We start from the raw sequence: 144,179 nt of genomic DNA on the forward strand, positions 1-144,179 counted from the left end.
TCAGGAAATTTTTTGGTTGTATGGCTTTAATTCCGCAATGTGAGAAGTCACAGCTAAAGACCATCTGCTTTAGTAGATAACAATGTACTGATGCTGTCTAATCTCATGAGCAAAACAGAATTGCTAGCCTGTAGCACACTAGAGGGAAGTGGATGCAGTAAATCTATCTGTGGCATTTACAACCACTCACCTGGTATAAAAATTGAACTCATTTCTTTCTTTAGAAGCCACAAAAGTTGAATCCTCCTATGTCAAATCACCAGGCAGCTCCATTGTCATGATGTCATCTAGCTAGTACGGTCTTTTCATCCAAGAAACCTATAAACAAGCTAAGTAGACATCACTAATGCTTATTAAAAATACCTCTTCCGGAACCCCACTTCTTCTCTCCTCTTCCTAGCTGCACACTTGTTTATACAGAGTTCATTAATCATTTCAAATTATTTGCAGGCTGCAATTCCAAGCCTCATTAATATCATCAACAAATCCTTATTTACAGAAAGGATGGCTCCTACCCAACCTGGTAAAGCATATCCTTGTTTCTTTTGTACTATGATAAGCATCTGGAAGGGCTTGGCCATAAGATTACTAGCAGTAATACTTTATCTTTTGAAGTTCTCATAGAGAATGATTCATTAAGCTTGATTTTTCCTTTTTTTTTTTTTCCTTTTTCTTTTTTCTTTTCCAGTGAGTTAGTATTATTGGACTGTAACAGTCTTGCTTCTGGATTGTAATAGATTCTGCTTCTCAATTCTTTCAATAAATAAAAAATAAAAAATAAAATAAAATAAAATAAAATAAAATAAAATAAAATAAAACAATTGTTAGCCTTCTCTCATAGTGAAAAATAACTGTTTGTCAAAAACAAAACAAAAAAAAAACCAAACAACCACCAACCAATCAACAAACAAACAAAAACCCAAACCTGGGAAGTTTTATCTTTATATAGCAGTTCTAATAAGTGTGAAAATTCTGCATATCCAAATATATCAACTGTTACATTTATTAATGATATTTTAAGAATCAATATTTACTGAGAAGGAGAAAAATCAACTGAAGTTTGAAGCAACAACTTGGTGATCAAAACAGCAGTATTTTCCTTTCTCTTGGAAAATTCCTTTCAGATTTTATTATTTGACTTTGTTTTGGAATTAAGTTCTGTGGTCCTAAAAGGTTAGTTACTTAGAAACTAATGGAATAAATTTAATACTGAAAAGCTGCAACAGACCTGATGTTACCAACAGACCATTTTGTATCTCATCGCTGTTTAACACGTTCTCTCTTTTCCCATTCCTCTTAAAATGCCAAACATTATCATAAGTGAAATTTAAGAGAGAAGATATCAAATATGTTTTTTGTTGTTGTTGTTGTTGTTTTCTTTTCCTTTTTTTTTTTTTTTCACTCTTTTCTCTAGTTCTTTGTTTAGATTCCTGAAATTGGACTGTGGAAACTAAATGGCTTTTATTAACAAATCATTTTTTAGAAGACTGAACTCACCAAGAGAAACATTTATGATCCATTTAATTCCACCTGCCTTTTCACTCTTTTCTGTTGGTTATAATCAGTTATGGTGAATCTTTTGTGCTGACTTGAGCTATCTCAGTGCCTCAGGAATTAATTTTTGGACAGTGCCAGTTTTGTGAACGATGCCAGTCTATTTATGAACTGCTATGAAACTTGTCTAGAATTCTGATAGCTAAAATTGTGAATTTCTCTTTAGACCCAGTAGTATGTATAATACTGGGATAAAGCACTAGGCCCCTCTCTTGAAGACTTCAATTTTCCAGAAAAACTCAGGTAAGCTAAAATGTCTGTCACGTAACAAAAAGCCAAATGTTCACATAAAACAGAACTATAGTGCTCTTAAATAAAATATATTATTTTACAGGAAAAGGTCTTTTTTGCTTTCCTTTTCACTTGTATACTTCAATTAGTGTCATGTTATTGGTTTTAGATTAACAGTAATGATTGGCAGGAAATAACTGGCAGGAAAAGTACAACTAACTATGGGGAAAAATGCATTACAGACTCATTGAAAAGAGTTGGTGGATGTTACTGTCAGTCTGCTGTCTATGTACCAAAAATCATGATGAAGAGGGAAGAGAGAGTTCCTGGAAACTGGAAACAGCTCTCCTTTAAGACAAGGACAGGGACCTGGAAGCTATAGACAGGTCTGTCTAACCTCAGTCTTTGGAACAGTCATGGAAAATTTCCTCTTGAAATCTACTTCCAAACATGTAAAATAAAAGACAGTGATCAAGACAATCAACATGGTACTAATAAGGGAAAATATGGTAACTAACTTGACTGCTTTCAACAGTGAATTGAATGGCAATGAGTATAATGGGAGAGTAATAAATAAAATGCACCTTGACTGCAGTAAGATTTTTGACATTTCTCTTGCTGACTGCTCATTTAAAGATAGAGGAATTGTAGGCTGAATAATGGGGTGAGTAGATTTGGAAAGAACACGAGGCTCTAAGGATATAGTTATTAATGATTTGATATGCAGTTGGTGGCTAGTAACAAGCAGAGTATCTCTGGGTTCAGCAAAGTGTTAATATTATTCTATCTTTGCCAGCAACCTTGATGATAGGTGGTGAAGATATATCTTTACCAAAAACCTTGATGTCAAAATACATCTTCAGAAAAATTGTGGGTAATACTACAACAGGAATAGCACACAACTGTGAAGTTTCAATCCAAAAGGGTCTGACCAACTTGAAGTTGGATGTACAGAATCCTACAGGGAAAGATTGAGAGAACTGAGCTTGTTTTATACATTGAAGGGAAGGCTGAGGTGCAATCTAAATAGTAGGTCATAACTTCTGGAAGGAGAGTGAAAGGTATGATTGTTGTAATGTGACAGATGGCATAACAAAAGGCAACAGCTTCAAATTGTTGCTAGGGGTTCAGAATGGACATCAGAAAAATATTTTCACTAAGAAAGTAGTGTGTCACAGGAACAGGCAACCTCCCAAAACTTCTGTATCTCATTTTTCAGAATAGCTTTGCAGGAAGCTCAGGAAGTTTCTGAAAGAAATTAACAACAATTGAAAGAACCAAAAATTTGGTAGCAGTGATAGAGCAAAATATTAATAGAAGACAAGAATGTTATGACACAAGATAGAAAGCATAAGTAAAAAGAAGTGAAATTATGTGAGAAAATAAAGTTATATCCTATGAAGTCTAGCTTAATTCAGTTTTGCAGAATGTGTTTTGTGGAAATCCAGAGAAAATATAAGGGACTGACATCAAAATAATGAATAAAATGATCTTAGTGACTGGGTGAACTAGAGTTGGCTTAGTATGTCACAGGCTGTGTAAGATTTGAAAATAGCCTACACATGCAGGACAAAGAAAGGAAAGCAAACAGATGGCAGTACTAACCCTAGAGGTATGACAGGGATTATGGTGTTATCATCATAGTTGATAAATAAAGAAAATAGGAGCTTCTGGAGGGAAAGAAATGGCATGTTCACTTTTCATATAATAAAACACAGTTTTTGATGGGCTACAGCTGATTGAAAAGGATGAAAAAAAAAACTCAGATAATTTTAAAAGGAAAAGTAACATTTTTATAGTTTATATTTCGAAGTTTCTATTCAGATCCGAACCAGAAAAAATACTTTTAAGGTTCAGAGTTTTTTGGGGAAAAAAAAAAAAGCCCAACCCCCTTTTTGTGAGTATAGGTACAAATACAGCAAATTTATTAAATATGACAAATCCCTAAATTATTTGTCCTGCCAGCAAAAGTGTGGTACTGCCAGGTATACAGATTAATTATAATCTCTCAATAGCTTTTCTTCTTCTTTACATTAACTTCAAAGGCACAGAGGAAATTGAAGTTAAGGATAGCCTCTTAACATTATATATTCTGACTACATGGATATATAGAATCTTCTAATCTGATTTAGTAGAAAGCTAAAAGGGTACTTCTTACTGTCATAATGCAATTCTAACAGGAAGATCTCAACAGAAAAAAATACAACTACTTTGTAATTCAGAGTAGTTTTTTTAATTTCTTTATTAATATTTCTATTAATATTTGCGTGTTTTACCACATGAACAGCATGCTTAATTATATTTTTATTTTTATTTTTATTTTTATTTTTATTTTTATTTTTATTCTTATTCTTATTCTTATTCTTATTCTTATTCTTATTCTTATTCTTATTTTTATTCTTATTTTTATTTTATTTATTTTTGTTTGGCTAAAGTAGGACAGGTAACCTAGGCAATCTCAACTGTATACCTCAGAGAGGTATTTTCTCCGTTCCCTTGCTGGAGACAAGGTAATTCCCTTAGTAATTTTTCCATTCCCTTGTTGGAGTCCAGAAGAAAATCTCTTATATTTTGACTTTTAGTTTCCATATTTGAAAAACAGAGATAGCAGTTCTTATCACTATCTTATGATTGTGAGTAATTTGCAATATGGAACAGGAAAGTTGCACGCTTCTACGATGGAGCTTGATAAATTCATAAAGGTATCACCCTACATTTTGGGTATGGTAATTCATGGTAGCAGGGACAATAAACCTGATGATCTATTGATCTATTGTGGTCTTACAGTACTAAAACTTCAAGAAACTCATGCAGTTTTGATGAAAACTAAGAAACCTACAAAGTCTGATATAAACTTTGAATATAAAGATAGCATAAGAAAGGCAACGTGTATATCAGTACTATTTCTGTTGTGCACTGCCTTGATTACTGATGCTTAGTTCTGAGAGACACCTTCACTGACATTCCAAATAAGCTTGGTAAGATAAGGGTAGACAATAGGTAGAGATATACATCTGTTATGAAGGACCTTCGAGGGTTGTTATGGTTTTACAGCAGGCATAATGAATACAAAGTGGTCAGAAGGTAGCAAGGAGTTTGGTCCTGTTTCAACTAACACGGAAATTACTTTATGGTGTTCTGGAGTAAGTAAGTTTGAATATTACATTTCATATTAGACACTTCATTCCAAAAGAGATATTGACAAACTGAATGAGGTTCAGAGGATAGGAAAAAAAAAAAGGATCAAGGAGATGGAGAGATTGATTTCTGAGGAAAGATAAAAAGAAGGAAGCGTGTATAACTTGACTCACTAATGATAAAGAGCAGGGAGAGTTAACAGGTTACAAATATCCAATAGATTTATATGTTAAGGCAGAGAGAAATAATTTAATACAGGACAAGATGATCAAGGTGATGTAGCCAGAATATTTGCATGAAATTAAGGAAAAGAAACTGTAGGCTGAAAAGAAACTCTAAACTGAATGCCAAAGAAATCATGACAGATTAGTTGACCCTCAGGTTGGATTGGAATTACAGTCCAATGACAGTAGGGACAATCATTAAGCCAATTGGTTATACTAAAGCCATACACTTAAGCCAGTTATACTAAAACTATCATAGAGTTACAGGATGACACTGAGTCACAAACCATTATTCTTCTATATTTATGATCAATCAGGTTATCCTGGACTGCATTAGGAGGAGTGTTGCCAGCAGGTTGAGGGAGGTGAGCCTTCCCCTCTACTAAGCACTGGTGAGGCCAAACCTACAGTGCTGTGTCCAGTGATGGACTCTTCAGTACAAAAGAGACACGTAGCTACTGGAGACAGTCCAGTGTAGGACCACAAAAATGTTTAAGGTTCTACAGCACCTCTAATATAAGGAGAGGCTGAGAGAGTTGGGACTGTTTTGTGTGGTGAAGAAAAGAAGCAGGGGAATCTTATCAACTTATATAAATACCTGAAGGGAGGGCATAGAGAATATGGAGCCAGTCTCTTTTTGGTGGTGTCCAGTGAAAGGACAAGAGGCAATGGGCACAGACTGAAACACAAGAGGTTCCATCTAAACATCGGGAAACACTATTTTACTGTGAGTGTGACAGAGCACTGAAACAGGTTTCCCAAAGAGGTTATCGAGCTTCCTACCTTGAAGATACAAAATATACCTTGGCAACCTGTTCTAGATGGCCTGCTTGAGCAGGGGAGTTGGACCATGATGATGGTGAGGCATTGGAACAGGTTGCCAGAGAAGTTGTGGTTGACCCATTCCTGGAAGTGTTCAAGGCCAGGTTGGATGGGGCTTTGAGCAACCTGGTCTAGTGGAAGGGGATTTTTAGGGTCCCTTCCAACCCAAACCATTCAATGATTCTATGATTCTGTGATCAGATGATTTTCAGAGGTCCCTCCCAATGTCAATCATTCTGTGATTCTCTGAAATAAAATGCTTTTTCATCAGTTTGTTTCTTTGTTTTCCTTGGTAGAAAAGAAAACCTCTGAAGAACCTTTTTTCCTACGAAATTCTTTAATTTGCCTATTTTAAATAGCATTTTCTTATAATTTCTTAAGTGCTTCCTAATTTCTATTGTTTAATTAGAATATCTACTGGATAGTGAAATTATTTGCATTTTCATCAGACTTAAACAATTGCTTATGGTATTACTCAAGCAATATTACTCAAGTAATTAAGTTGTGTGCTGTTGGTTAACCTCAGTATACAGCTAAGCACCTTATAGCCACTTGCTGGCTGCCCCCAGCAGCAGGATGGGAGAGAGAACCAGAAGGATGAATGGGAGATAAACTCCAGGGTCAAAATAAAAGCAATTTAATACGTAAAGGAAAACTTCTGCAGCAAACACATTCAATGCTTCCATCAGCAGGCAGATGTTTAGCCATTTACAGGAAAGCATGTCTTCGTCATGTGTAACAGTTACTTGGGTAAGCAAATACCATAACTCATAATATTCCCCCCTTCATCCTCCTTTCCTCCAGTTATTGCTGAGCACAGGATCATGTGGTTTGGAATATCCCTCTGGGCAGCCTGGGCCAGCTGTTCTGGCTGTGTCCCCTCCCAACTTCTTGTACAACCCCAGCTTCCTCGCTGGCAGGGCTGCATGAGAAGCAGAAAAGACCTTGATGCTGTGTGAGCACTGTTCTGCAACCAGAAAGTTGGTGTGTTATCAACACTATTTTTATGATAAATCCAAAACGTCTCACCATATGAACTAGCAGTGTGCCCTGGCAGCCAGGAGGGCCAACCGTATCCTGGGATGCATCAAGCATGGCATTGTTAGTTGGTCGAGGGAAGTGATTGTCCCGCTCTACTCGGCACTGGTGCGGCCTCACCTCAAGTACTGTGTGCAGTTCTGGGCACTACAGTACAAAAAGGACATTAAACTGTTGGAGAGTGTCCAGAGGAGGGCGACGAAGATGGTGAAGGGCCTAGAGGGGAAGACATGAGGAGCGGCTGAGGTCACTGGGCCTGTTCAGCCTGGAGAAGAGGAGGCTGAGGGAGGACCTCATCGCAGTCTACAACTTCCTCGCAAGGGGGAGTGGAGAGGCAGGTGACCTATTCACTGTAAACACCAGTGATAGGACCCATGGGAATGGCGTTAAGCTGAGGTGGGGGAAGTTTAGGCTGGACATCAGGAAGAGGTTCTCCACTGAGAGGGTGGTCGCACACTGGAACAGGCTCCCCAGTGAAGTAGTCACTGCACCAAGCCTGTGTGAATTTAAGAAGTGATTGGACTGTGCACTTAGTCACATGGTCTAAACTTTTGGGTAGACCTGTGCGGTGCCAGGAGTTGGACTTGATGATCCTTATGGGTCCCTTCCAACTTGGGATATTCTATGATTCTATGATTCTATTATGAAGTGTAATCCAGTCGTATCAACATTCTTGTCACAGAAAGAGTCAGAAGAATGGACTGTTCATTTGTGAAATATCTTAGCAGTTATAGCATTTTCAAGAATATTGAAGACTTGGAATTGATTTATATTTCTACCTGGAATAAGCACCTCTCAGAGGAGTCTTTGAATTGTCAGTTTGTTCTGGATTGGGTAGGTTGATAAGAATCTAAAGTAGTCTTGTTAATGCTTTTGGAGTCTAGAGAAAAAGCAGGGATGAATAAAGTTGTTCCTCAAGAGAAGAGAAACTTCAAAATTAACATGTTTGAATGTGAAAGCTATTTTTTAACCCATTAAAATAATCGGAGTATGAATTAGAATCCAGAGTTATCCTTGCTTCAATGAGGACTCCAACAACTAGGTTGAAGAACTATGCTTAAATAATTTTATTTTCTATATCAAGAGATCTACACTGTTACCAAGAAACACTGCAAACAGGTGAGTTTGAACTTTGTCTTTCCTGGTGGGACGCCAAGTTCTTCACTCCCTACTGCAGAATTTTTTACCTTTGTATTTTCCATGACTTTCTTGGAGTAGTCACTGATCTTCCTTGGCAGGTGTGACAACTGAACTGCTACAACTCCTAGGCAGATGAGATAAACCAATCTGCTGTGGAAAAAGAGATAGGAAAATGGGGCCAGGAGAAAGAACATGATAGGGAAGGACAAAAGACCTCAGAGCTTGCAGTTGTTCTGACATCAAACAATTGTATGCTTCCAATCGTGAAATCTTGACCTATTTTTTGTGCCTGATTTCACTATATATTAAATGGACACAATGGACTTGCCTGCTGTTAGGTGTCATGAGGAAAGACAAAAGCAATCTTAAAGGGTAATGAGAAGGGCTTTAAAACATGTGGAAAATAGAGTCAGGGTGAATAGATTATTTGGATGGGCAGCTCAACTGCATCAGGGGCCTGCGAACACTATCAGGCCTTGCACGGCTCTATATGGGACCTCTCTGCCCATGCTGTCCCACATCCCTACATTTCAGGGTCTGCATTTCAGCCCCCTGAGAGCTCTCTCTCCCTGCCCCACTGATTGAACAGCAGGGCCAGGGTCAATCTCCCCACAGCCCAGCCCTGAGCGGCCATGGGCCCTGCCAAACTAGGCCCACCTGCTCACCTCCTTCCTGTCCCAGCTTCAGCAAAGGCCCAGGTGCCCAGGACTGGCCCCAGTGCCCCCCAGCCTATCCTGCTCCTGCATGGGATGGGTCTGTCTGCAAGGCCAGGCTAGGAGCTTCACTGTGGCTCCCAGTTCATGGCCCCCAGGGAGCTGCTAGCCCACACTTTTCCTTGGTAAAGAGTATATTCAGAGACCAACTTGTAAGTGGGTGAGAAAAGGTTCTTTTAAATCATCAGTCATTTACCTCAGAGAAAATAATATCTGCCACTATTTTTCAATTTAGCCCCACAGACAGCTTTCCAATTTCTTTTAGATACATGACACATTGCATGCTATTTTTCTCATGCAAGCTAAAGTTTTGTATGCTACTGCAGAGCTGCATTGTATTTTCTGTTAACATGATTTCTGTAAATTTATAAAGACTTCTTCGAACAGCATCATTTAAAAATAATGATTTTCATTCATATGCATAAGATACATGCACATAGCAATAAGATATACATACTTAGCAATAAGATTATGTTAACATTGCATTTACAGTTGCAATGCCATTGTACAGACCACCCTTGAAAAAGTCTCCATTGCATTGATAATTCAGATAAGTTCTGAAATTTGCTATCAAATGCATAGAAATATATCAGTGTTCTAACCCTTGGATTTAAAATGGCCAGGGTTATTATGAACAAGTAAATCATGGTTTAACATTTTATTAGTTCCACTTTTCTCCAGCTCATTGAGAACTCTTCAATTTATTGCATCAAATCAGTGTCCTTTGAAAGTGCCCTGATTATGTTGCCCTTGCAATTCCAGAAGTCATATTTTAAAAAGGTCAAAATGTTTATCTTTATAACAGAAAAAGTAATAGCTACTTATTGGTCTTGAAGTTGTTTCCTGTTCTGTTCCCCTGATGCTAATCGCAGTGCTTTAGCTTTCTTATTCTTTTTCTCTTAAGCTTGTGTTATGTACTTTTGGTGTATATAATTCAAGACAAATGAAAATCAAACTGAATAGAAATGAGTTCTTTAATCGTCCAAATACATTGCTAAATTAATAACTTTTCCTTACCTTTATTTTTTTCAAAAGGACATTGCTGCACTTGAGTTACTGATGGAAGCGTTTACCCTTTTGATGCATACCTCACTGCTCTTCTGGAATTTTCTTTTTGTTCTTCTGTTTTTCACTAAACAAGTCAAAGCTTGGACTTTTAAGAGAAGACAAACTTTCCAATAACCTTAAAGGAATCACTGTTTTTCCTCTTATAATAATTTTAATCTAGTCTTTATTCATTTATTTATTTATTTATTTATTTTTAAATTTATTTTTGATGGCTTTAGGGAGAGCATGGTCTCAAGCACAAAGTTCAGCCCAGCTCATAGGGTTATGGAATGAACAGTGATAACAGCAAAACTGTAGTTTCTCTTAAAGTAGTTTTCTACCTAATTGATTTAAACTTACTACTTTAGTGAGAGATCCACCATTGGAAATCCTGGCTTACACCTCAGACGTTTGCTCCCCTTACTGAATGCTGAATTGATTGATGATGTCTGTTCTGGCTCAAACTGACATGGCTGAGGTCTTCCTGGGAAAGTGTAGATGTAGATATAATTTATATCTATAACATATAATTATCAGTTTGTGATTTATGAAGCAAAAGAGACAATTTCTGATAATATGAAGGTAGTTTCAGGTAGTTTTAAATATATATATAAATGCATACATTAATAGTAAATCCTCTCTCAGTTGTTTGGCCATGCTTTGAATAGCAGCCAACCTAATAATTTTACCAGAGAGAATTCCAGGAGAAGTGGGAGACAGACTGTCATGTGGATGCTGGCTAACCTTGCTCCTAAACTCAGTCCCTTGTTGCTTAGCAGTCCCTTGACTTGAAGACTCCTCAGTATTATCGGAGTTTGGTTAGTTTGGTTAGTAAATAAACTATACATTTGGAGCTTAACAAATGATCTGATAAAATTCATGTTTGCATCTACACAATGTTATGTTGATTCCTGAGCTAAGAAATCTGATGGTACACTTAGTCTAATTTTGCTTCTGAGTCTGGCTCACGTGGAAACCTATTTCACTGGATTCCTAAGTTGTGGAAAGGTGAAATCTTAAAAGCTGTGATTAGTAGAGCCCTTAAGGCATCCATGTTCCCAGCCTCATCTGCGGCTTCCATATGCACCATTTTACCTGGGTCCAAGGAACCTGCATTGGGTTTATGTGGTAAGGTTTTGATAGCAGGGGGTGTGCAGGCGTGGCCTCTGTGAGAAGGGTCTAGAAGCTGTCCCGTGTTAGGGAAGAGCTAGCTCCAGCTGGCTCCAAAAGGGACCTACCACTGGCCAGAGCTGAGACAGTGAGCAATGCAGGTTGGGTGTCTGGAAGAGCAGATTTAAGAAAGGAAAAACATGCTGTGCAACAGCAGCTGGGAGAAGGGTATGAGAAAATGTAGAGAGAATTAACACTGCAGCCACCAAGGTTAGTGAAGAAGGAGGGCAGGAGGTGCACCAAGTGTTGGAGCAGAAGTTTCCCTGCAGCCCATGGAGAGGCCACACAGGTACAGACTCTGGGCTGGAGCTGCAGCCCATGGAGGGGAGCCCACAGTGGGGCAGGAGGTCTGGTGGGAGCTGCCACCTGTGGGGGACCTGTGCTGGAGCAGTCTATTCCAAGAAGGACCGCACCCCCTGGTTCGGACCCATATTGGAGCAGTTCTTGAAGAGCTGCTGCCTTTGGGAAGCCCATGTAGGATCAGTTCAGGAAGGACAGCATCCCATGGGAGGGACTCCATGTTGGAGTAGAGGCAGAGAGTGACCATGAAGGAATGGCAGAGATAAAACCTTATGGACTGACCACAGCCCCCATTCACCACTCAGGAATGGAGGTAGAAGAAAGCGAATTGGGGGGAAGGTGTTTTCAGTTTGCTTTTAAAAAGAAGGCTTAGGAGAACTCTCATCAGTGTATATAAATACCTGAAAGGAAGAAGTAAAGACAATGGAGCCTGGATATTTTCAGTGGTGCCCTGTGAGAGGATAAGGTGCAATGGGCACAAACTGGAACACAGGAGGTGCCATCTAAACATCAGGAAGCACTTTGCTGTGGGTTATCACAGCACTGGAACAGTTTGCACAGTGAGGTTGTTGACTCTCCTTCTTTGCAGATCTTCAAAACCCACCTGGATATGGTCCAGTTAACCCATTCTGGAAGTAGCCCTTCTTGCCCATTACACCAGATCATTCCTCTGTCATAAATTACCATTGCTGGGCAGTTACAGTGTGAATTTCCCCTTTAATAGACCCCTTGTGTATTTTGTATCTTGTCTCCAGTTCTGTCTTTAGTCCTGTCTTCTGCTGCTGCCAGCAGGATTCTCTAGATTGACCCTGTGCCTACTTCATCTCCTTGCCTTGTCTGGGACTGTTGCTGGACCCCATTAGCAGCACCCTGTCCTATCCACCTCTGCTGTAGAGGGCACTGCCATGCCTGTGTTGTGGTCATTCTTTCTTTTCCTGGTGGAGTGGTCCTATTAGATGTGCTCCCCTATGCTAGGATGTGGTAGTGATAAACAGGGAGCAAGGGGGATACTAACAGTAAAAAAGAAAAAAAGGTATCATTCAAAAGACTTGGTGCATAGAAGACTGGTGAACCACACCTTGCCTAAAAGTTAAGTGATTCATGCACCAGCTAAGGGCAGAGCTCTCCTGTAGTATTCCCTGCTTGTATGAGTAGAATTGTCCTGCTGTGTAGAGAAGGAATTTGAGATTCATCAGACCATATCAGATACATGTAATTAAGTTAAGGCATTCAAATGGGATGTAAGCTGTCATTATTGTTCCTATGATTTGTCCAACAACTACTGGTTATTTTCAGTAAGCAGTCTCACATTTCCTAGCACAGCTGTAATTTTATATGTAAAATTGAACAGTCTTTTGGGATTTAAAAGTTTGAAAAAACTTTGAAAATGCAGCTGAATGGAACCACAAAAATACAGAGTTACTTGACTTATTTATTTATTTATTTAGGACATGGTTACTATTTTTACAAAAGGACGATAGTTTCCCCAAAAGAGTGCTTGAGAGACACCTTTCAAGAAACACTTCATAACTCTGATACTTGAGGTACTTCTTGTGGGGAGCACGGAGCTGGCTGGGGGTGCGTGGGGGTGCAGATGTGCAGAAAAGGAGGTTTAGAAATCAGCTGAGGCCAGGGGCAGGTGGAGGTAGGAGGTATGGAGTGAGCAGGACGTCAGTGGCAGGGAGGCGTTCGGCTGGGCACGGGGATGCCTTGCGGAGGGCGTGCCCCCCTGCTTTCTGCTGGGGTTGTGGCCTGGTTTCAGGATTTGGGGTTTCCTCACTGTAGGAAGGCGTGAGGTGAGCTCCCTGCCTGTGCTGGTGCTCAGTTTATGACTGTTGTATAGCAAGGGTCAGTGAAAGCTGAAATTAAAATGAGATGGACCATCTATGGGATATAGAGCTACTGGAGCAAGTCCAGAGGAGGGCAACGAAGATGATTAGAGGACTGGAGCACCTGTCATACAAGGACAGGATTTTCTCCCAGTAATACTGTAATTTATTTAGTGTGTAGGATTTTAAAAGTCTAATTAACTAATAACTTAAAGATTATGATTTTTTTTCCTGTAAGGAAGCCATATAATTCTGATTAGCTTGTTAATTGTTGTCTTAACTATTTCTCAATACTAGAAGCTTTCACAAAGCCAAATCACCTCCAAAATCATCTCACAGATTTATCTCAACAACCTGTTGATGCCTCCCATAACTGCTTCTTCAAAATGCTGTAGGACTGAATTTAAACTTGAAAATATCATACCCTAATGCCTCTTGCTTGGAATGCTGTAACAAAAGGAGAAAGAAAGTGTATGAAAGCTGCTTGTCAAGTATCTTTTATTTGCTTATGGGAAATCTTTAACTATTTAGGTTTGTATCAGTAGTAGTTGTATTGTAGCAATATTATCGAGTCCTTGAAAGTGGGAAAAGTATTCTACCACAGAAAAATTATTCTATCACAAAGAAAGTAAGTTCATATTAAAGAAAAGTTTAAGTGTGAGAACAAGTAAAGAGATTAAAGTAAATTAAGTGCATCATTTCAGTACTTGTATAAATAGAATCGGTGATACAGAGGTACTGAAGGACTGCATTATCACGAACAGTTTATTAAACTTAAACTCACTTATCTTAAATCAATCTTCCTGTAATTATAGAACAGTTCTGCAAATAAATGATGCAAAATTCCAGTGTCCAAACAGCTCAGATTATTAATCTCAGAAAATGACTGTGCTAAAGCAGGTCTTTTGTCCTTTTTTTTTTTTTTTTTTTTGTAAATGTGAATAAGGTGTCACTTTGGTGTCACTTGCTGTCTGATAATTATTAATAACTTGTGCAGATTTGTTCAACATTTTATGGAAAATTACTTTCAGTTTCTGAAAGGAAAAGATTTACTCTTTTTCATGCCCTCTGTAAATAAAATGTGTCAGCTTGCATTCAAATTTTTAAGATTCTAATCACAAATCCAGCAGAACCAACCAGAAGTTTAGCTCAGTGTAGATGTAGGATTTCTCTAACATAGTGACTATGGCATGTATTTCCTCCCATAAGTGGTAGCAAGTCCCAGTGTATAACACTGTAGAATAAAACAACTGAGTAAATACTCTCTACATTGGTGATACTGTTTTTGTACTTTGCTCTGTAGCAGTTAAAAGTACCCCACTAGAGTGCTCTTAATAAAAAAAAAAACAAAACAAAAAAACCCCGCAGTTATAAATGGAGTGTACCCAGAAGTAAAGCAATTATACTATTCCTTGGCTTCTTTTGTAAATCTGTATCTTCCCTCTCCCCCTCTTCTATGACTCATATGTGTCATATTCCACATGACACAAAGCTCAGAAAGCTAAGGCAAAATTTTCTCTTATCTGAGGGGGGACATTTTCTAACTTTCTCATATTCTTGATATTTCATTTCTGATGATTTGGACCACATCACAAAATTTAGAAGATTCAAATAAGGTGACATCAGATTCAAATAAGGTGGCATCAATGATTTTTCACCTTCAGGTGGCTATTCCTGGCCGCTTACAGGAGAATATCAAAAATTTTTGACGCTGAAGAGACTTGCTTTTTTCATGATAAAGTGAGATTCTTGTAACTATAACACTGAGAGCTGATTTCTTTATCTGGTTGCATAGACAACATTTCTGAAGGACATTATACTCTAGGAAATGAAAGGTTGGAACACTTTTTTCCCCAAAATTCTGTCAGACTAAATAACTACTTTTTTTTTCTTTTTTCCTTTTTTTCTTCTTGAGCGTGTAAACATTTTAGTTTACATATTTGTGGATGAATGAAGATGAGTAAATCTGTTGAGCCCTGTGCAATGGCATCAATTATCTCACTCAGTTGTGTGTAGTATTAGAAGGGATTCAAAATTAGCTTCTATTGAAGGGTTTCAAGAACATTGAAGAAACTTCTGTTCCCATAATATGCTGTTTTTCTTTGTGGCTACAGCATTTGAGATAAAGATATTACCATCACAGTTCATCTGAAAACAAATGAAACTGAGAGACCTTTCCCCAAGACAGATATGTCTGACTTCTGTTTATGGTATGATAAATAGTGAAGGTCTGATAGTGAAACTCTAGTAAAGCCCATTATTGTTTTGTTAGCACTGTAGAACTGTCTTATGTAACTGTCAGTACAAATACCAAAATAATGGAGTTTGATAGAAAACTATCATGGTGATAGTCATTATAAACTAAATGATGATAGTCATTATAATTATTATTTATCTGCCTGAAACTTTTTCTGTTCTTGTAGATTTCCCTGCTATGCTTGCCTGGACACTCACTTCTGACTTAATGAAATCTTACGTTTTAATCTGGTAATTTTGTACACCGAGTGTACTGGTGAGATCTGCAATGTTGTCACATAGGAATTCAGTTGCTTGTGCTCAAGGCCAGTTCTGATATCGTTCATCTGTCACCTTGGATCAGGCTGCTGAGAAAAGATTTGTATGGAAAAACAGCTTTGAGAGGCCTTCTCAGGCCTTCCCCACTGGACTTGGGAAATACATTTACTCTTACACTCTTGGCCTTGGTCTTTGTGTGACTAATGCTGTAGGTATTCCTGTGCCTGGCCACATACCTTCCTAATCTGCTTGCCTTGAATCCATTATTGATCTTAGACATTATCGCTATGGACTTCTCTGATGTACCTGACTTTTGGCTGAACATGGTTACTCTCACAGGACCTGCTTTGCTCTTCTTGCTTTTGTACTGTGGGACTGTGTTGGTGAGGATGATATTACTGCCTGCCTTGCTTTTCCTCTCCACTCCTGGCTCGTAGTCTTTGTGGTACATCCCACTCTTGCTGCTCTCTGACAGATGCTGCCATAAACTGATATTTTAAAAGGACAGTTCTGTGCATTTTTCAAAATTGATTTTTTTGAGCTGTTATGAAAAGAATGTCTCTCTGAAAAAGTACCTATTGAATCACAGCCCACGTTCTTGGTAGTCCTCTGACTTAGTGTGATTGTCTGAAAAGTATGGCTGCCAAAATCAAGGCTTGCTTACTTCCAAACTCCAAGAAGTTGCCTGAGGATCTAATTTTATAATGTTTTGGACACCTGCTCTTGCTCTCCACTACTTGGCGTCAAACAACTCTTATCCAGCCTGGGTCTATTTGTTTTACATGCTGTGGAATGACTCATAGCTCAGTCTGGCTATCCACATCAGATAAGACTGCACTACCAACACCTGTGCTACACCTGCCAGAAGAGATGAAAATGACACCATCCACATTTTCTATGAATATACTTCTGCACAAATCAGAGAAAATGTTGTAAGCTTTCTTGTTTAGCCAAGGGAAGAATTCAAGCCTTCCGATTTCATATGAAAATTCAACATTCTTTGTCATCTTCAATGTCTTCTTAAAGGCAGTCCAGCAGAAGTAAAAAATGGTCCCAGTAACCAATGACTAAATATCATTATGTTTGAAATTGCACAGTGTGGCAGTTAATGCTCTGCTCTTACCATTGCATTTCTCCTCTATTGAGATTTGTGCTCTGTCAATAGACACAGATGGAAGTGTTTGGAGTGATCCGAAGTACTGCTATCAGTTCAGATTTATATCTTAGAAGACTATTTCTCAGGAAAAGACTTTTGCTTTTTAATTTATTTATTAGTTGTTGAATCTTCATTCAATAAAGTAAAATTATTAAATTATTCAGAAAACAGGATATACTTTCATGAGAAACTATTACAAGAAATATCTTATGATCATCCTAAAGGCAATCAGAAATCCTAAAGCTGTTTTGAAAAGCAGACAAAAAGAAAGCTTTCTTAAAATTCATAAAACTTTCAATGTGATTTTAAAAATGAGTTTGGGTGATGTTTTAAAAAATAAACTTTTAAAATATGGTGTTGTTGTTTTCTTTTTCTCAGAAAAGTTATGGCCCTAAACTACTTGGGAAACTTTGAAACTCTTGCTCCTGTTAAATGACTGTAGGATTAATACTCATTTGGTACACCAGTGAAATCTGAGGGAACTATTTGGCATCTGCATTACAGATCACTGCTGAGGTACAGTATTACTGTATTATAGATTTCTATCAAAGACAAGATGCAGGGAAAGTAAAACCCCATAAATGTCTAGGCTTGAAGAAATTGTTAAAAAGTCTTCCTAGGGCACTCCAACCCCTACTGTGAGATCAAATCTGCCAGCAATAGGTATAGATAGTGTTGCACTCCTAGAAGCTCCTGTCTGGCAGGGCATGCTGCCAGCTGGAGAGATATTATGGGAAACCCCTGGTGAGCAAGTGCAGTATTTTATAATATCCTTCCAGCTGGCAGCCTGCCTAGGATGGTATTTCTGTGTGCTCTTCAAAACACTTAAAAAAGTTTATTAAGAGTGCAGGCAGCAACCATGGCAACTGGTAGGAACTATATTTCTCAAGTGCACCAGAAAAGCTTATATACAAATAAATAAGTGTGTATTGTGGGAAAATACAGGTCAATCCAATACACTATTGTAATTTCAATATATATTGAATGAGGAGGCACCTGGAATCTGAGCACTATAGCTTAATCCAGGTGGGGAAGATTCTGGAACAAAGTCTTACCTTAATGCTTTTGTACTTGGGTATGTGTGTATCAGATGATGTATTTCCTGGAGCTGAAACATACGGTTATGTTCCTAGTGATATGTACAAGCTGCAGGAGGGCCATTTAACACTTAATGACAAAACATGTAATAAAAGATTACTTGATGGAGTACTATTATCATGTGAATAATTTTCTATTTACTAAAAACTAACTAAGAGCTCAGATAAACTACAGAGTGAACTAGGCACTGACAGGTAAATGTGTCATGCGTAACAACACAAAAAAAGAGACAATCAGAAAATGTATATGAAAAGAAAACATTTCCATTTAGCTGGTGAAGAGAAAAGAGAAGAAAAGAAAAGAAAAGAGAAGAGGAGAAGAGAAGAAGAAAAAAGAAAAGAAAAGAGAAGAGAAGAGAAGAAGAAAAAAGAAAAGAAAAGAAAAGAAAAAGGAAAAGAAAAGAAAAGAAAAGAAAAGAAAAGAAAAGAAAAGAAAAGAAAAAAGGAAAAGAAAAGAAAAAAGAAAAGAGAAGAAAAGAGAAGAAAAGAGAAGAAAAGGAAAAGGAAAAGGAAAAGGAAAAGAAAAGAAAAGAAAAGAAAAGAAAAGAAAAGAAAAGAAAAGAAAAGAAAAGAAAAGAAAAGAAAAGAAAGAAAAGAAAAGAAAAGAAAAAAGAAAAGAAAAAAAAAAAAAAGAAAAGAAAAGGAAAGGAAAGGAAAGGAAAGGAAAGGAAAGGAAAGGAAAGGAAAGGAAAGGAAAGGAAAGGAAAGGAAAGGAAAGGAAAGGAAAGGAAAGGAAAGGAAAGGAAAGGAAAGGAAAGGAAAGGAAAAAAGAAGGAATGAAAGCCATATGTATGAGAAGAACTAAAAAAAATGTCATTCTAGCAGGGAAGGAAAAAGGACTTTAGACGTGTTACCAGATTAGGGTGTACCCTTAGGCCTTAATTGCTCCGAACATCTTCATGTGGCCCATCCACCCACCTTATCTGCTCAGGGTGGCCAGTGCTCTTAATTTACAAGCCTTTTCTAAAAAAGATGGAGAAAAGGGGAATGAGTTAATTTGAGGTTATGTGATTCTGGTCTCATTCTTACAGATGACTGGCGAGTAATGTGTCCTTATACAGGCAGTGAAGAACTTTGTTCTAAGATTTTGCCCCTTAACTCATCACAGTTAGAAAACTTCACTCTCATTTGCTTTTGTGAAAATTTAGAAAGAAGGGGAGCTAGGGCAATGCAACATAATTTTATTTATTCGGATTTAGTTAGGCTGAGAAATTCTAGGACTAAACATATCTTAGTGCCAAGTAACCTATCCTAATACGTACTCATATTAACTATAAAGCAACTTCAACTTTTTCTTCAATTTATTCACTGCCTTATATAACCCTCGAAACAAAGGTACAGTGTTCTATATCATCACTGCATCCTGAGTGTTAGGGGAAGACCAGCTCCAAATATTTTAGTCTTGTAGGAAAGACTGAAGCTGAATATTTACCCTTTCTTCCCCCCAGAATATTTTCTTCTTCTGGGCTGTTTATATGCTGTAGACTGTCAGTGGAGGGAAAAAAGTCTATGTGTAATGAGACTCAGGCTCCAAGTCTTATATAGTAGAAACACCAAACTTTGCATCTCTTTTACACATCTTGCTTTCAAGAAAACAAATCCCTTTCCTTTAAGACAGAGTTAGAAAAAGTATTCTAGGACACTGAGAAAATAGATGGCTACCTTGTGACAGATGGGTCCAAATTGAAAAAGTAATGTTTTTTGGCTTTTGAGACTTCTTAAGTACAAAATCTGTTATCTTCTTCCTCCAAATAATTAAAAAAAATGTTTAGATAACACTGAAGGTAGGATATGGTGATGGTAGTATTTAAAGAGTAATAGGGAATATGTTTGTGTTTTAATTAATAAAAATAATTTATAATATGGAGTAAACATTGACAAAAGCAAATGAACTAAGAGCAGGTAGAATTCATTACGTCTATTAAAAACAAACAAACGAGCAAACAAAACCAAAACAGTCAAGCAATAAAAGAACAACCAGTCTTATAAGTAAAACGTTCAACCATGTCAAGTACAACCAAGTAAAGTACACAGACTACAGTTTCTAGCCTTTTCCTTGGTATGGTTGCTAACTGAAAACTTAGACAATATTCTGTTTTTAGGTAGGACTGTGTAACCCATTCTCTTCTGTCTCTGTGACTCCCACTGGAGTTTTAGTTCTGTCAACATTTCTTATAAAGTGCAGTCATGTTGCATTTGAAGCAAATATCACTTGGGGACAGATTACTCATTATTTTGGCTTCTCTACTCATTTACAAGATTGCAAAATTGGTTAAAAATGTTACCTGTCTCATTTGTAAGGCAATGATGAAGTGGGAAACTTAGAGTTATTAGTATCAGGAAAGAGGTGGGAAGGGGAGAAAACTCATGTAAAATGAGGTACGGGTAAGCATTTAAAAATTCTCCATTTTTATTTTCCTCATAGATATATTATACCTTCTTACATATTTATGTCTTCCTACATGAATATTAATCAAGTGGTAACATAAGTTTTGCTAGCCTCAGTGTAATCACATTGAATTACTGCTTGTAGCTCTGTGATAAGCTTTAGCTTTACTAGATTCCTCATCTGTGAACAAATATTGCGTATCTGGAACAGGTGGAGAGGATGAGAGGATGAAAGAAAAACACAGGAAGGGAACTATGTGGAGTATATGCTTGAATTAATACATGGGGATTTATGTGAGTCAGCACCCAATTCAGTTCTGGCAGGAGCTTTTTCAGCAAGTCCCAGAGCTGTTGAAGCAACCAAGAGTTACTGTTTAGGCTTTTCTCTCAGAAACTCATGAGATTCAGGGTTCTCCCCAGTTAAACATGTAGCCAAAGTTTGATACTAGTTTCCAGTCCTTTTGAATATGTTTTTGATTATAGTCAAGATGATGATTTTGATTATAGTCAAGATGAATCTAATGATTCAGTGTGCCAGCTGGGCATTACTAAGACTATTGCTTTGATCAGAAATGTCATCCCGAATAGAGACTTTTACAACTGTTAATAGTTCTCTCATTTATTTATTTATTTTTAGATTTTAATGTTTTTATGTGATATAAATTACATCAGTGCCAGATTATCTGCCCAGAAAAAAAAAAAAAAAAAAAAGAAAAAGAAAAAGTGTATGGCTTGTAAAAGAATATCAAATCATAATAAATATTGAAAAGAGAAAAAGTCTTAAAAGTTAAGTTAACATCATTACACAGTTTGAACATTGCTATTATTGAAATCATCCTCCACCCTCCTTTTGGTAACATTTTACGGAGTTAGAGTTCAGGTGTTTATAGTGGTTCAGGGAGCAAAGATACTGACAGATGTATCTTCAGTACAAGAAATAATTCTGGTTCTTGGCAGGATTTTGCACTGTGAGCTACTGCAACAGCAGGGTTTCCTTTGCAGCTCCTGTGATCGTGCTGACTTGTTATCAGCCAGCATTTCCTCATAATGGACACTTGCATAGGCTTTGGGGTGAGACACAACCTTCTTTAACTAACCCCATGCCTGCAGTAACAAGTAGTTGGTGAGGCACATCAGCCGTGTGCCTCTGACTATACGCTTGTTAATCATGAGGCTTTCTGTCCAGGTAGGTGCATGTCAAGATCCTCTGTGTTTCTCCTATTTTCCCCATTCTCTTCAGAGCAATTAACCTAAATATTAGACTCTACCTGGGAAACAATTATTATATTAGCAGAGGAGATAATTGATGTGCTTAGCTGAAGTAAAGACTGTATTACTGAAGGAAAAAGCTTTGTACGAACAGCTTCAGGACAAGGCGTTAAGAAGCTGAAGTAAGGAAAACAAATATCTGGGATTAACCCAAAGAAAGAAATTTTAGGGATCTGAAAGATAAAAAAAAATCCTTTTTGCTCTGTAGTCAGTGGAACAATAATCTGGGAAAGTTCTGTGAACCATTTAAATCTATGCTGGCAAATGTCATTGAAAATGGTATAAGGATCATGTCTATCAGTCCATAGGACAAGAAAAACTGAAAAAAATGGATTGATGCCTGTGTCCTACTGGCACGGAGACCAGACAGAATGGCATTGACACCATACATAGTTAATACAACTGCAGGAAGAACAGACATTCTGTCAGTAGAGTTGACACAAGGCCATGAGCAGTGGGTAAAGAAAACAATCGTTCTCATCCAGCACTCCAAATTTCCAGCACCATCCAGTCCTATGGACATAATCCTAAAGTTGTATCTGCTGTCCAGAGAATCACTTCCTCCTTCTCGCAAACTACATACATACCCAGACTGGAAAAATTCAAAAATGCCATGTCTATGAATTCCGTCATGTTTGAGAGCACCTTCTTTGCTAAGGTCTTATGAAAGAAGTACTTTTAAATCACTGATTCTTTGCTTGCAAATCTCTTGCATTTGCATGTAATACATGTATATATACATGTATATATATATTATTTCTTAAATTTGTTTTAGATTATTTTGTTTAATAATTCAGCCCTTTTGGGAGATCAAGAGATAAATATTTATATTAAACTATTAACATCAGTCATTTTAATGTAAAAATATTTACCACTGTATGAATAACATAAACATTATCAGGCCAATAAATATTCTTAACCTTTTATTTATTTATTTGTTAAACTTAATGGACTATTGGAGCAAAGCTGATAAACAACAGCATGAGGTGAGAATAATCAAAGCAGAGAATGATAATTTTTGCTGTGGTATTTGCTTCCATGCATATATTTCTTTATTTTGTTCTTAAAGATGATATGATTTTAAGTTCTAATCATGACCCTCAAAACTTTTCTGTGAAAAAATTTTATGTTAATTATTCTATGTATGTATATGGCACATATATTTTCAAAGCAGCTTAGTTGTCTCCCGGGTTTCCTTCTAACCAAAGCTATCTTAAAGGCAACTGTTTTTATTGTGGATCTAACTATTTGGTTAGACCAGAACTGAACACTTCTGCCCTAGTGTTAATATATTAAATTACAATACAAATGTGTATGGGGTACGATAAAAGCTATTTTATATTAGAATTGCAATTGGATGATTTTGTTTGCTCCCATGTTACTGTCTCTAAAGTACTCTACACACAATTAACAGTAGCTAAATATTTATGATCCTTTATATTCTATTATGTTTTAGAAATGCATCTACCAAATTTAAAAAATACACTTTCTTAAAAGGCAGATGTTGCATTAATTTATTATGCTAAAACTTTATTTTTTTCCTGTTAAAAGCAAATTTAAATCTTAAACCTATTAAATATTTTCTTGATATTGTCTATGGAAGACAGAACAAATAAAGACTAATCAAGCTGTCATATTTATTAAATGTTTGACAGTGTCCGCTGAGTGCCTAAATTTTAATTAACTGTACATGTTTTGAAAGCTTTGCTATGTTTTTTTTTTTTTTCCTTACTCAAGAGCTATCCTTCTGTGATAGAGTAGGTTGTTTGTAATATCTAATTGAGAAATACGGGATTCAAGCTGTGTGTAGGTGATACATGAATTTTTCACTCCTGCTGACAACCACATTGGTTTCTGTGTAATTCTTTAAACTGATTCAATCAAACTCATGCTGTTTATGCTTTTAATTGACTGAATTAAAATATCATTTTAAACACTTAATCATTCCATTAGACAGGATTGTGTTTGCTTATTCTATGCTCAATCCAGCACAAAATAAGCATAGATTTCTTATCCACAAGGGATCAGAAATCCAGTTTCCCATTCTCTCAGTCTCTCGGTCTTTCTTGTTTGGTAGCCTCATGTAAGCATCTTGCAAAGGAGCTTTCTCCTTTCTTGTAAAGGAGACTGAAGATGTACTCTAGCAGAAGTGTATCTGTCAAGGACTATTTTTGTTTTGGATAAATGGATGTGAGCATTGACCTATGAATTCTGAATGAACTGGAAAATAAGATCACTGCCAGTTCCTAAATGGACCCAAAACATAAAATTCCATTCCTTTGGGTTTCCTTGTAGAAATAGACACAGCACAGAATCCTGCTGTCAGTCTGGAAGGCATAATATTTTCACAATTTGTCATCTTTAATTTTTTTCTCTACTTACCAGTGTAGGAAGTATATATAGTCATATTCTCACATGAAGAATTCTTTGAGCATGCTAACTATTATGTCCTACAGCTTAGAAATCTTGATGGCAACTATAAACTTTTGGAAAAAGATAATAACATACCATGATTTGGTAGCTGTTGAGAAGAAAGTTCCTTGACAAATTAACTGCAGAACTCCAGGCTGCTAGAATCTTTAGGAAGCAAGGATTTTGCAGCCTATATTTACTGTTAGTAACATATTTACTAACAATGGAGAAAAAAAATCTGTCTTCTTCCATTGAATTTGGACTTACTATTTGCTTTCTTCCAACATGAATACCTTTATCTGTGTCTCCTTCACAAAGGGGATTTTTTGCCATTGCTGTTGTATTTTAACAAATAACCTGATTATAATTTTATAACGTTGCTTTTTGCATGTGTCTATATATTATAGAATCAATAAATATTTTCCTTTTTGTAAGATGGTTCTGGTTTCATAAACATAGTTTAAAATACTGACCAAATTGATGGTGATAAAATCTTTTGATAAGTTGCAGAGATGCATGACAAATTATTTTGTGGAAGGCCATATGAACATAGCACATGGATGGTTCACCCCTGTACTTTCCATTAATCACTCATGAATGCTGCTTATATTCAAACTTCTCAGAAGTTCCAAATATTATCCGCGCACAAATATGACTATTTACAATAAAAATTATTCTGTGTTTACTCCAAATATGGATATATGAATGAAGTTTTTTATTGGCTCAGAAGAAGCAGTGTTTTGTTCTGAGATGATAAAGAACTTTGAACACATCCCTGATCTAGAAAGACACTATCTTATGAGTTCTATGCTAGATACCTATCAATGATATCAAGTATGCATATTTACGATAGTATTACATTTATTTTGAATTTTGCTTATGTAATCACAACCTGAGCTGTCAGCCTCATGCTGTATTCTTCTCTTTGTGTCTGTCATTGTGTTAATAAGGATTTGCATGCCAAATTAGTCCCTTGGATACAGATGAAATTCTATCACTTTCAAATTGTGTACTCAGTGATAACTTCACAATTTCATAACCTTTGTTTTGGTGTTACACCTGTAACTAAATGGATGTTAAAACTGATCCAAAGGTAATTGAAATCAAGGAGTGTCTTTATACTGATTTCAATAAGCTTTAAGTAAAGCCTTTTTAACAATTTTGTTAGTGAAGTGCAAAAACGATTAATAACCATCTCATTCTCTTAGCTATGTTGGCTAGAAACAACAATAAAAAACATTAGATTCTATTTTTAAGAAGGCAAATTTTAAACAGATGTCTGAATACATACATGAAAATAAACGCACTATTTTTGAATAATCATACTGTGTAGCAAAATAGTAGTTTAAGGAAAGGTTGGACTCGGTGCTTAGGGACATGGTTTAGTGGGTAACATTGGTAGTATGGTGATGGTTGGACCAGATGATCTTGGAGGTCTTTTCCAACCCTAATGATTCTATGATTCTATGAAAATTGTACTTTAGGTTCCAATAAAACATCTCTTCAGAAGAGGAATGGAAGTCTTTAAGAGCAAAAAAATAACATTACTACATATTTTCATAAGAAAAAAAAAAAAAAAGGATAATGTCAGAATATTATCCCACCTGATAAATATATAATGTATATGAATCACAGAATCATCGAATGGCTTGGGTTGGAAGGGACCTTAAAGATCATCTAGTTTCAACCTCTCTGCCATAGGCAAGGATGCCGCCCATTAGATCAGGATGCCAAGTCTAACCACTACATGCCCCTGCAAAAAGTTGCTCCTCATTTATAAGTCCCTGTTAAGTACTGAAAGACTGCAATGAGGTCACCTCGGAGCTTTCTCTTCTCCAGGCTCAACATCCCCAGCTCTCAGCCTGTCTTCATCAGAGAGGTGCTCCAACCCTTTGTTCATCTTCATGGCCCTTCTCTGTGCTTCTTGTGCTGGGAGGGACCTAGACCTGGATGCAGTACTCCAAATGGGACCTCATGTTGGCAGAACAGAGAGGGACAGTCACCTTCCTTGACCTGCTGGCCATGCCTCTTTTGATGCAGCCCAGGATGAAGTTAGCCTTCTGGGCTGCAAGCACACACTGCTGGCTTATGTTGAGCTTTTTGTCCACCAGAACCCACGAGTCCTTCTCTGCAGAGTTGCTTTCAATGATTTCTTCTCCCAGTCTGTACTTCTATCTAGGATTGCCCCAACACAGGAGCAGCACCTTGCACTTGGACTTGTTGAACCTCACTGTGTTCATGTGGGCCCACTTTCTAAGCTTGTCCAGGTCCTTTTGGATGGCATCCCTTCCTTCTAGTGTATTTTTGGTATATTTGATATATTTGGTACAGTTTGGTATTGTCTGCAAGCTTGCTGAGGGTGCACTCAATGGCACTCTCTATGTCATTGATAAAGATATTAAACAGCACCAGTCTCAAGATGGACCCATGAGGGACAACACTCACCATTGGCCTCCACCTGCGCATAGAGCCATTGACTGCAACTCTCTGGCTGTGGCCATCCAGCCAATCCCTTATCCACCAAACAGTCTACCCTTCAAATCCAGTTTAGAGATAAGGATGTCCAGAATTTAGAGATAAGGATGTTACAGAAGTCCAGGTAGATGACATCGGTCAGTCTTCCCTTGTCAACTGATTCATTTACCATTTACTCCATCACAGAAGGCCACTAGACTCATCATATGTGATTTGCCCTTAGCAAACCTTAGCTAAATACTTGAAAACAATTCTAAAATACATATTTATTATGATGCACTCAAGTGAATCTTAAATTTATTATTATTATTATTATTATTATTTAAGACCACATAAAATGCTTTGGGATAATTCAACAAATTCTTAATTTGGATTTAATCTGGCTTTGGATAAACACATTCACTTTCTAAAAAGAAGTTAGCAGCATATATATATATTTTTAAACCTTAAGGTCAGGAAGAAAAAAAAACCAACCCTCTATGAACTGCTTTTAGTCTAAAAAATATTGTTGCTATGACTACTTGAGAAGCTTTAAGGCAATGTCCTTTTTATTTAAAGTATTTTTAGAACTTCAGTTACCCTAACAACAGGATGTACTTAAAACAGTAACTTCTAATAAGTTTGCTCTTGTTTGCAAAAAAAATCTCTTGCCTTTCATTTTCTTTTATGGTGAAGAATTTGCCATCATTAAATGATGGAAAGCATGAAAGAAACAAAGTTTCAAAAAGCTGTTTCACATATCTCCCCTCAGCAGCTTTAGTACAAGCAGCAGAAGGTAGCTTATCTTGATAATTTCAACAGATATTTACTATAAGCAGATCAGATGATCAAGATGGTAGAGTATGACAAATATTTTTGGCTGTTATACCGTAGTGATGTTATTGTATTTCAATAGACAGTAATATTTTAAAATAGCCTGTATTTCCTAAGTGACTTGTATTAATCATATGGAGAAATATATTGCTATGCTTCATACCTTTAAGAAAAAAGTCATTCTATCTAATGTCTTTATAAGATGTGAATAGTATACAGTACTAAAACAAGCATGCATCTCACTCACCATCTAATGGCCACCAGTAAACATCACTGGAAGAGTATAAGAAATGGATTACTCGTTCTTTTCTACTACACATTTCCATTTTACAGTGATATGCAGTACAAGTACTCCACAAAGCAAAAATGGTAGCTTTTATTTTGATAAATTTTGACTATTTTTTTTTTGAATTCCAGTGGTTTCTTGATTTTTTTAGCATTTTCATGAAGTGCTGTGAATATTCTCCATTCAGTGTAAGAAAAAAAATAATATTCTTTGTTCTGAATTTGCTACTTGCTCCTTTCAACTTACAACTCCTAACTGTAACAGTGAATGGCACTCCATGCTATTCTTGATTTTAAAAACCTTTGTCATGCTCATCTTCAGTTATCTCTTCCAGGCTGAAGCATATTGTTTTAGAAACCATATTTATGCTGAATGTATGAGCTGTTAGATTTAAGACTGTGTAGTCTATCAGCTCAAAAGGGTGATAGTCAATGATATGATGTCCAGCTGGTGGCTGATAGTGTGTGATATATTCATGATGTGTGATAGAGAACCCCTAGAGTAAATATTGACCATGTTACCAAATGTTACCAAAAGGTTGTAACAGGGATGACTGAGTAGCAGCCTAGGAAAAAAAAAAAAAAAGTCTGCCGTGAAGGGAGGAAGAGTAGCAGTGGGGGCCAACTATTCTTTGAGAGGGTTGGAACTGAGAGCCAAGCACAATTACACATCCAGCAGGGCCAACCTTGCGTTATTCCAGAGTATCCAAGCAAGGCATGCAGGGCAGTGTGATTCATTTTGCCAAAAATGTTAAAGGAAATCAACTGATTTACAAATTGAACTACCAGTTTGCTAAAGGCCTGACATCCCAACCTGACCTTGGCTTGCCTCTGTCCCCATGGAGGTGTGCAACGCACGAGGCTGGGACTGTATCCAGCCTGCCCTGCCCCCTGGCTGGGGTGTTGGGTTTCCCTGGCTGTCAAGACCTTGTCCACCATTCCACCACTTCCCTGGGCAACCTGTTCCAATGCCTGACTACTCTATCTGAGAAGAAATTTCTCGTAATTTCCAACCTAAACCTCCCCTGGCACAACTTGAGGCCACTCCCTCTAGTCCTATCACTAGTTATCTACAAGAAGAGGCCAACCCCCAGCTCTCCGGAACTTCCTTTCAGGTAGTTGTAGAGAGCAATAAGGTCTCCCCTGAGCCTTCTCTTCTCCAGACTAAACTACCCCAGTTCCCTCAGGTGCTCCTCGTAGGACTTTTTTTCCAGGTGCTTCACCAGCTTCATAGCCCTTCTCTGGGCACATTCCAGGGCCTCGATGTCCTTCTTGTACTGAGGGGCCCAAAACTGAACACAGTACTCGAGGGGCGGCCTCACCAGAGCAGAATACGAGGAGATGATCACCTCCCTGGCCCTGCTGGCTACACTATTCCTGATACAAGCCAGGATGCCGTTGGCCTTCTTGGCCACCCCTGCACACTGCCAGCTCATGTTCAGGTGAGCATCAATCAGCACCAGCAGATCCTTTTCCTCTGCACAGCTTTTGAGCCACTCTGCCCCAAACCTGTAGCATTGCATGGTGTTGTTGTGGCCAAAGTGCAGGACCCGGCACTTAGTCATGTTGAACCTCATCCTATTGGTCTCTGCCCATCAACCCAACCTGTCCAGGTCCCTCTGCAGGGCCTTCCTATCCTCCAGCAGATCGACACTTCCCCCCACTTTGTTGTCACCTGCAACCTTACTGAGGGTGCTCTTAATTCCCTTATCCAAATCATCACTAAAGATATTAAAGAGGATGGGCCCTAGCACCGGTCACCAGCTGGATTTCACTCTGTTCACCACTACTCTCTGGACCCGGCTGTCAGGCCAATTTTTAACCCAGTAAAGAGTATAGCTGTCCAAGCCATGGGCTGCCAGCTTCTGCAGGAGGATACTGTGGGAGATCGTGCCAAAGGCCTTGCTCAAGTCTAGGTAGACTACGTCAACAGGCTTTCCCTCCTCCACCAGGCGGGTCACCTGGTCATAGAAGGAGATGAGGTTGGTCAGGCAAGACTTGCCTTTCATGAACCCGTGCTGACTGGGCCTGATCCCCCAGTTGTTCTACATATGCTGCATGATTGCCTTCAAGATGACCTGTTCCATCACCTTTCCTGGCACTGAGGTAAGGCTGAGAGGCCTGTAGCTCCCCAGGTCCTCCTTACAATCCTTCTTATAGATGGATGTCACATTAGCAAGTCTCCAGTTATCCGGGACCTCTCTGGATGACCATGACCGCTGATAGATGATGGAAAGCAGCCCAGCAATCAGACATGCCAACTCCCTCAGCACCCTTGGGTGGATTCCATCTGGCCCCATGGACTTGTGACAGTCCAGATGGAGCACCAGGTCTCTAACTGTTTCCACCTGAACTGTGGGGGGTTTCTTCTGCTCCCCGTCCCAGACTTCCAGGTCAGGAGGCTAAGTACTTTGAGGATAAGTGGTCTGGCTAATAAAGACAGATGTAAAGAAGGCACTAAGAACCTCAGCCTTTTCCTTATCCTCAGTAGTCATGTTCCCCTATGTCATATTTGATAGTTTACCTATGAAAACGAACTGAACGTGTACTATACACAAGTGAATAACTGCATGTAGGAACTACTGACAGGTCATTTACACAATGCTATGCAAAAAATTTGTGAGTCTAGTAGGACCCTAGGTAATGTAAAGAGGTTGTGATAAGGTACCTTGAAGCTTCACAATTTGTTTTCTTAAAATTAACTAGAAAACCAATTTACCACTTGATCACAACCCCCTAACTTCATAATTTCTCACGCAATTAACCAAACCAAGAGTTTTGACACATCAATAAGCACAGTATCAGTAGAATTTCCATGATCATAGTAACATAGCTCACCACAGAATATTTGTCAAATCTAATAAAGCACATCATGATGAATAAACAAGTCATTAAAAAAAATAATTATAAATTACTGTGTTTCTGTTTGTGGCAGGTGGAAAAGATGGGTTTACACAAGAAGAGGACCTGTGCAAAAGTCAGCTGCATTGCAGGTAGAAACCACTACTGAAACCTGTGTTTTCATGAAAGGAAAGAAAAGAAAAAGAAAGAGCAAACAGAAACAAGGATACAGTTGTAGCGATTTGTAAGAAAAGATCATTGAGACATGACAAATTTGGATACAAATATGCATTTAACTTAATACTGGTTTTAAATACTGGTATTCATAGTCATTGCAGTCTTAAAAGGATATTAGATGAGTTAAAACAATGTAATATTAAAAGAAATAATGATAACTTGGAAAAATTACTTTTCCAAAGATAAGTGCAAAGTAGGGTGAAGAAATTGGACAGTGAACAAAGTAACAGATACTAAAAGGGAAAATGTATATGTCCATGTCAATATTTTGAACTAAATTGTAGTATACTGAGGCTGTGTCCTTGTTAAATTAAACACTTTCTGGGAATATTCTCAGGCAATGGAACCTGATCAACTGTAGTGGTAAACTGTCAGAATGTGGCACAAGTTTGTCATGTGCCAATTAGTCATTTCCCAAATAATTACTGGATGCTGTTCAACACACAGGGTGATCCAGGAATTATGCTCAGCAGGCCATTTGAATGAATCCATTCTGTTTTGGAAATTTTGAGAGTTTATTAGCATATGCCAAGATCCTTCCTTGTCAACTGACCTCAGTGATAGAGAACATTCACAAGATGTTTAATGTAATAGTGTAGATAAGCTATAATGTTATTGTGGGGGTCACACACTTTATACAATAAAGAAGGCCTCCTAATACTGAGTAACCACATATGAGAACATTTAAAATTTAGAGAAAGACTTATGAACTACTGTGAATATTACATAGATGCAGAATGCGCTAAAATAAAAATTTCAGTTTCATGGATCCCAGTCTGTTCTCCATTATTTTTTTGACATGGAAGAAGAAAGAGCTTAATACCAAGTAAAATAACAGATGGTTAAAGCATTGTTTTAAAGGGAGAGGAACTCCTAGACAGAGTTTCAACTAATGGCATGATTGGAAGCATTTTGAAAGAAAAGATGCCTTTTTAATGAAAATGAAAAAGTAATGGAGCATCAAAGGAAGGACTTTCCCCCTCCCCCCCTCCCCCCTTCCTTTTTCTTAATATTTAAAAAAAAATTTTTTTTGTCCCTATCAAAAAGAAATTTGCCGGAATAGCAGAGAATAACAGGTAGTGGAGAACTAGATGACAAAATGTATTCAGATATTTTTTCAGATACTTTTGACAAATTCCTCACACATAGCTATTTATGAAGTTAAATTATCACTATGTAAGAGGCAAGTGTTGTCATAAGCCAAGAACTGACTAAAATAAAGCAAAACAAAACATGTGAATAATTAATCTAGTCTTAATGTGAAAAGGATGACCGTGGCTTAGAACAAATACTAGCATTATGTATTGTGATACTCACTGATCTGGGAGAGATGTAAGCACTGGTACTGGGAAAATAAACCATTTACAATTGTAATTAAGAGGACTGAGAAACTCCAAAGAGACCTAATAGAGATTAGTGAATAAGAACCATAGAAGAAAATTAAAGCTGGTAGAGGAAAAGTAATGTAAAGGGCATTGTTTGAATAGTCATGCAGAGGATTTAGTTGTGTCATCTCAGGATATGCATATTGGCATTAGACTGAACATATCAAGTCAATTGGCTAAGATAGTAGGAAAAAAAAAACACATGTAAAACATGAAACCAAAGAATAATAGGGTAAAAATGTGTGCTCATATATGTTCAATTTTGTCCCCTTAGTAAGCAGGTTACAGCTGAATTAGAGAGTATTCAGTATTAAGCGATAAGAATGATTAAAACTGAAAAAGCTTTTAATTTCAAGAACCTGAAAAGATTGTCAGTGTAGCCACCTGATGTACTTAGAATGAACAAAGAGGATTTGTAGGAAAAATATATAGGCCAGAGGCTGGAATATCTGCTCCTTTTTCAATGTCTTTCACATTATCTTTTTTTTTTTTTTTTTTAAGTTCTCTTTTTGACTCATTATATTGACATTACTAATGCACTTTCGCATTTGCCAGAAAAAGAGAGTTGACAAGAATTTTCTAAACATTCATGAACAAATTTTCTATCAGGCTTCACAAAATGCCCTCTTTTGGTCTGTAAAATGTAAGGAAGATATTAACTTGATTTTGGATATATTAATTTTATTTATTTATATATATAAATGGACAATATGCAGAAGAGGACCACAAAATCACAGAATGTTTGAGGTTGGAAGGGACTTCTGAAGATCACTTAGTCCAACCCCCCGTGCCGAAGAGCACATTGTGCAGGATGGCATCCAGGCAGGTTTTAAATACCTCAAGAGAAGAAGACTCCACAGCCTCTCTGGGTAGCCTGTTCCAGTGCTCTGTCACCCTCACAGTAAAGAAGTGCCCGCTCATATTCAGCCAGAACTTCTTATGCTTCAGTTTGTGCCCATCGCCTCTCATCCTGTCACTGGGCACAACTGAAAAGAGAATGGTTCCATCCTCTTGACACCCTCCCTTCAAATATTTATTTCGATTGATGAGATCTCCCCTCAGTCTTCTCTTTTCCAAGCTAAACAGGCTCAGCTCTCTCAGCCTGTCCTTGTAGGACAGGAACTCCAGTCCCCTAATCATCTTCATAGCCCTCCTCTGAACTCACTCCAGTGGTTCCATGTCCCTTTTGTACTGGGGAGCCCAGGACAGGACACAGTACTCCACATGTGGCCTCACCAGGGCCAAGAAGAGGGAGAGGATTACCTGCCTTGGCCTGCTGGCAACACTCTTCTGAATGCACCCCAGGATACCGTTGGTCTTCTTGTCCACGATGGCACATTACTGACTCATGTCAGCCTGCTGCCTACCAGGACTCCCAGGTCCCTCTCTGCAGAGCTGTTCTCCAGCAGGTCAGCCCCCAGCCTGTACTGGTGCTTGGGGTTATTCCTCCCTAGGTGCAGGACCCTGCACTTGCATTTGTTAAACGCCTTGATGTTCCTCTCGGCCCAGCCCTCCAGGCTGTTGAGGTCCCTCTGAAGGATGGAAATATTTTATCCGAAAATCTAATTCTGCATTGTTTCCTTGTAATGAATGTTGATTAAAAAGAATGACAATCAGCAGTGAAAATGCAAAAATGTGAAAAAAAAAAGTCAGATTCATATGCAATTATTTTATATATGTATTCTATATTAAATTCTTGTAGATGTATTGGTGTATTTAATCTAATCATCTACTTTAATATATATATATTTATATAAAAGTGCTTCTATATAGGTCTGAAGTTAAAGGTGAAACTCAGAAACCCACAGTAATATAATTAAATGCAACAGTTTTTAACAGAAAAAAATAATTTTCCTGCATTTCTGTAGACATTTCTTGAATGACATAAGCTTGCTCTATTTATCTGACATAGTTTAGGTATTAACGTTTTTAATGGTACCAAATCTAATCTTATACCAAATTGTAGATGGATTAGATCTGTTTCCTTTGAGTAAAATAATTTTTTTTTTTTGTAAAAAATGTTTCCAACAACATCTACTTTTTGTAAACTCGTCTGTATTTCATTCTAATTCACCTTCAGACATATATTTTACATCTTTCATCGTCTTGAGTTTATTAACACTACTTAGTCTGGTATTCTTCAATATATTCACAGCTATTTCTTTCAGCTTATTTATTTTTTCCACTGAGCTGTTGGTTTGATGACATTTATATATGTATTTGCTAAACCTGTGCACATCTGTGGAATTTTTCATCTTTAAGTTGTGGCCCATATTTTGTTTTGATTTAAGCTGAAAGTCCATGATAAAAAACAATTCTGAGAACTAAGCGATGGCTTTGCCCTTATTATCATCCAGCTTTATTGCTGCAAAGTATTGTATATAGCTGTCTATTGTCAGCGAATATTCATTTCCATTCCATTCAAATGGACTGATAAATTTTGCCATAATCTTTCTGGCATTATGTATCTCTAATACTGAAATATACTTTTGGTGGAGCCCTTGTGATACTGACAGCTTTTACACTTATCTACACCTTCCACTATTAGTTGCTTATTATTATTATCTTATTATTGTTATTATTATAATCATCATCATAATCTTCCTATTCTAAATCAGAATTTAATTTCTTGCTGTTAATATTTTCCCATTTATAAGTGTCATTTTTGTATTTATCATCTCATTCCCAGTTCCTATTCTGTGGTATTACTATTTTCTCTCTGTTGAGCATGAAACCATGCATTTCACAGAACTTATATTTGTGGATTGAATATGAACATGTTCTAGTTCATACTTCCCACCTTTCCGCAGGCTATCCTCATCTTATCTTCCTTACAGGTAGTAATCTTTAATCTTTCTTTGTCTACTGTTGAATTTATTGCTTTGCTTTTATCCAATATAGACAATCTGCCCTTGGCCAACTGAATTCATGTTGGTCTTTCCCCTCCATGTTATTATTCTGCTTCACAAATTTTATTTATGTGAAATTTTCACTAATTTAATCTTCTCAGTAGGTATTGAGAAACATCAACAGTCACTTCAAAGAGATATTGTATGTATCATATTTTGTTTTCCAGTAGGCAAATAAAAAGTCTGTTCCCAGTAAGACCACCTTCATTGCTGCTCAACACTAGGGTGGCCTTCTCAAAATATGTCAGTAAAAAGATTTGCAGATGTCCTGTGGTCCATTAAGCAGGCATTAGATACAGAGATGCATTGCTATCCTGCAGGGCTGCAAAGTCACTAAAGCCTTTGTGCTGATCAGTCATTTAGCACAGATAGCTAGTTACCTGTGTGGTATCTCATCTCAGAGTTACTGCAAGAGAGCAGGAGAACAGAAAGTGATATGCAGTAGAAATGATTTTACTCATGTAATAATTAAGGACAAGGTTTACATGAACCTACATTGTCTCAAGGGTTCCAAAAAATAGTTCCAAAAATATTCGTTGGGTTGCCAGCAGCTGTAAGCAGTGAGACAATTTGCAGAAGATGGCTAGTATGCTGATCTTTTTTCTAAGATAAGGAACGAAAGACATTGTTAACATGAGAAATAATAATTTGTCTGAGTCAAGACTCAAAATCACATTTATGTGTTGTTGGCTTAACCAACATCATTATTAAAGACTACTAATCACATTAATATATTAATACTCTTTAAATTTACATGTGCAATTTTACACTTATAAATGTACTAGATTTGTATGAAGTCTTAATATTATGCAAAATAGGCATTAGCTTTTTTTTTTTTTTTTTAATATAATCAGCCGTGTAAGTGTCTGGTAACAATTTAAATTCTTAAGAAAGGGAAATAAGAATGATTCCCATAAAGTAGATGATTTTCCCCTTGAAATACCGCTTAACTTCTTGCAACCAGGGTTTTTTCTGTTTCAGGGCTGAATATTTTTGTTTGGACCTTCTGATTTCATAGGTCTTACAGAAACTTCTTACAGAAAGTTATCTTCCATAAATGCTTTTAATCCCATTTAAAGTATTTTTTAGTTGGAGTTTCAAGGTGTTGCTGCTATCCTAAACTTTATGATAGCTAGCAGGTGAAAAGGTATTTCTTATTGTTTCATTTTAATACACTTTGATACATTGATTGCTACCTACTTTTTAAGTTTAAAGAATATATATTTTCCTATTCAGCTTTTTCATACCATACATCATATTTTTAGACCTCTATTACAGCTTCTTTTGAGAAAGAAGTTGTCTTTTTCCAGATTAACATACATAGTCTTTTAAGTCTCCCCAAATATGACATCCCTTACCTTTTCCACTTCCATTTGAGGTAATCCCAGAAATGCATTTCCATTTCAGTGATCATTTTGTCACTGTTCCCTCTATTTTTTTTTTCTAGTGCTTTTGGAAATGCGGAAACTAGACTTGAACCATATTGAAGATCAAGTTGCATCAAAGATTAATATAATGGTAAAATTATGCTGTTGTATTTTTTGGTTCCATTTCCTTTTGAACATTCTACTACTGCTTCCAACTGTCACTGACAATTTCAGAACATGATCCAAAGTCTCTCTAAGATTTGTTTCCTGACTTTTAATGATAGATTTAAGATACACCACTATGTGTGTATAGTGTTGTTTTTCTAAATATACTTTATCTTGCTTCTATCAATACTGAATTTCCCCTGCTCTTCCATTATCCAATTGTTTTTAGTGCTAGCATTACACTGATTAACTTGAATATTTTGGTAGCAGCATTTACGTATTTCTTTTGCAAGATCATAATATCTTCACATCAGGGTCCATAGCACAGATATATGTTGCTGATCTTGCATAGGAAAACTAACTGCCTATTTCAATCCTTTGTTTCTTACCTTCAAAATATTTTAATCATTAAATGACCACACTTTTTTTTTTTTTTCCTATCAAAGGCTTTGTTGAAGGATAATGTCCAAGATTTTTTTTTTTTTGGAAATCCATGTGCACAATTGCAGCATGATTACCTTCAGCTGAACGTTCTATGGTAATTTCAAAGAACTCTGGAAATTAGCAGTACTTCAGTATGCTTTACATATCTATGGGATGCAACTGCATCATTAACATTTTAGTTCAGACCAATACATACTTTTCAGGTCCATCTCCTAATTATTGCTAATTAGAATTATAGAATTATTAAGATGGGAAGGGACCTGAAGAGGCCTGTAGTCCAACATCCTGCTCAAAGCAAGGTTAGCCATGAGATTGGCACTTGATCCAGTCTGATCTTGAAAACTATCAACAGTGGAGACTGCATTGTGTTTTTGGCCAACTTCTTCCAGTTCTTGAAAGTAAAAAAGTTTCCCTTATATTCAAGTACGGCCTCACTTGTTTCCTTTGATGCCTATTGTCTCTAATCCTCCTATCATGCACCATTGTGAAAACCCTGAATCAGTCTTTAAAAATTTCACAGAATGTCCCTTGGAGATGAGGCAAATGGCTGCCCTCCATGCACAGATCTATGCATTTGATCAGAGAAGGCAATTAGATTGGTCAGGTATGTTTTTGTCCCTGGTAGATCCGTACTGTTTCCAAGCACCTTTTCTTCTTCATGAGTCTTCCCTTGTAAAATGAGGCTTGGGCTCCTGGTGCTGTTGGGATTTTATGAAGACCTGAAGACACCACCGTTCATCTTCCCTGAAGTGGTGGTGTCTGCTCACTTCTTCCTGTAGCTTCTTCGCCAGATGACTCAGTGTTGCAGCTGAAGCACACCTCCCACTGTAAGAACATTGCTGCCCCCAGCCCCAGAAAGAGGCACAAGGCACCAGAATTTTTTCCCAGGACAAGGTGTCTGTTGCTGTAGAGACAGCTGCTCTAGCCCACATTGGAGACCATCACAGAGCCATGGAATTATTAAGGTTGGAAAAGACCTCCAAGATCATCTGGTCCAACCATCCTCCTACCACCAATGTCACCCACTGAACCATGTCCCTAAGCACCAGGTCCAACCTTTCCTTAAACACCCCCAGGGACAGTGACTCCACCACTTCCCTGGGCAACCCGTTCCAATGCCTGACTACTCTTTCTGAGAAGAAATTTCTCCTAATTTCCAACCTAAACCTCCCCTGGCACAACTTGAGGCCATTCCCTCTAGTCCTATCACTAGTTATCTGCGAGAAAAAGCCAAACCCCAGCTCACCACAGCTTCCTTTCAGGTAGTTGTAGAGAGCAATAAGGTCTCCCCTGAGCATCCTCCTCCTCATCATCACTGAGCTCATCATCACTTCAGCAGGGATTTGTGGTCCATTTGTGCTCTGCTGTGACAACTGCTGGCAACATATTAAACGCCTCTAAAAGCTGTGCTCTGGTATCTGCTTTGATTCTTGCCTTGAATTATTGAAGAACATGAACTGCATTCCTTTTGGATAAACTAACCCATAAATTATACTCTAGCATAATCCTAATGCATTAATGATGCTAACGTGTTCTTGTCATGGGACCAGACTAGAGCTAGTCCAAAATAAAAGAGTCCAAACCACTCAAAATACTGATTCGAGTATGCAGGATGAATTGCTTACTCTACAAATCCAATTCTGTTATGCTGTACAGCCTGCTAAAATAAATGTGGTGTATGTGCCTAGGCAAGGTATCATTCACTACAGACTCCATAATTTGCCTGGCAGAGAAATCAAACTAAAGTATCTGTGGTTCTCAAGATCAGCCTTATATATACATATATATATATGTTTTAAATTGCAGTTTTATTGGTCACCTTCTGTCCTCCCAATACTAAGACTAATTCAAGCAATACATTATATATCACAGTTATTACTTCAGCAGTTCTGTGTGTGAGTTCCTTTAGAGTTCCTGTACAAAAACTGTCTGGTCTTTGCAAAGTATTATTCTTTGATTTGTTAACCTATTTTAAAATGTCTTCTACTAACTCACTGGTTTCAGAAAATTCCTTAGAGTTATCTGTTGTAAAAATCCTCTGTTATCAGTGTATCATGTCTCCTCAGTGGTGGTCACTGAGGCAAAGTATTATATTTCTGCTGTGGTATGATTTTGTCTTTTCTGAGAGTTTCTTCTACATCTTTATCATCTGTCAGCCTCACTGACTCTCTGGAAGGCAATCCTGCTATTAATGTGTTTGAAAAGGTTTAACTGTTGTTTTTTATGTCCTTACTAAGGTGTTCTTCAAAGTCATTTTTTGGCTCGTCTTTTTGTGATTTGTCACATAAAAGAAATTATGCTCCTTTCAATTCCTTTTATTTGGTTTGTCTCAGTTTTTTGAAATACATTTTTTTTGAGTCATTAACTATTGAAATATAGTGCATTGCTTTTTTATGGTTTTGTTTTGTTTCTCTGTCATTTTAGAGAGTTCTCTAGAAAAGTAGTACATGCTTGCTTTGCATTTTAAACATTATAACTTGAAAAAATTGCTATGCTGCATGTAAACTTTCGACCCTGTTAGTGGATCTCTTTATTTTCTTTTTTAAAAGATTTTCCATTTTAATGCAGTTTTACTTTACAAAGTTCTGTTACTATAATGGACTTTCTGTTGGTTTTGGCCCTTCATTTGTGTAAAGGGCCAGTGTGGACATTTTGTGAACACTGCTGTAAATTGTTTATTCAACATTTACATGAAGTGCCAGATGTAGGTCAGTGCTGAAACAAGAACAAATTATGTTTTTGTCATAGGAGTAGTTGCTCCAAGTGAGATCATTTACAGAATACAAACAATTTCCTCTCTATGTTATCTCCTGTAAATGTAATATCCAGAAATTGTCTAACCTGTGTGTGGGTACTACTGCCACTACTGTTTTTTGTTTTTTATTTTTTATTTTTATTTATATTTTCTATTTTATATTTTCTGTCTTTATGTTTTTTCTAAATCTCCTGTAAAATTTCTCTGCTACTGTCATCATTCTACTATAATACTATTGACAGCTGTCCTAGGAATATTCTCTTCCTATAGAGGGACTAAATTTAAATCCATAAATTTGTCAACATTTTAAAGAAGTTAGTTTCTTTTAGTTTCTGTTATTAGGTCTTAACAATTTTGGTTCCACTTCATCTACAGTAATTGCCTTTTCCCTGATATATTATTTATTGAGATTTTCTTAGCTTCTGTGGAAAACCTACAGTTCCATAGTTTCTGTTCATTCAGAAACTATGGATTTATATTCATAAATCTCCCTTTAAATCTAGTTATTTTTGGTATATTTAATATTTTTAATTTTTCTTAGAAGTATTTACGTGTTCAGTCTTTTATTAAAATGTTTTGAATTTTTGGACATTTTACTGAAGGTTATTTTTAGTTCTGGCACCAGGAACTATATACACCAGTATGGTGTACACCTTCTATACAGTTTTTCACAAATACATTATATTTCTTCGTGAAATAAGAATAAATGAACATTTCAAAATGCTCATGTTGAATGTAAGGAATGAATACTTGACATGAAAGAGTAAATCTTCACTGATAATTATAGTCAACATAGCTAAACTATGGAATGAGTCACAAAAAACATACAATGTTCTGGATGAAAGTACAGATCACTTCATGTTAATGCAAAAAATGTCTTCCTCTTTTCATTTTTTTTTTCTTCTCACTTTTGGAAAACAATTGATCAAAATCTTTTTTTCTTTTTTTTTTAACCATTTTTGAAAACAAATCTTTTATTTCAATTTTTACTTTATTTACCTGTAGGAATGTCAAGCTTTTTTCTTTCATGAAGAAAAACAAAACAAAAAAAACAGAACAAAGAAAAAAAACCCTTGCTTTTATATTGCTGCTGTCATAAGTTGTCTACAATTAGATTATCATTGAGTTAATGATGAATAATCTGCCTATGAATTTTAAAGAAAAAAATTTGAAACTGATGTTGTTAAGAAATAAATTCTTTCATGTTATTACACTGTAAAGATGGCTGCTTTGCTGGGAATAGAGCAGCTAATGCTTCTTAGCAGGTTAACAAATTTTATTCTAAAATATTATACAGATAATCATTTAAAATTATGTTTTTGACAGTTGTTTTCTGTGTTGTTCACAGAAACAGTTGTGTTCTGTTCTGCTGTTCATAATTTAAAAATGTTTATAGATCTTAGAGAAGTGATTGTAAATTTTTATTTTAATTCAACAGATATTTTTCATAGCACTTGTCCTTTCAACTTTTTTATAACTTTTTTTTTTTTTTAATGAGTTGACATAGAGGGTGTGTTCTTTACAGCCAAATGAAAAGAAGCAGGCAATCTGATGAATCTCATGAGAAAAAATTCTTGTCAGTGGCCTTTGAGCAGGAACTGTAAGTGACTGCTGAAGAGTTTAGCTTTTCAAGAAATTGGCTTGAAATGGAGAGCCAAGAGATGGGCTTGAAGAGATGATTTGAACATGTAAGGGAGAAGAAACAGTGATCAAGAGAACTGGGAAACTTTAAAAGAAATGATATAGAAGGCACAACTGTAGAATAACACCACAGAAAAGTCCAGTGAGATTAACTTTGGCAGCTCTAATGTACACATACATGTAAATCATCTAATCACAAATATTTAACATCATTTTACCCTCAAACCACACTACTTAGTATCTGTAATAAAGTTTATTGTACAGGTAGACAAAACTAATGAATATAATGGATATATAAAAAAAGATTGACGTGGTCCATCTAAATAACTGAAACAATGTTTTAGGGAAAATGTAAACTCATTGTTTGCTTCCTTTAAAATTCAGTCATACAAAGACCCAAGCAATATGTCCTGTATAATTTATAGACTGGTACAAATTAAGAAAAAATTCCTATATTTATAAAAGATAGACTAAAGTGTTAAGTCTTCACTATGGCCTTATAATTTTATTAAGAACCTGTATTCAACTTAAAGGACAGGAAGGAAGTATTTTTTATTATTAATTAGACTTGGAATCAGGTGACATCATATGCCAAATCATAAAAGTAACAAGACAGAAGACATGCTTTCTTCAAACACTGAAATATCACATCAGTAAGAACGTTTTCTTGTCTTACTGCAGGCTGAGTTTCAATGGATGCCCATGATATACTCAGAGCTGTAAATATTTGTTCTGTATTTAAAATATTATTTCTATCCCCATCTGTTATAAGTGTCATTTCATGGGAATGAATTCTTGAGAGAGGAGGTTTTATTGCTTACAGTGTGATTCAGAGTATCATGTTACACTGAATAAAACAGAGTCAAAAGATGTAAATATATTCTTACATTTGTACACAGCTGTCTACTTTCTACACTTTCCAAGCACTGATGCAGTAACTCTTTAACAGTTTTCAATATAAATGACTATTAGGTCATTTGTCTGCATACTCTTTTATAAAAGATCTGCCATCATTTGGAGCTAAGTGTAATTAATTAAGAATTGCTATGTATTGACCAATATTCTTTCACTTAAGTACTGTCCTGGAAAATAATACAATAATACATTAATTAACTGGATTGCTTTTCTTTTTCTTTTTTTTTTTTTTTTCTCTCAGCTTTAAATAAAACGTTTGTTCTCAACCTTTACTCAGCAAAGCACAAATCATTTCAAAGTGAACTGAGTACACGTGTGTCTACTCATCTCCATTAAGCAGACACTGTCATTTGCAACTTACACACCACAGCCGTTACTCATATGTATGTAGATGGTGCATTAGTACAAGGCTTCTACACATTTGCTTTTAGGGTATTTTTTTTTCTTTAAGGGTCAAGAAGGTGAAGTTGATACAACTTTATTGTGCTCTGGATATTCTTTTCAGTATAAGCTTCATTTATTGAAAAGATGCATTCTCACAAATTTAGCTGTTTATTTTTGTCTCTCAGATTTCCTCTCCCCTCCCCTCCCCTCCCCTCCCCTCCCCTCCCCTCCCCTCCCCTCCCTCTCCCTCTCCCTCTCCCTCTCCCTCTCCCTCTCCCTCTCCCTCTCCCTCTTCTGAATAATGAGCTATCTGAGAAACAACTTTCTTTACGTATAAATTCCTCAAAGCTGATCTTATTTTGAAGTAGTCATTACACCATTAAAAATAAAACAAATATGGGAACAGGAAAGAAAAGTCTTATGTCTTTGTAGAAAGTCTTGTTTTAAGTTATCACATTTATAAAATTGAATTTGTAGGAGCACTGCAATACTGTGTTGCCTCACTTATAATATTGCCATAGTGACTAAGCACTAGATGCAAGCAACCATACAGTATCACCTCTTGTTTCTCAACAAGGAAATGGTCAATTAATCCAAAGCCAGATCAGTTATTTTATTGTCTCAGAAATATCTGGATTCAGCAGCTATTAGGTTAATTTTAATATAATGTACTCTGGAACTCTGGAAGATATGCACCATTTTCCTTATTAGAATTTTACAGTTTATATTTAACCTATTTTTACTTGAAATATTGTGCTGTAGCAGCTATCCAATGCACAAGGCAGTCACCCAGGAGGATAGCTGTACCTAGACAGGCTATTGGCACATGACTGCTTTTGTGAATTTGGTGGAGCACATTGTTCTCAGCTAAAGTTAGGCCATATGCCTTAATGTCAGTTTTACCAGGGCCACAAGAGGAGAAATGGTAACACCTCTGGCATAAAGTTTGAGGGGTGAGAAATGATAGTAAGCAATCCAAGATAACAAAGGCAGATACAAAAGTAGCTTGTCAATATCTTGGTAATCAACACAAGCAGAGAGAATTTATTTTATATTAATGCTTTACATCATGATGGCTTTTGATATTAAACTATGAGCATAAAGTTCACATGTAAATATATATATATTTATATATATACATATATATATTTAGGAACATCTCCAAAAGCATGTTTTAGTCTCTTAAGCAAGAGAAGATATAGATGACCATTTTGCTGTCTTAAGAGTAGACTAATAGCACTGTGTAAATGTTGGGGGCAGTGAAAATTCGTCCTTTATATTTGATTTCCAAACCCAGTATCAAAAAGTTCTGATCCCTTATTGAGGTGTTACCACATGACAAGCAGAAAGTAATGTTGATATCGAAGCTGTAACTTGTTCCACATAGATAATAGAGAATTGATCATTTCAGTCTGAGGATTAAGTGTTTTCTGTAATAAAATTTCAATATATAAAAAATATTTTTAATGTGTCCATTATTTTTTATATCTTCTTTAAGTTTATATGTTGATATTCCCCAGTAACATTTGTTTCAGAAAAATAAATAATCAATAGACCTTTTATGTATTTTTAGAGCCTTTTTCTTGACCAATATAGGTTGCATTTCAACTAACTTTCCAAACTTGCTTTCCAAGAAATGTGGTGTTCTTAAGTTGCTTTTCTGACTGGAGGTGTTTCTGCATCTAAGTGTCTCTCTCACTAGCTGAACTTTGGGATCGCTAATATTAGAATGAAATGATACGACATCTATTGCAAATTAATTCATGTGCTCCAAAGCAATACTTTTTCTTTGTTTAGAGGCCTAGCTTTAACTGCCAGAGTATCCTCCTGATACATAGGTCCTGAGTTTAAATCCAGAGATCATTGCCCTGATGAATACTCATGTATGAATATTCTGACTCTACTCATTCTTGTCTTTAGATAACTACTTAGGCATAAATTAAAATGTTTAAATTCTTGAATACAACAGCTTAGCTGAAGAAAGAAATTATTAGTACTCTGGTGCTGGGAAGAGCTGACAGATTTCTGAAGAGTGTTGTGAAACCTCCATTTTAGAGGTCTTGACAAAATTGAGATGCAATTCTGAATTAGCTTGCTTAACAGATAATCTTTTTTTTTTTTTTAATTGAAGTAACTCTCAACACCCAGGAAAAAAAAAAAGTTCTTATGTCCTTATCTATCCATTATTTGTTTTATTCCTACAATTTTTAAACTTGCTGACCAACATGCATATTAGGAAAAAAGGTGATACTTGGAGATTTTTCTGCTTTGGAAAAAAAATTAGAAAAATGCTTCTGTCAAAACAGTAAAATAAATTTCGATAGGAAATATTTTAAAATAACCATTTCTCAAACATAGGTGGGCTTGATTTTCTAAACAAAAGTGTTGATGCTGTCTAAAAATTACACAAGCATTCCTCTCCCCCCCCCCCCCCCCAAAACAGTACCTGCACACATGCACACAATAATGGTGGAGGGAAAAAAAAGTTTTACTACATTAAATTAATATCTTCTTATCAGAATCTGTATGCCTTCCACTTTCAAATAGTTTCTTCTTCCTGATGCTTGTCTTCTTTAAATATTATTTAAAAAGAAAAACAAATATCAGTATGATCCTCATGCACACTGATTAGAGGGATTTCAACTACTAACTCATCCTCTTAGTAATATTGCCATATACTTTGCCTACAAAATATATTGCTGTTAATTCTATATTTCTACCACTTTCAAACATTAAATATCAGGTGCTAAATGCATCATTATAGCTAAGCTATGGTGCTTTTAACTGGATGTCACTTGATTGAAAGTAGCCTAGTAAGAAATAAATTTAAAGACGTGCTTTACTGCCAAAGTAGAAGTGAATCATAAACTGTAAAGAAAGGATATTTTAAAAATTGTCTTAGTGATGGTTTTTGGTGACTTTTGCTGAATCCTCTTGCGTGTTTACTCATGTAGTCACTTGAGAACCTGGAGTGAACTGAAGAAAAGTGTTCAGAATTGATATAGCTCCTGCAAACTCTGCTCCTGGGTAGAACAAATTCACCAGAGATGAGAAACCTCAGAGTTGATCATTGAGGGCAATTAAATGAATTACTGTAGAAGAACAGGAGATAACTCACGAGTGACATCTAATCTATTCTAATTTAATTGCATAAAAACTTAACGTGGGTAATTTTAGAGCCTGTAGTGTATTGTGTGATGAGAGTATCACCCTTTTAAAAAAGATTTTCTGGGAACCTGCAGTCAGTTTAGTGTATTGTTATGGACATATAATATATTGTTCTCCATTAGAAACAAGTTGTTAGAGAAGCCCCACAGAGATAATTGTCATTGTGTCATCTCTGTATTTTGCACAGGGAGACAAAGGGTCCTTATGACCTGTGGGCATAAATTGTAATTTATTTTCAAGAGTGCTCTTTGCCACAGATAAATCTGTTAACTTATGTCACTTTAAGAGGTTATGTCAAAAACAGAGGGGTACATGATTTGTATTTTAATTCTTTTTCACTGAAGTATCTAGCAAGCCAAGGCTTGAAGAAAATAAAGTGGCAACAGTGTAAGATGGACATGCAGAATGGACAGAATGAATGTCTAGACAGCTCTTTTACCTTCTTGTAAGCCAACATGTGGTTTGGTTTGTATATGTCTGCTTAGTTAAGTGAGACATAAGGTACTACTTAGTGTTTACAAGCCAGGTGCTTGACCCAGATAGTGAATAACAGCAGGAAAAGAACATTTGTTGTCATATGCTTCTTTATTTTGCCTGCATTATTGGAAGTGGGTAAGTAGTCTATGACTTCTCTACTATTTATGTGCTTATGTTACAAAAAGTCAGCATTTGTTTTGTTGTAGAGAAAGGAAAATATAATGCAGCTGGTATAGTCACAGAAAGGTTTTGTTCTCTCTTATGCTGCCCATTGTTCAGCATAAAACTACTTTTTTTTTCCCCACCTTTATTCAATCTACTTCGTTTTATACTATGCTTAAACATACATTAATCCTGACTGACAAGAAATCTATAATTAATGTGTCTCAGGTGAATGTCATCACTGAGGGCTCAGTCATTTTCTTCTTTACGAATCTACATAAACCACTTAAGATGTCTGCCTTAATATCCTTTAAAATGTTATTCAGGATCATCTTATGTCTCCTCCAAATTGTTACATCTAGATAACATGTTCATCTCTCTGGATTATGAGTACGTTTTTTCTGTGATCCTAACTAGAGACCAAAAAAACAGATTGACATACAAACACAGAGGACTTAAAATGAAGTGTTTTCCCTCACCCTGCACAAAATCCTGGTAAGACTTCCTCTGATAGAGTTCCTTGATTAATTATTTAATGTCATTATTTCCCCTCCTACTGGCTCTGTAAAGTGTTAAATCAAGAATTTGTCAGGCTACTCAGAAAATATAAAGAGATGTAAAGGGAATAAAAATAATTTTTCTAATTTTATTTTCAATACAAATGGAATTTACAAGTAGAAATGTTCTTCATTTGTGATTCACACTACAGAATTAACATTAAATGATGCTTTTAGCACCCTATTTTGAGACAGACTGTTCTACTGTGTGAAGATCTCTTTTCCTGGGCAACCTGCTCTGGGTATCCTGCTTGATCAGGGAGGGCAAACCAAAAGACCTCCAAAGGTCCCTTCTAGCCTTAACCATTCTGTGATAAAAGATGTTTGGAAACCTGTTGATTTCATCTTCAAATGTAATTTAAGATTTTCCGTAAAGATAAAAATCTATGGTCAGCCATACAAGGCTGTTTTCTACAAATTAGCTTTGATTTTCTATTGGACTGAAGAAAGAAATCTTGTAAATGGTTTGTCACAGTCACAGTAATCACTGGCTGGAAAAACACAAAAGCATTATATCTCCTGACCTCACCACAATGACACTTCTTCAAGTAGCACTGAAAATACCATCTGAACATAGAAAAGTCACATCTTATTTTTATGGATTTGATTAAGTATACCTGCCGTTAACATAAAATAAACACAACACACTTGACTGTGAACTGTTAAAGGTATTCACCACTCAGTATGGATATTCAATAAAGTAACTAATTTCACCACAAAACAAACAAAAAAACAAGCAAAATCCTAACTCACCTGGTTAGTTTCTTCAGACAGAGAATCACCTCTTAGTGTTTGATCATGATGCACTGGCTGGAGTTATCTGAGAAAAGAATATGTTTTGCTTTACATTGTGTCTGAGGATCTGGGAACTGGTGATTATCTTATTGTGTTTGCTCATAGAAACCAGTACTATGGAGATCTGGAATATATAGATAGAATTAGGACCCTGAGAAGCTATTGACAATCCTACAACAACTATGCAAGAACACTATTGATGATATAAAACAGAGCTACTGAAGAACTGAGCTGCATAGAATTTGATGCAGGATCAAGACTGAAAGCCAAAAAAGTGACAAAGATAAACTATTAGTATTTTACCCTAATGATATGTGCACACTTATTATTATTATTAATTATTTTTATTATTATTTGCCAATATGTAAGGAAAGTTTTAGTTGTCTTCACAGCTTCAAAAACAATGTTTTTGTTTTGAAAATCAAGTATCAATTACGGTAATATTAGAGGTATTGATGCCTGACATTTACATTCTGAAAGAATCTGTTCCACGTCAGAATTTCAGGGTCACCTAGCAGAGAAAAAAGAGGAAAAAGCAGCAGAGAGAACCTGTTTTGGTGCTGCCAGTCTCACTAGGGCATCACAGCCTCTGCTCAAGCTGGATAGATCAACCTCCCCATCAGATGCTGAGAAGCCTGTACCAGCTGCTGGAGTGACAGCGTGAAAACTGCAGCAAAGATTTTGACTAACCACTTTTTAAACATTTAGTTTTAGGAAGAAAAAAAAAAAGGATATTAAATAAGAATTCACAAATATTCTAAACTTTCTGTGAGCATGATATCTCATCATAGAAAGTATAGCACAACTTTTTTGTTTGTTTGTTTAAGACACTGAACTGAAATCTTTTCTATTTCGTTAGGTGTACTGGGAGAAATAATGAAGTCTAAATCAAGATATCAAACTTATTTTAAAGGCAAAATGAACAATAAACTTTTTTTTTCTTTTTTTGGTAAAATAGTTCCACCCAAAATAATAATTTTACAACTATGTAAAAATGTTTTTCTTTTTTATTAATATTTTTATATATTTATGTTCTTTATTAAAGAAACCTATTTGCAAACTAACTATAAAGTCACACAATGATTTCAAGATTACATCTGTGTATAGTGTTTCTTGTATGTTTTGTGGCTCAGTATTTATCCTTTTTTTTTTTTTTCCTTTTTGAAATGCTACTATTACAGAATAGCTGAAATCACTCTGAGATTTGTTGTGTTTGTTGTTGTTGCTTTATTTCTATTTTTGTTTTCTGACAGAGAAATTCTCATAACTGAAAGCTGAATGCTTCAGGTATAATCTCAGCATGTCCAGAATATTTTTGTAATAGAAAAAAAAATATTTTAAATTATAATCTGTACGGTGAATAATGCATTTTTCATCCTAAAATATTGTCACTCTCCTGTAAATGCTTTAAATAAAAAGGAGCCTTTGTACTCACACAAAGGAGAATAAATAAAATTTTTTTACATTTGTTTAACTTCTAGATTGTGCCTATGAGGTCCACAGGAAATATATATATATATGTACACACACACACGTATATGGAAAGAAATAATAACATTGAATAGGAAATAAAATCTCTGCAAATAAAAATGGGATATACGCTGCAAAATAGTTTTGTCAACTTATCTTTCAGTTCACTGAGACGTGTGAAATCAAGAATATGTACTAACTCAGATTTTCAGAATAGATTTTTATTATTTTGCTGTGTGTACATTAAGAGATTCATGGTTAGCAAGGAAGTCCACGTCATTGATTAGATTGGCCAGCCTGTGATTCACCTAATCCAAGTTCAGATTTTTGCTGTGTGATGGGTTTTAAAAGCAATAGCTTCCTAAAAATACAGATAGGGCATGAATGGGATTTTCAAAAGCACCAATGCATTTAAGTGCCATTGAAATCAATAAATAATAGTAGTAAGATCCAAAAATGCACTTAGGCATCTAAAGTACAAGATAGTCATCTGAGACCCAGAGGGTGATTTAAAATAACAAGACATTTAGGTACTATGAGTCAGAAGGCATTTTAAGTTTGTACCTGTCTCATAGCAATGAAGGCTCAGACAATAGTCTAGTAGTTAGAGTATGCTCTTGGAGAATTTACCTCCAAAAAAAGTAAAGCCAGAGTCTGCTTTTTTTTTTTTTTTTTTTGAGCTGATTCCTGCAACTGTAGAAAAAGTGTATAAAAGCTATCTCCGCCTCTTCTTCTTCCTGTCTTCTTAAACCACACCAAACCAAACCAAGACAAACCAAACCAAGACAAACCACCACCAATGAACAGACAGAAACTCAGTTCTCTCTGACCAAATAGGTACTTCAGGCTTAGGCATCCTCAGTCCAATGTATTTGTTTCTGTATGTGTATGGCTTTGCTCCACTGGATAGAGCTCCACCAGACCATTGCCGACATTCAAAATCTTGCCACATATGATATCATGCTCTAGTAAATTCATTTGTCCTATTTTACATTTTTGTACACCTAAAAATTTCTCAGAGATTTATTTTTTCTGTATCTGGTCTCTTTTATTTGTATGGTACACAAAGCTGTAATAATATTTCCTGGTCTATGTTGGGTACTTTGAGGATGATAACATTAATGATCGTGAGGTGATTTTATTTTGCTTTAACAGGAACAATATAAATAGCATATAGAGATTTCCTAGTATTGCATTTCAAGAAAGACAGGCTCTTTCCAAATAATTGCAGCACAGATAATCTCAGTCACTACAAGTATAACTGCTGAAGTGAGCAGTATTTTATAATTTTGTCATGAAACTTTCTGGACCATATCCACAATTGGGTTTGCAATGCCCTTTCATGTATCGGGGGCAGATGAACAGCTGTTGGACTACAGACAATACTTTTCAAAGTGCAGACAAGGTCAAAATGAACAAATTGAAACAGAAGTATGTTCCTAACAAATGTCTCCTTCCAGAATAAATAAAGACACCCTAGTACCTCAGCATAGAAAAGCAAACTGGCAAAACTTCAACTTTTAGAAAAAAAAGAAAAATTCAGTCATGAAAATTAATTTCCATAGATACAATAAGAAAACTGCCCAAAAAACAATGTATGAAATATTTGGATTGGGAGAAAAATGCCATATTAATGCTAAAATTAAAAAAAAAATAATAAAAAATCAAAGTTTGTTGATTACTTTGTAGCACTAGTTAAAGTTCTGGTCACTCCATCTCTGGAAGTATATAGGTAGGAGTGAAAATGATGATAAGATTTATAGAATATCTTCTAGAAAGTATGTCAGTTAGGATGGTTTAGTATGGAGAAGAAAAAAATGAGGAGGAATAGGATAGGGGATAAAGGATAGCATTATTTGTTGAGCAATAGCTAGTGGTAGCCTAAAGTATACAGATTAAAACAAAACAAACAAAAAGACATAATGCATTCTCGTATTCAGAACACATAGCCTATCTGTAAACTCTTTCCCCTGACTTCCTTTTTCTATTTTCCTATTCTTTTATTTTTCCTAGTCTTTTCACTAGCACTGTGATTTTCATAACTGCACGACTGACAAATAGGAATCTTACTCCATGTCTCCTCCTTAAAAGCTCCCTTACATCTTTGTCTTTGCAAGAAAATAAAGTATTGACATGATTGGCTTTCCTTCAAAACAGTACAAATGAGCTAGTTAGATATGTAAAACATACATTCTTATATAGTACTCCATTAAATTATTGTTGATGATTGTGTGTGTATATAAGTATGTTATACACTGCTTTATATGTATCTATATTAAAAATATATAACACACATGGAATTGGTTTAAAAAGCTTATGACAAAATACTCAAACACCGATGGCAACTAAAAGAAAAGACTTGGTACTATTTCTGGCTTTGGAAGATGGTAACCTGATGATTACCAAAGGCTAGGACAGTATGCTAGGGCAAAGATCATCCTATACTGTTCTTATTCCTCCTTCTTTCTCTAAAAGTCATCTACTGGCTGCCGTCAAAACAGGAATATGGAATCTCAGATTCTTAGTTTGACATAATACTGACCAAATAATTTTATGACATCAAACTGTATATTTTTAGGCATAAGATCAGACTGAGACTCAAATCCAAAAAAGTCTATTTTCTCTGGAATTTTCATTGTTTATGTAGTATGTCAGCAAAGGTATATAGAAATAGATGGATCTCCAGATCTCATTGAACATAACAGCTTCTGGTGTCTCTGACTTAAATAGTATTGCTATAGTAGGTTTTAAGGTAATAACTTTTTTTGTTTGTTTAAGAAACTAAAAACCCAAAGTTTTTCTAGTATATGGAAATCAAGAAAAAATTCAAAGGAACATAGACTTCTAGGTTACAATTTCAAAGGACTAGAGGAAAACAAACAAATAAAACATATTGTGACTTGAGTTGCTCACTCGCTTTGAATGAAACCAGTCAAAGACTAAGTTATTGTACCTATGTTTTAATGAAATTGAAGGAATAATAATGCATTCTGCTAAAATTCTCTGAGGAAACCAGGATTTAATTTGTTGAAAAAAATGAAATCTCGAATACAACATTTTGATGTTCATAAAAGAGGAAAGAACACATTTACTATAAAATGAAAAAGATTTTAAGCCACTGCTTTTAAAGTAAAGTTGGAAACATCTTCTTCAGTTTAAAGCAAGCATTTTCCATTAAAAAGTGTGTGTGTGGATTTTCAATAAACCCTAGTTTCCTGTCTTTGAAATTCTCAACATGATTATAGCAGTGTATTTTATTATTAAATACACATATAGAAAAATACACAAACAAAAGAGTCCCACCCTTTGATATATGTTTTATCTGAGGTTAAAAAAATAGAGTAATCAAAGTAACAGTACAGAATTATGTGAAATGTGTCTAGAAGTGTATTGATCAGAAAAAAAACACATCTGTACTTCCTAACAAATACTCAATTCCCCGAAAGAGAGGTAGGGATACTGAAACAAGTTCACATAAATAAGCAAATTTGCATAACTAAAATCACAAATATTTGTTCAGAAACTCCACAGAAAGAAATAACAGCTCACATTTGCTTAGCAAAAGGTCATCATTCTGCATTACACATAAATGTAGTTGGTCTGAAACATAGTGAAGAACTGATCTAAAAGCCAAGCATACGATTGATTGTTCAGTGGCAAAAAAATCTTTCTCATCACAGCAAATTTTCTCTTGATGTAAGCTGTGCTAATGGTGCAGAAAAAAAAATCACGTCATGGGTAAGCCAAGGATTTGCTGATTTCTCATAAGCTCACTTATATTGTAAGACATAATTTGACATTAGATCTCAAGTCAATACTATATAGAAAAAAAAAAAAAAGAATGTTTGAAACATATCTTCCTATAGCGTATGGAATATCCATTAGAGCAACTACAAGCAAAATCAGAGTCAGCATAGCTCATCTTTCTTCACTATAGGCATCCAGCTCACTGGCTTCCAGCTTAAGTTTTAAGTCAGAGAACAACATCCTCCAACCTTAATTGTCACAAAGGGCTTTTGTTGGTATGCAGTAACTACTAGGTTGGTCCAATTTTACCATATATATCCTATGGATACACAACAGTTATTGGCTTAATTGAAAATGTAGGTATTATATTTATTGTCTTGGAAATATAATTCTTGTATTTACGGACATGACATTGAGTGTGATATGCTGAAGTTTTAAGTAAGTCATTTTCACTTCAAAGCCAGCTGTTATGGTGCAAGTAAAGAACACCATAAAAACCACTAAAGCATTCTCAGAAGAGGAAGAAGGAATGAAGAGAGATTTTGCAGAACATGGTTTTCCTTTCTGAAGGAAGCTCTCTTTCAGGAGCTAGTCTTCATAGCATCTCATTTCAGAGATAATATGTCTTTCTCTGAGCTTTGAATTTGCAGTCATAGCCTCCGTTTTCTCTGTCGAAGGTTAACAAACAAAACACTATGCCTTATAAATACTGCACACCCTTCATCTTCTAACATCACTCTGTTTTTCTTCCTGAATTATAACACTATTTGTTTAAAAGAAATAAAATTCAGGAGTGTAATATTGTCAAACTTACTCTGCCTCACAGAGTAGTTATACATTTTTTCAAAGTTTTATGACCATAGATTAATAAGATTTTTTTTTTTAAGCTAAAAATATAGTATTTCTCCATTGTTATATAAGTAAAAGTCACCTGTTAATTCTTCCCAAACTACAAATCTTTTTATTCTAAATACATTTATGGATTTTATGTTCATGATATTAAGCTTTTCAGTGTCAGATTACAAGTAGAGACGATGCAATTGAATGATTTCATTGCAAAAACAACCAAACCAAACTAAACCAAACACAAACAAAAACAAAAACATAAATAAATAAGAAACAAAGATGAATGACAGGGAAAGAAGTAAGGTAAATGAAAAAGCTTGAGATTTTATTTTTAGTGAGCATTGCTCAAAAATTTTCATTACAAATTCTTGATTTGTGGATAAAGTTGCAAAATAATAGTGAACAATTAATTAATTATGCACTGATAGCCTCTTCTGAGTTGTGCTCAGCATCCCACTCTGATATGACATCAGTGATTATCAGTGACTATACTGTAGTTTGTTACCGAGGTTTCCAGCCCCCTTACTAGGTGGTCATTGCCAGAAGTACTGTATATATTATGTATGATTACACCTTTCAGGATCCACTGTGAAGTAGTTTCGAAGCAGCCAACACACATGAATAACACATGAATACTGTGCCTGTTTTTTTGTTTTGTTTTTGTTTTTGCATTTTTTTTAAGCAAAACTTCTTAGATTTTCTTATAGGAAAGCAATAGGGTTTTGAGAAAACAATCAAAATCTATTATATAAGTCTTACTTAACTTCCAGATGATTTTTTTTTTTCTAGAAGGTTGATTTCTCCTCCCACTCTCAAAGAAAGTACTCTTTGATCTGATAAATCTCCATCAAAACAGATGTCTGTTCTTGTGAAGGCCTGTCTCTCTTGAATTCTGATCACCTGTAACCACAGGACTGAAGTATTTTTTTATTACTTTTTTTTTTTTTTTGAAAAAAGATCCCACCACTCAGATAGATCAAAGCAAGATGATGCTTCATTACGTACTTGATAATATGATTTTTTCATTACTAATAAGGAGCCGTGGGTTTTACACTGATCTGGCATTGCAAGGTCTCAGGATCAGTATTGGCTTCCCATGTCTCCAGCTGAGTTAGCTTGTTTGAAAGCAAGTGGCTGGGTGACTAGTGCCTCACCTGTTTCAGCAGCAGGTCTGTGAACACCTCCAATAAAAAACTTAGGATGCTGATAACCTTCCACCATTTCCCTGTGTGAGGAAAACTGGTGCTATCAACCTCAGGACCCAGAGACACAATGGAGAGGTAAATATAGTGCTAGAGGGAAAGAGCAAATATTATCAAGTCTTCTTACAGAACGATTTTAAGGATACTGTCATAATGATACTAGGATTTTTCTGTACTAGTTTTGACTGCGCGTGTTGGCATTGTTTGTATTTTGATAAGACATTATAGATCTTAATTAGATTATAACTTTTTTTTTCTTCCTATTGTGCTTGGTGTGTTGCCAGAATTGTGAGTGTAAATGTATGCCTGTAGAGTGACCGCTCTGAGAAATTAAGTAGTTGGCTTCCATAACTTCATAAACAAAATGTTAAATAAAGAGGAACTGTTTGTATTAGCTTTAAAAGCACTTGTAGTTTGTTTAACTAATCATTTAAGACAGAAATATAGTTTAGATATAAAATACAGACCTTTTGGCTTTGCATTTCTGCTGGGATACTCACATCATCAACTTTAGATATGTTATTTTAGGGTAGTAAATAAATGGCCTATTTTCCACAAATACTTAGTGTGATTAATAAAGAAAGGATAAATTCACTCCTCCTGAAAGAGTTAAACCAAATCCTGAATGCCTGTAGGTGGACTACCTGGGTGATTGCTTAACCCAGACCTACCTTGCCCTGTGCTCCAGCTGCCAGCCCTGCATAGGCATCAAGCGCAACCCACTCCTGTAACACAACCCCCTTCCTTGCTTGCAGTGTGTGTCCCTATAATCTACTTTATAACTTAATTTATGTATGTTTTCTATGATCTCTCTCTCTCGCACTTTTTTTTTTTTTTCCTCATCCTGGTAGTGCTTCTTGCCTTGGTTAACCAGGATTACTATGTAGAGAGAATGTAGGAAGAATAAGCCTTTAATTTAGGTAAATAGTTAAAATAGCAGCTGTGAATAACCCCATCACTTCCTATTATGCCCACAAGTGTATTAAAGGAAAAGCTAGACAGTCTCATATAATATATAATGATTTTCATCTTGTTATTTTAGATGTGTAATATTCTGAATTCTAAAATACATGATTAAATTTGTTTCTTTAAGCAAAAATGGCATTTACCAAATGCTACTTTTTGGTATCATCTACCCCCCTCCCCCCCCTTTTTTATTTTTCATTAAAGATTTGAATTTCAAAGGACTACTCAAATGGGGGAAAAATTGAGTCACACTACTCTATGTTCTTGTTTTCAGAAAGAAATTAAACTTTCAAAAGGAGATTTATATATCATTACTGTTTTGATGAGATGGTTAGCTATGCACCCATGTATATGGCTGCTGACCTCCTGAGTTCTATTATACCATATTGGATCAATGAGAAATTAACTTTTTTAAAAAATATAATAATTTAAAATAATTTAATGCCACATAGCCATATTTTTTTTTCCCTGCAGATGAATCCCCTCAGAATGGCTTCTAATTTTTTTTTTCCACCTTGGTCTCTCACATTTTCTCTGGCAAAAAAGGAAATGTAGTTATTGTCCAAAAAAATATACCTATTCATTTATTTCTGGCATAGTTATAAACCTGAGTAAATAATTCAGAAAATACAAGGAGGGCAAGTCTAATTAATCTTGTGTAATTTGGAATTGCAAACATAATCTTGGTATTCATTAAACCATTCAAGAGACATTTTCATGAATCTGTATGCTTGTGTTCAAATACACATTTGCTCCTAATAAATATTTCAATAAAAGCAGTATGAAAGAAAGAGGGAGCAACTAGAAGTTTTTTTTCTTAAAAAAAAAAAAAAAAAAAGTTGGAGGTCTTCCTGCAGAGTTTGATTTTAATTGATCCCTTATTAATTTGCAGAAAATAAAACTACTGTCTTGTGGTATATTTGCCTTTCGAGCAAACAAGGTCTGATACAAATCATGGAAGTAACAAAGGGAGTGCCTTTTTTCCCCAATTGTCCAGTTTTTCAAATGTGAATATAAATACAGATGTTGAAGACAACACGAGTAACTATGAGGCAGATGAAAAAATGTTATGGAGGAAATGTAACTTAAAAGTCCAACGGAAGAAATGAAGCTTCTGTAAACTGGACTTTTGTTCATGGCACAATGTATATCCTTTAGGAAAAGGAAACAAGAAAAAATGTTATGGACTCAGGAATTTAGTAGAAATTCAATTCAACTAAATATATGCATAATATTTTCCTTTTAATCACTTCTACAGAATGTTGCAATGAGTTCACTTCCTGGACTGTTGCCATAGGAGAGCTTTAGTTAGGGCTTCTCCTTTTTCTTCGGTCTGGTAGACACCTGCTCTCAGATTCAGGTTTTATCTGATGTTTAGTGTACTGTTGTAAAAGGATAAAGCAACCATGGAATCAAATGAAACCACAGTGGAAATAAAAGGGGTCAGACTGCAAACCTAAAACTTCCATGAGGTTCTACTTACTCCATGAAGAAAGAATTGCATTTAATGTTGAGTTTACTGAAACCTACCTTATTTGGGTCATTTCAGAGCATCAAAACAAAACATTTTTATTTTTATAGTGTTGAAACATGTAATTCTGATTGAAAGTTCCAAAAGATTTTTGACATGCAGAACTAATTTTCCTCCCAAGGTTTGCTATGAAGAAAAATATATATGCCATATTTTCATTACGATGTAGTAGAAAAAAATTATATCTAGAACCATTCACATAATCCTTTAAAAAGTTTGCAACAGTCAGTCAAGATGTGGTTTTTCTTTTTTAAATTATTATTATTTTTATTTTGGTAGCCTGAATGGTTTGTGACATAGGATTCTGTGCAAACAGTTCTAATCTGAGTTATATCTTCTAGAAATTACTGGTCTATCATATCTCAATTTCCATTTGAATAAAGAGACTCATAGAACAGACATTACAGGCTGAGAAAGTTTTTATTTTTTAATAAAGTTAGAAGTTTTGTAAAATTTAGTTTTCAAGTGTACCTCAGCTACGTGAATAGAATGGATTCTGCATTAATCAAGATTGCATGCAACTGAATGATAATAATGATTTACAACAGGACTAGTGGGACCTTTACGATTTGGAATTGCAGTTGAATACCTTACTGATGTTTTTGGGAAGAAAAAAAATGTTAACAGAATGGTTTTAGATAATAACAATTTTTACTGCTGGTAAATAGTTTCAGAGTTCCAGAATTATTGTCTGACTAAGCACAGGAAGAGAATAAATTATGTCATACACATATGAAGGATAGTGATGTCTTTCCATGGAAGGACAAAATGGCATCAGTGTACAGATTGTAGTCAGTATCTTTTCCTCTAATCAATTTGATTTGGGGGATGAAATTATTGCAGAAGAAGGAATGTTACATTTCTTAATTGATGAAGGGAAAGGGATGTTAATGCAGCTTTATAGCTTTGGAAATAAGTGTGAATAATTTCACTGAATGTTTTTGTCAGTCTTCTTTACACTAAAGATGCACTAAAATTCTGCTGGCAACACATTCATAGGAGATGTTATCTGTGCAGAGAAGGAAATCAAAGTGTCATATAGGAAGAATGAGATTATCCTAAGTACCCAAATAGAAACAGAATGAAGTATATTAGTAACAAGTGTAGTGCTAAGTACACATGGAGTAATCGTAAGCATTAACAGTCACAAACATTCAGAAACTATGAATCATGCCTTGGAAAAAGTCTTATGGACCTGACTTAAATGTATTATTTAAAAAAAATAATAAAATTATATTTTCTTGATCTTTATTGAGTATTTGAGTGTTGAATTTCATCTTCCAGTGTAGTTCTACAACCTTAATGGGTGACACAGTACTCTAAAAGGGAGAGAAAATGAGCTTGTCACCATATGTCAAGTTATTAGATTCCTGCCCTGTGTGTGTGGATGGCAGTATTGCTTTGTGACTTATGGCTGATAAAAAGGAAAACAAGTCAAGGCAGCAGATTGTAGGACTTAAATATAGATTTCAGATTCCCATTTAATTATTTACAAGAAAACTTAACTTTTTGTTTGTTTCATTTTTTGTTCCTTTTCTTGAGTTAATTATAGTATTTGTTTTGGTAGGAGAGAGGATATTTTGCCCTCCTGTTATTTCATGTGGAACAGAAGTTTTAAACGTTTTCCTTCCCATTGGTCATGATGACTTGGATGGCCTTACATCTTTGTGGAATCTGGCCAAAGACAAATGATGAAGCTGTCATCAGGTTTTCATTTTCTTCTTTGTTTCTTTTGATTCTTATGGTTTTAGTTTGTTTTGCCTGCAGTAGATCTAGAGAAATCCCAACACTCTAGGAGCAAAATCTGAGGATCCCAAATTCACTGAAAAAGCATTAAAACCTCTATAAAAGGCTGCTTCATCTGAATTCCTGCCAATATATTCCACTCACAGAATCATAAACTCACAGAATCATAAACAAATGGATAAATCTAGACTTTATTATCATTATTATTTTAATACAGGATTCAATTTAGCCTTTTTTATTTATTTTTTAAATACAAAATTCAATTTAGCCATTTTGTCTTTAACAATGTTTCATCTGTATGACTGTGTATGGTTTTCTTATGCTCCCTGACCCACTAATAACACAGCAGTATCAGATTCTAGTTTGCTACACTTCCTAGTCAGCCCAGTACCTTTTTTCTTTTTTTTTTTTTTTTTTTTTTTCCAACCCCCCCCCCCCCCCCCCCCAAATCATTTAGAATCATTGAGGTTGGAAAAGACCTCTAAGATAATCTCATCCAACCATCCTCCTACCAACAATATCACCCACTAAACTGTGTCCCTTTTTGGGTGGACACAGAGAAGAGACTGTTATATCCTGATATATCTTCCCCAGCTGTTGTTTTTTGTTTGTTTGTTTTTGTTTTTTTTTTTTTAATTCCTGTCATGACACAGTGAATTCTCTCTAAGTTGGTTGGAAACTTCAGAAAGTTTCTCTAAAGTATTCTCTTTTAGTTGGTGAAACTCTTGAGAAAGTTTTTCCACAGCCGAGATGCAGGCCTCTAGGGAAGAAGAGAGACTTTCTTCGTACCGCCGGAGCTGTAGCCAATTCACCCACCGTGGGTTCCTCATGGTTTTTCCAGGTCATTATTGCCAATTAGTTGGCATATGATGATGGTGCACTCCGTACAAACTTCTGCCACATGGGTCGTGTACACTTGACTTCATCTGGATCTTTGAATAGCTGGTCATTGTCTAGGTCCTCATATATCACCTCCTGTACAGCTAATTCCATCAGGTGCTGGATTCCCTTCTCCATGGTGGTCCATTATGCCTGGTTGACATACAAGATCTTCCTTGAAGGGATACTCTTCCTTCACACCTGACAGGAGATGCTTCCAGAGGGTGAAGATTTGTGCTCCATTTCCAATTGCTTTGTTAATGCCTGCATTCCTAGCAAGGGATCCCAGCCGCCTGGCTTCCCTGCCCTCTAATTCCAGAGTATTGGCTCCAGTGTCTCTGCACTGGAGCAGCCAAGTGACAAGGTGCTCACTTGGACAACGACCGAAATCCTTTCACATATCTCGTAGCTCATGCTGGGATAGGCCTCGGGTAGTTATTGATGCTTTTCTGATATCTTCCTCTTCATCTTCCCCTTTGGGTGATGGCCCAACCACTGTGGAGTAGCCTATCTCGTCATCATCTTCCTCCCCAGTCTGAGTAGGAGTTCTTCTGTGTTCTAAACAACGTGACTTTCTCATCCATTGTTTCATATTGGTTACAGGAGCAACTTGCACTGCTACAGTCTGTTTCCCTGACCCAGCTGCAGGGCCCGTCACAGGGGTTGGAACAGCTGCAGCACCCATCATAGGGTGACATAGTGACAGCTGGGGGTAGCGTGGCTGCTGGGCCTGTTACAGGGCTTGGACGGGAGACAGGGGCTGGAATGGCCGCAGGGACCGTCGTAGGGGTTGGAGTGGCTGCAGGGGTTGGAGTGGCCATTGGGCCTGTCACAGGAGTTGGAGTGGCCACAGGGTTTTTCACTGGGCTTATAGTGGCATTAATTGCAGCTTGATAGGCGTAGGCCAGACCCCAGCATGTTGCAGTGGTTTGTGTATCTCTTTGGAATTGCCAGAGTGATGACACCTCTTTTTCACGCATTCTACCATTTTTTTTAGGATTTTGCAGCTGTTCAGGGGTGAATTTCCAAAGCACTGGAGGTGCCCACTGCTCTAGATGCCTGCCCATATCCTCCCACACTCCCTCCCACTCATAACTGTCCTGCCTCGGGACAGATCTCTGGATGGCATTCCTGAGTAGTTGTTTAACCTTAAACAAAATTTGAAGTGCATTCAGGAGACATAACAATAACAACATGCTGGTCTGAACATCCCAAGGATATTCAAAATCTTGAAGAGCTATCGTAACTAGCCCGGAGGAGAAAAGTGGGGTGAAGGAGAAAGGGAGAGTGAACAAGTAGGAAAAAATATCTCCCCCTGTTCCCTCCATAGATTGGCTCCCTGAAGAAAAAAGGTAATAGGTGTAATTGTTAATAGTTTCTGAGATATGGTTTCCAAAGTATAGAGTTAATGGCAGTGCTGAGTACATATACCAGGTTAGTCTCATGACCAGCAATTTTGTCATATCATAAGCCAGTGTTATACAGTACAGTAAAATAATAATAAACCAGCTCCTGGAAAGGATAAACAGCGTGACAGGAAACACATACAGTAAGTAATGTGCTATATAACTCAATTTGGGAAACAGGCACAGCAGACCTGAGATCAAAGCAGTCAACATTGTGACTAGCAACTATTAAGCAGGTCTAATACCAATTTTGTTTTAACACACTGTGGTCAGATCTGTCGTTATCTCAACCCTCTGAGCCCCATGTTGGGCGCCAAAAGGACTCTTGTGATTTAACCGGCCGGCAGCTAAGCACCACACAGCCGTTCACTCACCCTCTCCCCTCCCTCTCTGGGATGGGGGAGAGAATTAGAAAGAAATGAAAGCCTGTGGGTTGAGATAAAGACAGTTTATTAGGACAGAATAGAAAGGAAAATAATAATAATAATGATAATAGTATTACTACTAATAATGTGTATAAACAAGTGATGCACAATGCAATTGCGCACCACCCACTGACCAATGCCCAGCCTATCCCTGTGCAGCCACCCCCCCACCCTAGCCAGCCCTCCCTTATTAATTGTTCAGCAGGACGTCAGATGGTATGGAATACCCCTTTGGCCAGTTTGGGTCAGCTGTCCTTCTTCCTTGTCCTCCCAGTTCCTGATGTACCCCCAGCCTGCTCACTGGCAGGATAGCGTGAGAAGCTGAAAAGTCCTTGGCTTAGTGTAAGCACTGCTCTGCAATGATTAAAACATCAGTGTGATATCAACATTATTCTCATCCTAAATCCCAAACATAGCATCACACCAGCTACTAGGAGGAAAAATAACTCTATCTTATCTGAAACCAGGACACAGTCATCCAAGAGTTAGGGAATGTTTACAGCCCTTCCTATGTGTGTACCCAATGTCTCTGCCAATGTCTCTGAATCCTTCACATTGTCTGCATGTTGGTCTAGGATCTGAAATGAGCTAGCTGACTTTCCAGAAAGGGAAATTTAGAACTGTGTTGTTTCCCACTCGGCACCTGCAGCTGTTTGCAGCGTGGACACAAAATATTAAAATAATGAACTCTGAATTTAAAGGCAGTGCAATAAGTGTTTGCTCAGTTCCTACAATAGAGAGTTGTTCCTGCAACATTTATTTATTTATTTATTTTAACTTTTATCTCTTAAGAGTTTTTTTCTAAGGAAAAACAAACAAACATATTTTCTTTGTATTAATGCACCTTTCATTTCACTTATAGAATAAGTGGTTTGTCTAGGTGTAAACACAGGATTTACAGGTATGCCATAAGACTGTATAAGGCTGTGTCTGCACAGATTCTATATTTATTACAACATGCTACAACTCTCTCTATAAACAGAGGAATCAACATTTACTTTGTAATCTTAATTACTTCAGTCTTTCATATATTTATATATATTTAAAATCAGTCTTCTGATTGCTTGATTGAATTTCAAAATCTATAGCTATGATAAACAGTAGCACATAGTAAGAATGTGTGATTATTATTTTTTCATTAACATACATTTACAAAGTTAAATATTTCTGATCTCCAAAATAGTTTTATCAGAGCTTTCTTATACAACTTTAGTTCCTTGTTATAGAACCTGAAAAAAAACTGTAAACCAGTGAAGTGATATGGAAGCCCATTGTTGATGAGAATTACTTTAGAGTTCTATATGTGACCTTTATAAACTTTTGATACCTTCCATTGAATATTCTCTAAATAATTACATTTGGTTTTACAGCTGATTTTTTCCCCTTAACACAACTAATTTCACAGCAATAAAAGTCACTTCTTTGAGCTCTGATAGTAAAATGATGGTTTTTATGTCTGAATTTTGTTTATTTGTTCAATATTTCTGAGGGTATCTAATAATACAATTTTTTTTTTTTTTGCGTATGCATCTTTATCCACATATACTGATATGTTAATATCATTATATCAAACAGATTTTTAAAATAATTGTCTTTTTAAGAACATTCTTGGCACAATATATTTTATGAAATAATTTTCTAAAAGTGAAACCAAAATGACAGTCATAATGGTCTAGATCACAAATTGCTGTGTTAAGATTTTCCATTTAAGTAAATTGCCTAAGTGCATATAATTTTATATGTAATTGTCATTGTTAAAACACAGAATTGCTTTGGTTCCAACTATCCATAAGTTCAACATACCTGCCTACCTCATAGTTTTGTTTGCTCTATTTAGAATGGATTCCATATTTAGGATTATGTGAAAGCTGGGAGATTTGAACTGTGGTTTGATCTCCTTCTATGACAAAGTGACGCGCTTGGTGGATGAGGGAAGGGCTGTGGATGTGGTTTACCTTGACCTCAGTAAGGCTTTTCACACCGTTCCCCACAACATTCTCCTCAAGAAACTGGCTGCTCGGGGCTTGGACTGGCGTACGCTTCGCTGGGTTAGAAACTGGCTGGATAGCCGGGCCCAGAGAGTTGTGGTGAATGGAGTCAAATCTGGTTGGAGGCTGGTCACAAGTGGTGTCCCCCAGGGCTCGGTACTGGGGCCGGTCCTCTTTAATATCTTTCTCGATGATCTGGATGAGGGCGTCCAGTGCACCCTCAGTAAGTTTGCAGATGACACCAAGCTAAGTGCGTGTGTCGATCTGCTCGAGGGCAGGAAGGCTCTGCAGGAGGATCTGGATAGGCTGGAGCGATGGGCTGAGGTCAACTGTATGAAGTTCAACAAGGCCAAGTGCCGGGTCCTGCACCTGGGGCGCAACAACCCCAAGCAGAGCTACAGGCTGGGAGATGAGTGGTTGGAAAGCTGCCTGGCCGAGAAGGACCTGGGAGTATTGGTTGATAGTCAGCTGAATATGAGCCAGCAGTGTGCTCAGGTGGCCAAGAAGGCCAACAGCATCCTGGCCTGTATAAGAAGCAGTGTGGCCAGCAGGTCTAGGGAAGTGATTGTCCCCCTGTACTCGGCTCTGGTGAGGCCACACCTCGAGTACTGTGTTCAGTTTTGGGCCCCTCGCTACAGGAAGGACATGGACGTGCTCGAGCGAGTCCAGAGAAGGGCGACCAAGCTGGTGAGGGGTCTGGAGAACAAGTCTTATGAGGAGCGCCTGAGGGAGCTGGGCTTGTTCAGCCTGGAGAAGAGGAGGCTCAGGGGCGACCTTATCGCTCTCTACAGTTACCTTAAAGGAGGCTGTAGTGAAGTGGGGGTTGGTCTGTTCTCCCACGTGCCTGGTGACAGGACGAGGGGGAATGGGTGAAAGTTGCGACAGGGGAGTTTTAGGTTGGATGTTAGGAAGTACTTCTTTACCGAAAGGGTTATTAAGCATTGGAACGGGCTGCCCAGGGAGGCGGTGGAGTCACCATCCCTGGAGGTCTTTAAAAGACGTTTAGATGTAGAGCTTAGCGATATGGTTTAGTGGAGTACTTAGTGTTAGGTCGGAGGTTGGACTCGATGATCTTGAGGTCTCTTCCAACCTAGAAATCTGTGTCTGTGTCTGTGTGTCTGTGTCTGTGTGTCTGTGTCTGTGTGTCTGTGTCTGTGTCTGTGTCTGTGTCTGTGTCTGTGGTGAAGCACCATGACAGCAATAGCAGCTCAACATTGTACTACAGTGAGTTTCCCAAGAAAGAAATAAGCAAAGAAAACTCATGTGGAAGTTACTATTACAGCCATGATTCACAAGTTTAACACAGATACAGAAAAAATGCTTGGAGTCCATGAGAGCTCATTTGATTGAATGATCGAATCAGTTATTTAATGCTGACTTTCTGATGAGTATTAACCATAAAAATGTTGAATGTATGAATATTGTACCTTACATTCATTTTAAAACCGGCTATTTGGCATTTTTTTTCCCCAATCATTTTATTCACAAACAGGCTTTTGTGTAGTGTTCAAAAGCATTTGTGAATTGTGTGAATTTTTCTACATAATTTCACATGAAATTAAAAAGAGGAAAAAAAAATGTGTTGAAAAAAAATGTTATATTCATGCACTCAAAAAGGCAATAAAAAGCACCTAAACATAGATTTGAAGTACAAATTGTAAAAGTTAACTTAGTTTTATATCCTGCCAGCTTAAAAAGTATGGAAGTAAATGGCTCATCCCAAAGCTAGTACCAGGTGGTTAAGATTCACATGTTAGAGTAGCACCAGGAAGAATGTAAAATATATACTTTGAAGTTAGGCTGGGCAAAGAAGTGAACAAGACAGTCCCATGGGAGGTGAAACAGCTACTGCAACCAGCTCCATCAAGCAGCTCTAAGAAGTCAAGAGACAAATAGGTGGTCAGAAGTCACAGCAGATTCACCTTTTCACCAGGTTAATTCATGACAAACATCCTTATAATAGGAGATTTTTTTGTGGTTTGACAAGTGGTTAGGTTTCTCAGCTAGGATTTTTATTTAATTTTATTTTATTCTGTATCCAAATGATTTGGACCCACATGTTTTACTTGTTAGGTGAGATGTGGTATGCTTGTAATATCAGATTTCTTCTGATTTTTCTCATTTTATACTGTTCATACTACTATGTTTTGTGCGACACATTCAAATATGTTTTGCTTAAAGGAATGGAATTAGAATCAAGGCATTCCCACCTCAACACATGCAAATGAAAATAATTTAATTACCAAGAGATAGAACTGATACTAATCCGTACCCCCTCTACCCCTCCCCTCCCCCCCTTTTCTTTTCTTCCATGGTCTGGTTTAAGGAAGTGGCTTTTGGATAAAAGAAATTTCTGAAAGAAATTCTTCCTCTCTAGATATGTTATGTTGCTTTTCATTTCCTTTGCTTCTACGAATGGACTTGAAAAAAAAGTTTTCCAATTGGGTAAAAAGAAAATGTGTTGCTTGGTCACTGTTTTTCCTTTCCAAAAATTTTCATTAGAGAAATAAAAGAAGTTATGAGATTATTTTCTCTTAAGTATTCATCAGTTAAATCATTATATCTCTTACTGAGACAATCTTCTGGATGATGCATGACTCTCTTTAAAGAGTAATATACACAGTCAGTGTAGTGTAAGAAATATAAGTTCTTGTGTTTTAGCATTGTTTTGTTTAGAGGAATTTGGAAATATTCTACTGATGGGTGGAAAAGTAAATAAAATCTCCATCATTACTTTAACCCATGTCTAGGAAATTGCAATATTTCACAAGATAGTTAGGATAAAGTTGAAAGCTCTGCTGCAAGATCACTTTCATGTTTTCTTTACTTAAATGAATAATTTATTTATCTATTTATTTATTTTTAAATCTTGATATTTAGAAGCGTGCTGAAAATAATCCTCTGTGTTACATCTTAGGGAAAGAGCTGTGACTTGCTAAAGGTCTGACCTGTGTGCCAAACTCTTCATGACCTCTTTAAATTTACTTTGACTATTTTTAAGAAAAAGGAATAAGGAAAAATTCTGATTCAGTTTCCCTCAACCTCCAGTAATGAGGACTAATATTGCTCTTAGGGTCTCACCACATAAACTTAGTGATTTGTGGACAGGTAGCTGGACAGTTTTGTGAACTTTTTAATTTCTTTTCTTTACATTGATGTTGTTCTTTGTGTTCAAAATGTATCAGTCTTGTGTTAAGCTCATAGACTTTCCAAGTTAGCAAGTATATTATTGTTGATATGGAATGTTGTATTACAGTGCATATTTTCAGGGCTGAGGGACAATGCATGTATGAGGGTCACTGGCATTCCCAAAGAGATGAGAAAAAGGGCAAGGAATAGAACTATCCTATTCTCCTGGTAGTGTTTCTACTACTAACGTCACTAGCATCAGAATTTAAGAAAATCTGATAAAGATGGTGGATTGGGACAAGGATTTTGAGTTATTTATATTTGGAGTAAAGCTGGCCTGGAGCATGTGTGAATAAGGGGCCAGAGGCAGTCCCAAATAAAAGAATTAGATCCCCAATCCAAATCCAGCCAATTACATGGGCTGTGCTGCATAAATGGCATATTAGAGCTTGCTGTGCTTGGACTATTTAGAAGTTGAGGGTGTGTTAAGGACAGTTTTAAACTGTAAAACTGAACTTTACTAAATTCATCAATAGCAATACACCTCTTGGTGTTTCCATCTTTCCTGTTCATGTTTGATATTTTTATCCTCTGTGTTCCCCTCTCAAAAACAGGACCTTATTATCAGCTTCTGATACTGTTTTTCTTGATTTTGATTTATTAGTCAAAACATACTTTTGCAGTACCTTGCATTTCTCCCATTCTTTGTTTTCTAGCTTTCTGTTACTTGGATGCCTTGTGTGTGGCATCCTTTTGGTGTCCTTTTGGTGATAATGTTGCTCACATTCCTCTGTAAAATGCTAATTTATGTGTGTAACAGCACTTTGCATTGTCTACAAAAGAATAAAATATTTTAGCTATATCCACATATCAGTGTATCTATTTTGTTTTGGTTTTGAGTTCAGAAACATAGCTTCTCCTGTTTAATAAAACTGCATACCTGCATAGTTAGTTATAAATTACATTTATAAAAAGAGGAGAGATACTGAGATAGTTTTTTTGCATTAGAAATACAAATTACAACAGATACAACTTAGTTAGAAATTACAGCACATTTATATTTGCCAAATGCTAGTTACTGGTTAGCTAGTATGATAGGCAATATTTGGTGGGTCATGGAGTAAACAGAGATAAACAATGATCACTTGCTGCAATTAAAGTGTCACTGCTGTAGTAGTAATTTGTCTTGTGACATCAGAGAGCTGGCTACATGTAAATGTTGTTTTGTTTTTCTAAATATTTTATAAAACTTATACTTGAAGGAATTTTATTCCTTCTTTTATTTGCTTTTGCATTTTTTTTCATACAAATATGTTTCAACAGATTTGTTTACACTTATTTGATGAGACCCTAACCATTTGAAAAGATTTAAACTAAGCAAGGGCATTTCATTAAAATATTAAAAAATATTTCTTTGTCCTTTTAGTGGTTATTATGAAGTTACTAGAACTTCCTTAGTTTGCAGTTCTAAATAGTGATATCTGCATTCCTTAACTCACATAATTCATAATGAAAATGGATGGATGAATTAGTGATAAGTTGCCTAACAATGTCATACAGTAACTAGTTAGAAAAAAACATCTTTTGTTCACTTGCATTTAAGACCACGAGTCCTTTACAAAAAAACAACTGAGCTTCATTTACTTTGAAGCCATATTGAATGGGCTGAGAATACACTGCCTAGCTTGATTAATGCCCTGTGTCATGAAATATGATGAGCAAACATCTATAGTATGTAGAACCTATATGACCCTGACAGTCTTCACTGCAAATAGTTATTAAAAATTGTGTTAAAAATCACACTGAATACTCCTCAGTGGAATACACTGGTATTATCTTAATTCATTGCCAAAACTAATTTGTAAGTAATAGAATATTCCAAACAATTTCCAGATGATGGGTTAGGTGTATTCTTCTAGTTGTGTTTTAATAAATATTTGGGAAAAAATATTGCAATACATTGGATTCTGAAAAGTGATTTCAGTGGGAAATGAACCTTTTACTCCTGATGGAAGACATTGAACAGTTTCCCAGAATAAAGCATCATATACAACACTGCAGAAAGATAGCTGTGCTCAGTATTGGAAGAACAAAGTTTTGCTTGCTATGTAGGTAAAACTTAAATATTTCTGATATATATAAGGTAAAGTGGTGGGTTAGGTGTTGGAATTGTATACTCATATACTGACCTCTAAACACTTGCTATTTCCATATTTTTTTTTTCCTAGTGGAGGCAATAAGAATACCGTAAAGAATTATTTTGGGTATTTACAGTGCCTAGTACAATCTTTGCTATGTCCTCCAGGGTATCTTGTATCACCTAAGGTAGAAGCTTTCAATTCAATTTCTGCTTAAGATGTAAGAAACAAAGAAACAATTTTATCTAGTTGCTGTATGATTTTTTTGCTTGCCTGTTTAGGAGGCCTAGATACTCATTTTCATTGGAGATTACTCCAAGTCCTGAGAAAATATTTAGAATATTGCCAACTTTTATAGTTTAAATGGTATAAAATAATTACTGTTTTATAGTATTTCAGATACCTTTCAGGACAGATAAACGAAGCTAAAACACAAGTGAATGAATAAATGATAGATATGTTATCATTGTCATGAAAATTTGGGAAAACTTCAAAGCAAGTTAGAAATTTTAACTTATAAAAGTAATGTTATTAAAAGGTTACTTTGAGCTTTCCTTGGTTATGAATTAGTATAATTGTTTCTGAGCTGGAGGACAGTTTAGACCATTGTAAATATATTCTTCCTTACTGATTGCCACATCAAATAAAATGTATTTATGGTAACATATTTTTTTTTCTTTTCTTTTTTGTCTGTAAGGATGGATTAAGTGATTAAACCCACTGGGAGATTATTCTGACTTTGGAGCTAGTAGGACTGAATCTGACAGATGTTTGCAAAAAAACACACTTATTAGAATTTAAAATACTGTAGCAAGGTGGGGATTGGTCTATTCTCCCATGTGCCTGGTGATAGAATGAGGGGGAATGGGCTAAAGTTGCGCCTAAAGTTGCCCTAAAGGGGAGGTTTAGGTTGGATATTAGGAAGAACTTCTTTACTGAAAGGGTTGTTAGGTATTGGAATGGGCTGCCCAGGGAAGTGGTTGAGTCACCATCTCTGGAGGTCTTTAAAAGACGTTTAGATGTAGAGCTTAGTGATATGGTTTAGTGGAGGACTTGGCAGTGTTAGGTCAGAGGTTGGACTAGGTGATCTTGGAGGTCTCTTCCAACCTGGATGATTCTGTGATTCTGTAATGCAGTAAGATATATGTCTGCATATGAACTTTAAGATTATGAAAGTCCTAATGAATATAACTGTAACCTGTATGTAAAGGTAATAACTTATATTACCTTTTGCAAGACTGGGCCCTACTACAAATAATTATGCACATAGAAATGAGTACAAAAGAAAAAAGTAAATTCATGAACTTTCTAAGCATCTCTGTATATTATAGCTTGTGTGTAAAAACAACTGAACTAATCAAATTTAAAGAATGAATGCTAGTAAGTTTAATATATTTATTACAAAATACCCAATACACTATGAGAACAAGTAACTGTAGAACATATTTGCAGTAGAAGTCCAATGTTAAAACTTTAGGTTCCACTGGTAACAGGTTCAAGATTTACCTGTGAGAAATATTTCAAATATAAATACCAAAAGCAAGTACAGCAGCTGGAAAATAGATGCATTTCAAGCATTTACTTTAGTTTCAGAACACCAAATATTTCAAAAAAAATATATTTTTTTATTTTTAATTTGTATTAATGGCATACCTGAAAAAAAAAAATCAGTGTTTCAATATTATAGGAAGTTTATATTGACAGGATTTTGTGTAGCCAAATATAAGCTCCAGAATAATTTGTATTGCTTAAAAGAGATCATTTTTATAATGTGCTGGTTCAAAACAAAAATATACTTGATTTTGTGGCTTAACCCAACAGGCAGCTAAACATCAGACAACTGTTCGTTCACATCCCCAAGGTAGTTTGGAGGAGAAACTTGAAAAGAAAATGTAAGAACTTGTAGGTTGAGAAAAGGACATTTTTTTTTTTTTTAGTAAGAAGGAGGGAGGAGTGAGGGACAGATGGATGACAGCAACAACAAAAAGAATAAACAAAGCAAATGATGCACGATGTAATTGTTCACTACTAACTGACTGATGCCCAGCCAGTCCCTGAGCTATGTACCCCCCCCCCCCCCCCCCAGTTTTATTGTTCAGCATGATGTCATACAGTTAGGAATATCTCTTTGGCCAGTTTGTGTCAGCTGTCCTGGCTGTGTCCCCTCCCAGCTCCTTGTGCAGTATGAGAAGCTGAGAAGTCCTTGTCTCCATGTAAGCACTGCTCTGCAACAACTAAAACATTGGTGTGTTATCAGCATTATTCTCGTTCTAAGTCCAAATCACAGCACCATACCTGATGCTAAGAAGAAAATTAACACCATCCCAGCTGAAAACATCACACTGAATCACATAGCCTGATACAATTTTTGGTGAAGGTTTAAATGAGAGAGTCTATGGAAGTCCTGTATAATTTTGTATGTATCATCTTTCTATGGGCAGAATGCAAAGTGAGGACAAGAAGCTTATGAATGTTTTCTCATGAGTCAAGTTAACCATTTTTTTTTCACAGCAGAAGCAAAGATACTTGTGAAAGAAAGAACACTAGCATAGTAATATAAAATCCACACACACACCTTTCTTCTTTTACTTGTTGCATATAAACTGATGATCCTAAATATTTAGATATTTGTTGTGGTTTAGCCCGGCTGGCAGCCAAACACCACACAGCCGTTTGTTCACCCTCCCCCCTCCCTCTCTGGGATGGGGGAGAGAAACGGGAAAGTGAAGCCTGTGAGTTGAGATAAAGACAGTTTATTAAGACAGGAAAAATAATAACAATAATAATAATAATAATAATAGTATTAATAGTAATAATGTGTACGAAATAAGTGATGCACAATGCAATTGCTCACCACCCGTTGACCGATGCCCAGCCTATCCCCGAGCAGCCGGCCCCCCCCCTCCACCCTGGCTAGCCACCCCTATATATTGTTGAGCATGACGTCAGATGGTATGGAATACCCCCTTTGGCCAGTTTGGGTCAGCTGTCCTGGGTCTGTCCCCTCCCAGCTCCTGCTGCATCCCTAGTCTGCTCGCTAGCAGGACAGAGCGAGAAGCTGAAAAGTCCTTGGCTTGGTGTAAGCACTGCTCTGCAACAATTAAAACATCAGCATGTTATCAGCGCTCTTCTCATTCTAATCCAAAACATAGCACCCTGCCAGCTACTAGGAGGAAAATTAACTCTGTCCTAACTGAAACCAGGACAATATTTCAATGGTGTGAAACCACAGAAGAGGAGGATTCCATTTAAAATAGTTTCCTGGTTTTCAGCTGAAAGAAAAGGTAAGATAGTTCTGGTGTTTCTCTCATGCTTGTCATAACAAAACTCAATCAGTACAGTTATCGATCAGTGCTGGAAAACATTGGCATTGTGAACGACCAGAAGAAATGTGATACACTTTTTAATGGTTCTGTTGCAAGTATTTTGCATCCGTATTTTCAAATTTCTTAGTATCAAAGAATTAAGAACTTAGTTTTAACAAAGGCTAATTTAGAGTTATTTTCTTATTCTTTATGAAAATAGGTATAATGTACAGTACTACAGTCCTTCAGAGACTGCCTCTAATCAACATAATCCTGTGTGATCTGAGAAACAACCATTGTTGCTAAGGTCAAAAGCAAAAAAAATGGAGTACCTCACCCTTTTCTGGGTCCCTTGTTGTTAGTTCTCCCACCTCTTTTTGCATCAGGATCTCGTTTTCCTCAGGTTTATCTTTGCTTCGTCTGTATCTGTAGAAGCCTTCTTTTGGCCTTTCATCTCTCTTCCTCATTTCCGAGTCCTACTGAGCTTTGGCTTTCTTTATTGCATTCCTGAATACTTGGGTAATGTTTCTATATTCACTGCACTCACTGAACATTTTCTCCAAAAGTACTGATGCCTGTGCCTGTTCCTCGCTTAATCATCAATTAGCATTGATCTTTCCTTTTTGCATGCTATTAACTTACCTTGATTACAAATGAAAACCAAGAAGATTATGGTAACGTAAAATATCTTAAATTCTGAATTAAAATTAAGAATTAAATTCTTAAATCTTAAATTAAATTAAATTAAATTAAAATATCTTAAATTTCTGGCCCAAAGTATGGCTTTCTTCATGCTTAGTTCTATACTGAAAATTAGATTTAATTGACAACAGTGTTGTTTAATGCTCCTCTGTGAGAGTTTGTTTGATTTTTGTCTTCTTTTTCATTTAACAAGCAATATAAATAAGCAATATTTCTTAAAATAAAGGATGGGTAATAATTTTCAGGGATGATTCAAATAAAGTGAGAACTAGTTATTTGCAATAAACAGTAGGTATGCTCTCTGCCACCCAAATTTATCCCAAATCCTTTTACAGAATTATGTCTATCTTCTTCTCTAGCTCTACATCTATGTTTCTCCTTGGTACAGCTGTTCTTTTTTTCATATCCATTAGTTTTGGCTGTCTTTTCTGTCTGTTCCCTAGCTCCTAACACTCTTTTTCTTTCACTTACAGGTGCAATTCTGCAGTCTTACACATATCTGTAGTATTTTTCCCTAACACCAGATGAATAGCTTCTGTAAAGATGAAGAATCTCCCTTTCACAGAAAGAATCACTGTTGTCTATCACAAGGACACGAGAAGAGCCAAGAATTTGGATCAAAAATTGCTTCTTGCATCATCTTTCTTTTCCTCATTGCAATGACTATTGGGGTAACAGTATTCAGAAAAAAATGTTTTGCTAGAGTGCTGATCAAAGTATTTGCACGTTGTTGTCTCTGAGAGAATGCAGTGGTGCTTAGGAAAGTGAAATCCTGGTGATTTCCTATTTTGGAATACTTAATATTAGCCACACCATGATAATTATTTTTAAGTCAAGAGTTTAGATGGTAGGTAGAGAGACCCTTGCCTTCCTTTGAAATTGTAATTAAGTTTTATGAGAAGGCACTTAAGGGAACTCCTTCAGAGAACACAGTTTAGAGATGCTGAAGCAGCAAAGTGTCAGACCTGGCTTTTGAAACAGTATTAAGTGTTGGAACAGCTGGTTACACTAGCACAAATAAAGTATAATAATCTTGCAATCGAATTTGTGCAAGCACAATTTAAAAGGTAAGCTTCCATTCATATATAGAACTGATTTCTGAGTGCATTTATATATTAATTTTTAAACAAAACACCTTGACCTTGAAACTCAGCCATTTACTTACCTTTAGGATAAAAAAAATAAAAAATAAAAAAATTATTCCGAATATAACAGACTTTTATTCAGTTGTCTTTTGCATTAGCTTGCAAGTGTAATCAGTCATTTCAACCCAACACATCAGCTTTAGTTGTAATCATTTCTTCTCCTACCAGTAAACACTGATCTTTGTGCTCATATCCATGTTGAAAAGATATTGTAACTGAAATAAAAATTGGGGGTGATAATATTCCTCTTATAAAAGCAATCTTTGAATAAGAAGCATGTTTTAAAAGAACTATCATCTATTTCAGGTCTCTCTTTAATCTTTCTAAATCACTCATCTGGACTGAAAATATGTTCTACCTAAGCACATCTGACTGTAAGTCTTCTTTTTTCCCACTTAAAATTCTTCCAGACAAAATTTTCCATGTAGCTAGTCAACTTTAAAAACGTTCTGCCTTAATTTAGGTCATTCCTTTCCCCTATTCATGTTCTTTTTCTCTTCCACCTGAAAATAAGCATAATAGATTAAGGCAAGATATGCTGATTCAAGGATTCAGCCTCCTGCAGAAAGGGAACTGTGAAGCTTTGGTTTAAGTATTAAAAAAATGTTTCCCTTCATAGATCTCTGACATTCAATTGCAATGTATGAGGATGGCAAAAGTTTTTCAAGAGAACAGGAAGCTGAGAGGACCTTTAAGCATCTGTTCTCTAGATTGTCTTTCAAAAATGTTTGTCTAGAGCTTCACTATTAGATGTTGCAGTCCTCTGGAAAGAGGAGAGAGCTAGTTTCCTTTTCTTAGCCAGTATTTTCCTGTCACTACATTTGGCTATTCATGTCAGTAGCAATGGATTGAGTCTAAACGTGTAATGGTCACTTAGAAGTGTTCTTACATTTTATCTTTCTTTTTTCCTTGTATCTGAACAATCTGAGTCAAAAATATATGTATTAGCTAGTTGATAAACAGGAATCTGCTGAATCTATTGGCTATCATCTTCAGTTCTTTGTTTAGATATTTCCACATAATTGGAACTAATGTGACATTAATCTGATGGCACCAGCTGTGTTATCTTTATTTCATTAACATTCACAATTTAGAAAACTGTTAAATCTTTTGTTATGCTTTCTCTCCTTTGAGAGACTGAAGGAAAACAAGATTCTTTTAATGGTATCAAGTAAAGCCATTTCCATGCCCTAGCATTTTCAGATCACTGAAAGGAATGCTTCCTCTTTTTAATCTGGTCTAGCTGATTTTCATCTCATTCCTAGCTAATTTTGACCATATGGCAATGTATCATTACCCGTTCTAAAGTTTACATCTTCTACACTTTCCTCAAGAAGTTTTTTTTTTTTTTCTTTTTTCCCCTTTTGGTGCTACATAGAATTCTTTCCCCTTCCTTATTATTTTATTACAATTTTTGTATTTCTTTTTATCAGCAGCCATTTATACCCTATTTATTATGGCAAGACCTGCCAGTGAGCTCAAGAATGTTGAAGGAGGAGAACAACTGTCTGAACTCATATTTTAAAATATATCCAGGATATGTCTTTTTAGGACCAACTACAAATAGAATGTACAATCATAAAAAAAAAAAAAAAAAAAAAAAACACTGTTGATTTCTTTTAGCCCTCAGAGTCTGTAGGAATATGCTGATTTTTTAAATTAGCCTTATTGATAGTAAGTCAGAAAAGCACTGATTGTTGTATTATTTCTTCAGCATCTCATTGCTTACTGCTAAATATAGATTTTAAATGTAAAAATATATCCTTTCATCATGTTTTAATCCACAGGGTGTACAAGACCCACTAAAAATATTCATAACATATCTGTGGTAAGAAATAATTGTACGTATTTATTTCAATGTTGATTAAGAAATTATTCTACTATTTACTAAGTATCTTAATACAAACAATTATTAAAAATCCAAGAAAATAAACAGAGATAGACATTTTCCTAATTTCATCACAAAGAACATGAAACACGTGGTGGTTAAGAGTAGCTTTTGCTCTTTAGGTATGTTTCCTCCAATCTTCTGCCATTCAAGGTTGCTTTCACTGGGTAAAGTTGAATTTACGGCTATAAAATGTTGTTTCCAGACTGTGTCATATCCAAGCTTCCTTGGATACAAATATGTTAGCAGCACATGTATTTGTAGAATAGTATTCTTATAATATATTGACCTAATAAATAAATAAATGTTTAAAATTTAAAAGCATATAGAGTGTATTCTAATCACAAATACAAATTAATTCTGATGTCGTGCATGTTATAATCCACGCTGTCATTCAGGATTATAGGGACCAATAGACCAACTATGTCCTGAGGGTGTGAACTGTGAGAGATCAATCAATTTACAGAGCTTTGGCAAAAGTTGAACAGCTGGTGCTGAAATTCTTTGTTGGAGAAATGACCAACCCACCAGAGATTACAGATTTAAGCCAAGATTGATGGTTAAACCTTGTAAATAAAATCCTCTTCAAATGTGTTCTGACTGATTACGAAGCCAGCGTCAAAGCATCAGTCCACAATATTTTCTTAGAACAAGGTAGTCATTAAACTTCTGGTGTTAAACAAATTCTCTCCAAGGCCTGGTGCTAGTAGCAAATACATTAGTGTTTTTATTTGCAGGGTGTTTTTCAAAAGTATCTGTGGACCAGTTTCTTTTCATTTGAACATTCACTAGGGTGAACTTTGATTATCAATAATTACTTTCACATACTTAACACAACAGAGGATAAGATTTGTCCTCTCAGTAGTCAGCAACAACTATCTGTTGCCTCAGCAAGTTTTTAAAGTTTCACGAGAAAGGTTTGATTATGTAATAAAGTAGTTGTTTTTTTAATAGAAGAGGACGTGATTTTTGTTTAACTGAACTTGGTTTACAGCTGAACCTGGGCTTGGTTTTACAGCTGACAGTCAGGGAAGCAAATAAGCAAGGGACAAGAAAATTTGATTAAAATAGAGAAATAAAAGTATCTGAATAAAAGTGTCTGAAATAATGGGGTAGTGCACAGATTTTTTTTTTTAATTAAGGATATAGGGAAAGTAGGAAAGGAGAGCATTTTGGGTGAAAAAGCATGTAGGAATGAGAATAACAGGAGAAAATGAGGGGTATATGAAAAGAAAGAAAAATCTTAATCATATTGTGTTTTTTGGCAATTCAGAAAAAGACAGGAGTGAACTTCTTCAAAAAATATGTAGAATTTTGAACAAATTAAAGAAGGAACTGTTATCTTTCTGGACCAGGTGTCTTGTGAGGTTCTAGATACGCAGGTGTCTGTACACAGAAAAATTATCTCATATAACCCACCAATAAGAGAGCATTACATCACCTCCTTGACATAGGAAAGAAAATTAAATACATTAGCTTTTTATCATCTCCTTCTCTTTTTCGTTTTCTGTGAATATTAGTCTGGAAAGAATATTTGCTGTTTTACTGATAGTTAGGCTGGGTGGACATATTGTTCTTCATAGTCAAAAGGAAGGTGAAGGAATTAAGAAAGAAATGTAGAAAGAAGATTGAAGATTAGAGAGGACTGGAAATTTCCCAGTGAGATTAGTAAATATCTGAAACTTTGAGGTGTAAAATCTTACTTTTTTTTTTTTTTTTTTTGTAAACCAAACTTGGTGGCAGCAGTACTTTGTTCTGGATAAAACTTAAAGCAGCCTTATAAGAAACAGTTTTGCTCCTTTTTCTCAACAAACAAAAAAGTTAATAGGGATCCATTTATACACTTAAGCCTCCTCTAAGCTCTAAGGCATATTTCCTGTAGAATCGGATCATATCAGAACCAAAAATAGAGTATTTCATCTGAGTTCTTCACCACAACGTACTTTATGAATGAACCCTTACAGACCATGAATATTATGAGAGATTATCCTTGATCCAATATACTGCATTTAACACACAATATGGGTTTACAGGAAATAGACGGATGAAACCAAGTACCTAAGCACCTGAACAAATTGTTACAGAGAAAATATTTTTTTCATTTCAGTTCAAACTAGATTTGTAATGTGTTACCTGTTTTCCTTCTCACTTCAAGATTAAAATATATTAATCGTGTCCATCATTTTTTGTTACTTTATATGCATGGTTTTCATGTGTTTCCTACACTACACAGGTTCAGAGATGAAACATGGAGGACTTTAGAGTGCATCCCCAAATGACTCATTTATGTTCATCTTAATGTGTAAGAAAGTGATGAAAGCTACTGCAAAGATGACAATATGTTTAGGCATATGCTTAAGACTATTCTTCAATTTAGTGGAGAAATTGTAACACCAGATAAAATATTTAAATACATTTCTCTGTACTGCCCAAGAAAAGAGGAGCTGGTGTTTATGAAGTCTTATGAGACATCTATGTCTACTGGAAGTGTTGCAAAAATTGGACTAATTTCTGATCAATAAAGCTACAGAAACTCAATTTCAGGAATCATATCAGTCAGGAACTCTAATATACCAGCAAAGACATATATTTTTGTGGCCAAAGTTCAACTTTGGGCCAAAACACAGAATTATCAGAATAAAAGATGAAAAATCTAGCTTTTTATCCCTGTCTTTAGCAAAATTAACACTGTCTTCAGACAAGCACAGCATGAAATCTGCTGTTGCAAAATGTAATCACCGAGAAATTGAAAATTACCTCTGAAGAAATATCCAAACTTCCATGAGATAATACAAGACTCCAGCTTTTGATACTGATGTTTAAGATGTACTTCTGTACATAAAGAACATATAAAAGAAACTTAAGAATGGTTATGTTATTTAGAAAGTAAGCTTATAATATGCTGTAGAATTAAAATTTTCTATGTCTTTTAAAATAAATTATATGCTGCACTGAAACAAACAAAATTAGAACTGATGACTAATGATGAGTTTTCAAGGATCTTAAAACCTGCAACTTCTGATCACACAGCTATGTTAAAATACTATGTTAATACTATGTTAAAATTTCTTGGAAATAGCTCAAGATCCATGATGTTGGTTTCTAGTGCTACAAGGATAAAGCCAGACAAAAATAAAATCAATGAAATGAAATAAAATAATAAATTCTGCACTATTTCCCCTATTATCTGAAGTATTTGAAAATTGCATTATAGTATCTAAACAAAATTTATATAAACAAAATATGCCTTAACTGAAGACATATATAAAAAATGAACAGATAGAATTACTTTGAAAAAAAGTAAAATATTATTCTGATTTACAGTGATGTACAAAAATTGATATAAAAAAAACAACAGATTTTTTTCAATGTTAATTCTCTAGAAAGGTACTTTACCCACTCTTTCTCACAAACAACATACAACATGAATAATACACTAAATGTGTGTACTCAATATTATATATATACGCATATTTTTATAAACAGTTATATATTCTATGGCCTATAGAATTTGAATCATCATTTGTAGAGGAGAAGAAAAAGAATCACTTGTTATACTTAAAAAGGATGTACAGTTTAACTTGAGCAAGTATACTCCATCTGCCAACCATTTCTGTTGATCGGTGTACAGATTAGTAGAGCCATGTCTTTCACTGATTGTGATATGTGGCAGTACCCTTACCTCACTTGAATGTTTTGGCTTTACATATATTTTTCCTGAATAAGTCATCTTATGTAAAATCTCTATATTTCTCAGAAATCCAGTCTACCAAGATGATCTGTGAGTGGATGTGGACTCCAAGAATTCCAAACACATAACAAATACCATATTTCCCGTAGAACGTGATGTGGAGGATTTCTAGGAAGATCCAAACTTTGTGATCCAGACTCTGGTGTACAGAGACTGTCTGGAATTGAGTTACATTTTTCACAGCAACCTGAATGTTCTTGTGTTTTGGATTTGTGGGTATATCAGTGTTGATAACATACCAGTGTTTTGGCTGCTGCTGCACAGCATCAAGGTTTTCTCTTTTTTCCAACTCTGCTCCCCATTATTCTGCCCCAGCCCCAGCAAGAAGGCTGGAGATGTACATGAAAATGGGAGGAGACAAAGCTGGGACAGCTGACCTGAATTGACAAAAGGTATATTCCATATCTTATAGAATCATAGAATCATAGAATAAGGTTGGAAGAGACCTCCAAGATCATCTAGTCCAACCATCCTCCTACCACCAATGTCACCCACTAAATAATGTCCCTAAGCACCAGGTCCAACCTTTCCTTAAACACCCCCAGGGACAGTGACTCCACCACTTCCCTGGGCAACCCGTTCCAATGCCTGACTACTCTTTCTGAGAAGAAATTTCTCCTAATTTCCAACCTAAACCTCCCCTGGCACAACTTGAGGCCATTCCCTCTAGTCCTATCACTAGTTATCTGCGAGAAAAAGCCAAACCCCAGCTCACCACAGCTTCCTTTCAGGTAGTTGTAGAGAGCAATAAGGTCTCCCCTGAGCATCCTCCTCCTCATCATCACTGAGCACATCATCACTTCAGCAGGGATTTGTGGTCCATTTGTGCTCTGCTGTGACAACTGCTGGCAACGTATTAAACGCCTCTAGAAGCTGTGCTCTGGTATCTGCTTTGATTCTTGCCTTGAATTATTGAAGAACATGAACTGCATTCCTTTTGGATAAACTTCACTTCTCCAGACTAAACTACCCCAGCTCCCTCAGCCACTCCTCATAGGACTTGTGCTCCAGGCACTTCACCAGCTTCGTAGCCCTTCTCTGGACACATTCCAGGGCCTCGATGTCCTTCTTGTACTGAGAGGCCCAAAACTGAACACAGTACTCGAGGTGCGGCCTCACCAGAGCAGAATATGAGGGGATGAGCTCCTCCCTGGCCCTGCTGGCTACACTATTCCTGATACAAGCCAGGATGCTGTTGGCCTTCTTGGTCACCTGGGCACACTGCCAGCTCATGTTCAGGTGAGCATCAATCAGCACCAGACACAGACACAGACACAGACACAGATTTCTAGGTTGGAAGAGACCTCAAGATCATCGAGTCCAACCTCCGACCTAACACTAAGTACTCCACTAAACCATATCGCTAAGCTCTACATCTAAACGTCTTTTAAAGACCTCCAGGGATGGTGACTCCACCGCCTCCCTGGGCAGCCCGTTCCAATGCTTAATAACCCTTTCGGTAAAGAAGTACTTCCTAACATCCAACCTAAAACTCCCCTGTCGCAACTTTCACCCATTCCCCCTCGTCCTGTCACCAGGCACGTGGGAGAACAGACCAACCCCCACCTCACTACAGCCTCCTTTAAGGTAACTGTAGAGAGCGATAAGGTCGCCCCTGAGCCTCCTCTTCTCCAGGCTGAACAAGCCCAGCTCCCTCAGCCGCTCCTCATAAGACTTGTTCTCCAGACCCCTCACCAGCTTGGTCGCCCTTCTCTGGACTCGCTCGAGCACGTCCATGTCCTTCCTGTAGCGAGGGGCCCAAAACTGAACACAGTACTCGAGGTGTGGCCTCACCAGAGCCGAGTACAGGGGGACAATCACTTCCCTAGACCTGCTGGCCACACTGCTTCTTATACAAGCCAGGATGCTGTTGGCCTTCTTGGCCACCTGAGCACACTGCTGGCTCATATTCAGCTGACTATCAACCAATACTCCCAGGTCCTTCTCGGCCAGGCAGCTTTCCAACCACTCATCTCCCAGCCTGTAGCTCTGCTTGGGGTTGTTGCGCCCCAGGTGCAGGACCCGGCACTTGGCCTTGTTGAACTTCATACAGTTGACCTCAGCCCATCGCTCCAGCCTATCCAGATCCTCCTGCAGAGCCTTCCTGCCCTTGAGCAGATCGACACACGCACTTAGCTTGGTGTCATCTGCAAACTTACTGAGGGTGCACTGGACGCCCTCATCCAGATCATCGAGAAAGATATTAAAGAGGACCGGCCCCAGTACCGAGCCCTGGGGGACACTGCTTGTGACCAGCCTCCAACCAGATTTGACTCCATTCACCACAACTCTCTGGGCCCGGCTATCCAGCCAGTTTCTAACCCAGCGAAGCGTACGCCAGTCCAAGCCCCGAGCAGCCAGTTTCTTGAGGAGAATGTTGTGGGGAACGGTGTGAAAAGCCTTACTGAGGTCAAGGTAAACCACATCCGCAGCCTTTCCCTCATCCACCAAGTGCGTCACTTTGTCATAGAAGGAGATCAGGTTCGTCAAGCAGGACTTACCTTTCATAAACCCATGCTGACTGGGCCTGATCGCCTGCTTGCCCTGCAAGTGCAGCGTGATGACCTTCAAGATAATCTGCTCCATGAGCTTTCCTGGCACTGAGGTCAAACTGACAGGCCTATAGTTTCCCCGGGTCTGCCCTCCGGCCCTTCTTATAGATAGGCGTCACATTGGCTAGCTGCCAGTCAACTGGGACCTCCCCCGATAGCCAGGACTGCCGATAAATGATGGAAAGCGGCCTGGCCAGCTCCTCCGCCAGTTCTTTCAGTACCCTCGGGTGCATCCCACCCGGCCCCATCGACTTGCGCACATCCAAGCTCCTTAGCAGGTCGCCAACCATTTCCTCATGAATAGCGAAGGCCACATCCTGCTCCCCATCCCCTTCCACCAGCTCAGGGCACTGGGTGTCCAGAGAACAACCGGTATTGCCGCTAAAGACTGAGGCAAAGGCGGCATTAAGCACCTCAGCCTTTTCCTCATCCTTAGTAACTAGGTTTCCCCTCACATCCAGTAAAGGATGGAGATTCTCCTTAGTCCTCCGTTTCGCGTTGATATATTTGTAAAAGGATTTTTTGTTGTCTTTAACGGCAGTAGCCAGGTTGAGCTCCAGATGAGCTTTGTCCCTTCTAATTTTCTCCCTGCACAGCCTCGCTACATCCTTGTAGTCCTCCTCAGTGGCCCGCCCTTTTTTCCAAAGATTATAAACCCTCTCTTTTCTGCTAAGCACAAGCCGCAACTCTCTGTTGAGCCAGGCCGGTCTTCTTCCACGCCGGCTCGTCTTTGGGCACGTGGGGACGGACCGCTCCTGTGCCGTTAAGATTTCCTTCTTGAGGAGCGCCCAGCCTTCCTGGACTCCTCTGCCCTTCAGAACCGCCTCCCAAGGGACTCTGTCAACCAGCGTCCTGAGCAGCTCAAAGTCAGCCCTCCGGAAGTCCAAGACAGCAGTTTTACTGGTCCCCTTCCTGGCCTCGCCAAGAATAGAGAACTCTACCACTTCATGGTCACTCTGTCCAAGACAGTTTCCGACCACCACATCTCCCACCAGTCCTTCTCTGTTTGTGAAGAGAAGGTCTAGCGGGGCACCACCCCTGGTAGGTTCACTGACCAGCTGCATCAGGAAGCTATCTCCCATGCTCTCCAGAAACCTCCTAGACTGCTTTCTCTGTGCCGTGTTGTGTTTCCAGGATATATCCGGGAAGTTGAAGTCCCCCACGAGGACAAGCGCCGACGATTTTGCAACTTCTGTCAGTTGCCTATAAAACTCCTCATCCGTCTTCTCATCCTGGTTCGGTGGTCTATAACAGACCCCGACCAGGATGCTAGCCTTGCCGGCCTTCCCGTGGATCCTAACCCACAGGGATTCAACCTTATCATTCCCAGCCTGGAGTTCAAAAGATTCTCTAATGTAGAGAGCCACGCCACCACCCCCTCTGTGCTGCCTGTCCATCCTGAAGAGCCGATAGCCAGGCATTGCAGCACTCCAGTCGTGGGAGCGGTCCCACCATGTCTCCGTGATGGCAACCAAGTCGTAGCCTGCCTGCTGCACGATGGCTTCCAGCTCCTCCTGTTTGTTACCCATGCTGCGTGCATTAGTGTAGATGCACTTCAGCTGGGCCATCGCCTTCTTCCCCAGCCTAGCCATTGTTCCCCCTGGCACGGCTCCAACAAGCCTTGTTTGAGCCCCATCCCCCTTCTTGCCTAGTTTAAAGCTCTCTCTATGAGCCCCGCCAGTTCCTGGCCTAGGATCTGTTTTCCCCTTGGAGATAGGGACCCGTCTGGGGCCATCAGGCCGGGTGCCGAGTAAAGCTCCCCATGGTGAAAAAACCCAAATTTTCTGTGCTGGCACCAGCCTCTGAGCCACCTATTAACCACGTGAGCTTTCCATGTCCTCTCCGTGCCTCTCCCTTCCCCCGTAGGGATAGACGAAAACACCACCTGCACTCCCGCTCCCTCCACCAATCGTCCCAGCCCCCTATAGTCCTGTTTGATAGCCTTGAGGCTTCTCTTTTCAAGATCATCACTGCCAGCCTGGACTATCAAAAGCGAGTAATAGTCAGAGGGGCGAACCAGGTTTGGAAGCTTCCTGGTAACGTCTCTGACCCTGGCCCCAGGGAGGCAGCAGACTTCCCTATGTGTGGGGTCAGGCCGACAAATAGGGCCCTCCGTTCCCCTGAGGAGGGAGTCGCCCACAACAATCACCCTTCTTTCTTTCTTGGTGGAGGCAGTCCTGAGGCGTGGAGTCAACTTCCTCACCTCAGGCATCCTCCTGGGCAGGCTTCCTACCTCGTCCTCACCCACCGGTCTCTCAAGCTCCAGGGCCTCAAACCTATTGTTCAAGGGCACCTGGGAAGGCGGCGCTGGAAGGGGAGGGCATCTCCTGCGAGGTCGAGAAGGGACCCGTCTCCATTCCTCCTCAACTCGCAGGTCCCCTCCCTCTGCCCGATGGCAACAGGGCAGGGGGTCCACCCCCCTTTGGGGCGTCTCACCCTGGTCCCTCTCCCTCCGGTCCTGCAGGGAGTTGCTCCACCAGTCTATCTCCCGCTCGCACTCCCTGATATCCCTCAACCTCTGCACCTCCTCCTTGAGTTCCGCCACCATGCGGACCAGGTCGTCCACCTGCTCGCACCTCACGCAAGCAGTCCCTCTGCCTCCCGCCGATGGCAGCAAGAGGCTCAGACACTCCCCGCATCCGGAGACCTGAACTGCCGCATGTTTGGACGGGCAGTCGGTCTGGGTGTGTACTGACTTCCTAGAGAAAGCACCGTGCCTGGTGGAGACCATTGCAGCCCAGCTGACGGGAGAGTGCCGTTAGAGGAGGTGTCCCTATGGGCGGGCGTGAGCGCTCCGCCCTTCCTGCCCGCCCTGCCTGCGCTAACTGCCTCGCTAACTGCCGCGTCACTCCCTGTTTGCCGGCCCTGTTAGCCGAGGGTCACCAGCAGATCCTTTTCCTCTGCACAGCTTTTGAACCACTTTGCCCCAAGCCTGTACCGTTGCATAGGGTTGTTGTGGCCAAAGTGCTGGACCTGACACTTAATCATGTTGAACCTCATCCTATTGGCCTCTGCCCATCAACCCAACCTGTCCAGGTCCCTCTGCAGGGCCTTCCTATCCTCCAGCAGATCAACACTTCCCCCCAACTTACTGTTGTCTGCATGACGTCATGCTCAGTAATAGAAGCTCAGGGAAAGGAGGAAGAAGCAGGGACATTCATGGTTATGGTATTTGCATTTCCAGGTGACCATTGCACAGGCAGGTGTCCTGCTTTCCAGGAAGTAGCTGGAGGTCTCCCTGCTGATTTGAAACCATGTAAGGATTTCTTATTCTGCCTTGCTTGTGCATGCAGCTTTGCTTATTAAACTGGCTTTGTCTCAAGTGAAGAGACTTCCAATTCTCTCCCCCATCCCGCTGTGGGAAAGTGAGTGAGCAGATGGGTTGGTACATAGTTGCTAGTACAGTTGCAACCCACTGCAGCAAGGCAAATCAAATATATGGAAGTAGGCTGTGACCATCTACATTTCTGGAAAGTGCTTTCCTGAGAATGCTCTAAAACACACACACACACACACAAGTGCTCACATTCGTTTTTTCCTTGATCATAGAAACTGCTCCATTCTAAACACCACCTTTAGTAAATTTCTGTCATGAAACGGTGCATGTTCTACAGATATGATATTGAACCTAGCATTGGGACTCAAAATGCAGAGGTAGGCTCAGAACATCATTTTATGTAGCTACCAAAGAATCATAGAATCATAGAATCATAGAATATCCAAAGTTGGAAGGGACCCATAAGGATCAAGTCCAACTCCTGGCACCGCACAGGTTTGCCCAAAAGTTTAGACCATGTGACTAAGTGCACAGTCCAATCGCTTCTTAAATTCAGACAGGCTTGGTGCAGTGACTACTTCACTGGGGAGCCTGTTCCAGTGTGCGACCACCCTCTCGGTGAAGAACCTCTTCCTGATGTCCAGCCTAAACTTCCCCTGCCTCAGCTTCACACCATTCCCACAGGTCCTATCACTGGTGATTACGGAGAATAGGTCACCTGCCTCTCCACTCCCCCTCGCGAGGAAGTTGTAGACTGCGATGAGGTCCTCCCTCAGCCTCCTCTTCTCCAGGCTGAACAGGCCCAGTGACCTCAGCCGCTCCTCATGTCTTCCCCTCTAGGCCCTTCACCATCTTCGTCGCCCTCCTCTGGACACTCTCCAACCGTATAACGTCCTTTTTGTACTGTGGTGCCCAGAACTGCACGCAGTACTCGAGGTGAGGCCGCACCAGCGCAGAGTAGAGCGGGACAATCACTTCCCTCGACCGACTAGCAATGCCATGCTTGATGCATCCCAGGATACGGTTGGCCTTCCTGGCTGCCAGGGCACACTGCTGGCTCATATTCAGCTTGCTTTTAACCACAACCCCCAGATCCCTCTCTGCGGGGCTGCTCTCTAGCATCTCGTCACCCAGTCTGTACGTATAGCCAGGGTTGCCCCGTCCCAGGTGCAGGACCCGGGATGGATATATTGGATATATATTGGATATAGAATTGGATATATTAACTTACTCTGACTTCCTTTCATGTCATACACAGTCTAATTTAAACATTCTTCATGGAAGTTGTTTATAAGCGATGTACAATTTGACCTGGTAAGATCTTCTGCAACCTGGATTGTTAAATTGCTTTTCAGTCATCATGTTGTTAATAAAGCGATAAAAATAACAGCAAAAATAGTATTCAGATGACTATATAATTGTTTTATCTGTACATCTCTCTGCTCTTTGTATATGTGATTGTGTTGCACTTCAATATCCTCTTTATGAAATTGAAAGTATTTAATGTTCATCATTTGCATTTTCTCTCAAGCTTATTATTTCTGCTCTGTGGGGTTTTATAGTATGTTAAATTTTGTTGATGCAATGAGACACACATACTGTGCTCTTGATTATATCAGTAGGGCACGATATCCCTCTTTGAAACAAAGTTTCCTATGTTTTGTTATTCTAAATGTTGATTCATATACACAGTTAAGTATCTTTTATGTATTGTGACCATAAGTATAATCTCAGTGTTAAAATATAGTAATTAATTCAAGTTACCTGAAAATTACTTTTATTTATTCATATCAAATCCTATTTTTACAAAACCTACTTGTTCTCACTTCAGCTACACTCTGTGGGAGCTTTCAGTCAAAGTATTAATACAGAATTTTATATATATATATATTTTTTTTTTTCAGGGTTAAAGCTGAACTTTTAGGAAGAAACAGTAGTAAGTGAATGACTTTTAACTGGTATGGTGTAAAATAAATTGAAATAAAATGTTCATTTTCAGACTGATATTCATTTTATTATGTGGATTTGTGTTTGTAAAATAGTTTGCAAAACAGCTGTAACTAACACTTTTGGACACTCAGGCCTACCATTCAAATTAATTTATACACATTGATATATGAGTGTTTGCTTCTCTCTCAATATATATTTGTATGTATATACCTTATATGCATGCATGTGTGTATATATATCTAAAATTACATTTATCATTAATTTCAGTTCATTCTATGAGCTATCTGTATTTTAGTTCCCAAATCCAAGAAAATACTTATTTAAATGCTAAACTCTACTGCAAGTTAAGACCATGCTTAAACATATACTTAGCTTTGAGGCAGTTACATACTCACTGACTTCAAACAAATATTTTGCTAATTTATAAAGAAGATGAGAAAATGTGATGTTCTTCTGAATGAAATTGTCAATTTTGTTTAAGAGATACAGCAAAGGTTACCAGTTGACCTTACTGTTTTTTTTCTATGTAAAAGATTACTATTTTTTATTGATAAATCATGTCACGAAAATAAAACAAGAGCATATACCCTATAGTTATAAATAGAAAAAATCCACAATAAACATTTTTTCAACCTTCAGCCTTAATCCAGATATGCTGTTCTTAGCTGCTGAACATTATATATTTCTATATGGATGATGAATTATTGTTATCATTTTCTGGATCTAAAAAGTGTTCTTGGAAAACGCTGTACACAGGTCAAAAAACCCATTTTGATAGGAAAATCCTAAGTGATTTAAAAACGATGGATACAAAAGGGAAAAATACTAACCTTTGATAAAATGATGGATGGCAGTAGTGATATAACACTATTTGTTTGCTTGTTTTTTAGACTGCAGAAAACTTTTACCTGTACTGAACATATAATATGCTAAATATACAAAACCAAAAAAAACAAAACAAAACAAACAAACAAACAAAAAAACAACAAAAAACCTACATGTATGAAAAAAATTGCATGTATACTAGGACTGACTGCAATGTAGTCCAAACAGTCATTTCTTTCTCCCTGCAATTCAATGACCACTGTGTGTACAAAGACAAACTAGTGCAAACAGCAGACTATTTCTTGTAAGCAGTACTTGGCAAGTTGGAAACTTGTTTTATGACTCTGTTGCCCTTTACATATGATTTGCAAGTCTTCAGGCAGTGATGTACTTCCAGCTTTTATTTTGTGTAAGTGTATAGAGTGAAGCATTCAAAGGGAGAGTATTTTTTTCCAGAAAAGTGAATGACAAGATTTATCTTAATATTTTACTTTATAATTGCATACAATATACAATCCACTGAAAGTCTGTTCATGATACCAAAGAAATAGAGGCAAGCATAATAAATAATTAAAATGTTTTGAAATTATTTCAGTAAAGCTGTTCATACGTTAAATGCTGAGAACTATAAGGGTTGCAGATCAAAAAAAATTTTTTTTTTTGTTAACCAGATAAAGAAAAGAACTGAAGCTGTGAGATTCAGTATTTTGTCTAAGGTCACACTGAAGATCTCTGGAAAAGTTAAGAAATAACTCTCCTGTGACCTAATCCAGTGTTCAAATATTAACATCATCCATCCTCCCAAATTATACTTGCAGATAAATCCCACAGTTAAGACAAAATATTTGAAAAAAAAACAAACACACAAACCACACTTAAACTATTATTATAACTTTCTAAAATCCAACACAGTACTGTTGTAAATCTCTTTAATATTAATATTTCACAAACAATGTCACAGAATTGTAGAGGACATATACAATAAAATTATCCAGTAATTCATAGTTTCATTATTTTTAGTTTGTAAATTATTTGCTAAATAAACATGTTACAGATCTACATTTTACATGAATATTCCTTTCAAAAACATTTTGAAAAGACATAGAAATAATTTAATTAGCAAGTTTTAGTTTCCTTGAGGTCTTTCTACAGACTACCTGACTTTGCAAGGTGGGTATCTATGATTAAAAATTCCATCTGCTTCTCTTTAGCTGCTAAAGCTGAAAAATTATTTGCAGTCACTACTAATAAATATTTTCTGTGCATAATTGTCCTTAACCCTACAGAACAATCCAAGGACTCATGAGCAGATCAGTTATTATATAAAATATAATTTTATATAATTATATAAATTATAATAGTTGCTGGCATCAGGCACAGAGGCCATGGGACCTGCAGTCCCACACCAGTTGCTGGCACAGATGCACCAACCCTGTCAACCCCCATCTGCCTCCAGTTACTGGCCCTGAATTCATTCACTCAGTTTCTTCAATACTGGACATTTCTCAGTAAGTTTTGCACAGTCCCACAGGCCCCTCTGAAATTTCCCTAGTATTTGTGTTCATTTTGTGTTCCCCTTCCTACCAAAGTACAGGCTGACCCTCCCCAAAATTATGCCTGGATTTTCTTAACAGTGAAGCCAGCTAGTTGCTGCAGAGTTCTGGTCTTCTCTATTGCTTTTGTCAGTTCTCTATCAGTCTGGTGTCTTGGCGTGTTTGGTTTATCATGTTCCCTGTTACTTATGACTCCCTTTGTACTGAAAAGGCCATTGATCTGATAATATTAATGAAGCATGTGTTCCCATTGTCCACTTTTCCTTACGGTTTCCACAGCAGAAAAAGAGTCTTGGAAACATGCAAGGAGACAGAAGAGTGCAAGGCAGACTGGTGCAAAAAGCCTTTTTTCCTTCACTAATTGAAAGCACTATCATGGTGCAAGACTCATCTGAAAATAAGGCTCTTCTGGGCAGTCTTTTGTTCTCCTTTTTCAGTTTTCTACTTTCCCTACAAAAACTGCTTACAGGAAGAGTGTATGGAAGAAAATATAGAGTGATTTTTTTTTTTCACGTTTCCAGATTCCAGCAACTGGAGCCAAAGTCAGATCATCGTTTTTAGTAGCTGCTTTTTTATAGCATTCAAGCTGCGTTTTGGGCTTGCCAAGGCTTTGTGGACAGTATTTGCTGGTCAAATGCTTTCCCAAGAAATCCATTGTTTTATGGATTTCTTAGCACCTTACTTATAACTAGCTGTCAAATAATTGCATACTTATCTGCCCATGCAAACAGAGTACCTGCATATTTAATTTTGCCCCCCCCCCTTTTTTTTTTGTTCACTTTATCTGTTTTCAGAACAATGTATGCTATAGCTGTCACAAGAATTCAAAAACTCTAAAACATCCTTTACTGTTTAAATTTTGTTTTAGTGTCACAATCTTCCCTTTCCATTCTACAAAATTTCATTCTACTTTCTACAAAATCTATTGATTTTCCATGAATAAATCTTGGATTAACATGAGTTTGTTTATATTCTATTTTCATCACTTTCTTCAATAATTCACTGCATATATTTATTACTGTGTGAAGTACAAAGTAAATTAATCTTGATCTCTGATTTTAATGCTAGGTTTCCTGGTTTTAGAATCTCTCACTACATTTTGGTTTAATAAGTACCATAGTTTGCTGACTGATGGAATCAGAAATATACTGTGTTGCACTTATTCACCCACATTTTTCTCAGTACAGCTTCACTGGCATGTTACTAAAGTAATGAAGAAAGATGAGAATCATGTCCTGGATTTTTAAAAGAACTTTATTGAATGAACCATTTTCCATATGTTTTGACAAAGTTGTCAGTTTATGTATTGCATATTTTCCAATACTTTTACAATCTTTCTGCACAACAATCAGAATTACATTTTTCCTTACAAAGTGAAACTGACATTACCTAATTACCTAGCAAACTTTTCAAAACTGAAATCTTTTTAATGTTTAATACAAACATGATCTCTTGTCTCACAAAATCCACCTTAAATGGTTTCCTGGTGTACACACATGCACAAATAGAAAGCAGCACAGCAAAACAAGGTGGAAAGCCTGCTACACTTCAAGTTTTTGAATCTTTTCAAACTCTTTGCATTCTCACAAATGTATTAGTGTTAAGAGCATGATAAACTTTAAACAAAACACTTGGTGATGGGTTTAAACAGTAACTCATATCTGTGTCTTTTGTAAAGTGATACAAAGTCCCCTTGAGAATTCTGAAAAGAACAATGGAAACAAAGAATAAGAGCTTTTGCATCTTGACTTTGGAAGAAAGAAGTAGTAATAGTTTATAAAAATTAATTTCACAGCCCTGTTTTAATAACTATTGAAATAAATAGAGCAATATTAACAGACTCGAGTTTCTAAACTGGTAACCAAAAAATATGAGGCAATTACAGAATGCATTATAAATTCCTGACAGGACATTTTCAAATAAAATACATTTTCAGCCAAAAACAAAGTTAAAATTAATCTCTTATCCCACAAATATCCCAAGACACACATGCTTATAAGCACACATGTACACACAAATTTAGACAACAGATACTTAATTTTGAAAGAAGTGGAACTTCAGAAAATTTATTACGGAGGCAGATCAGACAACTCATAGTTGTAAAGGCTGAGTGCAGTGATAGAACCATAAAGGAGAATGAGAGCTTTCAACACATATATACGGCATACTGAGGTAAAGATAGTGGTGTTATAGATGCTGGAATGGTGTATTCAGTGTTGTTGTCTACTTCTTAGAAGACGACAGAAACCTAGAAAGAAAGGCAGAAAAGATCCTGTAAAATAATGTAAGGTAAAATTCTGCAGTAAAAAATGCAAAGTAGTTAGCTTTTGTAGTTAACCCAAAGGAAACCAAGTGAAGACCAAAAGGTGAGGTGACCTGATTACAGTGTATAAAAGCTTCTTCATGGGAAGAAAATACTAAATACTTAGAAGAGGAATGTGTAGCAAGAACTAAAGTGGAAATCAGAAATTTGGTAAATTAAGGTAGGATATAAGGAAAAAATATTAACAGAAGACATGATTAATGATTGAAAGATGATAATAAAGAAAGTGATGACTCACAGCTCCTCAGACCAAGATTCGTGGGATATTTTTCTGGTTCATACTAATCTTTGTATTTGACTGTAACATAAATGAAATTCATGATCAGTGACATATAACATTATTAGAAAGGTTTTTAGTCCTTTCAGGGCAGAATACTACAAATTCCTGACTTAAAGTCAATCCAAATGTACTTATGCTCATGTTGCAACATAAAAAAACAAACAAAAAAAAACTAGTTACTTTTAAGGAACTTGAACCATTCCATTCTTGTTAAATATATTTACAAATATTATCAGTGTTTCAGTTTTATTTCAAACAGAATGGAATCAAAATATTGTCTATCAACACTTGTCTAAGAAAGTATAGGAGAGGATACAACTTTTTGAATGGAAAGTAGAAAAGAAATCTGGAACTTTTTCTCCCTTTTTGTATAAAAGTAGGAGAAAAAAAATGTTTTGAAACAGTTCTTGTACCAGAAATGGAAACACATATAATTACCTCTAATTTCTTTAAGTATTCCCATCATTATGAAAAAAAAATGTGTGCAAAAAAGGTTGGTCATATATATTTTCCTTTACTATATTTTGGACTAGAACTTCAAAGACATATAAGTTTTATCTTTGCTTTTTTAATTTAGTGTAATAGCAGGTGTCTAAAATAAAACTCTGGTTAAATTTTAACGAATGAAACAAAAATTAATTTAATTTTTAAAATTTGTGCTTAAGTGCGTTCAGGTTCATAAAATATACTCTTTCCTTTTTAAACAGAGACACATACTCAAAACTAGAATTTTGATATACAACATTGGTAGCAAGGCTTTGAAGTCTCTCTCTATCTAGCTTAACTTTTCTAAAAATCCACAGTTTATTTGGAAAAGTAGAAATTGGGTAGTTTTCATTTTTTTTTTTCCCTATGAATGGCTATTGAAGGTCTCTGATAATTATGAAAATAATATCAGCTTACTTTAGTATTGGAGGAAAATAATTTATCATGAGTGAGGATTCTGGACACTCTTCAGTATGAATGATGAGTTGGTAACATAGGGGGAAAAGAACCTTATCTTTGTCAAGTCCTATCAACCAATCAGATAGAAACTGTGACTTTTTCTAAACGAAACAGAAGACTGCACTAAGTAAGGATTACTAAGTGCCAGTCTAAAGTAGAGCTGTTTATACCACAGTATAAATCTTGCAGCTGAATTGAAATACAAAAATGTATCTTTGAAATTATAGTGACAACATTAGTGTTTATATAAATCAAACCTCCAGGCCATTTAACTTGTTTTTTACCTACTGGTTCCAGCCAGAAGTAATTTTCCTGCTGAAACTCCAGATACTCCCAAAAGGCACAGATGTTATACATTTAAAAAGCAGTTCAAGTGAAAAGTATTATTAAGATGGTAACATAATATTGATCAAAAGGGGTGATGCTAATCTTCATATATTTCAATGACAAAAAAATGAGTTATTGCTTTTTTTTTAAGTGAAACTCATTTTAGTTATTTTTTTTTTTCCCTGTTTCTTTCATTTGGCTAGGTCTCATTGGATTAGAAAGTGTCCTGGAAGTATGTAGGAAATGAAATTTTACCCAATTACCCTAAATAACCCTAAACACATAAATACCTTATGTGCTTGAAATAACCGCAGTAGTTACGTATCTATACTTTACTCGCTGCACTTTTGTATATAGGATATCAGGTACTTTTCAGATATAAAAATATTTCTAGATAGTCTTCAATATTGAACAGATCAGTTGGATTTTACCACACCTAATAAAAGGCTGCAGAATTTTGTGTATTTTAGAATACACAGAAATAAAAGTTGCTAAATACAGTGTTATACCAAAAGGAATAGAGATTTAAGCTATATTCATCTATTTTTTCCCATGATTTCCACATTTTGAATTTTATTTGCAGGGAAATTTGGCAGCCTTTTTCAATTATTTGTGAGTTGAATGAAAATATATGGACTGTACTGTGTTGGGAAATTATCATGACCACACAGTTTTAGTATTAAAAAAAAAAAAAAAAAAAACAGGAAGAGTATTTCAAATTTGTCAGTCTTCTGATTTTGTCCCTTTCTTTGCTGATACAGTGTTGAGCAAAAGGAATCATGAGAACTACATATTTGCGCACTTTAAGTTAGTAGTATTTTTCCCTATAACCTCAAGAGAAAAAAAAGAATTAGCAGTAATTTAGCTCAAAAAAGACATGGATTAGCACATCACATGTGAGGGAGCTGAGGTAATTCTGGGAATTGATCAGGAAATGAGCTCAAGTATTTGTTATTAAAATCTTGGGTTTTATATAATTTTTAATACCTTCATTTAATTTCTTCATCACAGTATGTAAGCTTTACATAAGCATGATAGAAGTGGAGTACATCAGAAACTTTACTGCTAATGTATAGAGAACCTAAATGTAAATTATGTAAACATAATTACTGCTTGGTGTAATAACATGTTTAAGACTAATTCTATAATTTAATTTAATATTTTTCTAGCATAGACATGTAAAAATTAAAGCCTATTTATTTATTTATTTTTAGCAGACTGTTTTTCATAAGAACTTGTTTCATTTGGCAGACGTTTCACATTTGGGAGTGAATGATGAAAAGAATTACAGGAAAAGGACACAGGGCCTTGAGGGCTAAAGGATTTGAAATCTGCCTTTCGCTGCACAGTTTTTTATGTGATGCCAAGAAATGTTTTAACCAAACATTTCATAGTTGGTCACTAATTGTATATTTCTCTCTCTTTTTGGTACCCAATTCAGTATCTTGGAACTGGCAGTGTAAAAATGCAAATTGAAAGTTAATACTAATTTGAAAAGCAAAAAAGGCAAATCAGAGAAAGAACGGCATTTTATTTGCAATACAAATCTACTACAGGTAGTCATTTGGAATACTATTTGCCCCTGTTCATCTCACCCTACAGCAAAAGATGTAATAGGACTGGTAGGGATTCAAAGAAAGGTAACAATGACGACCAACACTATAGGAAACCTTCAGTGCAGAAACTCTTTGAAGGTTAGGGGAGACACCTGAGAAGGAATGAAGCAGTCTGTAGAATCATGAAAAGAATAAATAACAAGTAACTGTTCATTGCTTTAGAAATAGAAAAATAGCGAAGCTAGATGAAATAAAGTTCAAGCATTGCTATACAACATGAAATCGTATACCAAAAAATGTTTTGTACAAAATGTGGCATCAACTGAAAATAAAATTTGACTCAAAATGCCTATCTTCTTGGAAAAGTCCATAAAAGATTACTAATTAAAAAAGGTTATCACATCCAACTCAAAGCATCACTGAGCCAAAAATCAGAAATCTAGGTGATATTTTGTATATGCTTGCAGTTTTCTTACATGTTAACACAGACACCCAGTGTTGTTCACTGACAGGCAGAACACTAGGCTGTAGGAATCTTGGACTTTTTAATCAACGGAAAGTACAGACATTTAAAAACAAAAAAAAAAAAAAACAAAAAACAAAAAACACACCTGCATCAATTCAGAGTTCATACAATAGCAGCTGAATCTCTGGGAGGTGGGCTTCACACATACACTTTGAGATTCAACTTGAAAGTCTAAAATGCCTATGAATTACAGGCAATTGTTTGATTTTAAATTCCTAGATTACATCTGTTCAAGGCACAGGAGATCACCATTAAGGAGATCAGCACATCAAGCCAGCAATGTTTGTTAACGGAAATTTAAACAAAAAATAAATAAAAACAGATTATATGATGCTATCTCTGAGTATTTAGGAGATATGAGACTCAAGAAAATCCTATTTCTAATTTCTCTTCTAGGTACTATAACTCTAGGCAGACCCTTTTTTCTTTTCTTTTCTTTTCTTTTTTCCTTTCCTTTCCTTTCCTTTCCTTTCCTTTCCTTTCCTTTCCTTTCCTTTCCTTTCCTTTCCTTTCCTTTCCTTTCCTTTCCTTTCCTTTCCTTTCCTTTCCTTTCCTTTCCTTTCATTTTTCCTTTCCTTTCATTTTTCCTTTCCTTTCATTTTTCCTTTCCTTTCCTTTCCTTTCCTTTCCTTTCCTTTCCTTTCCTTTCCTTTCCTTTCCTTTCCTTTCCTTTCCTTTCCTTTCCTTTCCTTTCCTTTCCTTTCCTTTCCTTTCCTTTCCTTTCCTTCCTTTCCCTTCCTTCCCTTCCCTTCCCTTCCCTTCCCTTCCCTTCCCTTCCCTTCCCTTCCCTTCCCTTCCCTTCCCTTCCCTTCCCTTCCCTTCCCTTCCCTTCCCTTCCCTTCCCTTCCCTTCCCTTCCCTTCCCTTCCCTTCCCTTCCCTTCCCTTCCCATCTCTTTCCTTATTTTTATTATTATTTATTATTAATTTTTATTTCTATTTTGTTATAAACCATCCTCAATAATATGCCATCTTAACTGCTCTAGGCAAAAGTGTGGTGCTTAATTACAAGTGTCATAAATTCATATGCCATTTGTATCTTTGTCAGTGAGATTTGTTCTGCCAGCACTAGGGTTGTGGAACACTGAAAGTAAAATTTCACAAGTTAATGGCCTGCCCTTTTCTGACAGCACACCAAGCTTTCACACTATTTACTAACACTGTGCTTCACTCAGCCACTGAACTGTTGACAAAAGCACTTTAGCAAGTCTGAACAGCAGAAAATATCAAGTAAATCAAAAGCCATTTTGGAATGAGGCAGAAAAATATGGGAAAAAGATGAATCAAAAGAAAAAACTGAATAAATAAATAAATAAATGAACCTAAATGAACCTGACAAGTTTTGATAAACCTTATCAATAATACATTAATAAAATGAATAATATCTGTTATAATATTACAAATTTTGAATGGTTTTTCTTCACAGTGCTAAGGAGACAATCATCAATTAGTTCTGAATACTTTCAGACTGGTATAGAGCCTGGATTCTACGTAGATAAAAGTGGTTGTTATATAGGTATATCTATATAGATATAGAAGCTGTTTTACTGAAGTAATAATGCAAAATGACAAAACTTCAGAATTTTCCCTATGGAGATAACTAAATTTCAGAAAATTTGTTCACAAAGGAAATATTGATGCCTACAGGGATTGCAGAAAGAGGTCTTTTAAAGAGATCTTTTATTTTTCATTAACCAATAAAATCTTATGTTCAGATGCATTCATTAATAATGCTTTATGAAAGCACAGTATATTACCGTGCTTTCAAAGAATAGAAATACAGTAGAGCTCTTTAGTTTGAGGTAACACATCTAGAATAGGTTAATATGTCTTATTGTCTGTTAAATATATGCATACATCTTTATTTTTTATTTTTATTTTTTTTTGCTGATCACACCTTATTCATATACAATGACAGAACATTGAGAGAACCATAAATACAGTTTTTGCAAGAAAATTTTTGGAGGTAAATGAAACCTAATTCTCATCCTGCCGCAGAGGCATCACAGGATTTTGGCCAAGTGGAGAATTAAATTTGTGTGATTACAGTTTCAGTTGTAATTGTGTATCAAAAATAGCACATCAGAAGATGTCTGAAATGCAAACCACATTTTCTAATCCATTATGTGGAATTTTGCAAATATAAATATTAAGAAATGCACCTACTTCTAAGATAAGTGATGTGTAGAAAGCATACTCAGATTTTTCGCAGATGTTCACATTCTTGTAGTCAAAATGATTTCACATTTTGTTTGCAATCATGATACATAAAGTTTTCTTTAGCATTGTGTCAAGCAGAATTTCTGACTTCTTTCACACTTCTTATGTGTGAAAAAAATGCATTACGTCTGGCTTCAGAGAGATTCCCATGTTACACTGAGGAGAAACTTAGCTTCCTAACAAAATATATATAGTCCTACCTTCTTATATAACCATTGTATTTTTATCTGAATCAAGATTAAGAATTTGCTGCAAGCTCTATACTGATGGGTTTGGTGCTGCCCATTCATTGCCTTGTCTGTGCAAAGACTTAAAAAGTAGTTGAAGATAAATAGTAACAGCTTTTTCATTTATATTATTTCAAAATTTCACCTCTGCTAAATTTTGACATCTATACAGATGCCTTAGCATTCTTATAAAAAATAAAATTAAAAAAAAAAAAAGGAAAAACATAATTTGAAAGTAAATTAAAATTATATGAACGGTATAATGATTATGACAAAATGATATCCGTATAACTGTATAAGAAAGCCAAGGAGTCACAACTGCTTTTCCTGATTGCAAAGCTAGGTCACCATTATGAATGAAGATTAAACACCTGCTAGTGATTAAGGCTTTATATGCAGTTTAAATACTTAATATATGGGTATTTACAGTCAATTCACAGCAAGAAAAATGCCATAGAAATAAGAAAAAAGACAGGGAGAGAAGTGACAGAACAGCCCAAGGATTTAAAAAATAATAAAAAACCCTCAGTATTTCCTGTGAGATATTAACCAACTTGGAGATGCATACTTTCTAGTAGCTTGTTCTTGTTCCATTTGTGTCAATGAAGTGGCTCTGGAAAGAATGTAACCTATTAAACTTGGTACTTAGTGATATGAAAAATTGTACTTTCAAAGATCTTTTTTGGATGGTCAGTCACAGACTCAAAATGTGTATGTTTTGCCTTCTTTTGACCCTTTTTGTTTTAAGGCAGAATCATTTCATTTATTGCTAAAAATTTTGACATAAAATCACTGGACAAAGAAATGAGATCATTAATGGAAGTGAACAAGCTTGGCTCATCAGAAAGTGGGTCTTGAGACAAACCTGCAGAAAATTTAGCATTATAAAATCAGCCAGAAAAGAAAAAAAAAAAGATTGCAATAAGGGGAGCAAAATTAACAAATATATAGACATTCAACAGGAACACAGAGGTAACTTTGGAGTGAAAGTAAATGTGTTTCTTTAATCAATTTGATATTGAGTATGAAGAGTCTCAAACTGAAGAGTCTCAAACTGAAGAACTTACTGTTCAAGAACAGTAAGACTTACAAAAAGTCATTTCTGTATACATACAGAGAGAAATGTGTTCATTCTCTAAATAGTATGGTTTGCATGATTAAATCTTTACAGAAGTGAGAGGAAAAAGAAGCCATTCAAAACACAAAGGGAAAGATTGCAAAATACAGGACTGAAAATTATTTCCATGTATATATATATAATATATTGATGATAGATAGATAGATAGATAGGTAGATAGATAGAGACCCCTGCATAATCTTAAGGCAATGTTCTTAAATCTGTATTCTTTCATGCTTAATACATCAAGTCATGGTTAATAGAGAATATTACTTTTGTAACTTACTATTATTTAGAATTAATGCAATGTAGCAACATTTGCAGTCTTTGATCTGATATGAAATTTCCTTCGAAATTCCACTGTGCTTGAATACCAGTGTACTGAAGTTGCATAAGTACAGAATCACAGAATCACAGAATGGTTGAGGTTGGAAGGGACCTCCAAGGATCATCTAGTCCAATCCCCCTGCCAAGCAGGATACATAGAGCGCATTGTGAAGGATGGCATGCAGGCGGGTTTTGAATATCTCCAAAGAAGGAAACTCCACAACCTCTCTGGGCAACCTGTTCCAGTGTTCTGTCACTCTCACAGTAAAGAAGTGTCCTCTCATATTCAGCCAGAACTTCCTATGCTTCATTTTGTGCCTGTTGCCTCTCATCCTATCGCTGGGCAAAAACTGAAAAGAGAATGGTTCCATCCTCTTGACACCCTCCCTTCAAATATTTATATCGATTGATGAGATCTCCCCTGTCTTCTCTTTTCCAAGCTAAACAGGCCCAGCTCTCTCAGCCTGTCCTTGTAGGACTGGTGCTCCTGTTCCCTAATCATCTTTGTAGCCCTCCTCGCTCCAGTAGTTCCGTGTCCCTCTTGTACTGGGGAGCCCAGAACTGAACACAATACTCCAGGTGTGGCCTCATCAGGGCTGAGAAGAAGGCGAGGATCACCTGCCTTGACCTGATGGCTACACTCTTCTGAATGCAGCCGAGAATACCATTGGCCTTCTTGTCCACTAGGGCATATTGCTGACTCATGGTCAGCCTGCTGTCCACCAGGACTCCCAGGTCCCTCTCCGAAGAGCAGCTCTCCAGCAGATCGCTCTCCAGCAGATCACCCTCCAGCCTGTACTGGTGCTTGGGGTTATTCCTCCCTAGGTGCATGACCATGCTCTTGCCTTTGCTGAACTTCATGAGGTTTATCTCAGCCCAACCCTCTAGTCTGTCAAGGTCCCTCTGATTGGCAGCACAGTCCTCTGGGGTATCAGCCACTCCTCCCAGCTTTGTGTCATCAGCAAACTTGCTGAGGGTGCACTCGGTTCCACCATCTAGGTCATTGATGAGTAAGTCGAACAACACTGGACCCAGTTCTGACCCCTGGGGGACACCTCTAGCTACAGGCCTCCAACTAAATTCCTCACCACTAAGCGCAACCCTCTGAGCTCTGCCATCCAGCCAACTGTCAAACCACCTCACTGTCCACTCACCTAGACTGCACTTCCTGAGCTTGCTTATGAGTATGTTATGGGAGACAATGTCAAAAGCCTTGCAGAAGTCAAAGTAGACCACGTCCACTGATCTCCCTTCATCTGCCCAGCTATTCATCCCATCATAATTGATATCCCATAATTGATACATGAAGTATAATTTCGTATTCACGAGTGGTTTTAGATTTTTTTTAATGTAAGTTTGAATATTTTTGATGCCTTATTGTTTACTCTCAAAATAAATATAATAATTGGATATAATTTCTTACAGTATTCCTGTTTTTTTTCTTTTTTTTTTTTTTTTTTCCAGTTGAAGTAACAAGGCTATCTTTAGTTCTCCTCATATCAGGTGACCTTCCTGGACTCACAATAAAAAAATGTTATTTTTCACAAGACTCTGACTGTTTCATCACATTCTCTGATCCTCTGTAAAATGACTAACCCATAAACGTTTGGTTCTGTGACAGAAAAAGAGAATTGGAACCTCTTCAGTTGTATTTGTTATCTTTTGGTTTCTCTGTGTACAGTTACATAACCAACTAAGAAACTTCTCTGGACTAATGTTTAATTGTAAGAGAAACGTACTGTATTATTATTATTATTATTATCATTGCTATTTTTGACACTTCATTTTGTAGTCCACTGATCCAAAAAGAAAGTTTAATAAATTTCATCTCCAGAAAAAAATTATTTCTCCAGAGGTCAAGTAGTCAGTAGGTCATAAATTCAAGGTCATTATATTCAATGTTTAAGAACCAAAGAAATATTCCAAAAATTATTTCAGAGATTTGGGAAGCTGAGTATGAAACATTTATGCACAACTGAAAAGAATGTACTTCTGTAATTATACTGTTAATGATTTGCATTTGCATAATCACCACAATGCTTCCTTTAATTTTACATGCTTCACATTTTTATTTCCATTTAACAAATTCTTATATTGTTTGTGGGGAAGTGTGGTGAATTAATCCTGGAATGGTTGCATTTTTCTATAAATAGTATTATGCTTTGCCAAATAAAAATAAGTAAAAAAAAAAAAAGATTTTTTTTCCTCTGTATTACTAATCTTTTGATTATATGCTTTTCTGTTACACTAATATATATGTATTAAAGAAATAACTCCTAAGCCAGAAGCTTTGTGAATCCTGTCAGAAACATCTGTATGCAGATCCTACTGAAGTATTATTTCTCTGTGCAACACTTTTTTCTTCAATAGATTAGAAATGTCATTCAACTTTTTGTAATAGTTGGCCAAAATGACAAAAGAAAACATAGAAAAAAATATCTGGAAAAGTAAGAAAGAAGTGTTTACGACAATCATTTGCATACTAACAAATGAATTATAAGAAAGAATAGTGACATTTGGATTAAAAAAAAAAAATCTCTCAGAAAGAATGATTGGGAGAATGTCCTTGTCCTTCCTTAAATTTAAGAGGACTATGGTGAAGTGTGTGCGTGTCTTAAACTTATGTTAAAAATATATATATATTAATGCTTTAGGTGTTTAAATAAGTATAAAAACTTGTAAAACTTTATTTCATATGAGCCAAAAAGCCAAAGTACAATGTATTCTTCATTGTGTTGGATCATAATTAAAAAAGAAATTCAGTCTTGAAATATTCAGTTGTATTCAGTGAAACGAATGCAAAATGTATGCACTAAGCTTAGTTTTAAAGATATTTAAGCCTTCTTTTATGATGTTAAGTATGTAGATAAAAATGAAAAATGAAATCCCTTTGACCTAGTGCTTTCAACACATACATTGTTGTTTGTCATACACGATTCATACTAAAATATTTTCTTACTTAAACATGTATGTTCATAGCAAAATATTTTGTGTTTACTCCCTACATAACTAAATATGCATCAAAATACCATTTTATTTATATTCTCATTAATTTCTTCCTACATAAAAGAAATAATGTGCTCCTAGGTACATAGCCTCTCTTGCAGCTTGTAGTCAACTTGTTGTTTGAAAATAAAACATGGAATAATATAGGGAAGGATTTTATCACATTTGAGAGTTTTTTAAGGATCCCTGAATTTACATTCCTTAAGATTTAGGATATGTTGCATAAAAGGAAACACTGGTTAGATCTACAGTGATAAAATAGCCTTACTGAAGAAATATATTTCAGGGTCATAAATGGAAGATCAGTTCAGTGAGGACATCATGCTCACACTTGTTGCACCAGGAGTCTTGTACTGAATTCCTCTGTCAAGTTGTTGTGGGACAGAACTTCACGATTTATGTGAACCAGACTAAGACCACAATACAACTGAAATGGATGATTCAACGTTGATTGTGGTGAAACTAGCAGCTTTCCATGTGTTCCAGTTTGATGATCAGTATGAAAACAGCCTTGCAAAAATGATTGATGATCCAGCTCTCCTTGTGGCTATTTGACCACTAGAAACAAGACAAAGAAAAGAGCATGTGCTCTAGGAATTGGAGTAGCACTGCCAGTCTAGTTCTGCTTCTACTACGTGTGGAATGTCATCCTTATTTTGACTTCCAGGGCCATCTTTGAAAACAGCAGACAATAGAGCCTATGTCATCCTTTAATTAAGGCTGTGTCAGAACTTATGGATATTTTAGTGATTTTGAGCATGGACTGAAAAGTATAAAACCAGACAAGTGATGCAAAATATTGGTTTGAACAAAAAGCAAGAATTCTGGAACAGTTCAACACAGATATGGAAGCTGAATTTTGTATTCATGAATCAGATTACCAAGGGATGAAGCATAATGAGAAAAGACAGAGAAACCAGAACTCTTCATTCCTTGTAGAAGGCAGAGACGAAAAGAGGACAATGTACTGTAAACTTCAAATCTATGTCTCTTATACTACATTTACAGAAAATATGAATACTCTTCTAATAGCATGTAACTTCAACTGACAGTAAACTTTACTTAAATAGGGTAAGGTGTGAAGATCATCTATAATTATGTTGTGAGTATTGTCTCTAGTGTGTAAAAATGTTCATCATTTCAAAGCAGTGAATTTTATGAAAAGATATGAATATTTTTGTTATTTATAATTAAGAATTGCAGTTCTCCAAGTAATTCTCCTATTCTCTTAAAAACACCCAATCTGTCAAAATATCTTGACTTTTCCTTAGCTTAAACTTCATGTGGCAAAATTTACTAACGACCTTTCTGTTATTTGATGTATCATAGTTTTTCATTCACATCTATAAAAAGAGTTTCTGTTCAGAATTTCCTATTGCTTATGAATAAAATAAATACTAGGCTGTGTGTTCATAATGTCAAATGTATTCTCTTTTTGCCTAGTAAATGTTTAAATATTTCCTGTACTGGGGCCCCACTTTTAGAGAGAGACCCACCTCATCCTTGTATCTTATTGACTAAAGCACTATCTAAGCAGAGTGCTCCAATGAATACCTTTTACCTGATGTGGGCAGCTAATCTAAGTTTCTTCCCTAGGAGCATTTCGTCTCGGTTAACTCTCTGTGAAAGGTGGGAACCTTGCAGCAGTATGAAAGCAAAAAACTCCATGGCCATATACATAGGAATGGGCAACATCATTTTTATAAAACAAACTTCTGTCTGCAGTGGTATATTATACCCACGGGATATTGCTTTTTTGTATATACAGAGAGAATTAATAGCATATTTATTTCTCCCCTTTTCTATTTGTGTAACAGGAACTGAATGGGGAGCAGTAGGGTATTGTCAGTGTGTGATTTTTAAGCAAAGACCAAGTTGTGTTCCCCTGAAACTGCATGCTGTCATTCCTGGTTTTCTCCTGAAGTATAACATCAATTTTTCATATCTCCTTTAAAGGATACATTAAAACACCACTTGGATTGAATTTTAATTCTCAGTTGTGCCCTGAGACTGTGCTACAAGGGAATCAAAGCATGGTATACAAGGGTGGTCAGGTTTAAAGTTGATTTCCCAATCCAGACTGAAAAGTTAATCTCTGCCACTCTCCAAAAATGAAAGCAATTTCAGAGACTATAGAGAACTCAAAATCATGCGAACTTCATTGGATTATTTAACCTGAAATAAAGAAAGATAAAATTTCTCTTGCTGCATGGACTGTTGTAGAGCTTTTTTTTTGACTAGTTGTATTTTGTTATTGTTCATAAGCAATCTATGGACCAAGTATGGTAGATATTCTCATAAAGAATTTTATATAAAACAAAATTTATTAATATTCAAAAGTATCTCTTAAAGAAGATAGATAATGTATTCATTGGTGTTTTTTGTACCCTAAGTTAAGTAATTTTCATTTTCAATACAGCTTCCTCTCAGCAGAATTTATTCCATTGCTGATTACAGAAGTGAATTTTTAAGTACATTTTCTCTGAAAAAAAAAGAATTACAGTCTTATGTTCTCTAATAGATCTATACTGATCAAAGTCTGCAAGCTTGGAGTTAATGTGTTTTGGCTTAGCGCCTTAGTCATCATTTAAAACCTGTTATGTCAATAATTAAGGATTTTTATTTTACATTTTTTGTCAAAGCACTTTTATGATTTTCAGAAGAAGCTGGCTATCTAATTTGTTATAAAATATACTTCCAAATAGTTGTAAATATAATATTCACATTCTTATTTTCATATGATTGTGAATTAGGGTTTAATTCTTTCTTTCTTTCTTCCTTCCTTCCTTCCTTTCTTTCTTTCTTTCTTTTTCTTTCTTTTTCTTTCTTTCTTCTTTCTTTCTCTTTCTTCTTCTTCTTCTTCTTCTTCTTCTTCTTCTTGAACTATGACTAAGAGGGATAAAAAGCTTTATATTTTCAACTTAGAGTACCAACTTGGTTTGACAAGTATCTGATATCCCAGTATAAATATTATTTAAGTAACAAGGTATTGTATTACAAGACATGTATGCAACAGATTTTACCTATAAAACCGTAGATAAAAATACTAACTAAATGTAACTTTTACTAGTATTTCTGTTTATCTGATCTCAGTTAAACATCTGAAAGGATGACAATTGGAGAATTTGCCACCTTTCTGACAAATGTTTGTATCTTCCATGTAAAACCACTGTCCATTTCTTGCTTGCCTAAAGGCAGGCAAGTATTGAGGGACCGAATCCAAAATGAAAACTAAGCAGCAGTTTCTAGATCTCTAGCAGGCCAGTACAATGAGAACCCCCTCATTGCCCACTGGGCGATCCACATCTCAACCTTCAGAGATGTGGAATTTCTCCCCAGCTGTGCATTTCTGTGTTATCTCAAAGAGAACTTCTGAAAAAGTGCTCCTTATGGTATTCTATTCCTTTCTGAAATTATTGCAGTATTCTAAGCCTAACTCTTTTTTAAAGCTTGAAATAAGATTTTGCATGCTAATGTGTTTATATATATATATATATATATATATATAAACACATTAGCATGCAAAATCATATATATATATATATATATATAAATATATTCATAGAATGGGTTGGAAGGGACTTTAAAGATCACCTAATTCCAACCCCCCTGCCATAGGCAGGGACACTTTCCACTAGACCAGGTTGCTCAAAGTCTCATCTAACCTGGCCTTAAACACTTCCAGGGATAGGGCATCCACAGCTGCTCTGATCAACCTGTTCCAGTGCCTCACCAGCCTCACATAGATGTGTGTATATGTTTATATATATGTGAACATGTATATACATTTTCCCTTCTACCATATATTCATTGGATTCACATAGTACTGTCAGAACAAGATTTACATTATCTCAACACAGAGGATTAGTAAGATTTGCAGCAAAAGAATGAGTCCATTTATTCATATTCATATTTCTTAGAACTAAAATTAAGACTCGGCATCTGCCTTTAAAGATCAAGCACCAATAAACCTGATAAAAGTAAATAGATAACTTTGATGTATAATTCCATACACATTACAAAGCAATGAATGGTGTATGTTATGAACTGTGTATATCTGAGAATGAGAAGACTGATAATTTTTTAAAGTAGAAAACTCAAAGGCATATGAATACTATTTCTGAGAAAGAATAAGGAACATAATTTTAATGTCAAATATTTTCTCCACCAAAACTTACACTTTCTATAGAATTTTTGATCCTCTGTGGCACAAAAAAAAAAAAAATCTTAATTTATAGAAAGGTGGCTTTTTATTTATTTATTTATTTATTTATTGATCAAACAGAAAACTTAGTAACAATAACCTTTCAGAGAATACTTGTAATGATAGTATTTTGGGAATGAAACACTGAGGGGAAACGGTATAAAGAGAAACATTTTTGACAAATTTCCTTAGAAATCCTGTGAATTATTTTGAGTTATTCATGTTAAGACAATAAAATCAGCTCAAGTTACATGTTAAGACAATAAAATCAGCTCAAGTTACATGAATGTGTACCTTCCACATACGTGAGAGCTAGATTTTCTTATCTGAATAGAGAAAAAATATATCAGTTTAGTTCTAGTCTCATATTAAACACTTAAGCTACAGAACAGGTGCTTGACTTCTTACACACCCATCAACCTCCATATAAATGCATATAGCCTCCATATAAATGCTGTATCTTGGGAAAACCCCAAGTTTTCTTTCTCTCACCCCCCCCCCCCCCCCAAAATCCTATATTATTATCATATAATTATTTTCTCCAAAATAACATTCTGAATTTAAATGTAGTCTTTAGAAGCTGGATAAATGTACTATGGTTATTCATCTTCAAAGCAGAAGGAAAGGTTTCCTACAGCTTTGTTATGAGGAAGTGTGGAGGGGGAGGTTTTCTTCTGGTGACCAGCTATAAGACCGAAGGGAATGGCATGAAGATGCATCACAGGAGGTTCAGGCTGGATATTAGGAAAATGTTCTTCACTGAGACGGTGGGTGGCCACTGGAACAGGCTCATCAGAGATGTGGATATGACACTAAGCCTGCTGGAGCATTTAGACAACATGGCTTAATTGGTTTAATTTTTAGGTAGCCCTGTGTGGAGCCAAGAGTTGGACTCATGGATCCTTGTGAATATTCTATGATTTTATGAAGTTTGCTCTGGAAATGAAAAGTCTATATAAGGAGGGGAGTGGTAATGTTTGCCTTACGTCAGCGAAGTGGAGATTTTGAAAAAGTTGTTTAATTAAAAATGATACACTATGTAAACTGAAATGTTTCATTGCACTATTTCTTTTGTGAGAAACAGTAATATGCAAATGATAACAATTGATAACAAATGATAACAATTGCATGGAAATGCTGGTAAAGTGCTTGTCCTGGTTAAAGGTGGAAAAGAACTTCAACTAGAATTTCTCAAGTAGTCTGCGTATTCGTTAGTTCAGAATATTTATTTTCTTGTATTTTTGGAGACGTATTTGGGTTTCACTTTGAGAATAATTTATGTGATGCTTTTATGTTTCTTAAATTTTGCAATACAAATACTTCTTTCTGAGTAGCTCTACAACTAAAGTCTGTATGTATCATCTTACTTTATTTTCCTGGGTGATTTGCATTAATAGGAAACAGGTATTGAATGATTATTATATAGTCAGTTTGCCAAAATTTGATCTGCAATGCTGATATATCTGTGAGACATTGTGATTCATTTTATAGTATAAATGCGAGTCAAAGATTTGCTAGGAACAATTTAAAAAACAAAATACAAAATCTAGCAAAAGTGCGGTTTTTGCTAAACAGTTTCAAAAATTCAATGGAAGTTTAAACGTACACAGATGTCATTTAACACCAGTTTAGGTGGATGCCTCTTAGTTCAAAAATATGAAGATGTTTTGCTTCTTATACAAGAACACTATATTACATACATACAGATATTATATTACTATATATAATATAGTGTATTATATTATCGTATACTATATATTGTATATATTATATAGTATAGTATAGTATAGTATGCTATATGTAATATAGTAATATTATATATAATAACTACAATATTACAGGAATTTAGACCTCTGAAATTTACATACCATACAACTGAGTAACAGTTTATAGATGACTAGCTAAAAGCAACCCCAGAAAGGAGCTATTTTTACTTATAATTCTAATATAAAAAATATAATGCACGAAGTCCACATCAGAAGTATGTATTAAAATAACACACAGAAATTGAAGCATCTCTGAACTTGTCAGCTTCCATGGCAGCAAACAATTTGTGTATTAGCTAGTATTTTAAGCACTTTTTTTTTTTTTTGGTGATTTTGAGGTATTCAGAGATAATTTGTATCATATTTTTGAAAAATTTAACAATTTAATCATTTTCTGATTTTGGGCCCTCATTTTTGTTTTCATTATTATGATGAAATAGCATTAACACATTCACAGACTTCAGGTTCAATATGAAACAAGTGAGTTATAGAAATAGTTAATGATAATAGTATATATAAATGTTTTTCCTTGAATATGTTTATATCCTGCATTATTTCATTATTAAGCTAGACGATAAATAGAGTTGAAGTGGATACTTCATTTACAAAAGTGTACCAGAATTTCTATATTGCTACATTCCTAGGAAATTGACCTAATATAATGCTCATGAATCACGGTAAAATATTAGTCCAGTTTCAATATATACATATATATAACATATAACATATTGCCCTTTGAGTTGAAGAATGATAAATAAGGGAATCACAGATGAAAAAACATGCATTTTCCAAATTCTTCCAGGAAAATGAAACTTGTACAGTTGTACAGGAGATCGTAATCTTGAAGTATTTTCAGGAGATTCAATCAGAATCATATGGATTTAGTAGATATAGTCTGATTCTATTCTGGGTTCCTATATTTATGAAATATTGTTCTTTAACTTTATTGTAACATTGTATATTATGCACAGTATGTTGTGATTGGGGTCCATAATTTGACTTTTTTGTCCCTGAAGTCCAGCAGCCAGTATTACTCATCATCAGTTACTGATGTGACAGTTGTTATGTGATATCCTTTCTAAAGTGTCATTAACGTTTGATTCAAAGAAGATAGAAAAAAAGGGTTTTCTTATTTAGGCTAAACTGATTCTAAGTGCTTAGATGAGAGGAATAGTTGGAAACCGATAAAGTTGTCTGATTCATGTGCAGAATTTATGCTACGTTTATTAATGTATTATTAGAATCTTTAATATGGAAAATGCATGCAGATTCAAAATAAATAAAAATTCATATGAAGACCTAAAATATTATATATAGTGCAAATACATGATTTTTTCAAAAAAAAAGAACACATTTTTATTTTCTTCCTTTTTTTTTTCTTTTTCTTCAGCATAATATGCTAATACAGAAAGTGAAATTTATGTGGAGTCTTCAATTACAATAAGAATAACAAAAACAATGTACATATTACTATACTGATAATAAATGCAATGTAGCAGAAGGAAACAGACATTTATTTCTTTTCTGTTTGATTTTTATATTCTACTTCCTTCAGGGGAAAAAAAAAAAAAGACAAAGTAATATAGATAACAAGACAAAAGTAATTGGAAAAAAAAAGTAATAAGAATAACAAAAACAATAAGAAAAACAAAGGGCTGTACTAAAGTAGATTACATTCTCTAGGTTTTTCAGAAGGTAGTGGAGGAAAATTGCTGAGGAGAATAATTAATTATCAAAGAAATTAAAAACTCATTTCAAGAAATATCTTGTTCCTATTTAAAAAGTTGTGCTAGAGCTGAGAATTTTGAAAACTATATCTAAAAGCTACATTTGTTTGAAAGCTACAAAAAACTAACAAACCAACAAAAAAGAACCAACACACACACACACAAAAAACACCAAATGGTGGACACCATAACCTGGTTCACTCAGTTTCTGCAACAGGGTTGTAGAATTAAATTGGTAATAATTATTTAAAAAAAAAAAAAAAAGAAGCAAGTAAAACCAGATTAACAAAACTTATTTCAGTTGCTTGTCTTTTGGTTAATTTTCATTTGAAAATTAAATATTCTTAAACATTAGCTTTTCTAGGAAGAAATATCTCACTTAATTAGTGGTTGCATTTGTTCTTGTTTTACTCTGTTTGTCTCATAGTTTGACATTTTGTTCTTCTGTGAAACTCCATTTTCCTCAACATGTGAGAAGCACTAATCTTGGGGTCACATCTGAAATGTATGCAGTGCATAATACTCTTTTTGATCCATATATTTCCCTTTTATGAATAATAATAATAATAATAACAACTGTAAAATGTTAACTTTAATGGTAATTTATTATTATTATTATTATTATTATTATTATTATTATTATTAGTCCAATTTAAGATGGTACCTGTCAAATAAATGTTGCAAAAAGCATCAATGCTTGAATCCTACCCAGTTCAACCCAATTAAGTGCACCAGTATATGATGGATGAGCATATGGCTCTTTTTGCAGAATTGTTAAGTTTAATAATGATCACATTATGATGTAATGACTGATTTACAACATTAGACAACATTAATGTTACTTGTGTATTCATACTGGAAAATTTCTGGAAAAAAAAAAAAAAGGTATGTTACCTAATTTACAAAAATAATAGATTCTTCAGTTTCCTTTGTGTCATCAGAATGGTAGGTGATATGGATTTATTTGAACAAACACACTATCCATTACTTACATGACATAGCCAATATACATAGCATTTTGTGTGTTCTTGTCCTTTGTTAGAACTGTTGTCATTCTATTCAATAGGGAATATTAATTTGTTCTGTTTAAAATTTAATTATCACACAAGATGTTATGATGAAGGCTTATGGAAGATTAATATTTATGAATCTTATTTATAGTAAATTTTGGTATTGAATTGTCACATTTTCAACAAGTAGTAGAACTAAGATTGTGCTACAGAAAATCCAACTTTAAAACTTATTATTTTCACAACAGTTATTGAGAAATTCAATAGCATTGAGTTGGATAATGAATCTAAAATCACGCCAACCCCTCTGATTCCCTATTTAATTAACACAATTTATAGATCAACTATTTTCATTAATTAGAATAAATCACGTGGAATACATGAGCTTCTGTAGGAAAGACTATAGTCTAAACTCTATAAAGTAGAGGCTACAGGATAAATCTCTGTATGAATATTTTATACAGACAAAAATAAACATTAGCCAGTGATTATTCACTTTCTTTATCTCTACTCCAGAGTGATTTTGTGTTAGCAAACCAAAGAAACTAAGATATCAGAAAAAATTCTGGAAATTATGTTTCAGACAATTGATGTTGTTTTCATTCCTTTTCTTTCATATAGACTGATAGAAGTTTGTTTTTTGTTTGTTTGTTTTTTTGTATGCTTGTTTTGTTGTGTTTAATAAATCATTGTAAAAACATAAGTTTGATAAACACAAATTTTGAATTGATGGCAAATCAAAAGATTGGGAAGTGGTTTGTGTAGTATATTGATAAATCATAAGAAACATGAAGGATCTGAAATCTTGAAGCACTATGTCTGAAAGTTTGACACCCATGCTATTGCTGTCTTTTCAAAGCTGCAATAGATAGAAACAGAATCACCATATTTTTGCACATAAATCAAACTAATGTCCACAACATTAGGCACTGAAGAAAAATCTGCATCTACTTCTCAATTTCCTTGATGTTTGGAATTTTGGATTCATGGTACTGTAATACTCTACTGATAATTAGAACCTGTCTATTGGAATTGTAGGAAGCTCAGACTTTCTTACAGAATTGGCTTAAAAGGTTTTGTTTGCTTTCCAATGCTGGCAGTACAACTGTATGTAAATCCTCTAGTTTTTCATTAAGATGGAAAAGACTAGGCCTGGGTAAATAAAGTACATTGCAAAAGATTTTCCAGTTTCATTGTCATCATATTTACTGCTTGATCATACAATATAGGATCCTTATAATGATCCTACAATCAGTTCCAATGAACTACAGACTTTTGCCTGAAGAAAAGTAGAAGGAGTAGAATTGATAGAACTAGATATATTTGTAAGAAGTACCTAAATGATTCTACGATTCTAAGTACTTTCTGAACAAAATAATGCTCACCCAACTCAGGATAATGCAGACAGTTTTTGCCCACTAGTCATATACATAGCTAATGGGAATTTGGGATCACTTAAGTCTAGCCTGAAGTTGGATGGCTCACACCTGTATGGCTTATGATTAATTTAAGAAAAAGAAAGGGCATGAAAGCATGAGCGGTGACTTTCATCTTTTCAATTTACTAAGTCCCCAAAAGTAGACTATAAATCTGCTAAAGTATGAAAGATTTTTAGACAACTTTTTCCTATGGTTGATTTAATTACTGGCAACAAGAACGCAAAAGTCCTATTTTCTTTCTTTGAGTAATAGCAATATCTATTTCCTCTCCCTGTCAGTCAAGTGCAGATAAGGAAGAAGCAGTAATAAGACCCTTAAAATACATTTTAATAACAATCTGATGGGTGTCCATTTTGCATTATAAGAGAAAGATATCTGGGGTCAGAGCAACTGACTCCACTTACTGTAAGTGGAGTACAGCTCCTTAGGTAGAGAAAAAAAAAAATGTATTGAACCAATGCAGGGGTGTTGATTCTCCACATGTAAATGTAATTCTAAATGGCTGCTACTAGAGTAGATTGAGATTTTATGTATAGTTGCAGACCTAGGTCACTTCTCATTCACATCTTAAGAATAAGAATTTGATTACACTGACAGTCAAAGTTTATTAATAAGTCAAAGGGCTATACATTATTATTGCACTCTGTCTCTAGTTGGAAGAGAATAAAGTATCTTTGTAGCTACATACGTAGCATGTCCAAACGCAGTAGCTTCAAGGTATGGCAATATAGAGAAAAATATTCAGTTTCATTTCTTCTCACTTACACGAATGAGATCTGTTCAAGATACAAGTTCTATCTGAACATTAATTTTTAGTTCTGTTTTGGTATGCATTCTTCAGGACAGTGTTTTGGTCACTCAATGTGGCATACTTTTAAAAATGTGAGAAAATCAGGAAGAGCTGAGAATGGTCCTAGAGGAAAGCTTGTTCCATGGATTGCTATTCTGAAGTGTAGTCAGTGTAAAAATGCTGCAAAACTGGAAAAAAATGCATTTTAGATCACCCTCCTTTAACTTCTTAGATGCAATCAGTGCATACTGTCAAAATATTTTTTAATGTTTGAAAAATTTCCCGTTTATGTAAACGTTTTGCCAAAACATAATAGCTAGAAAATTTGTGTGAAGTAAGTTTACAACGCTAGGAACATGCTTTAAACAAATTAATTTTAAAATGAGCTAATATTTGTAGAAAAGGAATATTTTTAGTTCTAAAGTGTGACATTAGATTGGTATTTTATATTCCTGTTTCTGATCTCTTAAAAGTTTCTGTGCTCGTTTGGTTGAGTAACCACTTGTCTTTTTATTTATTTATTTATTTATTTATTTTCTGAAATGCTGCTAATAAAAGAGACACACCAAAGAGATGAAATAGATTTCTTACACATCACAATTTACCAGCATATTTGTGCTGCCAAATAGAATATTTTTATGAAGTTAGACAGTTGTAATTTACAAGCAGTTTATTTATACAAATATGATAAATAACACAACTAGGAATACTTTGAAAGCATCTAAGTGATGCGTTAAATTTCACAGGAAATAATATGCTTCATAAGAGGAAAGCAGAAAAAGCTTGGCGATATTCCCTATGACTTTTCTTCTGGGATGCTGAAATCCATAAAGTCTCCTTCCACATCCATAATGAGCAGGTAGAAGAATTGCACATAGGATTGGGGTCAAATCTTTTACATCAGTCAGAGCACTGGCTCAAGCCCTCATCTCAGATCCACAGAAAAAAGTGTTATTTCAGTAAGTTGCAATTGTGCTAAGTAGATAGTGAGACGTGTACGGTGGCATTACTAGCTGAGCAGTTAGCTGTGCTTGAGGCCACCACCAAAGAACCTAAAGGCTTACATTACAGCTCAGAAATGTAGTTCCGTTACATGGAAACAACCATGCTTAAGTGGCTTGTCACACACTACTGGTAGAAAATCATACTTCTGTGAGTTAGCTATTATTTTGAGGATGCCAGTGAACATCCTGACCATGGTGCTTTGGCTACCTAGATTAGATAAGTGATCAGGATCCTTAGAGCCTGTCTCATTTTGCACATAACAGACCTGAAAATTAAAATACAAGACCAAGTTCACTCTGATCCCAGTGGATTAAAGCCAACACTGTCTAATAAATTTCATCTTTTAGTACAACTGAAACTACATGACTTAAGACAAGAAGCTTGAGGGGAAAAGATAAAATCAAATCAATAAGGAGAGCCTTTTTCATTAATAGCTATATCTCTTCATCCATTCTAAGCAAATAACACTTTTACTGTATAGTGATTCCAATGACATATACACGGCTGCAGGTTTATGCTATTTCAGTTGAGCTTCATTTTAGCTTATTTTATTTTACATGATGAAAAATATTAGACAGATATTTCCTTGTTCTACATCAGTAACAGATGCCAAGGGAGTTCACTAAAAGACAAACTGAAAATGTTTCTATTAATGGCTACTGATTGTTGTGATTATAAGTTCACATTCTTCTTTAGCATAATATTCTAATATTCCATGTTAATATTTTAGAAAATGAAATGGGAACATCCATCTAAACTGTGAATGTTAGATGCTGTGTACTACTACTAATGGTGGTTTTGTGGCTATCTTCTTCAGCTAGCCTGGAAAACTGAGGATTACATGTACCACGAGAACATTCTTTTAACAAAATGAAGTAGAGTTCACTTTTTATTTTGAGATTCTTCCTAGCCTTATTATTTCCAGAGATATTCCATAAATATGGATTAGAAAAATTTTCAAAGAATGCTGAAGTCTGGCTTCATAGTAAATTGCTTATTTTATTATAATAACTGTCGTATGATGACTTTTCCTATTTCATTAATTAATTAATTAGTTTAACTAATTAAATTTAATTAATTAAAAATTAGCTAAATTAATTAATTAATTAATTTTAAGGTGTATACAGATACCTTCCTAAGGTATCTTTGGCTTGTAACTTCTGTTAGAGAAGTTGAAGCATAATCATGATTCAGGTGTACTGTTTGCAACACTTTAATCATATTAAAAAAAGAGGACATGTTGTCTAACAGTGTAGCAGTTTATCCTTGGAGAATGAGATATCCCATGAGATGACATGCCATGGATATCTCTTCTCAGTTTTTACTCAGGTTTCCCCACAGCTTCATCTCCCAGATTCTTGTGCATGGCCTACCTACTTGCTGGGGAGCAGCGTGAGACACAGAGCGATACCTTGACACTGGAAAATCACTATTCAGAAACAGTGAAAACATTGGTGTGTTATCAGTACTGCTTTAGTCACAGGATGCCTCTCCTCCTTAACAAAATGTGGGCTGCTGTGATGCAAATGATTGTTTGCATTTTAATTTCATGCAGTAAAATATTTCTTATACTCAGTTGCAAATCTAACATTTCAACAGCAAATTTTGTTCTTTGAAGAATCAAAGGAACTTTACAGTTTTATTATAGAATAACTTGATTTTTGAACTAATTTCTGTTCTTGTTCATTATCTTGATTACATTGTCTTATACAATGACCCAAGAAATCTGATTCTTTTTTTCTGTATTCACTGAACACAGACAACTTCAGGAAATATCTTGTATGTCTCATAATTTTATTTTAAGAGGTATTTTTTCTAAAACTGTTCAGGTTTTGGCTAGGATAGAGTTAATTTTCCTCCTAGTAGCTGGTAGGGTGCTGTGTTTGGGATTTAGGATGAGAATAATGTTGATACCATGCTGATGTTTTAATTGTTGCAGAGCAGTGTTTACACTAAACCAAGGACTTTTCAGCTTCTCACACTGTTCTGTCAGTGAGCAGGCTGGGGGTGCAGCAGTAGCTGGGAGGGGACAGAACCAGGGCAGCTAACCCAAACTGGCCAAAGGGGTATTCCATACCATCTGACGTCATGCTGAACAATTAATATGGGGGGGCTGGCTGGGGTGGGGGTACTGGCTGCTCAGGGATAAGCTGGGCATCATTGGTCAGCCGGTGATGAGCAATTGCATTGTGCATCACTTCTTTTGTACACACCATTATTAGTAGTACTATTATAATTATTATTTTCCTTTATTTTCTGTCCTAATAAACTGTCTTTACCTCAACCACCTTTCATTTATTTCTGATTCTCTCCCCCATCCCAGAGAGGGAGGGGGAAGGGTTTGTGGTGCAAATGGCTTTGTGGTGCTTAGCTGCCGGCCAGGTTAAACCACAACAAAAACAATTACATATTTGTTTGAGTGGATTAGGTGTTTTAAAAGAGATAGAACTTATTTTCCAAAATGATAGGAATTCACACTATAGCCTATAGACAATTTAGACAATATTCTTAAGTAGTGAATTTTAAAGTCTTTTTTTTTTTATCATCAAATAGTGATTTAGAAAAAATAGTGCTATTTTTCTGTTTCCATGTCCATTAAAAAATATTTTATATATATATATATATAAATACTCATGTGGATAGAGATTGTATTTCTCTCCCACATCAATCTTTTCATGAAACTACCATGTTTCTTGTTTATTTTTTATTTTTTTATTTTTATTTCTTTCTTGCACTTTCTCCACCAACTTTGCCCTGCTTCTTTTCCCCTTGTTATAACTTACCAATGATTGTTAAATTGTTTAGATTTTCTTTGTGATACCTCTGGGACTGGAAAAAAAATATTGCTTTCAGCACAGCTGATGGAACAGAAGATGAAGCTGATACAAAAGGACTAGCAAAACTATTTTGCAAAATGAAATTAACAGATTTCTTTTAACACTCATAGCCCTTTGTTCTATAATTAATGATAGAAGATCTGTCTTTGAAGCTCAGAATCACTTCATGGCTCCCAGGCAGGTAGAATCTGCAGCAGCTGCAAAAGCAGCGTTTTTAGGTTTTCAAGGGAGCATGAGAGTCTCTTGTAGTTTTCAGTCTTTTTGTAGTTTCCAGTTTTTGCAGTTCTTCCTCCCAGTCAAAACTCTTGATTAACCAACTCTGGAGGAACAGGTCTTATACTCCTAGATGGGGTCATAGATGCAGAAAGAACAATCAATGTGAAACTCCCTGACTCCTGTATTACTCTATGGAGCAAGATTTCCTGATTTAGTTATCACTGGTAACTGTTATCACCATTCAAACTGGTCTAAATCATTATAACCTCTAATCTTTTGAATATTCTGAAGTAATATTGAAAACATTTCTAAATTTCATTAAAATACCACATAAATTTCTATCATTTGTTACACAATAAACCCGGGGATGAAAAGTGTGTTGGAATTGTATCTATATGTGTACATGTATGTCTGAGAATTAGAGATTGCTCAGTGTTTAGAAGACTGACAAATCCAGCCAGCTTGAAACTTTAAAACATAACTTTGCTAAATTAATTAATTCTCAATTCATTAATGCTCAATTCATTAACTGCTCCTGCTAATGTTTACTTCTTACACATTACTGATCTTTATCACTACATACACAAAACAGTCAGTTCTCAGCAATCAACTTCTAAACAGACATATCCTAGCTGTGAGTGTACAACATCAGGATTTGATGTGCAATTAGTGCTCATGACTATGGTCCTTGAAGATTGCAGTCTTGGAGGCTGAGGTTATCCAGCTCAAGACCTTTCTGGCAAGAGAAAATGGATTTTTTATTTTTCCTGTAGGCCCCTCACATCATCAGATATCTTGTCTCTCTGCATACCCTCCAGTTCTCTTTACATTAATCAGAAATAATTAATTCTAGGTGAACAACGCTAGTTATGACTCCTCTGAGTTTCATTCAGCTTCTTACCCCCATTTTATGATGAAGTTACATGAGATGGCAAAATTAACCTTACAGCTTGACACTACCAGGTGATAGAGGAATCATCTTCCTTCTCACTGTCCTGGCCTTCTCACTCATCCATCCAGTTCAAGTCCATCTTTTGCCCTGATTGATGTAGCATTATCCAAATGCCTCTTGAATACTGACAGGCCATGGGTCATCAACTGCCTCTCCAGGAAGCCTGTTCCAGTGCTTGACCTACCTCACAGTAAATAATTTTTTCCTAATGTTCAGGCTGACCCTCTTCTGGTGTAGCTTTGTGCTTTTCCCATGTGTTCCCATGTTCATCAGTTACCAGGAAGAAGAGACTGGCACCTCCCTCTCCACTTCCCCTCCTCAGGAAATTGTAGAGAGCAATGAGGTCATCTTTCAGCCTTCCTTTCTCCAGACTACACAACCTAATTGTCCTCAGCCTCTCCTCATAGAAAGGTCTTCCAGTCCTTTTATCAGCTTTATTGTCCTCCTCTGGATGCTTTCAAGTACCTTAACAACCTTTTTATATTGTGGAGCTCCGCAATATAAATTCATATTATACATATATATGTATATAATGACAGAAACCACATATAATTATATGTGTATAAGTTAATATATATTTTAATATAAATACTGTGGACAAAGCTAACTAATTTGATGAGAATGTAGAAGGTGAGGAATCAGATCTAAAATCCTAATGATTACTAACCAGAAAGAGCATATAGAAATTGTGCAACTACAGTGTGAAGCAAAATTTTGAGGTGTCAAGACCATGGACTAAGCAGATGGATACCCTGTACACTGAGATTAGGAGGAAAAGCTACCAACATATATGTGGATGTAAAATTAAAAAAGATCCTACATACTTTGTTCCAACTGACATTGGTCATTTTGGTAAATTTTGAAAAAGTGGTTCTATATTACTACATGACTTCAGTCTGTTGAAACGATAACTAAATCTTTAACAGCTCCTAGGGGGAGCTGTGTTTGTTTTCTGGGCAAAAGGATAGGTACCACAATCACCAAATGGGAGGCCTGCACTTTGTCTTGTAGCAATATGATTTCACAGTGGACAAAATTACAGATTAGAAGGCCTAAGTTTATATTCCTTGGAAAAATAGTAAGGTTTGTGTAACCAACCTATGCTTTGTGTGTAGATGTGTAACCTACTTGTACGTTATGCATTTTGTGTGTTGAATCTATAGATGCTTAAAAATCTTTGCAAGTATGATTACATATGGCTTAGCCAGGTCTGGAGATGAATCTATCCAGTGACAGACCTAAAGAGAATCAGTATGCAATTACTGTTTTCCAGTGCTGTAGCCAGCTGACTAGACCATGCCTATTGTCAAAAGTTACACAGCAAGATAACAGATTTGATGAGCTTGTTTCTGCAATGATTAGAATTTGAGTTTCTCTTTAACTTCAGTGAATTGTTATCATCACTTACAATATTCTGTGTTTAAAGATGCTGGACATATCAGCAGGATATATGTGTAACTGGTTTGTATGTTGTACAAAATCCATTAACACAGTAAATACAGTATTTTTGTTTTGATTAATTTATTTTTGGTTTTTTTTTTTTTTTCCATCGTCAAAGTTTTTATTTCTACCCACATAAGTCCTTGTCCAGACAAAGCCTCCAGATTTTTGATAAAGCAAAAACACTCAAACATGTTCCAACATCAGTGTTAAAAATAACCATAAAATTACTTTTCTTTACCAGATTTCTAGAGTTATACATATCCCACAGTAGTATTCAATTCTTACCAGGCAGTCATGAAATCAATATGATCAGATCAAGAACAATTAAATTGCTTAATTGGAAGAAAAATAATTTATTACAGAAGGCTGACCTTGCTAACAACAGTTCAACTGCAATTTCAGTTTCTAAAAAGGGTATATCTTGTTATAAGAAACTGTTTTCCTGACCAGCCCAGTGTAGCCATCTGTCTCTGCTCCTGAATAATCTCATTCATCTATGTTCTAGTCTGGAACATATAATGATCTTCAGCCAGTTTTGGAGGCATATCTGTTTAATAATGTCAATTACCGAAGCTGGTCTGCTGCTGGGCTTCTATTTATGCCTCCTGCCATTTTCTGTTAATCTGTGGATGAAGTTCTAACAGAAGAAATGTGTATGTGTGTGTAATAAACATATATATGTATATGGTATATATATTTATACACACATAATGAATTCCTCATCAAAATAATTTGATTACTTTGCAAAACCAACTATACATATCTGCTTTATAAGATTTTAATAGGGAGATTTATTACCCTTTTGCAGCAACTTGTGGAGTCACTGTACAAGAAACAAAACAAAGAACCTGTGAAAGAACATAGAAACTGTTACATTCAGTTAAAAGACTGTTCTTCAGGCAAGAGAATGGGAATGACAATGCCCAGTCCTTCTAGGGGATAAGACTAGCCTTTTAATCTTTTCATTGTTGTTGTGCTTCTCTGTGAATCTTCAGTTTTCCATATATGAAGTAATGTGTGTTTGTATATGACAAATATTTGTAGTGATATAATAAGCACAGAAATATTTTGGTCTATGTTGAAAGAGATTTGTATCAGTAGCTTATCCTAACTTCATGAACAGAACTAAGAACCATATCAGAATTTAGCTTTAGAAAAACACACTTTTGGAGATGTGTAGTGGAGGATTACTGAGTAATCATTCAATCATTCATAGTAATCATTCAACCATATTTTGATGAATGAATTTTTAATTTATCATAGAATCACAGAATCATACTGAGTTGGAAGGGACTCAAGGATCACTGAGTCCAAAAATACTTTCAGTACTTAAAGGGGTCTTATAGAAAGGATGGAGAGCGACTCTTTACTTGGGTAGATAATGATGGGACAAAGTGGAATAAACCACTTAAACCAAAAGAGGGGAGATTTAGGTTAGAGATTAGGAAGAAATTCTTCACTGTAAGTATAGTGAGGCACTGGAACAGGTTGCCCAGAGAAGGTGTGGATGCCCCATCCCTGGCAGTGTTCAAGGCCAGGTTGGGTGGAGCTTTGGTCAACCTGATTTAGTGGGTGGCGTTCCTGCCTATGGCAGGGAGATTGGAGTTAGATAATCTTTTAGGTCCCTTCCAAGCCAAGCCATTCTATGATTCTATAATTCTATGATCATTAAACTGACACAGACAAATGCAAAATCTAGTAGCTGGCTTGAATTAATCCCCTGCAATGACACAGGCTAAGCACTATGTCGATGGAGAGCAGCTCTGCCGAAATGGACCTGGAAGGTCCTAGTAGACAACGGACTGACCACAAATCAATAATGTGTCAGGACAATACTGCAGGCTAACAGGATTAAAATCTATATTAACAGTAGCACAGCCAGTAGATTTTGAAAAGTGATTATTCACCTTTACTTAGTACTCATTAAATTGTATCTGGAATACAAAATCCTGTTTTTGGCCAACCAATACAAGAAAAACATTGACAGTCTGGAACAAGTCACCGGAATGGTCAGGAAGCACTTGCGCTATGAAGAGAGGCTGGGGAAGCTGAATTTGTTCAGCCTGATGAAGAGAGCTTTGAGGGGCATTTTGTCCCAATGCCTAAAACAAGGATAGTTACAGGATGGACCTCAGCTTTTACAGGGGAAAGAGACATAGAATCATCAAATCATAGAATCAGAGAATATCCCGAGTTGGAAGGGACCCATAAGGATCATCGAGTCCAACTCTTGGCTCCACACAGGTCTACCCAAAAATTCAGACCATATGCCTAAGGGCAGAGTCCAAATGCTTCTTAAACTCCGACAGGCTTGGTACCATGACTACGTCCCTGGGGAGCCTGTTCCAGTGTGCGACCACCCTCTCAGTGAAGCACCTCTTCCTGATGTCCAGCCTGAACCTCCCCTGTCGCAGCTTGATACCATTCCCTCGGGTCCTATCACTGGCCACTAAAGAGAATAGATTGGCACCTGCCCTGCCGGGTAGACCACAATGAGGTCTCCCTTCAGCCTCCTCTTTTCCAGGCTGAACAGGCCCAGTGACCTCAGCCGCTCCTCGTACGTCTTCCCCTCTAGGCCCTTCACCATCTTCGTCGCCCTCCTCTGGACACTCTCCAACAGTTTAATGTCCTTTTTGTACTGTGGTGCCCAGAACTGCACACAGGTGAGGCTGCACCAGCGCAGAGTAGAGCGGGACAATCACTTCCCTTGACCAACTAGCAATGCCATGCTTGATGCATCCTAGGATATGGTTGGCCCTCCTGGCTGCCAGGGCACACTACTGGCTCATATTCAGCTTTCTGTCAACCAAAACCCCCAGATCCCTCTCTGCGGGGCTGCTGTCCAGTGTCTCATCGCCCAGTCTGTACGTATAGCCAGGGTTGCCCCGTCCCGGGTGCAGGATCCGGCACTTGCTCTCTCAAGACAGTCATAATAAAATCAAAATTTTAGACTGGATTGCATACAAGGAAACAATTCTTCACTCCAAAGATAACTAAGCATTGGAGCTGTTTGTCCAGATATGTTGCACAGTTTTCAGGTTTTCAAGGTTTTCGCAACCCAGTTGGATGAATCCCTAAGAAAACCAGTTTCATTTCAGTGTTGACTTTGCTTTGAACAGGGTGCTGGGCTAGACAGCCTCCTAAGGTCTCTTCCAAACTGTATGATTCTGTGACTCAGTGATTTTTTTTTTATGCTGTCTTAGATCTGTTTGAAAAAACTTCATTTGATTGTTTTCTTCAAGCAAGTGTGTATCCAAGAATTACCCAGATGAGAATTTTGTCTGATATAACTGATATCACAGGTAGAAAACTCACCATTAAATTTTCCATGGACTTTTTAATAGAGCATGATATCAAGACTTTGGAATACACTATTTCCAGCAGCTGAATGACCCCACAAACCATGATGGGATTCAAATTCACATCTTACTGGAGGGAAAAAAATTCTTCAGTTTCTGAAATACCAACACAAATACCCGAAGCAATCTCACACTTCATCATTTGTTTTCCTCTACAGATTCATGTTTGGCCTGAAACACTACTTATTATGTGAGATCCCACGTCACTACAGAAAGAGGGAACATAAGTATAATTTGTTTGTTTCCTGCTGGATGTGTAGTTCCCATTAGTGTAACATCAGTTCTTGTGCACTCAGCAAGTGAAAAATAGTTGCTTTTTATTTCATGTTCAATCAATAATATTATGGATTGACTTTTCTGTTGAAATATTTATGGAGAAAATCCAACTGCCTACCTATTAATGAGAGACATTTTCATTATCTGTTTTTGCAGCTTCTGATTAATGTCAGACAAATTAAATTACTGTGTGAAAATGGTTTTGATTAAAGCAAAATTAAAAATCTAAACTTAGTTTACAACACTGGGTTTTTATTTAATTTCCTAATATGAATCTTATCTTGATACTACAGCAGACTACTCATTTGATAAGATTTTCCTTTCATCTCTGTGACTACCAATTATGCTGCTTGCCTGGTTTTCTGTAATGCCCATCTATACTCAGTAAAAATTGATATGACTGGAAACATGTGGAATCATCACTAACACAACTAAAAGAACAAAATGTTAATTTAATATATTTTCCAGCAGCCTAGAAAATTAAAGAGAATTTTAATGCAACGTACTGTAGTGCAACACTTGGCAAAGCATACACTTCCAATGGCAGGTGGATCAACCACCAATGAATTTGGAAATCAATAGAAAAATTTGTATCAGAACTCTACAAAAAGTTTCCAAACTAGTTATTTCAATTTAGCTCCGTATTTCACTGACTGGGAATTATAATAATTTGGAATATGGTTATAAAAAGTAATAGAAGAGGTGTTTTTTTTGGTTGGTTTTTATTTTATTTTCATAGTATGTTTTGGAAAGTATGCATATGTTACTGTACATATTGTTTTGGCAGCTTTTACTCAGAAGTACAAAAGACAAAAATCATCACCTGAATTTGTTTAGTACAAACACAGAAATAATTATGGGTTTCTGAAAAGTAGATTATAAAAATTAGATCAGTAGTGCTTGCATCTCCTTCTTAGACAGGACTCCCTCACACCTATCTATATATGTGGATTTGGAACACAGGGTCAAGGAGGCTTTGAAGTCTGACTTTGAGGTCTGATATCTTGTCCTCTAATTATGAGTGGCGATTACTAGGCTTATTCGCAATTTCATTTTCAAATGACGGATAGTGAATTCTTTCTTCCTAGGTCTGGTAACATTTTCAGCACCTTTCTGCTGAATAATAATACCCAGCTATGAGGGTTTCCCAAAGGGAAAAGAAAGCTGAACTATAACTTAAATAATACTTTGTGGCATCTCTTTGTTCCATCTTTATTGTATATGAAAAAAATATATATATATATATATATTTACTCAGAAGACGTGAAAGTGGTTTTACTAGGATTGGACATGGAAAATATTCATATATGTTGCTAGATAAATTTAATAGAACTTTTACAGTGTGCATAATGATAGATGGTAAATACAATGAATAAATAAAATTCAATTCAATCATTTAAATAATGCACTGTTAGGATGTGTCAGTCTGCATCTTGAGCAGACCCTGAAACAACATTTCCCAATTAAAGTCTACAGCAACAAACATCATGCATTATAAAACTGCAAAATGTCTGGAATAGAAAATTGCTTTCTCGGATACCAAGATTAACATTATCATTTGATTAGTAAAAGCCCAATACTATTTTGGATGAGATTAGTTTCCCTTTAATTACCCATGTGTTCACAATTTGAAGTATTTCATTACTTGCACATTTCTAACCGCATCGGTCTCTCCCATTACACCTTCTCAATTACAATGAAAATGGTATAAATTACATTATTATATTCACATTTTAATTTTCCGTATAACTATTAATCTTTTCCTAAGCCTTTAACCAGCTGGATGGATATTATGACATACATTTTTTCTCCAGTAAACACTCTTTTTCTTCTGATTTTGTTCTTTTTTGGGGGGTGGGGGTAGAGAAGGGGGGATGATATGTGTGTCAAAGACAGTTTAGATTCCTTCACATCTGTCCGGAAACAGACATTTGTACTTATATTATCTAGGCTGAGGATTGTTTTTTGAATTCACAATTTTTGATAGGTTTTGAATACATCAGGTTGAATTCCATTTTCTTTCTTTTTTTTGTTGTTGTTTTGTTTTCTGTATTTTGTTTCTAAATCAGATTTCAATAGACATAATTCAAATGCGATTGCTCAAAGTGGATGAAATCATTTAGGAAATAGCATTGACTAGTTATCATACTGTATTAAAAATGATCGTATAGTTAATTTTAGCAATGTCAAAAATATAAGGATTAGCATAGAAAATTATGGGCAACACAGGCCATATCCAGCACATTGAATTATGTCTGGTCCAAAACCTCTGTTCATAGAATATTCCTTCCAATAGACCCTGTGAAAATACTAGCTTTTGCTTTTGGATAAGACTTTCTATCATCTTTGGTTCATGGAAAATGTCTTTAATCAGTAACTAACTTTAAAGCACTTTATTCCAACTGAAATTGAATTTACTTGTAACACTGCTTTGTCAAAACAGTCACCAAGTGAAGTAAGTGGTTAATTCCTACTGAAATGAGATCTTAAACTGTTAGGTAGTTTTGATCCCCACAGGCGGATCAAACCCACAAAAATGGCTTGGCACCTTTAAAACAGTTTAGGTACCTCAATAGAAATTAGCTGACCTTCATCTAGCTATAGTGTCTAGATCCTGATGACTTAATGTCTAACCTCTGTAGTAATTTTCACTTTCTATTTTGGTTTCTAGCAAGACCACAACTTCTGGCTGTGTAGGCAGCCAATTCTCACTAGATGCCAGAAAATAAATCTAATGGAACCTTAATCTGTGTTTGGAGTCAATTCTGTTGCACATACTTCAACAGCACTGAAAATCAACAATATGGAATAATGGAATGCTGCATTCCATTAACTTCCTTGAACAGCAATATTTCTGTTTGTCTTCTAAATATATAAATTTTACTTACTGATTAGAGGATTTCCCAGCTAATATGATTTCATCAGTATGAGGGGACAAGGTCTATGAAGATGACTGGCTTTCTCTTAAAGAGCAGTTCCACATTGTATAAATAGCTAAATGTTTACTGAGACTGATTGCTTGTACAGCCCATATTGTCCTTGAAATCTCGGACTCATGTTTCTTGTCCAGAGAATACTTAGTTGTCGGGCACTGAAGGAGAGCATGAGAAAGGCAAACAGAAAATAAATTGCCCTAGAATAAAAAGTGGTCTTTGAATAAGGCTGAATATAAACCGAACATGCTAGAACATTAATATCACTTCTTTGTGAATGTTTCACCTGCAAGCTGGTTTGTTTTAATTCTGATGCAGAACAGTAATTTTTTAAATCTTGAGTACTTAAGAGAAATGGGAAACAAAAATGAGAACAACAAATATGCAGCCAAATCTGATCATTATTATTACTTTTTTTTTTTTTTTTTTTAGCTTGGCTTCTATAAGTTCAAGTAGAAAGCTAAATGTGTATAAACTAATGAAAGCTAACAAAACTTGCTGTGATAAAGAAACAAAAAATAAATTAGATGTGCATCAGATACAGTAGTTTTCTAGATTGCAAAATGCACAGCCAAAAATCTTTGGGTGGGTTTGTTTGTTTCATTACTGTATCAAAAAATAAGATATAAGACATGTTTTTTCTGGGTTACCAATTTGATTATCAGTAGTTCATACTAAATTCTCTCTGGCAACTTCCAGAAAAGAAAATCTGTATTCCAGTTCAGGGCCACCGGATATTCTTCTCTGTAAAGTCTGGCACTATTTCTTATATACTATTTCCAGACAATGTAAATGAAGAGTCTGGAGGAAAATCAGGTATCAGAATCAGTGTTTTGGTAGGTTTGGAAGACATGAAACCATTTGGAAAGCTAGCATATCATAGAATAATCACTGAAAGAGCAAGTTAGGGTGTTATGTTATGCAAGTTAGTTATGTCGTCACAACACACTTTTATACCGGTAGGTGAAGACATCATACTGTCACTAGCAGCTTGGATGTTAACTTCTTTTTACGATGTATCCATCCTTTCACAGGTGTCATACATAGGCAATACTGTGTCATGAGCTCAGAGACCATGAATCATGGCTACGCAAGAACAGAAAATACGTCATAGGTAGACAAATATTCTCCTTTCTGCTCTGAAGGTAAGTCAGATGTCATAAGAAAAGAAAAATAAATGATTTTGCATTCAATCCCTTAGAAGGGCCTTTGATACACTCAGAAATAGATTTATTTTGCTTCTTCTCTTCAATTTCCTAATGTGATTTATTGGTGGAATTACTCTGGAAAAAAACTTCGCACTTTTTGAAATAAATAACACAATAAAATCAGTTCCATCCCCTGATAATCACTGAGATAGTCTTTGATCTGTATTTCAGATATCCTCTCTTCCTTTCACATGCCTATACCTTTTCATTTTAGCACTAAAAAATAATTTGCTCCCTGTTATTAGACTGACTATAATTTGTAAAACTGATCCAAAGCATCACTTAATTACACTATTCTTGTTGTCTCCTTGTAGTTCAACCACAGGTCCGATAGATTAATTGTTCTTGATGGAAAGTCAGAACAAAACCATTTTCTATTCCATTCTTCTATGAAGTTAAGCCTCAGTAATTCTACTTTCCTTTTATACTGACACTTTTCTTCTTTCTCTGACTCACCATATAAAATAGTTTTTCACTGTATAAAAGGATTGAAGACTTTGAAGTCTCAAGGCCAAATTTGGGTCAATGAAATAAAGCTCTTCACTGTTTAGAAAGCTAGAATATGAGAATACTTATCACACTACGGATCACTAAAATCAGGACTTTTACCTTTAATGGTATAGTATGCTCTGTAACACTGCAAATACATGAAAACTAGTTGCATGCCCTAAAATCTCCAGTGCAGGTAAGTGTAATGTACTTCCAAGTATATGTAGGTGATACTTCAGTGGCAGTATGATAATATCCTGTGGAAACATCTATTTTAACAGCAATTCCACCTTCTTAGTGACATTTCAGGCACACATCTTAGCTTGAAGCCCTGTCAGAAGGTCAAAACAGTGAGAAAAGTGAAGTGATAACGAGCAAAACTAGCTGAGGGAGATCTCAGTTATCAGTAGTAGCATCCCTGCACCTAGACTAAGACTTAATACTTAGTGATTCTTATTTACACCATAAGAACTTCACAAATACCATGTGTACAAGTATTCAGGAAGTGTCGTTTTTTCTTTTTTTTTTCATTTTAAGGTTAATGTAATGTAATTCTGTCAAACAATTTCGCTTTCACTGACGTTAGTAAAATCTCTCAAAAAAAAAAAAAAGGTCATAAGAACTAAGTGTATAATTTGTGCTCGTCAGTTACCACCTTTAGCACATAAAGTGGATTCAGTGTCAGCCAGCTTTACTTCCTTTAAGACAAGTACATAGTTTCCTCACAGGAAAAGAAAGAGAAAAAAAAAAAATTCCACCAGACTAACTTTTCTAAAATCAGAATACAAATTAATTACAGTAATCAGAATAAACTCAGAAAAAAAAAAAAAAAAAAAGACTATTTCACAATGACATTAAGTTGCCTATATTAATTCTGCTTAAAAGTTCTTCAGTCTTTTTCTGAACAAATTAAACTAGTTTTGTGGAGCTCCTCAATGTTTGTACTAAGACTTTTAGCGAAAACTGTAATATATTATTATATAGTAAGATGAGTTTAGGCAAGAGGACATTTCTGTGTTTGTTAAAAGTACATAACAGCATGCAGAAGACTCAAATAGGCAAAATTGAATCTTATTTCCAGATAAATCGGAAAGACGTTAACAGATTAGAACAGAAATGCTCATTTCTCTGAAAAAAAGTTGTCCAATTTCATATTCTGTATATCATAATATTAATTCAAAACTGATATTTATATGATCTAAAAAATTAAGATTATTTTATTTGGGATCTAATTTTGCTGGTACCTATGGGAACCTATGTGATGGCAGGAGTGCAATCTTTTAATTCAAAACATCAGACAAATCCAACCGTAAGAATTAATTTGGAAATATTTGAACAGCTTCATAGAGGTAGGAAACTTACTTATGGAAAGTTATTTTAGAATTGAGAAATTAAATTAATATTGACACCTTTTAAAATTTAAGCCCTAACATTTTTTTTAGTTACAGCACAGCTGAAGTCTCTGAGAGCCTTGGCCTTTGTTCATTAGTCATTGTAGTATCCTACATTGATTCAGAGTACACACCTTGATAGCAAGTCTCATGAATTAATAAATATTTCATAACTAAATCCAGTTAATCTGGGCTCTTAGAAACCCAACTGGGACAATATTCAGGCTACAGAGCTAGTACAATATATTTCAGTGATGGATAAAGAGAATTTATATCATTTGGCTATCTGGCAAATGGAATTTTCTGCAAAATCATTCCAATTGTTAACCAGTGTTAACTGCAGCTTATTAGCATCTATTTCCAGCTGTGTGTTCTCATATTTATTTTATACAACTTCTCTATCCACTTCTGACTTTTAAAGTAACAAAATATTTAAATGTTTATACTATTTAAAAAAAAAAAACAAACTTTGTTAGTGTGTACCTTTCAATTCTTGGACTGAAAAAGAAGTATGTGTTAGCACTACAGTATTCTTATGAGCATCTGATGAACAGGAAAGTTTTCTGTTGGGCACAGTTGTGCTTTATACAGGAAGACTTTATACCAATTTCTGGCTTATATTTATGGTTAGTTAATTTCATAACAATTTTGCAAGCAGAGCTTTTGCTCATAAATTTTAACCTGTAACTGTCTGGAAATGTTTCAACATATTTTCAAATAGTAAATACATATATTTTTTTAATAAACAGTAGTTTAGTACAATTATATGTCAATTTTGATTTGTGTTTTGAAACACATTAAAAGGAATTAATTTAAAAGATGAAAAAAGATCAATGTGGGGGAAAAAAAAAAACAGCTTTCTTATTTGAAATTACTTTACTTTTCCAGCTTTAATAAAATTAAAACAAATACAACAAAATCAAGGAAGATAATATTCAGTATGAACATTTTTGAAATGTGTACACCATACACCAAAAAAAAAAAGCAAAACATTTCTTAAGATTTTATATTAGAAATTTTTAAGCTGATGTCTATATATGTTTTAGGACAGAGTTCATCCTTGGCCACATTTATCTAAGAACTTATGCAATCCATAAATAATTTAAAAATATTTACCCCAGACATACTCTTTTGGAAATTCAGTCAGGTTTTACTTAATGCAGTGCCTTCCACCTATATAGCCTAACTCCCCTACTGAATTTTCTCACTCATGAGAAGATTATTTTGAATATAATTCTCCCCTCTGTAATTCCCTTTAGTATTTCTGTCAATACTCTAAGCTGATACAGCAAAAATATGTCTGAAATAGTAATTGTCTTTTATTTTGATCTTTGTCATCTTGTGACATACCCTATTTAAGCAGATCAAAATGGCTTCATAATACTGTAGACATAGCATTATCCTGTATTGCCAAGCTTTACTTCTGTGCTCTCTGCTCATAAGAGCTGATGAATTCTGGCATACCACTGTGTATATACACATACATAACTTCAATACCAGAACTAATTTTTATTTGACCAGCTGATTCTGTGCTCATGTATAGTCATGCCCTCAGGCACCTATGTGCCTCTGTGGCTCTTAGCTTTTATCTTCAAATGATCTAACTCTTCAGTGGGATTCTCTCTTCTGTTAATGTTTCCTTGGAGTCTATACAGATTTATGGAATAAAACTGAAAGTCTGTATGTATTACAAAATGCATTGCAAACAGTCCTAACCAGCTCTGTCACAGAATAAAGTTACTACGTGAGTTCCTGACTTTGACTTTTGAAAAATCCTCTTGGGACCTGCAAAGAGGTTATAGACAAGGAATCAAATTGTCAGGTCTAGCAAGTTAATTCATTTCAGCTCCTCTGCCTGTATACATAGTCTGTCATCTTTTACTGAGTAATCTTGTCTGAATTTGTCTTAGGTTTAGACTATCTCAAATTTATCACACAGTAAGATTAATACATGTGGCCAATTAGCACAGAACAGGTCATCCATGTTAAATTCATGCTGTAATGTGTCCTACAGTAATCTGTATGCGTGTTCAGATGCAGGAATGTTCCTATGATTGTACAGTACATATGTTTTTGGAAGTTCTTGTAATTAAAATATCCAGATTGCTAGTCATTATGGTGATTCAGAAGATTATTCCCACTTCAAAAGTTTATTCCCATGTCTCTGATAAGGTTACTTCTCAACTGTTAAACATATGTCCCTTGGCTCCATTTGTAGGTGAAGTCATTTATGTCATGTCCATTCAGATAAAATTGTAAGTAGATGTTCATTAACTTCCTGGCTAACTTCACCTTTTCCTACTAAGCACATATCATTATGTTGTTTCAAGCCTCATTTAGAGAATGTATTTTAAATATATGGGAACTAAAAGTGGTATACATTTGTCTCTTCTTTTTCATATGATAGAAACGTAAGCCATGGAACTTCACTCAGATGGAGGAGCACAAAAAAACTGTATCTTTTTCCTTCTTTCATTATCATTTTGCATGATAGTTAACAACAACAACTGAAAAAAAACAATGAACAAACAAACACAACCCCCCTTGTTTTGGAAAATGTTAATTACATCTAAGACTAGTCTTTCGATGAGTTACTTTTTCTAGTTTCTCTTGCATAGATTTCTACAGTTTTTGTCCATTAATTAGTACTTATCTTTTCTTCCATGTCAATGAATAAAGTGAAATAAAATCATTAATACGTGTACCAAAATTTAACACCAATTAATATGTTAATTTTCAGCACTGAAAAAATAAATAAAATGATCACACTACATTTGAAATCTCTATAAGTAAGAATATTTGCATAGCATAACAAAACTGTGCTCTGTAATGTTTTGTGCTTTTATATTGTGGACTTGGAAGATCTGGATATGCTGTAAGTTAATAAGTAGATCCCTATATGTTGTGCTTGTTATGTATTTAGAGATACCCCCCCCTTTTTTTTTTTTTAATTACAACTATTTAATTACACACTGGATGTGCTCATTGGTGCTCACTGAATTCGTAAGAATGGCAGAGTATGAGAAAGTACACGAGCAGTACTAAAAGCAGTAGTCTGCTTGTTTGAAATATTCAGTCAGAGTATATTAATCATCTCTCTGGAAATGCACTTCTTCCTATTATAACATTTTTTACTATGTATAATATTGTCTATATTCTGTCTATATTCTTCTCTTTTATTCTATCTATATCTACAGAAATTCCCTCACTTAGACTATGCAGTACTCTGTATTAATACTTATTCAGAGGAAATATATTTTTTCAAATATATATTTCATTAGAAGTCTGCTGACTGTCTCCCAGAACTTTCTCTTTTGCTTGTCCTGATTAATGGACATATATAATTATAATTACTTGGAAGGATATTAAAATAATTTAAATACTGACGTACTTATTTAATCTATGCTAAATGTTCATAGAAAAGAAATAGAAATAAAACATACCAAGTTTCACTGTTCTCTATATGAAATAGGACCAAAGAATTGAAAAGACTGGCAAAAATTAAGGCACCCTCTGATCACTTTGAGGAATAATTATAGGGTAAACTATAGCAGTCTTTCTTAAGGCATTAAGCTTACATAGTTTGACCTGCGAAAATGGATGAATGCATCACTATGAAAGTAATAATGACATTTAACACAGTGTACATAACAAGTCTGCAAGCAGATATCGTTTTTTTTTTTTTTTTTTGAATTTCAGCTGAGGGATTTCTTGTGAGCTTTTTTTTTTTTTTTTTTCCTCCCCAGCAAGTGTGCAATCCTTACAGATTGTAATGGAATGTGAGTTCTGTAAGCTCAGTTAGCAGCCTATGATATTTTCTGTTAACAGACTAAGCATTCTGGGAAATCTTACTCTCTCAAGGAGTCAGCAGCGAAAAGAAGTTAAAGTTTATAAAGAAGGTAGCTATGATAGTACTGCATAACCGGAAAAAGACATTATTCTCCTTCTACATATGCATTTTAAAATAGCTTCCTGCAGGGCTGTTACTTGATTATTGTTTGATTATGCTTTTATTATTCAGTACCAGTAAACAGAAGTACAGACAGTTCTTCTTTATGCTAAGCTCCTTTTTACTTAGATTTTCATTCATGTAGAAGTGCTATTAGGATTCCACAACCATTCTATTCCTGCTTGCCACATAACTTCTGCTGGCAGACTGGGAAAGAAAAGCTAACAATGAAGACCACATTGTACTGTAGAAATTACCCAGACTGTAATGTATTTTCAGTATTTTCAACTGACCTTACAGCGGGGGAAGGAATTAGATATCCCATTGAAGTACCTTATTCTGAATTCTATTATTCTATACTTAAATAGTTCCTGGAAGAACAACAGAAACTGGAACTCTCCTGAAGCCGTTCTTACTCACTCATGAAGCTATAGATTCATCCCTTAAAATCTGTGAGCGAGAGAAAATGAACTAAATGCCAGCTTTCCTTACCTGTTTACAGAATTAAGTGCCAGAAAAGGCACTTCTTTACTATGAGGGTGACAGAGCACTGGAACAAGTTGCCTAGAGAGGCCGTGGAGTATCTTTCACTGAAGATATTCAAAACCCACCTGAATGAGATCTTGTGCAAGGTACACTAGGTGACCTTCTTGGCAGCTAGTTTGGATTAGATTATCTCCAGAGGTCCCTTCCAACCTCAATCATTCTTTGACTCTGTGATTCTGTGACAGTAAAATTTATTAACTGGGTGGTATGTTTATATAGTAAGGATATTATCTTCCTATGAGAAGGGGGAACATAGCTTTGGCACACAGACTCTTTTTGTATTACTGTTAATAATGTAATAAATTCTATGTGTAATTAAAACCAACCAAAAACAAAACAAGACCCAAACTGTAATTCGTTTTAAAATATAATTATTTTAAATATAAATTCTGATTAATATCGTAATAAATCATTTCATTAAAGCATTTTGGATTTAAAATTACTTCTAATTTCAGCATCATGCCACAGCTCAAATTGATTCTTTTAATTATTAAAACAAAACAAAACAATAAAAACTCTATAAGCAATCATGGTAGCTTCCGGTTAATATTTATGCCATCAATTAGTAAAGTAAATGCCACTCTTTAGGAAAGTAAATAATGATTATTAAATTTTGGCAAACGTGAAAAACATGGAAACTATATTCTGTTGTTTCAAAATGTTTTAGTGAATATGCAAATTCACCATTTAGTAAAATTTGCCTTGACTGCCCTGTGTTTTTATCTTTGGTAATGTACCTGTTCCTGACATAACAGGAGTCTCATGAAGTTCATCAAGGGGAACTGCGAATTCCTGCACCTGGGTTGGATAATTTCATATTGTTGGACAGGCTGGTGGTGTTTAGATTTAAACATTTAAAAACAAAAACAAACAAGCACAACCAACTTTTTTTACTATGAGGGCAATCAAATACAGTAACAGATTGGCTAGAGAAGTTGTGGATGCCCCATCCAGAAAGTGTTTAAGGTTATGCTGAATGGGGCTTTGAGCAACCTGGTCTGGTGGAAAGTGTTCCTGCCCATGTCAGGATCTCTAAGGACCATTCCAATCCAAACCATTCTATGATGCAAAAGCTGACTGGACATGTCTCTGAAGAACCTGCTTGAGTTTTCCTTGCTTTGATCAGGGTGGTTGGACTAGGTGATCTCCTAAAGTATATTCCAATCTCAACTGTTCAGTAATTCTGTAATATAGGTGTCTCTGAGCATATACAGCCCCAAATTTATATTGAGAAATTAATATTTTATTTTTAACATTTGTGTATTGGCATATATGTACTGCAATTTGAGATAATTTGTATATATATTAGCTAGATTCAACTCATTATGTAATAAGAGATATGAGATATATAGATTGAGGTATTCTTTCATGTATATCTTTTTGTCTTTGTTTCTTTTTGTTGGATGTGCTAGCTTTTCAGTCCCCAGTTTGATATCCTAGGAACTACTTAACTACTTCTGCTAACATTACAGAAATACTTCAGTTTAGAAACTAAATTAAGATATTTCAAATCAATTGTCATATGGTTCAGTACGTTATCTTTCTGAGTGTGGATAACCTGTGCTTGATCTTACCAGCTAATAACGTCTATCAGACAATAATGTCAATATTGAGATGAAAAACCCCCCACCTATTTCCCACTGGATGGACAGTTTTCAAAATGTATTTGACCTTTATTAACCCTTTCTGTTAGATGTTCTTCCCACTTCTGTTTGTACAATTACAGGTTGGCTACATTGAGTGAATTATTCACTACAAATAGTTTGTCCCGCATAGTCTTAAACACATTGAGAAACTAAACTTCAATTGGGGACAATTATGTAGCAAATAGTTTTTACCATCAGTGAACATTCCGTGCTACCCATATGGTGGAGCATCTGAACTTTAAAAACTCTGGAATCATAATGCATATTGTTCTTTCTGACAGGGCAAAAGGGAAAATAACACATCAGCCTTCAAGTGTCTAATTGAACAAGCAGTTCATTAACTGAGGTCTTGGAAAGGCATGAACCATGGCTGTGACAGGACATGGTTTGACTGAACACATATAAGAAAGTGGATTGAGAGAGAGGTCTTTCCACACCATTTTGTGGTAAAGCAGTGACACTCAAAGATGTAAATTATGTACTGATAACATACAATCGTACCTACATCTAATCATCCCAAGATTAGAATATCTTCATACCTTTGATAATTTTCCTATCTTGTTGCTCACCCTCCTCCATCTCTGAATGATTTTAAAGAGAAATGAGCAAAATCAGACCACTAAACTAAATAAACACGCTGATGACTTCCAGTCAAATGTCCACTGAAGGAAAAAAATCTTCCTAGAGAGACAGTCAAGTCCTAAAACAAATACTTTCATTTGGAATATGAAAAGTGCAAAATTTTAAGATTGCATCAAATCCTTCTGCTGAAGACATCTTTCAACCATCTTTAATTCCTTTTTTGACTCTCATCTACTACTACTCATCTACTAGCTACTCATCTAGCACCAAATGTTCTCCTTCATCGTTATGATATTTAAATGTATTTTTGCTACATCTCCATATTACGTTTTCTGAACAGATCTTGGAATTGCATTCTGGTATGTCTCGCTTGATTTTATTTTATTTTTCTTTGTATCTTGAGAGGAGAATTGACAGCATATTGTTAAGGTTGCCTGAAATGTATACCTTCAGAAAGATTGAAGTTTTTTTTTTTTGTTTGTTTCACACTTTCACACTTCATTTTATTTTTTTGTCCCTTGTTCTGGAATATTATTATTATTATTATTATTATTATTATTATTATTAAGTCTTCTGTCTGACCAGTTCTTCAAAAGAAGTTGTTTAAAACATCCAACTTTGTTGGAATTGCTATTATTCATCTCATATTTTACAATTCTACTTGCAGAAATGCACTCACCAATAAGGAATGTTGTTCATTTCAAAGTTTTGAAAGTGTTTACCCCCCCCCCCCTCTTTTTTTTTTCCCCAGCAAAGAACATTTCCACTCCTTTAAGACACAAAGACACTGTTCTACAGAGTATACCAAGGTAAGTTCTGTTGCTATTTTGTAGCAAGTAAACATATATTGACTTTTTTAAGTCAGTATTAAGCTTATTGACTGGAGGATTTAATATTTACAGTCTTTTGCCAGAATCAATATGATGACCTTAGGGGGAAAAAGAAAATGTCTTTGAGTCAACTAAATAACAATATTTTCTATTTGTGCCTGAAGCCTGCTGATATTTAAATATATCTACACTAAAAAAAATGGAATGTAGCTACAGTTAACAAATCATCATTCTTTTTCTCCTGGAACTCATTTTTTTTCGACACAAAAAAAGCTATTTTTGAAAAAGTCTATGGCACTTGCTAATACTGTTTGATGTTTTAAATCCTTTTTTTAGAGACAACTGATGTCACTTGTGAGTCCCGACTCAGAGAAATTCTGAGCAATTTTTAGCAAAAACACATAGAAATCTGTGTAACAAAGTGACAGCATACTTGTTTGATAATTGTATGCTCACATAAGAGTGTATAAATACCAATTAGTTATGAATGTATTTTGGGTTAATACTCATTTTATGTATATTTTCATAATTTGAATAGTATATATATTTTTAAGTTTTGTTTTACTTTTTGTATTAATCACTTTTTTCACCTTTTATCTTAGAGATTCTGAACATTATTGATGACAGTGGGGAAATTTGTCCAAGAAGCCCAAACTGAGGAAACTGAGTTTTAAGTTTTTTTTTTTTTTTGTAGGATGCCAAAATCCAAATAATTTTATAAGAGCATCTGACTAATTTTCTATTTGATAATCAACTGTTTGTAATTAAATATATTCATGAAAACATTAATAAAGATACATCTTAATTTGCAAGAATAATGGAAGAATCAGTTCAAATGCTTATTTTTAATGTATGTAAATGATTTAGCTGTGGTATTCTCTCCATTACACAATAACTGACTTTTTAATGTACTGGATAGAATACCTTTAAGGAAAAAAAAAAAAAAAAGACACCCCCCTCCCCCCCTTTTTTTTTCAAGTTGAAATTATCTATTTTCTTATTACAAATCCCCCCATATCTCTTGGGATGAAAACGGAAACAAATGAGCTACAGATATGTCAAATGGTTCACTCCATGATGCCCTAAATGCTTATTTACTCTAAGAGAAAAAAAGAAGGGAGAAGGGACATAGCACCTGTAACAACCCATGGTACATGTGCTGTTGCTGAGATACAGTTTATTTTTTAAAGAAAAAAAAGTCAGTATGTAGTACAAACTCTTGTTCTGTGTTACAAGACAAAAATAGCTCCAACATGAAGTATATATATATACATTGCTCACTTTTAAAACTTCTCTTTCTTTTTTTTTGTTTTTTTTTTTTTTTTAATATTTTTCCCTGTGGATGCACACATATTTGTCTTTGTATCTTTATCTAAATGATGCCAAAAGGAATTCACAGGTACATTTGATTTCAACACAGCATGGAATAAAAAGTGAAAACATCATCATCTCTGTGTTTCTCTCTAAGCGCCTGAGTACACAGACTTAGCACTTTACTCATTTTTTGTTTGTTTGTTTGTTTGCTTGTTTGGTTGTTTGTTTGTTTTGCCTGATCACCTGTCTTTGCCTGTCACCTGTTTCTTCTACCTGTCACGCCTGTTTAAGGACTGGTTGCTATCTTTACTCACCTTTTAGTCACACATGACCTTAATAAAGATAAGTGTAAAAACTGAAGAACAGCTGTACAATGTCACGTGAAAAGTTAATCTAGTGAAAGGTGTCTTTATGGTGACTCTGGCAATGACCACTAGCAAAGAGTGATAGAGTGGAGCAACCACGTGGTACTCTCCTTCTTAGTATCCAACTGTTTTTGGCACTTCTTAGGCCAGAAGTATTTACTTTCTTCTGGAAACTCTGAAACTCTCCAATTCCCCTTTACATGTGTTATTCTAACCTGACTTTTGATCCTACGTAATGTAAATTACTACAAGATAAGCAAGTACTGTTTCTTTCAGATGCTCTGCAAAAGCTCTAAAAAGTTCTGAATATTATAAACTGAACAGTTGGATTAAGAAATCTTTTTTTTTTTTTTAATTACTATTCTTATGTTAAACAGACAACATTTCACTTGCTGTTCCGTGATTGTTATACAAGAAGTTCCCAAAATAGCTGTCTCATACTTCATTGTCTTAAGCTGTTTCTGTGACCTGTTATTTCAGTTATTTCCCAATGAAGAGAAATTTTTCTTGCTAGGTGCATCCCTCCCAAAAAAGACAAAGTAAGTTTAAATGTGTGAATACTGTGTATTCTTTCTTTCTTTCTTTCTTTTTCTTTCTTTCTTTCTTTTTCTTTCGTTCCTCTGTTTCTCTCTCTCTCTCTTTCTCTCTCTTTCTCGCTCTCTTTTTCTGTACATAGAAGAGAAAGAGGAATATCATGAAACCTACTTTTTTTCTGGGGGGGGGGGGCCAAAAATTTCCTCTGAATGCCTAAGAAACCATGTTTTGATTTCATTTTATTGAACTTTTCCCTTGAAAAACTGAAATATATCTGTCATTTGGCGATATATTAATTTTCATATTTGAAATATTTGCTAAGAAATATAAAATATTTTCAAACAAATACTAACATTTTTTTTTCTCTTGCTACAGAGAAACCCACAGTCTTTTATAGTGAAAAATATTCTTCCAAAAAAAGAAAACTTGCCTCTTAGGCTATATTTTGAATGTTTTTCATCAATTGCATATATCTTTATTTCAGATAAAACTTTTAAAGATCACGTTAAATGTGCAACATAAACACAAGTTGAATTGCATTGTCTTAGGGAAGAGATTTGCCCAATTACATTAAGACTTAGAGCTTCTGTAAATAACAGTCAAATTCCATAGCAAAAGCACCTTGAATTTAATTTTAAAGCTATATTCTTATGGTGGTTTTACCCAGATGGGCAGCTGAGCTCCACCACAACCGCTCTCTCACTTTCCCTCCTCAAAGGGAAAGGGAGAGAAAATACGATGAAAAGGGCTCGAGGGCTGAGATAAGGACAGGGAGATCACTCAACAATCATCGTCACAGGCCAAACAGACTCAGCCTAGGGAGATTAATGTGGTTTATTACCTATTGCTAACAAGCTAGAGCAGTGGGAAACTAAAAACAAACTAAACCACTTTCCCCCTCTTCCACCCTCTTCTACCTCCTCTCCGAGTGATGCAGCAGAATGGGGAATGGGGGCTGTGGTCAGTCCGTAAAGCTTTGTCTCTGCCTGTCCTTCATGGTCATTCTCTTCCCCTGCTCCAGTGTGGTGTCCCTCCCACGGGATGCCATCTTTCCCAGCCTGATCCTCTGCGGGCTTCACACACATGGCAACTCTTCAAGAACTGCTCCAAATACGGGTCTGTACCATGGGGTCCGTCCGTCAGGAGCAAAATTCTCCAACATGGGTCTCTCATGGGTGGCAGCTCCCCCCAGATCCTGTACTCCTTCATGGTTTTCACTCTATGGGCTACAGGTCTGGCTCACTTTGGCAGTCGCTATCCATAGGCCACAGCCTCCTTCATGCCAGATCAACCTGCTCCACCTTGGGCTCCTCCACAGGCTGTAGCATGGAGATCTGCTCCACAATGGTACACCGTGGGCTGCAGGGTGACAGCCTAGTCCACCATGGACCTCTCCATAGGCGACAGGGGAACTTCAACTCTGGCAACTGGAGCATTTCCTCCCCCTCGTTCTTCACTGACCTTGGTGCCTGCAAGGCTGTTTCTCACTCTTCCCTCTCTGAGCTGCTGTTGTGCAGCAGATTTTTGCCTTTTCTTAAACATGGTCTCACAGAGGCGCAAACAACATCACTTATTGAATTGGCTTTGGGCAGTGGTCGGTCATTTTGGAGCCGGCTGAAACTGGCCCTTATCTAATGCGTGGCAGCTTCTGGATTCTTCTCACAGAGGCCATCCCTGCAGCCCCCTACTACCAAAACCTTGCCACATAAACCCAATACAACTCTCATGTCAGAGATCTCTTGCTACAATTACATGCAATAAGACTTCCATGTTTTCATAAACAGGTATGTGAGTTTGCTTGATTTCAAAAACAAACAAACAGAATACAAACCAAACCAAGCCAAAAACAACAACAACAACAAAACAAACAAACAAACAAACAAAAAAAAACCCACCACCACTACCACAAAAAATTCTGTGGTGATTATTATTCTAAAAAATAAAATATAATAAAAAATGTAATTTAAAAGAAATGCCAATTAAGTCACCAAGGCATACCTCTGAACCCAGTTACTCTTACAAATATCTGAGGTTCTCTTAGTCACTCAGATCCATGTTATATAGTATCCTCTAACAGTGTAAGTGCATCTCATCTCTCATGTTGATGTTTTGTAACCAAAGCAAATTTAGAATGATGTTTTCAGTGGATACTGTGATACAAACAAAATGCTCAGTGCAAACAGGTTGTGTTTATACCAGTACTCCTGCCTTGTGGTGAAGTATCATCCAAGTACATTGTGGTGAAGTATAATCCAAGTATACATTGAACAATTATCTTGCAAAATATTTGCTTTGTATCTGTTTTCTGTATCTTCATATGCCTATTTTCTGATAGCCTGAAAATAAAAAGACCATATGTGCAAATGCAGGTATGACTCTATTGTAACAAAAACTTCCGAACTCTCAAATAAACAAAAAAGTAGAAAGCATGTCAACATATCTTAAATCTATGTTTTGTTGTGTGTGCAGTTTTTGCTTGTTTGTTTGTTTGTCTCCTTGAATTTTTCATTGTATTTAGTTCAAGAGAAGACTTGGTGAAAAACAAGATGTGGATATTGATGTACATCATATCCTTTACTGTGCAATCCTTTTAACACAGACTGTCTACTGTTCATGATAAAAGTTCAGAGCTATTGAAAGGTGCTTAGCACCTCTTGTGAACAGTCTGAGTTTGACAAAAAAAAAAAAAAAGAAATACAATTGCTTCTCTGCCTCCAGACAGTTCATTTAAGACTATTATTCATTGTGTATCTGTGGAAAGATGTTTGGTTCAAAACTGAGTGATTAATTATTGCCTGATTTGAAAAAAAAAAATAAATATAGGAACTCGTCCATATTGTCTGGACAAGCATTGACCCTCAGCAATTCCCTAATTTTAACAGTTTGTGTTTTCTCATTTATTTTCCTGTTTTTTAAACATGTAAGGATTGCCTAAAAGGACTGAACAAAAAAAGGAGAGGGGAGGAGATGGGAGGGGAGGAGATGGGAGGGGAGGAGATGGGGAACTAGTGGAAGAAGAAAATCAAACAAAACAGCCATCATAAACTAAGGAGGGGCAAAATGAAAATGAAGGCAAATATGTAAGCGCAGTCTGAAAAATAATAATAAAAAAAAGAATAGACATCATATAATTAATGCTTATTAATGATATGTGCAACAACTATACAAAAATGTAAGGTGATGACATTAGAAAAGTAAAAAAAAAAAAAGTCTCTGAATGCATAGCTTTTATTGGAAATGAAGGCTGAACTCTCATTAAAGTAGTATGAACCACTGTAAAATAAGAGCTATATCAGTTGCAGGTGCTTCTGTGAATTTTCAGTTGTTTTTACAAAATATATTTTGATGGGATTATTTGAGATAATTTATTCAGTTTCTCAAACCTAAGGACTGAAATGTACAATATTTTAACTGGGAATATCAGTCACCTCTGATTTGAGCACTAAGATACTAGACATAATGAGATGTTATAGTTGATACTGAGAAATAAATTAATCAGTAGAAAGATATTTACAAAAATAACAAATGAGTGAATGAATGAATGGATGGAAGAGAACTTCAGTCTGTCATGATCTTTTTGCAGAAGAATACATATATTATGATGGTTTACAGGCACTCTCTGCTCAAGTAAACAATAGACAAACTGTTCCAATTTTGTGTATGTTGAAATAATGGCTGGACAGACACGAACTGTAATGTTTCTCAAATGATGGGAGAAATTTAAAAATTTACAAATTCTTCTATCAAATTGCACAGTTCTCTCATGCAATAGTTGAAATTCATATTCATATTTAGATTACATGTCTGGAAAAAGTTGTTGTGAGGTGTATAAGCAAGAACTTGGTTGCAAATTACTGATGGCAGCTGTTTAACAACTATTCTATTTTGGAAATGATCAAGGGGAAACTTCAGCTGTGTTTTACCATTGATCATCACTTAATGAGTAATGTATGCATATGTATATAATGTATGCATATGTAAGGTATGCAATTTTTATCCAAAGTATAGTTTAAATTCATGACTGTATCCTTGTATCATTTAAAGTGTTTTCATAATTATTATTGCAAACAATAATTTATATAGAAGTTGAGCAGATATAAATACTTCCTATAAAAATATTCACATTTAAGTAACTTTCATTCTATTATCTGTTGTATTTTCTTCACATTAATAATTTAACATTGATATAAATTTTTGAAAATATTAATCATAACCAAATATAAAGGAATGTGAGAAGAAAATGAGCTTTGAATTTACAAATGCAAATTCATTTAATAA

This window comes from Cygnus atratus, chromosome 4, assembly GCF_013377495.2.
Source record: "Cygnus atratus isolate AKBS03 ecotype Queensland, Australia chromosome 4, CAtr_DNAZoo_HiC_assembly, whole genome shotgun sequence".
NCBI classification, from domain to species: Eukaryota; Metazoa; Chordata; class Aves; order Anseriformes; family Anatidae; genus Cygnus; species Cygnus atratus.